Consider the following 144179-nt stretch of genomic DNA (forward strand, 5'->3'; position numbering starts at 1 on the left):
TTTTTCTGTTTACTTAATGTGTTTTGTTATTGAGCTATTGGTGTCCCACAAAACAAAGTGGGTGCTCTGTGGAAGAGGTGAGATTTTAAGGTGTATGTTTGGAAACGTTTTAAGCTCCTAATTAAAATTTGAAAAAAAAAAAAAAAAAAAAAAAAAAAAAAAGGAGCAGATGTTGCAGCGCCATCAGGGAGACAAAGAGTTACATTGTCCCACCCCAAACCCCTTGTGAAGGGCGGCCCAGGAGTTCTGATTGGGTTTGAGTCCCTGGGGGGTTCTCCCTTGGTGTGTTTCTAATGGTCCCTGACCCTGAACTCCACCCTCAAAGGTGTAAACCCTCGGTTCTGTCCCTCAAAAACCCCTGCTGTGCCTCTGTTCAGGGCTCTCTGTTCTGGACCTGACTTTGTTCCTATGCTGAATAAATGGTTTCATGAACCGGGAGCTCGTCTCGTTGGTGTTTCATGCTGGTCCCCAGAATCCTGCTGCTTCCCTGGACGAGATCCTGAGGTTGCAGGCTGCAACAATGGGATGTGGTTCTGCCCATCTACTGTGCTCTCATGGAACCCCACCTGGAGTTCTGTGCCCAGCTCTGGGGGCCCCACCACAGGAAGCACATGGCCTCTTGGAAATACGGCTTTCAGTAATTTTGCTCTAATATGAACCAAACACTCTTGGGTAAGAATGCAAAAATTCTCTTCACTCACTGAAATGCAAGACACATCTGCTTATCAGCCCTCAAGACACTATTAACACAACCTACTTAAAGACACCGCTCGCAAAATAGAGGCAACATTGTGAGGCTTTAAGGTTTGTAAGCAAAAATAATAGCTAACTATGGATATAAATTGAAATTCCACAGAGATCAGAGATGAAACACCTTACACAATGAAGGAAATATTTTTAACTTAAGAATGTTGTCTTGCAACCTTGGAAATTATGCAGCTAGAAATTATATATAAAAAGTTCTTGCTTTGAAGATAAACAATTTCCAGTTTCTCACAGTGATTTTTATTCAGGTTTTGTAACTAGCAGTGTCAAAGATGCTGCCTAAACATCAGTGTTTCCACTCCTTCTTGACCTGTAAGTATTCAACTGTGCTGTGCTTTGCTTTGAGTTGTCCAGTTCCTTTATCTGACACTGAACAAGAGGTGAAAAAGAAAAACAAAAAAAATACAAACAAACCAAACAAAATGAAAAAAAGAAACAAAGAGGAGAAAAAGGTTGACATAAGGACAAAAAAATAAATGGATGTCTGTCTGAAGAGCTCTAAAATCCCTCTTTTCTTTCAAATAATTTCCTATTGCAAAAAACAACTTCCAGTGAGTACACATCAGTTCCTATTATGCAAAATAATTCCTCCCTATGGAAAATGATGGACTACTAAGTGTCTAAGATCTGTATGCACAAATATGTTTGTATTCATAGCTGCAAAAACAGATGTAGAAATCTCACTTGCTTGAATCTTGACCAAACAACCTGTAAATTTAAATTTACAAGACACTGTCTTTTGAAATAATACTGATGTTAGTAGAGCCTGTAGCCTGAGAGGACCCCAATATTTTTATTATTTATCTTGAATGGATTGAGGAAAATATATCAGTCTTTCTCAGTTGAAATCTATTTAGCAAAAGTGCCTGCCTGATCCCATTCTAGTTGAGTAAACGGGGTAACTATTAGTATCCTATCTTTCTTATCTCCTCACGTCTTGCAGTAAGGAATTACAAAGTCTCTTAATGTATTTGATGAAAATATCTTTCCCTCATGCATTTTAAAAATTATTTTTTTTGTTTTCAGTTAAAATTACGGATTTATTTTTGAAAACAACACATTAAAGCAAGATCTTGTATCCACATACAATCTCCTTCCAATCCCTCCAACATTAATGTCTTTAGTACATAAACATTAAACAAACCCCCAAAAACCTAAAAAAAACAAGCCAACAAAAAAGGAAATAAATCAAACAAACCAAAAGCAAACACCCAAACTTTTGAAAGCTTCTTATGCATAAAGTTTTCTAGTTGTCCAGAAGTTTAAGAATTCCAGAATATATTAAGTCTGTTGCTGAATCACACACAATACTCTTAAGAACTGGTCTTTTAAATCACCTAGATTTGGAAATAATGTGTGGGATCTGCCTGCTTTTATTGCAGATATTTGAAAGTCAGAATTTTTCATCCTATCCTGCCCTTAAGTTAATGGATAAAAATCCCCTCTAGAGCATGGTTTGATCCTTCTGAAGGAGAGCAAGGATTCTAGTTAAATGGATCTTTGTTGGGCATGTCCATAACTTCTCATTTGATAATAGAGAGATCTTTTCATCTCACTTCAAATATCTAGGGTTTAAACACATGCATATGAAAGTAAGGAATTGTATCCAGTATTATTACAAAGTCAGTATTCACTATACATTCAGTGGATAGAGTACTGAAAGACTTGCAGCTTTTCATAAAATAAGGTAAAATTCAAAAGATATTCCAGAATGTATTTGTGGTACAGTGCTATTATATAACAAGATTCTTCTTTCTCAAGAAATGATGTGTCAAATACTTGTTTTGTTTCTCCAGTAGTAGCAAACTGATCATATTTCTAAGTGCTAAACACTTACTCATGTGTTGCATTTTACTCCATGTATTTACTGCTGTCATTTAAAACTGCCTATTCTGCCAGGCAGCAGTTCACAATGCAGTCTGACAAAAACGGTCTTTGCAACATTCAGTTGTAAAATGTTCTTTAACCTAATGCAGCCTTCACATCATGACTTCAAGGATCCTTAAAAGAGCAAATGCTGAGTAGTGATGGAAGAGCACATGACTTTGTAAATAGCAAATTGCATTAATTTTCTGCCAATGAACTACACAGACAATCCAGTTATGAAAGAATATTTGTCTAAATGTTTGTAAGATTTATTGCTAAGTCTATCCCTCAGCCCCTGGGATCTGCTGTCTTGGGAATCTGCTCAAAAGTTATGACAAATTAGTAACTGCATTTTCAAAAAGCTGTTCTCACACAGTAGGTTTGGTCATAAACAGTAAAAAGCATATCCCCATCTCAGGTACAACATCCCCCATCCATGTAACAATAACTGTTGCAGCGGCCTCAGGGAGACAAAGAGTTACATTGTCCCACCCCAAACCCCTTGTGAAGGGCGGCCCAGGAGTTCTGATTGGGTTTGAGTCCCTGGGGGGTTCTCGCTTGGTGTGTTTCTAATGGTCCCTGACCCTGAACTCCACCCTCAAAGGTGTAAACCCTCGGTTCTGTCCCTCAAAAACCCCTGCTGTGCCTCTGTTCGGGGCTCTCTGTTCTGGACCTGAGTTGTTCCCATGCTGAATAAATGGTTTCATGAACCGGGAGCCCGTCTCGTTGGTGTTTCATGCTGGTCCCCAGAACCCTGCTGCTTCCCTGGACGAGATCCTGAGGTTGCAGGCTGCAACAAATAACTTCCAACCTCATATTTTAAATTGTGTCACATGTATTATGTTTAATCTTTCGTAAGTAACAGATGAGCTTTCATTTAAAGTAAATGGGGGGGAGGGGGAGGGGAGGGGTGTGTGTGTGTGTCTGTGTGTAAATATCTATAAAAATACATAAATACATAAATACCTACATGTGCGTACCTTTCCATACCTATGTGTTTGTAATACGGTGGGAATGAGATGAACAATAGGGAACATATTATCAGATATTACACTGACATCCTCAGCAGGAAAGAGTCCCTAAGGCATCTCTCCTTTGCTGAGGGACGTCTTCAAGAACATATTCTAACACTGCTCTGCAACTTCCAAGTTTCACTAATATTTCCAACCATGACTAATAAATGGATGTTCATTTCCCTCTGTTGTGCTATCACTCTGCAATATTTGTCAACGGCTCTAATATTTATTTTAATATTTTTTATCATATTCAGTTTTTTTCCTAAATGATTATTTATTTTCTTCTTCTCTGACTTATCCTTCTCCCAGTCTTAGAAATTCATGTTGTTTGGTTGACAGTCTAAATGAATCTTCAGTGAAAACAACAGCTGATTTCACATATGTGTGTGAGTGAATCAAATGACTGTTTGATTTAAGGTTGGTGTTGCAATTTTGAGACCTTTCAAGGAACCAAAAGGACTACTTAAACAGTCAGCCTGCCTGCAATAATCACAAATCCTATAGCTTTTGGCATCAAAACTCTATTTTTTGAACACTGATGGAATGAACATTCTCCACTGTTACTATATAGTTCATCATAGAATGTGAATGTAATTCTGTGTTAATTTCCAGAGGAATACAATCTCCCAGGAAAAAGCACTACAGCTGATCTAGGGATATGAGGGTAGCTCAATGAGAAACTGAATCAAAGAAATTTAGTTTTCTGTTAGGGACACATATGGTGACTGAATTATGAGTCAATGACTCAATGTCTGTTATTTTCCTATTATTATACACCATTATCTTTTATACCTGACTGTGAATGCTGCCAGACTCCAACATGCATAGGTAAGAAAAACATGTCATACTTCTATTTTTTCCAGAGTTATTAAAATCAGCCAGGGCTGAATAAATTGCAAGCGTCACTGTTGATCCCATTTAACAGTACTGACAAATATTTCAAAAATTTTAATGAACTGTATAAAGCCCTAATAATCAAAATTTGGAGGAAATTTCATGAGATATGACAGGCTATATCCTGCAGCCCTTATACTATACAAGCAGTCCCACTGGATTGCTTGCAGACCTGGCCAGTGTGAATAAGGACTGTGTGAGAAAGCATGAAAAGAAATTCTGCATCTCTGAGTCACATTCATATTCCAAGGATCAGATCAATATTAACACTTCTTTCTGAGTTGTGGTTTACACCCCTGACATTCTCAACTCATTCTTTTCACAAAGGGTTATAGAATAAAAGGATGAAAGGAAAAAGTTTGGCTTGGAGGAGCCAGACAACCCAGGGGCAGAGACCTTTTAGATACACTCTGTGCACTCTGCAACCAAGTAATGAAGGTAGAATCAAACACTGAGTACTGACAGCATTGCATTTTCCTTTATGCACATATCAATAAGAAATAATGTCTTTATCTTCAGTATGCTCCCTCCAGATTTACACTGGACTCTCTGGAAAGAGAAAAGTACCAAAATTTACTTGTGGAAAGGGCAAATTTTTCTGGTATAAGACTTTATTATTAAATTGCCTCTTGATAGGTTCATTCTATATTAGAATCTGATTTCAGCACAACTTGTATTATTCACTAATCTATAAAAAATTCATCATTTTAACCATTTTTTCACAGAAAATATTTTTTCTTGTGTTTAGATGAAATTTCCCATATTTGTGTCCATTGTTTCATAACCTTTTCTTGATGAGTGAGAAGATTCCATCTCTTTTTTTTTCTTTTAATTCTTCCATCAGGGGTTTATACACATTGCTAAAATCATTCTGACTTCGCTATCCTCCAGGCTTAACAGTCAAGACCTCATTGCCTCTCCCACCACAAAAAATCCCCCAGTTCTTTGATAATCTTTGTTGCCTTTCACTGGAATTACTCCTCTTTATCTTTTTTATAATGAGGAGCCCAAAACTGGGCACAACCCTCCAGATGTGGTATCACCAGTACTGAGTAGAGATGAACGATCATGTCCCCCAACCTGTTGGAACTCCTCCTGATGTATTCCCAAAATGCTGTTGATGACTTTCTTTGCTGCAAGGGTGCTTTGACCTGTGGTCAGCTTGCAGGTCACCAAACCATAGAATGTCTTGGAAAAGCTATTTCCAATGTGGTCTGGCCCTGGTCTATACTGAGACATAGGGTTATTCGTTTCCAGGTGAAGATCTTGGTATCTTGGTTTCCTCTGAGCAGTCATCAGTCCTCAGAGATTGGGTTCCTTTCCCCCCACAAAAATGGATGAAGGAGATCTGGTCCCTAATGCCTTTGATCACCCTCTCTGGAGCCATGTAGTCATGCTCCATGCTATCCAGGTTTCCCCTGACAGTTCTGTCAGCGCCCACACAAAAAAGCATCGGGTCTGGGTGACAGAGAAACCTTGGCAGTACCTCCACAAATCTGTCTGAAAGATAGATATGGAAAGCAGTAATCTTTCCTAGATGACAGATCAGGTCAGCAGATGGGTACCTCTGCTGTTCTCCCCAGGGAGTCTCCCACTGCTGTCATTCACCATTTTCTCTTGGTTCTGTTGTATGGCTCAGGGCCAGATAGCATGAGCGCTTCATTGGTCAACACTCCCTGCTACTCATCAGCTCAGAGAGCAGTCAATCTACTGTGTAACTGCAAATTTTAGGCTCTAGCAGGAGCCTTCCACCTGGTGTCTGAAGCTACCAGATTTCAGTCTTTGCCATCAAAGGAATTTCTTCTTTCCAACCTGACAGGCATAGACCCTTCTGCAACAGTGAGCAGTTTGGCTTCTTGAAACAGCAGGGTCTCAGAGAAGAACTGGGTGATTTCTTTCTAATCTTCCCTGAGAGACACAGACTGTTGATCTCTACCTGGAGCTCCTTCACTAGGCAGCACAACTTTTTAACAGCTGCAGACTTCTTGGAGGCAAATGAATCTTCCCTAGCCTCAGAGAGACTCAACAGCGCTTCCTTCAGCTTCAGCCTTGCAGGGCTGCATCCTCCTTCTGAAGCTTCAACTGAGTCAAGGCCTTGAACATCTCAGGAAATGTTGCTCCACTGGTTGCTGGGGGTCGTGTCTTATGTCATCACCACAGCTGAGGATGTGTATGGGGCTATATTTGGTCTGGCTGAGACAAGTCCATTTCCCCACAGCAGCCCCCACTGAAGTGCTCTTCACTGGTAGCTGGAAAGGTGTTGGTAGCACACAGTCTTTTGGCTCCTGACGAGCAGGGCTGGCACAGCATCAGCACTGCAACCAGCAGGCTTCCACCCTCACTAGCAGGCTGGGGGTGGGCAAAGCCTTGGGAGGGGGCACAGGGCAGCTGACCCAAACTGAATAAAGGATATTCCATACAATATTACATCTGCTTAGATATAAAAGCTAAGAGCAAGGAGGAAGAAGGGAAGAATTCATTTTTTATAATGTTTTGCTTCTCAAGCAACCTCTGTGTGTGCCAAAGCTGTCCTTCCCAGGAAGTGGCTGGACATCACCTGTTGATGGGAAGTCGGGAATAAAATATTTATTGTTGCAGATTTTTCTTCATCCTTTCCTTTCACGTACACAACCTTCACTTTTGCTTTAGTAAACTGCCTATATCTCAAACCATAATGATTTCTTGCTTGCTTGTTTCGTTTTGGTGTTTTCTGTCTTATTTCCTTCCTCTGTACTACCATGGAGGGATGCAATAACTGCAATATAGTAGCTTGACATGCACCTGGCATCTATTCAAGGTCAACCCACACAGGTGTTCTTAGAAGGGATGTTGAGGTGTTGTCCTCATCTTTGTAGCTGTCCACATTAACTGCTGCTCAAAGAGTTTCATCTGTTGACTGCCTCAGCACGTTCACATTTGCAGAAGTGACACCATACCTTGGAGTGATTTATGATGATAGTCTGTTCCATGATCCTCCCCATTATGCCCAAAAAATCGCTGCTGTATCTTTACGGCCCAGAACCGTGTGTGTGCAAGGCCAGGGAGTGGGAGAACTTTGGACTCTTTTGTGGGCATTTTTCAAAGGTTCCCTGCCCAGGCATTCAGTGGCACTGTGCAGTTTGTCTTTGCTTGGCTCAGCTTAGTTTTGCCAGCCCAGCCAGAAAAGCTTTTGCCTTCTCTGGCTTGAAGGAGCTGCAGTAGCAATCTCTGAGCTGCCTTGAGGTGAACTGAACAGCTGCTGATCCAGGACTGGAGAAGCAGGACCAGCAGGAGCAGCCTCACCCTGCTCCAGCCCCAAGCCTTGAGGAGCCCAACCAGGGAAGGAAAGCACAGAAGAGGCCCCAGCCCAGCTCCTTCATCTGCCATGGAGAAGAGGTTGACAGCAGAGACACCAGTTTTTGCCTCCTGCTGGAACTCCTTGGTGGAAGCTCCACTTCCCTCAGTGTGAAAGCTGGCACCATCTAGCACCAAGTGTCGGGAAGGGGTATTTCTTCAACATTTGTCCCATTTTTGGGTCTTTGTCCCTGTGTGTGTGTGTCTGCCTGTGTGTGTCTAATGCCTGGAGCACCTCCTCCCCCTCCTTCTTCACTGACCTTGGTGTCTGCAGAGTTGTCACTGATTGATTCAGCTTTGTACAGCAGTGGGCCTATCCTAGAGCCAGCTGGAACTCTGTCCAGTGTTGGGGCATTCCTTGGCCTCTTTACATAGAAAACATCCCTGCAGTCTCCACTGCCTCCCATCAAAATTTTGCCACAAAGATCCAATACATACCCCTATGAAATTTTTTAAAGGATAGAAATATTTGTAGGGTACAATATGTGCAATGACTGAAACAACAGGTTACAAAGATGTACAACATGAGCACATGAATCCTGTGTCAAATACATGGAGCAATAGTAAGCATTGAAAAAAAAAATCCTCTGTATACTTTTCCATTTTAAAAAAAATATTTCCATTGTCTGAAGATGTGCCACTCATGCAAGGAGGAAATGGAAACACTCTCTTTTCCATGATTATGCATTTTCCAGAGCTCATCCTAGCAAAATCTTCCTTTTCTTCAAGAAGCTACAATTATTTTATAGTCTGTAACTAATGTTTCTGAGCTACATTTAAGGATAGACAGGCAGCAGACAAAGATTGTGGTGGGTTTTTTCTGTCAATCTATTCGCATACTGTGAATCACATAGATTTATCTGTAAACAGTGTAATTTAATGTAAAGAAAAGAGAAGAAAACACTGGGATTGTACATTCTGTGAATGTGATGTAACTTAAAATTAGATCAAAGAATTATGTTTACAAAGGCAGTAGGTGTACTAAAACCAACCCTGATGTTCTCCCATCTGCTGTTTTAAAGCAGGCTTTCATCCTCCCCAAAGCTGATTATTAACGGAAGTACAAATACTCCAAATAATAATGAAGAAATGAAAGATGTCTGTGTGACTAATTCACTGATTTTTAACATCTTCCTTATGGACATCTAATATCCAATACAAAGTTAATATGTTGCTCCAGATGATATTTTTTTGAGATCTTTGCCTCCATATACTCCCAAAAGCATCTGACTGGAAAGGCTGAAGAAGCACTGTTTTTAATGCTGTGGGAAGTACGGAAGTGCAGTTAAATGCATGAGAAGCCTTTCACCAGATGTGACCTTACAAAAGAAAAAAAAAAAAAAAAAAAAGATAAAATCTCTGCTATATTCTACACAGAGCTCTGTAAGAAGATTTTGTGAGTTTGTTGTTACAGAATTTAGTTACTATATTAGAATTTGGTTTTAAATTTGCCTAAATTTGCCTCTTGTCACAGAGCTCTGTTCCAAGATGCTAACATTAAAATGATAGTTTGAGGCACACAGAGATTGACCTGAAATCCTGGTGCAAACAAAACACAGTAGACAGAATATGTGTGTATCTGCCAGAGAATGCTGTTCCTCTGAAGAAAAAGTTCATCAATGAAACATGGGCAATGTAATGTAGGCAAGTGTATTACTAGATGTGAAACTGGCTCTGAGAACTGCAGCTATGGGAAGTTCATGACATTGGATGAACTTAGTATTCATCAAATTAATTTAACAAGGATACTGTGATAACTTTTTCTTATGCAATTCAATAAAATATTTTTAATTCCAAAATATATCTGAATATGCTGAAAAATTCCAGGAGTTTTTGGAAGTAGACACCACAACTTAAAATCACCCTGTCAGGCAAATCCAGCACACTGCAGCTTTAAAAATAAATACCAGAAGTAATAAGGGTGAGAAGAAGATATTAGGGAAAATTTTCTACACCCAAAGGCTTGCCAAGTATTGGAACAAGGTGCCCAGGGATGTGGTTGAGATTTGTAAAAGATGTGTAGATGTGGAACTTTGGGACAAGTGGAAGTGTTAGGTTTGCAGCTGAACTTGATATTGAACGTCTTTTCCAAATGAAATTATTCTATTTTTCTATGAGCAGTGTGATTTTCTCTTCAAAAAGCAGGGTATGAAACATGTTACACTTGCCCAGTTGCGCCATCAACTCTCAGTCACTACTGAATGTGCTCAGCCTGTTAGGCATCCTGTGATGCTGTCAGCAAACTGGCTCAGCATAAGCCAGGAGAGCTGGCAAATCCTGGTTGTTTCGATGTGGGACATGTATGTGCGGATAAGACATTTGTGGACACCAGCTGGTGCAGCCACATGGCCCTTCCCTTTTCTACATGGATTTTTCAGCTCAGTGAAGATTAGCTCAAGGATCTCTGTGCTCCACAGGCACGTCAGTGTCAATGACTTTTTTCCTCACTGTATTTCACTAGAGAAAAAAACCCACATCTGCTCTGTGCCTTATGCAAGTTCAAATGCTTACTATTGCTCCATGTATTTGACACAGGATTCACGTGCTCACGTTGTACATCTTTGTAACCTGTTGTTTCAGTCATTGCACATATTGTACCCTACAAATATTTCTATCCTTTAAAAAATTTCATAGGGGTATGTATTGGATCTTTGTGGCAAAATTTTGATGGGAGGCAGTGGAGACTGCAGGGATGTTTTCTATGTAAAGAGGCCAAGGAATGCCCCAACACTGGACAGAGTTCCAGCTGGCTCTAGGATAGGCCCACTGCTGTACAAAGCTGAATCAATCAGTGACAACTCTGCAGACACCAAGGTCAGTGAAGAAGGAGGGGGAGGAGGTGCTCCAGGCATTAGGGTAGATTGCCTTACAGACCATGGAGGGAAGACCTCAGTGAGACAGGCTGTCCCCTTGCAGCCCATGGAGGGGGAAAACAAAGAAGATATCCTATAGCTTATGGAGACCCCCTGAAAGAAGCTGCATGCCATGGAGAGCACTGAAGCGGGATCCTGACGGCATCTGTGGACCTGTGGGAAGCAGATCCCATGCTGGAGTAGGTTTCCTGGTAGAGCCTGGGGGAACCCACACCAGAGCAGTCTGTTCCTGAAGGACTGCATCCCATGGAAGGAAACCATGCTGGAGCAGTCCATGAAAAAATGCAGCCTGTGGGAGGGGGAGCAGAGGACAAGTGTAAGTAGCAATGAATTGCAAGGAGGAAGTGTTATGAACTGACTGCAACTCCTATTCCTCATCTCCCCAGATTGCCTGGACAAGGAAGAAAACAGAGGAGTCATGAATGGAAAATTAAAGCTATGCTTGGGAGGAAACAAGGCAGATTTAGTTTTAGTTCTGTTTTTGTTTGTATCCTATTCTAATTTTTTAGTTGGCAATAAATTTATCTTCCCCAAGACAAGGTTGTTTTGCCTCTAAAAGTAACTGGTGTGCAATCTCCCTGTCCTTGAGTCACCAATTTTTTCTTATACTTTCCCTTGTCATGCTGAGGAGATGGAATGAGAGTGGCATATGGGTGCTTGTCAGCCAGACAGCATCAGTCTACCACACAATAACATGAGTGTGCCTCACAAAATGGCTAATTTAAAATTAAATACTCATAATACTGAAAGATCATTAATTAAGCTATAGTCTTCAACATCGTTATTAGAGAACTCTGCATAGTGGATGAATTTGTTGTAAAAATTGCCTCTAATTCACATAAGTAAGTCTATAAATCTTCCAACAAAATAAATTGTGTGTAGCAAGTTGCAACGTGTGTAACATTACTTAAATATTTTGCTAATTCTTAAAAAATCAAGGTTGGGAGAAAAATACCCAAAGCAAATTATGTAGTTTTCAGCTTACATTACTATTAACAAGTTAACAAATTTTTGTACAGCTGAGTAATTAAAGTTCCCATTGCATGGATTTGTTTAAACTTACTACTTTTGTTTATATTAAAGTTGTATTAGGCCCTAGTACATATAATTGCACTCATAAACCAGAATTGCCACAGATGATATAAGATTTGTTGTTTCTGCTGTGGAACAACCAGGCTGAGGCTGATATAAGCAATCACCGCAGACTGATTAGTGTGTGGTGTTCCAGCCCCACTATGGCTTGCTGTGAGATAATATTTTATTATAAGGATGAATTATATTCACAAAGTGCAGGGATAATATGCTGAGGACCATGTCTACTGATACTCATTTAGCAACATGCCTTTGCTGATGCTTATATCCTTGTCAGTTTATCCATTACAGGAAGGAATATAAAAGCAGGTCATTATCAAAATCTTGGAGGCTTTTCCAAGACTGTCAGAAAACACTGTTCATAAACAATAAATACGAGTTGAAGAAAATGCCTCATTTGCAGAACAACCACAGTGTTTCATTCAGCGTGGCACAGTGCAGCACTCTACTCACAATTTAGCAACGCTTTTGTGCTGAGTTCCAATCGGCTGCAGCAGCTCACAGCTTTCATTACAGCTGTGCTCTAGCTTAAGCATCAGTACCAGGCACTCAGGGAATAAGCACCAGCTTGCCACATTTTCTGTATTAGAGAGAAGGGATGGGGCACTTTGAACACCAGCAAGTTTTGCCCACCTAAGTATTGTGGAGAAAAGATCCTGCTTCTGCAGGAATGTTGTACCTTGATTTTCCCTGAGAACTTCAGGTCCTTAAAGGGAATTTCTCCACTCTGTTCAGTGAAAGTGTGTAGATCACCTTGGGTTTTTATCCCCATGAATAAACACTGATTTCACAATGCCATGTATTTATTCCAGCTAGATTGGCTTTGGGGGAAATGTATGACAAGAAAAAATTTTTACTGATAGCTTTGGGCTCTTTCCAGAACAATTACTTCAGTAAAGAAATTAATAATAGATACAAACTTTTGTGATTTTGTTAAACAGACTGTTGATCAAAAGAAATATTTGTAGTTGGGAGCTTATTTCTTGGATAAAAAAAAAATTTAAGGTACGTACTATAAGCTTGATCTCACCTGGTAAACTTTGTAACTCATTTCAGAAACCAGAAGTCTAACAATGTAGAACAAAGTCTTCTCGACATACATCTGAAAAATAGAACTGAATTTCTTCAAAGGATTTTCAATTTAAAAGCATCAACTTTGTAAGAGACCCTTTCCCCGGATCAGATCACTTGTTTCATTGTAAAGGCAGCCTAGTGAAATTTCTGCAGATACTCTTTGGGTTTAAATACCATTGGAAAGGCAAGCTGATGTATTTGATGGCACCTCTAATTCATTTACATGATAACATTTTTATAAGCATTTACTTCTGTTTACATAAAGTTACACAATTATTCAGCATTGTAACAGAGCCAGTGGATTTTGGTGAGATGACTCAATGACTCCTGAGATTTTTGACAGAACTCCCAAGTTAACTTGCCAAGATTTACTTTCCCACTAAGCCAACAGACAATATACAGTGATAACCTAACTGCGCTGGCAAGCTAGAAGGAAACACATTTCAACTGAGATAGAAAAGGAGATGAAAAACATTGAAAGAGAACAGAAAAAAATTACAAAAAAAAGACTGAGGGTTCAACAGACTTATTGTTGACTTTGTTTGTACTGGATCAATGCCAATATAAAACTCAGACTTACAGAAACAAAAACAAGAAGTGGCTTCAGCCAGAAGTATCAGCAATTGATTGTGTCAGTCTGCTTTCTGCAGTACAGTTCTGAATATTTTTTTCTCCTCCTTTTGTCACTGACCTTCAGCTCTCTCACATGACCTTTTTTGTAATTTTCACTTGAGCCACTTTACAGATGTAGTCATGCTTATCTCCTTACTTTTCCTTAACTCCTTTATCAAAAACACCCCATCACTCAATAATTCCCTATCCAGAAGAATTTATGTTGGCTTTTTGATTTTCTTATAGGCAATAGAAACTACGCAATCACATCCACACACATTCAGTGGGGATCAAGAAGGAAAATTAGGGTGCTACCACAACTCTAACTGCCAATATACTTGCTCTGTTGCATAATATATATTTTTTGCTGACATACTCTTTATTCTTTCTATTTAATTTGGCTTTACAATATCATCTATTTCTACATGCCTTACATCCAAAAATGGAAGGAGGAGGTGAAGAATAACAGTATATAAATCATGACTATAGGTTGAATTGAAATATAAAGATAGTGATGATGATGAAAAAGACAAAGCAAATATTCTAAGATGGCTAAAGATAAGTGTAAATGGATGTGACAAAAGTCGTATTCTTGTTTAATGCCAAGACTCCAAAAGGATTGACTTCAGGCAGAAAAGCAAAATTGGTGTTGTAGTCAATATTAAACAGGAAAGAATTAAAAAAAAAAAAAAATGAATCAATTTGTTCAATGAAATGTGTGTTTAAAATGTAAATATGGCTGATGTAAAAAAGAAACTGGAAGAATACTCAAAAGTAAGAGTATTCTTTCCTCCTATATAAGAATGCTATGCTCAGTAATGCTGGAAAAGAGTAACAAAAGCCATTGGATAAAGCAGGGGTTTAAGAAAATATGGGTCAAGAAAAATGTGTGCATAATAATGTTGATTTTTTTAATGGTCCATAGGATTTTCATGACAGAAATGTCACAAAAGAAATGCTTAACTCAAAAACTGACTCGGTCTTAACAACCAAAGTAATTTTGAACATTGACATTGATGCTTATGTCTAAAATGCTAAGATGGCATCAACATAATAAAATCATTTGTGACTCACTAGTATGATTCTGCCTAGTAACCATTTCTTCTTTTGACCTTAATCCAGAACTCAGATAAAGGAAATAAATAAATAAATAAATAAATAAATACAAACTCAACTGCAACCAGCAGATAAGAGTATTTAAATTCTGATTGGTGGCTTCTTTGATGGATTCATAGAAAGAGAGGACAGATCTCCTTAACAGTCAGTGCTCTAAGTGGAATGGGACATGTCACCACATTTCACTTACCTATGCTCTCTAAAATTATCATAACAAAACTTCTTAAGTCAAAAGCCTGGAATGCTTTCAAGAATTCAGAAAGGCTCACTATCTTGAACAAACAAAATATTTTAGCTGATAGTAATGACTATCACAGAAATCTTTGAAACTGGGAGGGACCTCTGGGCATTGTTTATTCCAAGCCACCCACTCAAAGCAAATTTGGCTACAATAGGTTGATTAAAGCTGTGTCCAGCCAGACTTTGAATGTCACCAAGGACAGGAACTTTGCAACATCTCTGAGTAAGCTGTTCCAGTATCTAATCACGAACACGGTAAAAACATGTTTTCTAATGTTCAAGTAGAATTTCCTATGTTTCAACTTGCACCTCTTCCTTCTTGATCTGTCACTGAACACTACAGAGAAGATGTAAGGTAGCAGCATGGCTTATGAGCTTCTGAATTCTATAGAACCACACAGGGGTTCTATGGCATTTACTGAGTTCTAAACTCCTTGGGAGACAACGCTACTTGGTAGTCAGTTTTCCTATCAAGAAATTGGGTTTTCTGGCTCACAGTTACTGCTGTTTTCTTACACACAGAAGCTCCTTTGCAGGGATACTAAGCTGGCATCTTGCTTCTGCAATACGGAAACCATCAGCCTATGCAGAATTCAGAACTCTAACCTCCAATTTCATAAATGCACAAAATTTTTCTTTCTCTTCTTATAGCATCAAAATAAGGCTACTCTGAGTACCCATTTGGTAAAAACAAAGGTAATTTGTTTGTTAGCTTGAATTAGCTTGACTAGAGCAAGTTTAGAAATCAGTGCAGTCAAACGAAGATTCAGTGGAATGTGTGTCAGCATAGTCTTCACAGCTAATAAGAACCTACAATCCAAACTACAGCTTGACCACCCACTCAGAGACTGGTGTTGCCCCACATTCACACTGCTGCTATTCTAAACTTCCTGAGGAGTAACACTTGCCATTTGACAAAGCCAGGGAAGCATGTCTTTGCAAAGTGGTTTGCTACTTCACTGAGGTGGGCTTTAAACAAGGATGCTGGGAAAACTGAAAATACTTGAAGGGAAGTGGAGGCCTGAGAGGAAATTAAGAAACACACAGAAATCTGTATAGATGGAGGACATTTCACTGCTATGGAAGCTGTGTGACTTGAGACTCATTGGAAGTATCTGCACACTGCATGGGAAGCAGGCTGGAGAAATTAGAGACTGCCTATGAGCAGTTCCAGAGCTGTGGTCTCATTAGGATCACAGATATATAGCAGGGTATGACTCATGAATGGAGTGGTACAACAGATGGATACAGGCCCTTTAGCATGGATGGGACAGGAAGACAAGCAGTAGGGGCTGAATTTAGTGCAATGGAGCAGTAAACATGCATAGAACTTTACCTTGGAGCAAAGAGCAAGCTGGTCAAGGACAGACCAACATGGGTGATGTTCAAGTGAACATCTGTTACAGACAACCTGATCCACAAACCCTCTAAAGACTCACAAAGCCTTCTTCTAAAAACTAAAAATCAGTTGAATAGCAGAACTACAGATCTGGACTTCAAACAAATCAGGTCTTACCTTCTTCTGGAGTCTGATTGGTGGGGGTGCATGAAAAAAATGCCCCTATGTAGCCTAGGAAAGCTAGCTCATCTTCAAGGACAGCAGTCCTTTCCAAAGTGCAGATAGTCTAATAATCACGGGAGATGGCCAGCATAGATGAACAGGGAACACATTACTGAGCTTAAATGCAAAAATCAAATACACAGAAGGTAGATGTGGGAAGCAGTGACCTGAGAGAACTACAGAGAATATTGCACAAGCATACAGGCTTGAAATGAAAGCCAGAAGTTGAAACTGGAGTTAGAAATAGAAAATAATGCAAAAAGCAAGTGAGATTTCTGTAGGTACACATTCAGCAAAAGGAAGACAGACAAAAATGTAATTTCACTTTTCAACAGGCAAGGGATCTAGTGGTGAATGATGCAGAAAAGACTTAAAGCCACTTCTGTCTCAGTTTTACTGACAAGGCTCTGAGGCTCACCAAGTCCCTAAACCTGGCAGCAGTCTGTAGGAATTAAATCAGTACCCCCAGCAGAGAGAAATTGACTTAAAAATGACACACCAAATTTTCACACACCAAAGTCAGTGTGAAGACATCAAAGCATCTAAATATACTGAGGGAGCTAAGTAGGATCACTGCAGGACTATTCTTTATATTCAAAGGACCATGATTACTGAGAAATGTTCCTGATGATTAAAAAAAGAGCAAAAATAAAAAGACATACGCATCCTAAAAAATAAGGCAAGAGAATATAGTCAAAATTAAATCAACTACAGAAGGATCACTTCATTTAATCATATGATACATATAATGTATCATATTAAATGAGCTTGAGGACAGTATTCAGGATATCTAAAATTTACTAATCTCAGTAAATTGAAGAGTCTGGAAAACTAATGCCAAGATCTGAATATAAGACATGGAGTCACATCCATTCTGTCATACAAAACCCAGCTCCTCCCCTTGCCTCAGATCCGAGTTTTCCCAACTGGGAGCCAGATGCTTTTTTCAGCATCAGACCACAGAAAAAATCAACACATGAACAGTAAAGAGGTTTGAACTTAAGTTTGGATTAAAATCCAAGATGACATCACATACAGAGATAATCATAACTTTAGACATTTCCTTGCCCTTCACTGAAAGAGTCTCCATCTCTTCTGATATATGCCATTACTGGGATATGTGCCACAGATGTGTTTAACTTTCATTGGTTGAATCTCACAGAGACAGAGTTAATGCTTGCCTAGATAAATTCCACATCAAATTTCCTTCCTTTGACAGTTCTTTGTACTCCATGAAGAGTCATAATGAAATGTTAATCCTCTGCATAGTCTCAGTGTTGACAGTTTTTGAGCTGTAGCATGAAAATCATACGACAGACATGGATTTCACCATGTACAAGACATTCCTCCTTTACATAGCTTTCAGTCTACTTGGTAGCTTATTCCCTTCATGCCTAGGAAGTTTTGCATTTCTCCTCGGCTACCTGAGCCCCTGGGCTGATTTTAGCCCAGTAGGTTGGCTTACTTATATGGGTTAATTTTTTTTTTTATTTTTTTTTTTTTTTTTTTTAAATAGGTGCAAGATGCAAATCCCAAAGTTTTTCTTCTACCAGTAACACAAAAAGTAACACACAATAACTAAGTCTGTTATTTCCTAAAAGCTACAAAAGTGTTACTTATGTATGTAAGTAAAACCTCAAATATTTTCTAAAACTTCATTAATAAAGAAATACTAGATTGATTTAGCCATCCAAATCTTATTTTACAATTATTTTTATGAATCTGTTCTTGTAATTATGTTGCTTAAGGTTACCATCTGCTCTGCTTCCTTGACTGAAACAAGGTTTATCTTGGCTTCCCAGGGGAAAAATAATTTGCTGCGTTTTATGCAGGTTCCTTAAGCATCAGTATAATTTGATTCCTTGTGTTCAATGTAAAGATTTCCTGAGAAAATGTTTAGACTTTTCTTCAGTTCTGAGCACAGTACTACAGATCCCTCAGATTCCCTTTGAGATCTAAACATATTTATACAGTTTGTTCAAGTTTGTTCATACTTAATTTCTGAAATACAATGGAGACAGGTCTTTTAAAAGTCATGAATAGTATGTCAAAATCCTTAGAAGTTCATGTCTGTATCCTGAAAGGAATAATAGAATGCCTTGTCCCAATTTCAGAACAAAAACCAGCACCATTGGAACCACTCACTTTCTTTTCTTCATCAATTATGTTACAAGTTATGAAAATGAGGGCATGCAGGTAATTTGGTGGTGTAATACAGAAAACAAGAGAATGAAATTTCAATGACTTCTTTGTGCAGTGATGGCTTTGTCAAGAAATAATGGATCCAGGAACCTATTTCAGTTAGATAATTCCTTATGCCAGTCTACTGCAGAAACACTAAACCAGCTTTCTTGCATTATTTGTGGTATAAAGGGCTGTATTTTTTCTTCAGCAGTTCAATCAGGCTTCAGGCCTGCCAACTCAAAGCTGCATTTCATAGTCAAGCTCAGATTAGTTTGTATGAGGAGAAAACATTAAAAAAAATTACAAATAAATTAGTGTGACAGCTTTAAAATATTGTTCTCTTTTATTTTCTTCCCTCAAGAAAGAGAAAACTATTCTCTCCAAGACTTAGGAAACAAAAATATATTGTCTGGGTAATACAATCATAGCTTATAAGAGTTTTTCAATTAAGGAACAACTCTTTACAAATATTCATTGTCAAAAAATTAGTCCATGACATTGCCTTTGCACAGAAAACTTCTACATGCTTTAGTCAGGAGAGTTGCCCTCCTCAAAGAGTGAGACCCTGACCCCAGGAGCACTGTATGTGACCACTACTGCTACTTTCTGCCCTTATCTCCATCATCACTTGTAGCCTTTATGTAAAGATATAAGGATTAAACTTTATTTTCTCATGTCCCAGATCAGGCATTTGAAGAAAAATTAAAAAACCCGTCACATATTGAGATGCACTGTTAATTCAACATGTAATCCTTGCCCATCCTCTTGCAGCAATCCTGTGGAGACAGAGCAGCACAGCACAAAAATCACTGCAAGACCAGTGAGTTGAAGCAACTGTTTCTTTTTAAACCTCATTCCTGTCATATATTTTGGATAGAAGGGACAAAGGATTTCTGTTAAACAGAGCTGTTTCTTTGAGTTGCCATGTGGTCTATCATGGCAATCAGTTTCTGTGCCAAACTACATGCTGCATCTTCACCACTCTGTCAAGGTTTGAGGACAGAGATTCAGCAAGTACTAGCTCTCTGGCTGTTTTCTGGAAGACATGCTGCCCCCAGGGAATTTCCGTTTAACCTGTTGCAAGTCTTCACTCCAGGCTCTACCAAGGAGCATGGTGTGGAACATAAGGGTATGGAAATGAGAAATTAACCTATAACATATAATCACAATTTTAATAGATGGGTTTACCTCAGACATACAATGTCAAGCATTTTGATTGTAAGAAGCTTGCTTCTAGTCAATTCAGAAACCTTGAACTGTGTGAACTCCTTAATCACAAGGAGGTTTTTTTGTTCAGTTTGGTGTTTGCTTGTTTGTTTTTTGTTTTGGTTTAGTTTATTTCAGTTTTTTTAAATTTTATTCTACCTGCCTAATGGAAACAGTTTTTTAGCTAGACCTGAAATCTATTCAGATGGGAAACATTATGCATTCTGACAAGGAGTTCTGCAATTAGCCTTACTTCACACTTGCAGTTGAGCACTGAAAATAAACAGGAGCTTCTGCCTCTCAGTTATCTTTTTATGTTAAAGAACTGGAAGGTGAGCAAGGAGGAAATATTAATTTTCTTTCTTTAATTAATATATTTTGTCACCTGAAATTATTGTATATTATTTCACACTTATTAGCTAAATAAATTTGTACACTGCCATCATTATTCAGGCTCATATGACTCTCCTCAGTACACCTTTTATGGAGGCTCTTGTTGAGATTTTTTTGTGGTCAGTTTTGGTAACTCCACTATTTATGGCAAAGACACACAGGAAGTAATAAGGTAAACCTACAGAGTAAAAAGCCAAAATAATCAGAAAATATTTACTATTAAATCACAGTTATGAACAGAAGATATGAAGATATGAAAATTCCATAAACTAAATGTAATTTGAACTGTAACAAAAACCCAAATTAAAAATTAAAATGTAAAACCTCAGTGTAGCATGTGAGTAACAGAAACTTACCATTTCAGTGTGAGAGTTTACAAGATACACATGTATCTTCTATGCATGTCAGAGCCAGTCTAACCAAAACAACTCAGGATCTATGTCCAGAAAGTAAAAGAGTGTTACGTAGCTCCTCCAATGGATCTGATGCAGGGGATCCAGCCATATACACCCTTTGTAAACACTGGAGATAATGACATTTGAATGACTTACATGAAAATGAAGTGTTCATCCATGAACCAGCTCCAGATCCAACATTTCAACATTATCTCACCACATACATTTACTGTAAGATACCAACCAATTTAACTATGGAGTATTTCTACTTCCATTGGAGTTGTTCAGAAAGGAATACAGTGATCAAGGGTTCAGGAGAAAATTATAAAAGCACGTATCTGAATTACATGGTCAAGTTTGTGCTGGTTTTTTTGTAGAGGTGAATTGAAACACAGTATTTTAAAAGAAAACTAGGATTTAACACAACTTTTCAAAAGTAGAAATTAAATTTAAAAATATTAGATAACTTGTCCTGAATAGAAATTATAGCTATATGGCATACTGTTTGATATGCAACAATAGTGATATGCAGGGATGTAGTGTATACCAACTACAGCAAAATTTATTGTTTAAATTCTTATTACAACAGCATAAAAAGCAAAATAATATATTTACTGTCTCTGAGGGACATCTGAATCTTAGTTATCAAATTTCTTAAAATACCTGGCCACATCTGAAACTTAGTCTTGATGTCTTGGATGAGAAAACACCTTCAAATAAAATCTATTGGATTGTAAGCAGGTATGTTAAGCATTATTGCCATAAGTTAATATAATATAAGAAAAAAAACACAATTCATATAATTGTATGAAGCTTAGAAACTGGAATATACTGAATAGATTATATGAAGATTTTTGACATTTTTCACTGCATTTACCTCATGCAACTGGGCTGACCTAATTTCTGACAAACTTGTATTTGAAATGTAATTGCTCTACAAGGCAAATCATCAGGCAGTTACCTTTGAATCATAATTCAGATACAACAACAAAACCTCTGTACTTCTAATTTGCCCAAGAGAAAGAGTACAGAGTGTCAAGCACTCAGAAAAGTACTTTAAATGTAGTGAAAAATAAAAGCAAACATAGGATAATAGGAAAAAAATTAAAAGCTTGATTGAAAAACTGGTTTAATACTTTTTAACTTTAAACCATTCATATAGCAGTCTAGCTACCTTAGATTTTATCACCAGCTAATTTGATCACGTTTGAGTGATTTTCAGTAAAGAAATGGTTTAGCAGCAGCAAAAGCTATATGGGTCAAAGTCATTGCCCCTTCTTTGTGACAAGAATTAACATGAATAAAAATACCACTGTTAAATTCTGCGCTACCTCATGTTAATCACTACATTTCCAGTGGCTTTATGCTTTTTACATAGAGCCTGTATCCTGGAGAGTGAAACATTTTGTAAGAATTCATCTGCTTTCAAGAAGAAATCATAAAAGTACCTAAGACAGGTACTGTGCTTTTCATCCAGCCTTCCTAGAGATGCTGCCTTCTAAACCAGCCTGTTTTACCATTCAATGTACCTTTTCCTGATCGCCTCTGACATCATGCCTTGATGCCCTTGAGGATCTAAAACATCATCATTATTTGAAGGTATTATTTTCCTCCTTCCTTCTCAAGTCAGAGTGTCTGGAGTAATGTCAAGACTGTAAAGAAGTCCAGAATTATAGGGATTTAATAGCATAAAACTTGTGGCACTTATTTTACATTCTAGGACTTGGTTTAAGTGTCCACGAGTGTGCAGATTAGAAAAGGGCTTTTAATGGGTGCTGACCTTTTACAGCAGGGATAGAGGACAGAGAGTGCCAAAGAAGGGCAGTTTAGGTTTTCTGTCTACCAAGAAACACAGGCCTGTAGAAGACAATTAGCCTTTCATTGTGATCTCTTTCTGTTTTACAGGAATCTACTTTATGCAGTCTTTTACATATGACATGACTCAGAGATAGGCAAACGTATTTTTCAGGTGGATACATATGCATTCACAAGAACAACACAATTTAAATATTTATGTTTTGTCACAAATACTGCTAAGATTTGTCTACATTTAAGCCATTTTTCCTACTATATCCTTTAGGAGCAGCTGCAATTATCAAATGTACCAACTTGTATACAAATAGCTGGGTGGGCCTTTAAAATATTTGCAATATAGAATAAGCATGTTTTCATGGACTAATACTTCATTCCTTTTACTGGAAATCCTCACTGTGATTCCACTGTATTATCCAGGCACAGGACTGGTGAAAAAGAATCAAGCTGTATACTTGTGACCTAGAAACACAACACTGCAAAACACTTTTCTTTAAAAGCATTCTCCAGTTTTTCATCCACTGAAATATAACAAAATGAAGAGTTATTTGGGCAAGCAAACTTTTTTCCTCCATGAAACATTTTTTTGTTTCATTTTACTTGTAGAATATGAATATACTTAATGATTCTTTGTCCATACCAACCCCTGGAAGAAAAAGAATGATTTCTGCCTGTTTGGGAAGCAAATTTATATTGAACTAAAATATTCCAAATTTTCAGCACAAAATCATAAAGTGATGAAAGAAATTTCATAGTTATAATACCAACTTTTATGAGTCAGAATTACAACATGAAACACATTGAATCCAATTCAGGAAAAATACATTTAAGTAATTTACATATTTACACTGTCCTCTTGACTTGGATAGAGTTATGATCAAAATGCCATATTTTTTCTCTATCATCACCTTCTTTCATGGCATATCATAAGGTTATTGAATTCTTTAGCCACATCAGAGTCTAAAATTTAAGCAGTGAGATATTAATCAACACACTTTGTGTCTCATGAGTTCCATTCCCAGTGTCCAACTACACATTCTTATTGATGGAACTGATTATTTTGACTTCACCATTCTATTCTATTCTATTTTCAAGTTTAATATTTGTCTTCTGTCTTGTGTTTTATGTGTACCTTTTTTCCTATTCTTTAGTTTGTCTTTATACAAATCATTGCCTTACCTCTACTTCTTCTACTAGAGCAGATCAATTTTTTCCTGGCACCCCAGCAAAGAAGATGAACCACTTCTATTTTCATTTTACACATGGAAAAATAAAAGAACCTGCATGAAAGCAAGCCAGTAGCACTCTATGGATTGCCTCCTAGCAGTGTGATATAGCCTCAGTCCCTCAGTGATACTAATCTTATTTGAATGGTCACCGCCAAGCAACAGTCCTGAGAGCAGGAAAATATGACCTGTCGACTGCGACCACCGGACAAGCCTGAAAGGTATCAGAGCACAAGTAAAAGACCATTCATATTGTTGCAAATGGAGACAACCATGAAAGGAATGCTTGTTGTACACTGTAAATCACATAGCCTTACAGGCTGGGACACACAAAATTTGAAATATATGTGGACTTAGTATTTCCCGACAGCTTTCATTAAACTCATGAGTGCATCTGACCCAGATTTTTCAAAATGCGCTTCATGATTTGTCATGGATTTATAATTTTAGTTTTACAGTTTTAGTTTTAGTCTTACTGCAATGAAAATAACCCAGTCAGAAATCTATAATGCAGCCAGTTCTAAAGACATTCTTTAATACTCATATATTAAATGGTCTGAAAGACTGGGCATTTGATTGATACCTTAGAATTTGAATTGAAATTTATTTTAATTTTCTAAGGTGGAGATGTTTTACTACTTATGATAGCACTGAAAAATGGAAAGGCACAGAAACTTGAGAAATAACAGTTTTTAGTTTTTTGCACATTGTTTCATCTTCATGCTTCATTTTCAAAGCCTGTGGATGTTGAGATGGAGTCAAAGTGTAAATTTTCTTGTTTGTATGTTTAATGTAATTTAATAGTTCAACAGTTACTGCCAAGCAATATACAAAGTGTACTCCAGCAACAAAATATTCAGTCATGAAGAATTACAATCTTGGGCTTTTGGGGTAATTTTTTTCTTTTTCCTTCTATTTGGTTGGTTGTAGATTTTTCTGAGAGGAGCTGGACAAGTAACATAGTTAAGTTACTGGTAAGTATGGTTCTTAGCAAATATTTTCTCTGTAAGCAACTCAAGGACTGAAAATGTGCTGCAGTGGAATCAATGAGTATTTTCAATTGGTTTCAAATGTGCCTTGATTTTATCCCAGGAATTTAAAATCTGTTTAAAACACATTGAGATGAAATCTATTTAACTCTATCAAACACTCATACAACTTCCTGTATAGTTGATGGGAGCATAGGGATTACAGATTTTTCTGTTTTTCCTGATTCATTTTAAGAATGACCTTAGGCTGATTAGGTTCTTAGACATTTCAGCTAAGGGACCAAAGATAGCTTTTCCATGAAAGTGACTCAATTTACCCTTAGGAACAGAAAAGATAAAGGAGACTTGTGGATTGTCAAAGGGAGGAAAACATTTCAGTTGCTTGTTTGAAGCTTGTCTTAGAATCCTTGGAGTATTTTTGCTACTTCAAAAAAACATCAACTTTAAAAAATAAAACTTTAAGAAGTCCATATTTTGTAGTTAATATTTTGTTCACATGCCAGCTGATGTCTGGGCATGTGAATATGGAACCATAGAGGACTGTTGGCATGCTAGCTGATAAAAGTATGCTTTAAAGAAAAAAGACGATGTTAACTGTGATGTGATACTTGTGTAAACAGACCGAGTGTCCACTTGGAGAGACATTCTGGACTGAAAACAGGTTTGCTGGGGTATGTTTGCTGAATACATAACATTTGTTTCTTTGTGTAGCAGTAGGCAATTCATTTCACTTCACATAAGTCTCGAAGTGTGTGACTGTTTCTACAGTCTTGCTTTGCAAGAAAAAAAAAAAAATTCTTATTTTCAGTCTTTTGTCCAAATCTGTATGTTAATGTGTATGAGCAAGGGTGTTTCTTTGTTTTCCATAAATAAAATTCTGAAATTTCAGTTCAGTAGACAAGACTCTCAGGAAACCTGCATACCACAAGCCATGATGGTATGCCACAGGTTATGTCTACAGATTAAATTAAACAGATCATGATGAAATACTTTATGTTTTCTTGCAGTGGTATAGGAAGATCTTTAACTCCAAAGGCAAATAGTGTCATAGCAATTTTCTTTAAATTGTGCTGATTTCACTATGAAACCTCCGCTGACATCAAAGTTAAGATGTTGCAGTGATTTAAATCCTGCAACGTTTATAGTTCCTTATCTTTGGAGGAAAAGTGAAAGAGGAAGAAGGAGTTAATCCAAGAGAATATTTTTCCCTATCCTTCTCTGAGAAAACTTTATCTACAGATAGATTGTTGACTTATTTCTATGTTCTTTTACTTTACATGACAGAGAGAAAGCACAGACTTGCATGGCTAAGTGGGAATAATTTAAATCTAAATTTCTAAAAAATTAGATAAATTTATTTTAATTTTTGAAAGAGAAATAAGTGTATCAAAATAGAAATTCATATGTCTTTGGACATATATTTTATGATAAATTGTATTGTCTTTTAAGAATTCACTTTTCATTGAGTAAAGATGAACCAACACCCAAGATCCTACAAACCAAAGACAAATTTCAAATTATTATGGTGGGAAAAATTAATCTTCCCCAATAACTTCTCTACTGACTGGCACTGATATTCTGCCCATAACAATTAACTGATAAAGTCTTCAGCTGTCTACTTGTACCATTTGCCTATGGACCTGTTATCTTTAAAGTTATCATTTTGCTAGAATTGAAGAGGATGAGAAAATCAGAGGAATTTGCAATCTGCACACAGAATGAATTGCCAAGCCAGTTACAAGCAGTGGCCACAGGATTACTGGATAATCACTCCACAAGAAAATCTGCTGATGTGTATTATTAATAGATTATGTATATAGAAATGTAATATATAACTTCACTTTTTGAAAATATAAAGTTAGATAAATTATACTTCTTATTAAAAGATACAAATAATACCCCCAAACAAACAAGAAATAAAAACCCAATCCTCAAACAAGTTATGAACTTATTTGAAGAAGGGAAAAATTCCTATGAAAAATCTTGCTGTCTGTAGAAACTATAGAATATGATTGTTTAAGAATACTATATGGAACAGGTTTATTACAAGTTGATCTACAAAAATAGCTTCTTCTTTCCTTAGATCTTGAGAATACATCAGTCCCTGGGGAATGTTTTGGTTTTCATTTTTGCCAACAATGTTTAAAGTAAAGAAAAAATGTAAACAAGAAATGGTGTTTTCATCCCACTCATGTTTAAGTTTCGAAAAAGATTTCCATTCTTCATGAAATGAAATGGTATCTGACAAAAACTGGATTCTGGTACTAGACAGCATTGACTTGCAAAATATTGTAGATCATGTCTTCCAAAAAAACCCGAACTTCAGTAGTCAGAGAAGACACTTTGATGTAGGTATTCCGGGCAGTAGTCCTAAATACAGGTCTGATAGTTCTACTGTAATTTATAAGCAACACAGTTTTGGCCAGAAATTGCATCACTCTTAGAACTGAAAAATCATAGAATAATTTTGGTTAGAAAAAAATTTGGAGGTACTTAGCCCTCTCTCTGCTCAAAATACACCTAATTAAATCAAGATACTCTCGTCTGTGCTAGTTGAATCATGAATACCTTTAAGGATACACATCCTACAATTTCTCTGAGTAATCTGCTTCAATATTTAAGCCTCTTTGTGGTGTTTTTTTAAAAATATATAATCAGTAGTTACAACTACCACTTCAGTATTATACAAGGAGTCCCAAAAGTCAGCTCCATCCCAGATTATGTTTAATCACTGTAAAATCACATCATATAAGTGTGAAGGATCTATTTTTTTTGCTTTTGAGCTTTTTTTGCTCATCTTATTTTGTTTATTTGTTTGTGTCGTGGTTTTGAACTAGTAATTAACAAACAAGGGGGAAAAAAGAATTATTTTTTTTTTTTTTTTGCTGTGAGATATGGATTAAAATAAGAGCAAACCAGGCATAAAACTTAAAAGGAATAAAGAGAAGTTTATTGACAAACTACAAGAACAAGAACACCAGAATAAACTTTTAGAAAAACCTTTTCATTTCTTACTGTTTACTATTCTTTTGTTCACATGACAACAGAGACAAAAACTTTATAATCTTGATGGTTTAAACAGTTCTAATTTTTTCTATAGTCTTTTTCTCAGTTTCTGTAGAGAAACAGAAGTTTCTTTCTGTTAATTTATGGAGTTTTTCACAAGAAAACTATTTTGTTATAGTTTCTCATTCCTCTGATATCAGCTGCTCAGAGCTGTTATTATCAGAGCCTACCCCTCTTATTCCACATCACTCTGAAATGTTATAGGTCATTAGTTTGGGGATAGCATTTTAAGGATAAGTTATTCAAAGGCAAAAAGTATTCTTTATCTGTTTTTGTGAGCTTCACTAGAAAACAGTTTTCTCATTGCCTCTCAAGGCTTCAAATCTCTCAGCACTTCACTATACCATAATTACTTTACTTTTTCTCAGATTTACACTTTGAACACCTTATTCCTCCCCATACTCTATCATGAATTAAAGGAGTTATTTTCAGGACTTCATTGTCCATCCCCATAGTTTTAACAGAAAGATATTTCAGCTTAATTAAAGCATCTTCTTAATTCTCTACCTTTCTTGAAGTTTCTTTTCTTTCTTGCCACTAGTAGTTTATAAAGTCTCTTTTCATGTTGATCACTCTCCTTTTCTCTCTCTGGATAAAAAGATTAATCCGCAAGTCTCATCTGGATAAGAAAGAGTTAAAATCTTGCCCAAGCTTTTGTAGATGGTTCGGTGATCTCTGCTGAACAGGAGCTGGAGCCGTTTACGATGAAAAGTTCTTCATAGCTGCTTTTGAAGAGCGTGGTCTCCGTCTCTGCTTGCAGCAGGCTTAGAGCTCTTCTCTTTCTTTACTCGGCAGTTTTTTAATGAATGTAGTTACAGCAAAACCTGCAGCTGACCCAGAGATCGGGCCGGGCCCGGCCCAGCCCGACCTGGCTCGGGGCAAGCCTCATCTCCCAGCCGGGAGACGAGAGACGCGGTGGGCCCGGCCCGGCCCCCGCCCGGCCGCATGGCTTGGGCAGGGAACCGGAGGCCAGCCGGAGCTCCGCCACCTTTCACAGTCAAGAAACAAAGAACAACCACAGACTTCTGGGTGTACACTTTAAGGTGGGGTTCACAAGTTGATTCTACTTTTCAATGGCTAAAACTGCTGTCAATTCTCAGCAATGACCGATAATTGGTCAGGAGAAAAGACTCCCAAGAGCCCCCAGCAACTTTAACTTCCTTAAAGGTAAACTAACTCCATGACAGTTTGTTAAAGCAAAAGAATTTAACATTACTGATATAGTGTTTCATTCTTGAAAGTCAATATTTCCTAGGGGAAAAATATTTGATTCAAAAGATTATAATCAAATCTAATCAGCATTCAGCGCATCCGCTTTTGATTAGCCCTGGAATAAGAAATTATCTGAATGGCCATCAAACTGATGATTTGATGTTTTAAGAACTCCTAAAGTCTTTATATAGATGATTTCTTTCCTATTGAATTTTAAAACCAAAATAGCTCCACAGGGATAATGGAAGAGCATAGATTTCAATTGAAAAACTACTGTTCTTTGGATTTTTTTTTCCCTAAGAAATAGGACGAGTCTCCTGTACATTGATAGCGCTCAAGAATGAAGACAAAGACCTGTAAGGGATGATCACAGAGATAGACATTTAAATAATAAATAAACAAATTATTATGGATTGCCAGAATTTACTGTAAAAGCAAGCCTTTTCTTGTTGGGGGTGAATGTACTCATGAGCTGATAAAATACTGATTCCTTTCTTGGTGTCTCATAGCCCAGGAAAGGTTCAGGAAAGGTTCAGTAGCATAGGTAAAAAGAAACAAGTATAAATTCTAATGTATCAATTTCTAATGCCACTTTATGATATTATCTGTATTGTTCATGACAAAAATTTATTTAGATTCTCTAATATACAGACTACTTTAGGACTATATTTATAAGAAGTTAAAGTAAACCAAGATGGAAAAAAAAGAGAAAAAATATTTAAAATATTTTAAAAGTATTTACCAATATAAACAAGATGCATTTGTTTACAAATCTGAGTACTTCAGTGTCACTAGAGGACACAATATGATTCACACTACTACCATCAGTGTTAGAACAAAAACTTGTGACTTTATTTTTTAACTCCAGTATTTATAGATTTTTGACAATGACCAGGGATTGGATAATTAAGTTACCACTTTCCCTATCACACTGGTCATGCGAAATGTCCATCAAAAGACATTTCTTAGAAGGAATGCATAAACATCTATGTTTACAGTTACTGTCATGGGAAAGCAGCTACAATTATGAAAACAAAATCAGAAGGTTTAATTTTCAGGGTGACACTTCAGGATGGAAGTAAACAGTCAATTTATTCCTTTTTACTTAAAAAGAGAAAAACATGCCTAAAATGCTTTATAATTTTTTCCTGAGTCTTGCATTTCAGACATGTTTAGACCAAGAAAGAAGTGGTACTGTGAAGAAATTTGAAGAAAATTTTAATTCAGACGTGCTACTTCTAAAAACCAATTTGCTTTATTGTTTGAAGATACTGTTCCATCCTTGTTTCAGTATTTCAGTATTAATTCTGAACACTCAGATATATGTCAGTGCAAAAGTAATGCACATTTCATCCAAAATCAATTGTTAGGAGGTAGAAAGAGCTAGCTGCTCCTTAAGAGCACCAGGAGCTAAGGATGCCCAAGAGAGCTGGCAGAACAGGTCCTTGTGCCATGAATGGAGCGATGAACTTCAATCCTAATAGAGAAACAACAATATATTTTATTGATATCAAATAGTGAGCTTTCAAAATTCAATGGTAAATGGTAAACTGGTGGTTGAACAGGACTCCATGACAAGATAGACTGAATTGATATCTACATAGAGGACAGGGTTGGATAAAGCAGGAGAAGCCTCCTGTTGAGTCCATGTTGAGTCATGACATCCAGAAAGGACTTCCTTGTGTTCTGAACTCCGTCTCAGAGAGAAGTTTAGGTGTAACTGGATCCGGTCCTAGTCCTACATTTAGTCAACAGTTTATTTCTAAATGATTATATGCACACAATCAATCCTTATATCACTCAGCTAATATTTCAAAGTTTAGCACACTATTAATCATTACTAAAGATCTGTTGAAGCAAGGAACATCTCAGCCTCGAGGAGTAACCTTCAAAGATGTCCCCACTCAAGGGGAGATCCTGGCATGCAGCCCACTGCTGGGCAGGAGAGCTCAAGGGCTCTGGGCTGTCCACTATTTATGGAGTAGGATGATTGATTTATAGTCTTATTTGCATACTAGCAAGACATCTGGGTCACCATTCCTGATGGCTGTTGCCATCTGTCCCCCAAAATCTGGAATCAACGTGATAGATCCAACATAATCCCTGCTGTTGGTTCTGGTTTAAGCAGGCAGGGGGATGTGGGGGCAAGACAGTGCAGTGTCAGCCAGCTCCTACCCAGCAGTGCACAGTGAGGCCTCAGCTCAGCACAGGTCCCTCACGGTGGCAACAGAGCTCTGACTATGGGGCTCCATGGACAGCCAAGGGAATGCCTGTTTCTGAGCAGAGGTTCAACGCTCTTCTGGCATAGCCCTGGCCTGATAAGCCCACTGAGGACCTGAACTGTAGCCTTTGGACACACAGGTGTGGCTGGAAGTCTCAGATAAGGCTGATCAGGCCTGCTAAATCTTATTAATGCCCTAACATCAGCTTTAAAATGCAAATGCATCATGATAACAAGGTTGCAATTTGTTTGAAACTACTTCATTCTGATAGCCTTTGAAGGCAGAAGACCCGTGGACTAGCTGAGAAAGTCAAAAGAATCATTACCCTTCACCAGCCAAGCATAAAACTGATATGAATCCTCTTATTACATAGCAAAAAATGCCAAAATACATCTGATCATTTCCATGCTTAATAAAGTTGATAAAACCTATAGAAAGTGATTTGAGGTTGATAAACAATTGCAACTGTACTCTATAATCTCCATAGAAGAAAGTGTGTAGGAAATTCTAAATAAAATATAAGGTAAATATATAATAAATGTATAATTTAATCTTTCTTCTCTCTGCCTGGTTGTATGACTAATCTCCAAGATCCTAGATAAGCACAATTTATTTTTTATGGAAAAAAGATAATGTGCTCTTGAAAGATTTGTTAAAATTCAGAGGATTGAGATATATGATCAGTTTTAACTGATCAAGGAAGTCTTAAAAAGCATTAACTGTGAGTTAAAAGTGCAGGGTTTGTTTTTTTTTAGCCAGGTGTGCACTTTTCCTCTACCTATAATTTTCATAATTGTGCCTATTATCTAATTTTTTTGTCCTTAAGCCTTCAGAAGTTTTCTGAAAAAAATATATTTTTTTCAGTAGAAAACATAGATAAGGGCAATCTAATATGTTTGACAATATTTAAACAAAATAAAGTCAGATGAATCCTTGTGGGGAAAGAGTATGTTTGCAGACTTGTACTGTGAACTGCTTCAATAAGAATTTTTTTTTTTTTTTTTTTTTTTTTTAATATATAAAGAGTGCATAACAAAATGTCTTTTGACCTATTGTTTTGGGGGGAAGTTTTGTTAGACTGGGGAGATTATGAGTGAGGGGAGAGAAAAGGTATCTTTGTGTTCTGGGCTACATTTACTGACAGTATCACTTGTATAACAGAGATGAGGAAGTAACTGACTTTAGAAAAAGTTAATTTATTGGTACTGACGTGGACTGTTAAAGCTGTTCAAAGCAGTTGAGCATGAAGTCAAAACTGGAACATGTTCAAAAGCAGAAAGGAAAGAATTAGAAGAAATGTGAAGTATTTCCATTTGGGAAAATAGAGTGATATCTGACAAGGTGTAAGTTAATAGGGACAACTTGTCAAACTGAGCAAACAGGATGTGGATGCTGTTTGATTCCAAAGTAGACAGCATTAATAAGATACATAATCTTGTGAGTCAAGTGCACAGGGGAACACAGTAGCAGATCTCAGCTGTTATCCTCTAGGTTTCTCTCTCTCCTGGTACTATTATATGCAACAGCTTTTTTAACTTTTTTGTGTTACAGGATCAAATATTTATATTTTTAAAATATTTAGGAAAGGTGTATAATTCAAAAACTAGAATTAATCATCAGTAATAATGGGAACTAGTAGACGACAACTGTCATGGAAAAATTAGAATTCTGAAAACCTTTAAAATTTTCAGCAGGAACTTCTGATGAAAAGAGCACAGTCTGGACCTAAAGAAAGGTCTTTAAGATATGGAGAAATTAAAATCGAGATTTGTTTCAACCAAAGCCTAACTTTGTCAATTATCATTATCCAAACGGTGATTTCTGTCCTCATGCTTTAGTTACCTGTAGAAGAGATACATGTGCCTTATCATTGACTAAGCAGATACCAAGGATGGGGTACATAACATTAAATAAATAAATCTGATACTCAGCATTTTTCCCTAATTACAAAGGAATCAGTGGAGTGACTGAAAACAGGCAGTTACCTTTCTTATGTGTTTTGGCACAGAATATGTCATGGATCATGCTTTTTATTTGCAATAATACCTCTGCATTGAAATGTTGACTTCTTCAGAGAATGAGAACATTCTTGAACTGTCACAAACATGAAATTATGTATATGAAATGACATTACTTTCTGACAATTCAGTCTGTCTGCCTGTAAATCAATGAAACAGTTTTCATAGACTTCAGATTAACAAACTACTGGATAATCCTATATGTTTTAAATAACTATAGATAATCCAGCATTGAAAGATAACGAAAGTTTTAGACTCAAATGAAATCTTACAAGCTCCATAAATTGTGTTTTGTTGTTACTATTATTATTATTCATTTGGGTTCCCTCTACACTTTTTAATCTGTCCAAGAGAACTAGTGTTAAAATAAGATAAGAAAAGCTATTTTCACTGCTTCTTAAACCAGCTGGCACCAGAAGAAACGTCTAGCCTCTCAAGTTTTCGAGACTCAAGTTTTGTGGACCTCAGGGATTTAGACAGCTCAGATAGCTCAGCTTAGTCACAGAATCGCAGAATACTGTGAGCTGGAAGGGATCTACAAGAATAATTGAGTCCAAATCTTAAGTGAATGGCCCATGAAGGGATCAAAACCACAACCTTGGCATTATGAACACTATGCATATGAATTTAAATCAAAGCCTTTAAACTTTCAAAATTTTGCCTACTACAAACTCCTACTGATATGTGTAATTCCATTTTCTATGTACCAACAAGCAAGTGTTGTTATTCTTTTGCCATAAAGTTTTGTTAAAAATTTAAAAATATTACAAGATTTTCTAAAAAAACCCTCAATATATATACCATCTAGCTCGGATAACTTTAGTAATAAAGAGAAAACTTTAGATAAAGAGCCTTTCATGTCCAGCTTATAGACAGAGCAAAAAAATTGCTTTTATAAAAAAAGTAAGCAAAAACTAAGTAGGGAAATATGATAAAAGAGCACAGAGTGATCTTTCTCAAAATAAATGTAGTTTACAAACAAAACCTCAGTACAGCTGTTATCATCTTGTATTTTTTTTTATTAGAGTACACAGAAAACACAGTACATAAACCTTGGGCTGATTTTTTAAAAAGCAGTTTAGAAATTGGATGGAAGGGTGTACGATTTAATGTCAAGAAATTCATTATCATACCATTCTCTAAAACTTTAATTTTACTAAAAAATGGGTCATTCCAGCAGTTCTTTTTGAAGGCAGTTATGCAATGACTAAACTTGTCATTGCATAAACTTGTCTAAAAAGAGTCAGAAAGCCAGCAATTACAATCTGACTAAATTCTCAGTCCAACTATCTTCTTGTAGATAATGAGACACAATGGTCTGCGATGCCAAGATTAAACTTTCTGGTCATATCTGACAGCTACCTGTAGAAAGAAAGCAATTAAAGACACTTGTAGTTGGGTAAATTAAGCTAGTTCTTAAAAGAAAATAGAAATTATTCTTGAAAATGAGAATAGAAGTTGATTTCCCTTTTATAGACTCTTTTGACATCAGAAAATCTTGAGATGCAAAGCTGTTGATCATCTTTTCCCTTGGAATACAAATATGAGCTCATGGCATAAGAGTCGTTCAGAAGGTGAGTGATATATAAAAATGTTGGCCTTATGGTTTTCTAAATCCTAGATTCATATATTTTGATACACAAGTGGTATTACATATAAGTTGTATTTTAGTAACTCACAACTTCATTCTCACTTCTATTCCTCTTTGAAATACTCAGCAATAAACATTCATTCAAAAAATACTTAAATTGATAATTGAGTGCAGTTGTATTTGGTTGCTTTTTTTATTCATCCATGTTAGTTAAAGAAATGCTAAAGAAACCTTTGATTTCTCATAATAAGTGACAAGCCTGAAATCCTTCAGAGGTAGTGTCTCTCACCCATAAATCTGTAATAAACACAAGCACCTCTTAGTCCACAAATAAGATCATAGTTCTTGAGAGCTGCTTCTGTTCAACAAATTTATTTTAGGCTCAGTTTAAAAACTACAACAGAATGTTAGTTCTTTTTATATTTGCAGAGCTTGTAGTATTTAAATTGCTCTTAAGGTTTCTGATAGTGTATGAAACTTGTGTAGTTGTTTTCATAGCAGTTTTCATCATGAGTTGTATGAAGGTACCATAAACCTCAAATCAGATAGTTAGGAAGGTAATCAACCTTTAAGAATATATTCCACAACACAGTGTGTATAAATTATTCTTGAGTCTTATAGAGAAATATTGTGTAGGCTTAGTGAGTCTAAAAGCTTATGGATTGATTCACATCATTAACTTTAAATGTTTTATTGAGATAATTAGGTGGCTCTTGGCTTCTTTGATAGTGAAAATGGATAGGTACTCTGGGAGATGATGAAGCACAGATAAAATCTAAACCTCTTTACAAATGAATTTATCTATCTCCATTGCTATCTTATAACAGGATACTCTTCTTTCTAATGACACAGGTATTTGTGGAGTCCTCTTATAAACTGGATGTTTAGGTGCCAATATGGAATACAAAGATATTTATTGCTTAGCAAAGTAAACAGCAATTTGGATGTTTTTTGAATGACTGAGAAATTAATTCTCAGAACATTAGATAAAGCCAGAAGATAAAGAACACTTTTCCAAGGTTAATTACAAACAAAAAAAATGACTATTCAATGACCAAGAAAATTTAACACTAATTTTCATTTTAAAAGACAACTATGAATTATCTGGAATGGCAAAGTTTTCTAGATCTACATGATAAAATATGTCATTACGAAGATTTCTTAAAGCCAAAAATTTACTTTGGAAATGTACTAAGGTGTAACACAGTGTGATTACTCAGACTAAAAGTCAAAGTCTATATGTCTGAGTTCTCATTTATGATTTTTTTACTCTGTTTTTTCATTCTTTTATAAGAATTTGGCTGCTCTCCTGACACAAAGCACATAAAACTCACAGTCTCTGGGTGACTGTGGGGTCTAGACACAGAAACCCAGCCTGGTATCTCTCACATGTACAGTCACAACAATCTGTGCCTTTGCCTGTGACACAATTCCTCTGCTCTTTTCTAGATCTCCAGCATGTGCACTCACAGTCATAGGCATTGCTGACATATGAAGCAAACACTCTACCAGCTCTACATCCATCTGCCTAAGTATTAAAAGGCATATTTGCTGTGACTTTTATGTCTGCTTGATCAACGCAGCACATGGCCTGACTGTAACTAGCACCAGGATGTGTCCAAGATGTTGGAAAAGTTCACAACAACTCTGGAAGTGAGCACAGTGCACTTTTTCTTTTCACCATAGATCTTCAAGGTAACTTCATTGGAGGCAGTAGGGGCAGATACGATCAAATAGTAAGATTGTATAGAAAGGCCTGTAGTTATGAAGGGCAAGCATGACCAAGCTGATTTTTGGGTTTCCTAAATGAACTATTGCTTTGTAGTTAAGTGTAGATGTCTCAGTGATCTGACTAATAGCTAAGCTGAATGTAATGCTTGCATGTGTATAAATGGAGGAATAAGGAATCCAGTCCTGTTGTCCAGACACAGCTTAGTAGTGTAACTTGAGATGCAATAGGATGCCTTGCTGTATTTCAACTGATACTATAGAAGGGCACACATCTTTCTATCTGTCAGCCTTGTGAAGGTGATATGTTGAACAATTAAGGGCATTTCAAATGACATGAGATACCTATGTGTGGATGACTGACCCAAATTTAAAATATCTGTTCTGGGGCAAGAAACTAACATGGAAGAAATTACCATCTTCATAGATATGCTTTTGGCCAGTCTGTAATGACTTCACCAAAAATTGATGAAAATCATCATGCAAGGCCTTTGAGGTATCTAAGCTATGGTATCAAAATAAAGCCTATCCAACTGCTATTGTGCCCCCGTTCAGTCACTTGATTTGTTCTTGAAATCAATGGGTAATTTTGGAAGGGACCACTGGGGATCATCTGGTCCAGCCTCCCTCCTCAAGCAGGGTCATTCTAGAGTACATGGCATGAGATTATGTCCAGATGGTTTTTGACCATCTCCAGTGAGGGAGACACCACCACCTCACTGGACAATCTGTTCCATAGTTCTTTCACCAACACAGAAAAGAAAATCTTTCTCATATTCAGGTGGGACTTGCTGTGCATCAATTTCAGTCTGTTGCTTCTTGTTTTATTGTCTGGCATGGCCAAGAAGAGCCTGGCTCCCTCCTCTTGACACCCATTAGATACCTACAGACATTGATGAGGTGCCCTATCAGTTGTCTCTTCTTGAGGCTGAGCAGACAAAACTCCCCCAGCCTTTCCTTATAAGAGAGATGTTCTAGTCCCCTAATCATATTTGTGGACTTCTGCTGGACCTACTCCAGGATCTTCATGTCCCCCCTTGACTGAGGAGCCCAGAATTGGACACAAGACTCTGAGGCCTTACCAGGACTGAAAGGCAGGATCGCCTCTCTAGACTTACTGGCAGTGCTCTTCCTATTACACCACAGGACACCAGGCCTTCTTGGACACCAGGGCACACTGCTGGATCATGGATAGTTTGTTGTTAACCAGGATCCCAGGTCTTCCTGCACAGCTTCTTTCCAGAAGATCAGCCCCCAGCCTGCACCGGTGCATGGGGTTAGTGCAGGACTCTGCAGGACTCTGCATTTGATTTGCTGAACTTCAGACAGTTCTTCTCTGCCCATCCCTACAACCTGTCAAAGTCCTTCTGAAGGGCTGCACAGCACTCTGGGATAATTGGCCGCTCTTCCCAGATTTGTGTCATCAGCAAAATTGCTAAGGAGGCATCTGTACCTTCATGCAAGTCACTGATGGATAAGTTAAACAAATCTGGGCCCAGTATTGAATGCTGGGGGACATCTCTACTGACAGGCATCCAACTAAACCCTGTGCCACTGATTACAACTCTCTGGGATCTGCTGTTCAGCCAGTTCTCAATCCACTCACTGTCCTTCCTGTGTTTGCCTGCAAAAATATTGTGAGAGACAGTGACAAAAGCTTTTCTGAGGTGGAGGTAGACAATACCCACTTCTCTCCTCATCTGTCCAGGTAGTTTTTTCATTGTAGAAAGTAATCAGGTTGATCAAACATGATTTACCTTTAGTGAATCCATGCTGGGTAAGAAAATAATATGCCAAATACTATTATATAGTATATTACAGTATATTATATAGTATACAGTATATACTATACTTCTATAAAAAGATGCCCATCATGTGTGGAATCTGCCATCAGACAGTCCTTTTAGATTTCCTTGCAAATTTGATTGTCTCATTTCTTGCCCTTCTACTACATGTGGATTCTCAATACATCTGAAATATGTGGCACATTTCTCTCCGGACTGGCTGTTCCAGCCTGCACAACTTGCATGGCATATTAGCTCTTCGTTGCCTCTCCATGCTGCCTGTTATTTGTGGTATCAATTCTGTTATGTCAGAACACAGAAACAAGTGGTGCACTTCAAAATATAGGCCAACGCACTCCATAAAGTTTTCTTCTGTCAAGGGAATTAGAAAAAATATGTTTGGCTGAACTGTTTCAGTGGATGCACCAACATGGTTCCATTTATTCCACTGATTTCCTGCCAAAGGACTGCACCCTGATAAATGAGAAGGGAACAATGATAGAGCCCTTGCTAAAAAGGCAGAGAGATGGGACATGTGAATGGTTAGAAGATTATTATATTGAGGGTAACACAAAAAAAAGTAAGAACAAATTCTCTAAAAAAATCTGCAAATAACTTTCTGTGGGACACCAGCTCACACAACACTGAAATGATATTGAGACACCATTATTGAATTTGACCTTTCATTTTTCATCTCTCTGGACTATGAATTTTTAGTAATATTGGGAATAAAATTTTTGATGCTTGACACTTAATACATCTGATTCTTTTCCACAGCAACTATAGTTCAAAGAACCTAAAAAATATTCCCTTTTCTCAAATGAAGTTTGTGAGGATAAATTTATTAATATATATGAAAAGCTCAGAATGTACAGAGTTGGGAGCCATAAAAATGGTTCAGGAAAAGCTGTTTGTTTTATTCTCTGTTTTGATAGTGTAGTTGAAAAGTCTATGGCTCTAATTCTAAGCTTGCTCACATGCTCATAAATCAGCCTACTTTCACAGCCCTGTAGTTACTGGTGTAAATGGAGATTGGAATTAGGTGTTACCAGCTAAATAATCAGCTACCATAAACTGTTGGGGATCAATTCCACACTTCAGATATAACTGAAACACTACAGTTCATAACAAACAAAAAATGTGTCCTTAATAATCTTTTCTTTTAAATCACAGGTATAAAAACTCTGATTGATATGCTCCCTTTTCCCATACTTAACCTTGATTTTATGGTATCATGCACAGTTTATGTCATGACCAGTTGTGCCACCATACACTTTTTATTTCCATATTAAAATCATGGTTACACAGGTAAAGAGTAGATATACGATAACCTGAGATGCATCACTACAGTGACAAGTCTTGATTCAAAGTTATTTTAAGTCAGTGGGGATATTGCATTGATTTCAGATTAATTTTGCACCATAGCATAACATGACAAATCTAAGAGTTCAGTCTGATTGCACACACTTTGACTAGCCAATAAAGTGTAGAGTAATATTTAGAAATATTTACTATGTATGTGCTGGCAGTAAGGACTGACAGCAGCTTTGACAGAACCTTGGAATTAGTATCAATTTAGTATGAAACAAAGATTATTGCTGTCTGTAATCTCACCAGAGAATAATACCTCTCTATTCATAAATTGATAATTACTTAATGGAAAACTCAACATTTAGATGTGAAAAATATACTCAACTGACTTAAGATAAATATCTTATAATTTGAAATTGAATTTCCTTATTTTACAACAACATGGGCAGTCACTTGTAAAACACATACTTTCCAGTGACTGTGGTCTTCATAGATATTGTAATCTGTGACATTATTTTTTACCTGGTTAGACCATGTCTGTAAAGCGCACTTTGCTGGTACTTTAGAAAACAAAAAAAAAATAATAAATAAATCAGTGAACTATCAACAATTTGTCAATGAGAAATAATTATAGAATCAGAATGGTAGAAGTATTTCTGCCCAATTACAATAGTAGGTATCTCATGGTCCTGTTTTTATCTGTGGGAAATCTATAAATATTTTTAGCTTGTGTTTTGTTCCTTTAGTTCTTTGACAATATACCATGAGCAAGATATTTCAGTATGCTATGAAGTGCAAATAATAATAATGTTAAATTCATTAAGGTGGAATGTCCTAAGTGTGAGAAACTTTGAGCATTCAGAATACTAAGGAAGCTAAAATTCAACTGTCCTTCCAGCAAAATTATTCTTAACACTTCTTAGCATTTCAATGCATGAAAAAATGTACCTCCCTTTTCTCTACCCCATGCCTTTATTTCTTTCTGCACTACATGCCAGTAGAAATTGAAGTAATATATTTGAGTTCCTTCACACAAAGGAGGACATTGGATTCACACCTCTGAAAACTGAAAATGAAAAAGAGTGTGTAGTAATCACCAGACAACTTTACTAAAATAAAGGTCAAATTTTATATATATTTTGAAAAAGTAGAATTTTTCAAATCTCTGAAAGCAATGATGAAACTAATAATGGTTCAAGTTTGTATGTGTTCCAATTTAAATGTTTTCTCTAAGCCCTCTGGCATATCCAATATGAGATTTCTGGTCCCTACCTGTATCTAGCCTTTTTGTATGAACCAGTGTCTTATGAGTTCTTTCATGTTGTAGTTTCAATATGCTGATTCATTCTGTATCTTGCTGTGTTACTTAATTCCTTCTGTTTTTACAGATCCTAGACACCCAAGATATTTGGATTTCACACTGCATGTCAATTATAACAATCTTGTCACATTTTGTTGTTCAAAGCATTTGCCATGTGGCCAATTTTTAAAAATATTTAACCTTCAAATAATTTTCATTCCTTCAGTACAGAAATACCAATGTTAATAAATAATTTGCTTTATTTTTTTAATTTTGCTAGTCCTAGACCTTCTGCATTTCTGAGCATCAACAATTTAAGCCACAAGAGACATTATAAAAAAAAGTTCCAGTCTCCATAGATGAAACTTGATATTTGCTGGGTATTGCCATTTTAGTTATTCTGTAACTTCTGTAACTTCAAACCCAGAAATACAGTCAGTTCCAATGACTGGAGGGAGGATATAGATGTCTATGTTGTGTGTAGACAACTAGGTATGTATATGTATGAAGCTGAACCTGAATCCCACATCAATCACAATGTATAAATGATTTACTCATGCAGTTCTCTTTCTCAAAGACAGTATTTTTCAGAATTGTTCTAAAACAAGATGGTCAATAAAACCAGAGAATGAAAGCAAGCTAACTGCAAAAATGAAACTAAAGAAATGCTGAAATTAATACCTAACGGGGATAGATTAGTCTTCATTCTTTCCATACTTCTTTGGAATTAGCAATATTGGAAGATGATATGTCCAGTAACAGAAAATTCATAGCAAAATAGGCTATTTTTGTAGGAATAGCCCATCATTCCTAAAAGAGATTATGTCTAAGGCAGCATACATAGTCACCATAAATTCAACAGTTAACAGAAACAGGCAGATTAAAAAAAAAATGTTGGTCTCTGGTCTCTGTTGAAAGAATTGTCTTTCACAGTGATATTTGCAGTCAGTAATAAGCTAAAATAAACAGGTAAAAATATGAAAAAAGATAAAATATATGACAATATCATTAGGCAGATTACCTGATGCAATTAAAAAGTAAAGAAAGATTAAAAAAAAAAACACTTTAGGAAGTGAGAAAGTACAAAAAGTAAGGGCTGAATATAATAAGTACCTGAAAGAGGGAATATTTTTGTCACGAAGGTTTGCATATAAGCTGTCAGTTTTTACAAAGATTGTTCAATTATACTTTTGAAAGATAAATCACAAAAAACAAATGTGTTCAGCTATATTAACAGAAATATGCAAAGTCAACACTCTGGTACTTCATAATCTTTACTTGACTCATCTGTCCACAGAAAAACAAGAAGATGAAAACCACACTACAAAATCTTCCCAGCTGGTAGAGAAGATGGCTCATTTAGAAAATGTCTCATCTCAGAAATTTTAGACTTTATTACTAAATCTAGAACTGAGAGGAGCATGTTGTTCAAACAATAAAAGCAGTGATTGTTTAATGATGTTTTGAATTCATAAAGGGCAAAAAAAAGTCTTTTCAAGTGGATTTGAGGAACAGGATAGAATGAATGCATTTGAGAAAGACAGACACTTGTAAGAAATGCATGGCTGTTCCATGTCTATTTCTCACTGTTGGTTCCATTCACAAAGGAGTGAGCCTTCAGGCATTCAAATGCTTTGCAGTAATTATTCCCCAATGTTTGGTATTTATGAAAAATGCAATTTACTCTAAGGGATGCTTCACTAGCTTCACTACAGAAGCAAGTCACAACAGTACATTCAAACATTGCTATAATTATCAGCTGATCACTGATTCTTGTTTGTCACAGGCTAGTCTTTTCTTAAAAAAACTTGCTCAAGGCTGAAATTTAGCATCAGGACCAAACTGGGAAATTTTCCCCATACTGAAGAAAGCTGATCTTATTTGAAAATTTAAGAATTAGCTCAGAGCTGCCTCTTTGAAGATGAACACTAGATCCAGCCCACACTATCTTTTAATCTTGCCACTTCAATATACCAACTCTGAGATAATGCCCAATAGTTAAGAGGCAAAGTATTTGTGTAGCTGCTTCAGAAAACACCACAGAAAGTGGGTTTTGTCATTAATAATACAAGCCTAGACAGCAGGCAGCCCTCTCATGGAAAGCCTAAAGCCTCCTCAAGAACTGCATAAGATGCTGCTGCTGCAAAGGGAGGGAAGGAGACAGACCCATGTGCAAGCAAGAAATGTATTAGGTTTGGTAAGGGTCTGCATGCCCTTCAGTGGGTATTATTCCTTGATTTGCATGGAGCAGCTCCTTGGAGATAACTTGATATCACACAGATCTAAAGGGAGTCAGCAGTGTAACACTGTAGTTATATCACAGAATTACAAATATTTTCTCTGACGGTTTTTACTTACAGAAACAAATTTTTATCTGAAGATTCACATACGAAATTTGCTAAGCTATTCCTGCTCCTAAACTGTAAAGTCTTCTTTTACTCAACAGAGAATAAAGTTGACAAAATTTGCTTCTTGCATGATCTAATTAACTTTGAGCACAGGTGACTGAAGATTTCTTTCTTTTTTTTGTAAGAAGAAAGGGGAAATAAAATATTGTTTTGAGAGGAGGGGTGGCTATTAAGCATAGCAATTACTTCATAGTAGTTCAGTTTAACAGGTGGAAGAAGTTTAGTCCCACATGCTAGAATCTAAAACCTTATAAGTAAAGGCAAAAAGTTCTATAATAGGAATATTTTGTTAATTCTAATGAAGTTAATTCACAGAGGTCTCCTTGCAAACTCCTTGTGTTTGTCTTGTGTGGTTTACATCTTTAAATTCAATGTCCTAGAATTTTAAAGATCAAATATAACTGGTAGGCCTTAGATAAAAGTATCATCTTTTGAAGATGATTCTGTCAGATCATCTAGATTGCAACTGAGAAGCCTGAGAAGGAATCTTACCACTGAAGTGCATGGAACCATCCATGCTCTCCTTCTTGGTGGTGCCAGGCAGTAGGACAAGAGGCTACCCCTCCCTCAGTAAGTCTCCTGACTGGGACTTTGCCTAGAAGAACTTGAGAGAAGATCAAGGTGACACTGTTGTCCAATTATCTCAGATCTAGGAAGAGGTAAAGGAGGCTGAGAAGAAAACCAAACCCAGCAGCTGTCCTGAAAATCAGCTCTAGCAGGGTTAAAGGTGGGGGAGGTCATAGCCCACAGGCTCATCTGCTGAGGCCAGGTGTCGTTCTAATTGGGAACGGCGGAAAGAACGACACGGACTCTCAAGGGAGTCAGAACAGGAGAGAATCTCTAGTTTATTGTTACAGCCATGTTATATAGACTAGTTCGTGAAGAGTACAGAAAGGAAATTCTTATTGGTTAGTAAAGTGCTACATTACCATCATTGGTCAGTGGGCTTTACCACCCCCTGACCTTCTCCTGCAAGGAAAACACGGGAATCAGAAAACAGCACCTGCAGGCTGTTTTGTGTCTTTGAGGATTGTTTTGAATCCTCCCATGAATTTCCCAGGCTAGCTTCTCAGGCAGGCTGGCAGGCCATGGGCCTACAGCTTGCTCCAAAGCTAGCCTCCATAATTCACCCTTTCGTTTTAGGAAAAAAATAAAAAATGTACAGTGTTTGTAACATCCTGCTGGGCCCTTGCAGGAGGGAGAACAAACACGGCACAAGTGTTTTTTTTTTTACTAGATATTGGATTGGATATTAACTTGGAATTTTGGTTTATGATTTTGATGTTTAAAGATTGTTTTCCTTGCAAGGATTTGACGGTTGAGTCAAATATCCTTAACTCAGTGAACTAATACAAAACATTGTTAGTCTGTTCAAACTGACAGTCTAACTTGTCAATATAGTAGTTTAAAAGAACACTAAAGTGGTCAGGACTTTGGTGCGGTTCACCCCCTGCAAGGCGGGGGAGAACGCGTGCTGGTCGGGGCACTGCTTGAGCTCCGGCACCGTCTCGCGGGGCGGCTCGGGTTAACCTGGCAGCCCAAGGCTGGCAGAACTCGGCTCGGCGCCTGTAGCACGGTCCGCGCGCGCGGGCTGCACTGACGGGCGCGGGGGGGAGCGAAGTTCGCTCCCCGTCCTCCCCGCCGCTTCCCCGCTGGAGCGCGGGTGAGCGTGGGGCAGCGCGGGTGTTGTGCAGGTCCCGCGGCTCCGCGCCGACCCTCGCGGCTCGCTCCGCATGGGGTGCACACGCGCGGGGGGAGCAGGGGTGTCCGCGCGGGCTCCGCGGTTTCGCGCTGCTTCCCACGGCACAGAAGAAAGGAGCTCAGAGGGCGTGCGCGCGCGAGCGAAAGGGGCTCCCCCCCCCCCCCCCCGCTGCTTTTCGGCCTGCACTTTGGATGGGTGTGTGGGGGGGGGAATGCTCGCTACGGCTCCGGCCCCGGCTCCAGATCCGGGCTTCGGCTCGGCTTTGAGGGGGTTTTTGCAGCCGACCGGAGCTAGGGGGCCCGGCTGGCCGCCCGGCCCGCGGCCGGTGGCGGCGGGCGGTGTCCTGAGTTAGCTTTTTCTTCCTTCTTTTCCACCTTTTCTCTCGTTTTTTTCTCGCCGCTGCTGCTGCCACTGTGGGGACTCGGGGCACCGGCGGAGGCTCCACGGCGGCCGCAGGCGGAGGGGGCTCTCGCGGCGCTGGCGATGTCGGCGCCTGCGGGTGCGGTGAAGGCAGAGCCGGGCGATTTTCGCTGTTCTGTTGTTTTTCTGCTGGTAAAACTTGCACGCCGAGCTCTGGAGATGGCGGGCGCTCAAGTTTTTCTGGAGAGGGAGATCTCTGCTCCACGGATTGCTCCTGCCCGCTGCTAAAGTTCTCTAAGGGTCCGGGCAGAGCTGAAGGACCGCTACACAGCTCGGCTTCACTGTTTTTAGGCTGGCACTGTTCCAGTGCCTTAAAAATCACTCCCCAAGTTGCTGCTAAGCTGCACGCACTGGTATCTCCCGCAGCCAGCTTAGTCCACAGGTGGTCTCCCACTGACGACCAAATTTCAAGGTTAAACACATCATTCACAGTCATAGCAAACTCCTGCGCTTTCACTCAGTGGAACAAAGCGTGTATATCTTCTTTAGGAATACAGAGTCCCATGCTCAGCAAGGCGTCTTGCCATGCAAGGCTGACAAGTTGCTTATCAGCTAAATCACAGTTCTCCATTATGAAAAAATTTTTTATCTTGGCGGCTCCGCGAATGCAATTATGCAAACGCTATCAGCTTGGACCCGGGATTTCAAGCTCTGCTTCACCAAGATAGACCGTTCCAAGCCCGCTCTCCGGCAGGCTCCACTATCCCGTTGGTTAGAAACCAGCTTCCTCTTGGAAAGCCCGGGAGAATTCCACTTTCCCCTCTAGGGGGAAGGGCCGGTGTTTTTCCCACTCGCTGCTTACCCTCGGGGGATTAGCAGATGTCTTCACGTCAGTTGCTTTCTGACCTCGGGGGTCGGCTGCACATCACGTCGGGTTATCAGACCTCGGAGGGTCGGTCCGTCATCACGTCGGGGTCACCAGATGTCGTTCTAATTGGGAACGGCGGAAAGAACGACACGGACTCTCAAGGGAGTCAGAACAGGAGAGAATCTCTAGTTTATTGTTACAGCCATGTTATATAGACTAGTTCGTGAAGAGTACAGAAAGGAAATTTTTATTGGTTAGTAAAGTGCTACATTACCATCATTGGTCAGTGGGGTTCACCACCCCCTGACCTTCTCCTGCAAGGAAAACACGGGAATCAGAAAACAGCACCTGCAGGCTGTTTTGTGTCTTTGAGGATTGTTTTGAATCCTCCCATGAATTTCCCAGGCTAGCTTCTCAGGCAGGGCTGGCAGGCCATGGGCCTACAGCCTGCTCCAAAGCTAGCCTCCATAGCCAGGTTTGCACACACTCCCCCCACAACAAAAAGGGGAGGAGGAGAGTTTTGGGGCTGTGGTGTAACCCTTGGTCAGAGAGAGTGATCATCCACTCTCCCTCACATAAACTGGCTCAACTGCAAACTGCATCCCCCACACTCAGGAAGGTGACATCCATGGGACATTCACGTGAGGGCAGCTGAGGGGGTGTCATCATCCATCAAAGACCCCCAAAGTGCACCCCAGGCTCAGTCCTGAGGCCTTGTACCAGAGCACTGCATGTGATGCAAAGTGATCCAGAGTCTGCTGCAAGAGACTGTGTCCAACTGCCCAGGGGAGGCACCTGAGCATTCCCAGCTGGCCCAAACATATAATAATCCATTGAACTCTATGTTACTTTATGTTTTGCAGGACCATCATCACCAAGAAGGCCAGAGGAAGAGGGATCAATGGGATGCTATTGGGATCCACAGAGTGGTGATATTTTCTATTTAATCTTTCTTGCTGTCATTCTCTTTCTCTCCCACCCTTCCATGTTCTATTTCTTTGTATCTCTCTACCACACATTTACTGCTACAGAAAATCCATACTATTGACATACTATATGGCCTTGTTTGCACCTTAATTTGGGCAGACCCATCTTTCTTATAATTTTCATGACCAGATCATAACATCTCAGCAAACACATTTGAACAGAGGCAATAACAGTGCAAAAAATGAACGTTCAAAAGGTGTTCAGCTCCAAATCAGTTTAAATTTTTGAACAAGCTGCATAGGGAATAAAACTGGCTAACAGTATGGCACATAATTTTATAGACAGGGTCTTTGAGTTTTCAATACATTTTTAAAGAATTATTGTATACTCCACTAATAGATATATATCTAGTCCTAACACTTAAGCAGCTAAAAAGCTCTTTTTTCCTTGAATTGAAACTCTTACAGAAATGTGATTTTTTTAGAGACTTCACAGTCTGCATCAACTTTGCTTTTAACCTGCTTTCTAGAGTGGGACTCCTTCCTTCTGACTGCTGTTAGAGATGCAAAAGATTGTTCTGCAGTGTCAATAAGGTGAGTTAAGAACAGATTGTGGACTTATTTTTTTGGCTGTAAAGCTGGTTGTTTGCTTTCTTTAGAATTCATTCAAACTCCCTGGGGGCTATTTTCTAGGCAGCCATTCACAGAATTATAAACAGCCCGTATACATTAGTTTTAATGGTCATGGTCTACTTTTACACACAGCCTTTCAACCTCTTGTTTGCAATCACCTATTGGAAGCTCAAAAATTAAACAGTTGTATGAGTTTTTTCCTGCTAAACCAACAAAAAAATTCCCAAGCACATACAATTTATACAACTATACTGGCACAACTTTTATTGTTTCCATAGTGTAACACAAGTAAAATCTGCCCAAGTATAGCCCTATTTTTTTTTTTTTTTTCTAATTTGTTGTTAGTTGACTAAAGATTCCTCTGTCACTGTACTGGAACTGGAAAAGATGGAGTGAATTTTCTTCATAGCAGTAGCATGTTGTGTCTTTAATTTGTGACTAAACCAGTGTTGATAACACACCAGCATTTTGGCCATGTCTAGCAGTTCAACACAATACTGAGATTTTCTTTTTCCCACTCTGACCCTGCACTAAGTAGGTTGGGGTGCAGACGAGGCTGGGAGGAGACACAGGCAGGACAGGTGACCCCAGCTGTCCAAAGGGATGTTATATCCCACAGCATGTAACTCTCAGCAATATAAATAGGTGAAAGGAAGAGCAATGGGAGATATTCAGAGTGACACTATTTGTCTTCCCAAGCAGTTATCCTCTGTGCTGAGGCCCTGCTTTACAGGATATGACTGAAAAATGGCCATGGGTGGGAAGCACTGAATGAGTTCCTAATTTTACTTTGTTGGTGCATGCAGTTTTGCTTCACATTTTCAACTGTCTTTATCCTGATCTTTTTTCATTTTTGTTCTTCTGATTCTTCTACTCTTCTTTTTGCACTTCATTCTTGTTCTTCTTACCCATACTGCTTGAGAGGAGTCACAGAGTGACGGGGTTAGTTGCTGGCTGTAGTCACAGTTACTTTGTACAATCTGAATAATTTTTATTGCCACAGAAGATGGGTTTTGAGGCACACTGTTTCAGTGATATAACTCTGAAAACAAGTACAGTGATCAGAACACAGAGTTCTTTTATTGTATCAAGCCCTTATCTAAACAATTTCTGAGCTCTGACCTGGCATTTGTTTAAAAAATGTAGCATTGTATTACAGCAGCTCATTAAGCTTTATAAAACAGAAGACATATAACCAAAAAACAAATTAAGTCACATAACCAATGTTGCTTATCGTGTAAATTAGTAGTTAACTACTATTTAGCACTGTCTTCTTTAAAAATTCATTTAAGATTACCCAAAAAGCATTCTATTGCTGTGGTATTAATAAGTGAAAGCCAGTTGAACACATGTTTTGTAGGTGTCTGAAAGCTTCCAAATGCTTCACTCAAATTGTGTGTTTAAATGAGCATTGCCCTCAGATTGTCTCCATCTAAAATATTAAGCATGATACTTAACAACAAAAGTAGATTTTTATGTGGACAAGAAGTGATTTTCTATTCTTAAAAGGATTTGCTATTACTCATCTGGAAGTTTGAAGGTATCAAAACAGCACATTTCAACAGTTCCATTACATATTAGGTTATATTTTGTCTTTCAAAACAGATGAAGTTGGTATTTTCACTTCCACCCTTTTGTTCATTGCCTTTGTTAATTTTTATTCTCAACAAAACCAAAATATTTCAAAAATGTATGAAGTGTTCTATGCAGCATTCCTCTTGGCCCATCTTCAGGGATGAATACTTAGCAACTCTCAAGATGAATACATATGTGTGCTTACTTACAAACCTACCATATGGTCCCTTTAGCTGAGGCTCATTCATCCAAAGCTGTCTTTTGGATGTAGGTACTAACCTTTTATCCACTCGATTAACTAAGAGATTATGTATTTCCCTCTGCATCTATAATTATCTGAACAGCAGTATGATCTAGAATTTTAGACCAGTGTCACAAGAGCCTAAGAAACTCACAAAATGAGTGGTTTTGCTTTAATGTTATGAAACTAATTATAGGCAGGATCATTGTCCTGAAGCCACTGTTGTATTTTATATCAGTGCCATACAAAAATGTTCAGCTTATTCCCAAATTGATGAAGCAAATAGATGTCTCACAGGGTCAAATAGTATCAGTTTTTTCTACATCTTCTCTGAACTCTGAACATGCAAAACATGTCCCTCCTATGTCAATTTATAAATGAAAAATCAGCTTTTTTTGTTCTTTCTACAGGAGATTTTCGATAAGGCATTTTAAAATAATAAAGCACAGGACCCATGGTAGATGCAAAAGATGATGCTGGCTAACTCTAGACATCTTGTTATATGTCCATATTTGAGAGACACTTGAGGTTTCTTTTATTCAGTGTATGGAATTAGGCAAACCAAAGAGCAATTCTCAGCAGGATTTTGAAGAAATAGATCACAACCCAAAAGCTGTTGTTTTTCTCAGTTGACCACACAGGGAATTGGGTCGAGTAGCTCAGATGCATACATTATTAATATCTACAGCTGGTCAGAGGTAACTTTTATAACTTCAAATTCACTAATTTTTGTATCATCTGAGAAGCAGCTATCAGTGCTGTAGCTAAATCATGCCAGAGACGCAAAAATTTCCCAGATGATCTAAGCCAGCCAGTACCAACAAGTACTGCACAGATTGCTGCCCAAGTATAGAGCCACATGAGTGCAATGGCATCTATCCTTGGCTCAGAAGATTTTAACTGCTTCCATGCTGTGCTGAGCCCCTGCCAGTGACCAAAAGCTGTTCCAGCTGTCTTCACGCCATGCTCTCTGTCATATCTGGAGGGCTTATTGGTTTAGATGCTGGCCACAGCTTCAGACCCAAAGTGGCTCCATGCATTTGGACAGCATAACATCTTTCATAAAGCAAAAGGGACTGATCATGATACTGAGCCTGACCAAGTTAGCTCAGTGTGGAAACCATAGCACTAATTCTGTTTTCAAAACTCTGTGAGGCTCCAATTAACATTGGTAACAGAGAGCTGACTGTATTGTGATGGCACGAGTGGAAGGAATAAGCTCATGCTGAACTCAGTGCTGTCAGGACAGCATTGCATCTGGCACCTGTGCTGGTTCAGGTGTCTCTTCGCTCCACTGCAGGCTATGCTGTAAACACACTCAGTGGGTATATAGATGCTAGTAACTCACAAAGTAGTGTGGCAAAAAGCTTTCCAAAATCCAGGTGAAAAGCACATGAAATATAATATTTAATCCTCCCTTGAATTTCTTGTGCCACGAGTTATATTTCTTGTTTGCAGATTGCATAAAATTATTTTTATAGGTTAGTTAATCAAAACATTATATATGTTTCTATGTATCATCAAGTTTTTACCAGCCTATATGCCTCATATAATTTAAATGGATGCATCCCTTTCATATATCTTTCTGCTTTTTTCTCACTTTACAGGGGAAATGATTGGAATGGTTAAAAAAATGTGGATTTTTTTATTCATCCATCTTTAATTTTATTTTAGTTTCTCTTAGTAAAAAAAAAAAAAAAAAAGATTTTTTTTTATTTATGACAAAAAAATACCAAGTGCTCCAAGGAGTGGTGAAGTGTTAATTAATATTAATAATTAATTATAGTAACTTATAATAATTTGTTAAGTTATCCATTCAATAAACTGAGATTAAATACTATTCAAAATTCAGAAATAAAACACAAAAATTTCTGTGGATGGGTTGAGATTTTTCTGATTTTTCTTTTTTAAATTGAATTTTCCTTTCTTGTTAATTTGTTTGTAAACTGAAGTATACCTGACAGATTACATGAAAATATAAGTAAGATTCTGATTTATTCTTTAAGATCCTACCAAAGATATTACCTTTAAAATACTATCAAAGTAGAAAAAAAAATAAATAAAACCAACAGATCCTTCTAAAGAAGAAAAACAAATAAAGGAATTATTTTCAGGTTGCTTAAATATGGCATAAAATATAAATATAAAAACTAGAGTATTTTAGAAACAATGGTACATTATGACTGAATTCTATGCATTAAAACCAGAAATTCTAGTGAAATTATAATTAATGGTTTTATTTTTCCATTTCTTTAGTAGTACACAGTTACATCTTATTAATGCTACGCACAGGTCAGGCTAAGCACAGATTAAAACATCACATCTCAGGGGTCTCCATCCCGAGCTGATAGACGCAGTTTTCCAGTTCACCCATTCAGGACACTGCCTTTAACAGCACCCATAACAGCACACATAAAACAGGACTCTCATAAGATATAGGTACAGATGGCAAACCCTGCTCCTCCTCCCTCACTACTCACTACTTTTGAAGCTCACTACTGCAATCATGCATGCTCTCACTGTCCACATTCACAATCGCACCCATACCCTTAGGTCTCTTGAACACTCACCCAATAGCCCTGTCTGAATGCCGGCCCATTTCCCCTCCAAATGAGTCTCATTCACTGGCTTGTCCAGCTTGATGTTTGCTATCAAAAGGGTGCATGAAATCACCCACCTGCTTCACAGTCTCACTCACTCCCACAGATCCCTTAAATATTAGCATGGTTTTCTCAGCCTGGCTAATATCCATGAGCAGACCTTGGGTCCATACCCACCACTGATGTCACATATGGAGATTTCTCCTAATTACCAGATAGTCTGACTTGGTTTGCTACTGAATTTAGCACAAACAAACATGCACACAGGATTAAATTACCCAGACAAACAATAAATACAGCTCTATCACCTTCTCAGGTCTGTAGATCTATGTGTTTAATTTACCACTTTCTTTGTCCTTTTTATATTTTCTATAGTAAATAGTCCTTAGCCAGGTAACTAAATGAATCAGATTGGGCCATATTCCACATGATATTAGCGAGCTAATGTTTCCAAAATGCTCCATCTGCAATGCTAACTGTCCTCTATACATGGCCACAGCTTAGAAGCAATGCCATTTCCTTAATCATACTCTGATTTAGAATGTTCCCTAAGTTTGGAGTGTAATTACAGTATTCAACAGAGATACACTAAAATTTATAGTCATTCTTTAAGCCCTAAACAGACATTCTCCTTCTGAGGAAGTAAATCCTTAGGACACTTCCCTCTATTTAGTAACAGATGTGTAAGACTATACCTCAGAAGTAAACACAAAGGCATGATTCAAGAGTCCACACATCAGTCAAAGAATCTTTGACTGCAAAAATAGACTGAGCAAACAACAGGTTGCAGCCTCAACTTCACATGACAGACTTTTCAAGGTCGTCAAACATATTTTTCCGTAATCCCACTGAGTAAAACCTGCTCTGAATGATAGTCTGTAGCACGTATTTATATACATTTGTAGATAAGTCCTCTGCTGATGGTATTGCACTGTCACCTGCAGCCTGAGTACCATGCATGAGTTCCAAAATTCTTTCTCCAAAAAATCTTGGTACTGAGAATTAGAAAATCAATCCATTTCTTTGCACTTCTTCCCACCTTTTGTTTGAAATGAAAATATAACTTCATTCATGCAGATTCTATTTTTACAAATAGTTTTTTGAAATTAGTGCCTCAGCCTCAGCTAGGACTGCTTTACATGCTGCAAGTAATAGCACTTAGAGCATTTATTAGCTCTGAGTGCTCTCTTTTCTCAGAAAACTCTCACTGAGAAATTCTGACATATTGTAATACAATGATATTTTGGTTTAGAAAGCTTGTGATGAAACCAACATCATTCTGCAGAACACAGTATGCTAGTTAGTCAGCCCAACATACTGGAGTTGGACACTGTGTGTGTGTTTATGTGCATCTTGTATCCACAGGTCACTTCCTGATACATATTTTAAGCTCAAAGTTTTTAAGCTCAAACCTCTCTTGGGTCTACCTAATGAAAAAATCCTCTTTTGTGATGGGACTTTATTCCATTTTACACCTTGTTATCTATGATAGGCAGGATGATCTGGAAAAGGCACCCCTGACATACATATCTAATATCGAACTAAAGAATATTGTCAAACCTGTTGTAATCCTCAAATACTGTTTCTGAACTGAAGTCCATGCAGAGATATATGAAAGTATCAACATGTTATCTCAGATGCTGGAATCAGTCCACCTATGGTGTTGGGAAGAACCCTGATAAAGTTAAGTTAACCTCTATGTTGCTGAATATGTGTTACTGCTGCTGCACTATTTGAGATAAATTGGAAAAAATAATAAGCCACTTAAAAAAAAAAAAAAAATCACTCCATACTCAAAGCCAAACCTGTTTCAAGAGATTTATATAACGGAAAATTATTTACTAGTTGATTTTCAAACATATTTTTCCCTCTTTTCATATATCTCTGCAGATGTGGGGTCTGCTAAGACAAGGAACAGAAATTTTGAAATATCAAAACAAAATCTATTCACACAAGATTTCCAGCAGAGAGTGACAGTTAACAAACGAACCTCAATATAGAAACTTTTAAAGTTTTTTCCATCCTTATTGATGGTGCTATAGTGACTCTGTTGTTTCTGGTGTTGTGTCTCCTCTTTCTAAATTCCATTTCCTTTTACTTTTTTTCCTTTGGGACATTTAATGGAAGCTACTGCTTGCTCTTCTGACTCATCCTCAGTCTTCTAGTTCTGAGAACTGAAAAGTGTCATTATATTCAGATTCAGAAACTGAAAAAAGTATTCTGTCAAAGACTGTAATTATATAGTTTGTCAGTGCCCTTTTTCAGACTCATCTTCAGCATTAGAATTAAACACAGTTCTGCCTGTTGTATATTAGCTGAAATTTTACTGCTTAACTTTCTTTCTACTTTTACAATTCTTTGTAATTTAATAGCTGAATAGAAATGCTAATAGAGATATGACTACACAGGTCAACATTCATAATATTCATAACACCTCTGCATCTATTTTTTAACTGCAGTAAAATAGTCTATGGAAAATTTAACACATTGCATAAAATTCAAATGAGAATTGTCTCACTTCATGTAAAGATTTAAAAAATGCCTACTCCTTTATCTTCCTAGACTGAGAAAACAAGATCAATTTAGAGTAGTTTATGAGGAGTCAGCCCCAAAGTAGTATATCCTATATCACAAGTAGAGAATACTTCTTTATTCTGTAGGTGACCTGAGCAAAATGTGCTTTGCTTAAGTAAGATAACTTATCCTAAGGTCTTCTTCTCCCACTTAACCCTAAGCCAAAGCCTAGGTGGAGCAGTAAAAGGCACCATGGGCTGATTCTGGTGCCAAGAAGAAATTTATGGAGGAAGCAGCCATGTTATGAGAGATTTTTGTTCCCCTTGGCATGCCTTTAGTAGCTGCAGTGTAGTTGGAGTTCTGGAATTTGTAGTTTTCTGAACCCTAACCATAGGCGTAACTCTAACCTACATGGAAAAGTGAAAAGAACCTTGGGCTGAGTCTGGTGCCAAGCAAAAAGTTATAGAGGGAGCTATTTTGTGGCAGTTTTCTATTCAGTTTGGCAGATCACTTGTAGCTGCACAGTCCCTGAAGCTCTGGGCTTTGTGGTTCTCTGAACCCTAACCCTAGGTGTAACCCTAACCCTAGATGGTTCAGTAAAAGGCACCTTGCAAAAACGTCACTACAGCTGTCACAGAGAGTTATTTTTGCACTTTCTCTTTCTATAAATATTAAATTAGTTACACAAAGTGAAGTTATTCCGGCAGGGATGATAAATTCACACATAGAGTAGCATACATTTGAAAGCTTTTGTATATGCCATGAAAGAAAGATTCTGAGTCCATTTTTTATTTAATTGAAGTAGAAACTGTAACACTTTACCTACTGAATTGTTAAGGGAAGATCTATATTTTGTCTGGCAGCTAAGATGGCTGCACTGCTGATGGTTTCCTTGAAGTTTGCATATTACTACTTAGAAGTCATAACCTAACTTTCGGTATTTTATCAGAAAGTCCCAATGTTTAATGCTTAGTTATTATTACCTGCCCATTCTTTGCCCCTGATGTAGTCTCACCTGGCTGCCTGGAATATAATTTAGCAGGCCATGTGACTATGCAGGATCTGTCCAAGTAGTGTAAAAGAATATGATGAAAATGTTTATTTTGTCTGGTTTAGATTTACAGAACATGGTATAAATGTAGGGATTGGTGAAAAAAATCCTAGGACACAACCATCTGACACTTAAAGTCATCTTGAAGAATATTCAGTCATCTTTACAATCTGACTGCTTCTCTTAACAGCCAGGACACTCTTGGAAAATAGACTTGCACGATATTTTCTCTTCTTTGTGTGGTATATTTAAAACCTTCATGCAAAAGAAGAGCCACACACTTCTAACCTGAATAATTTTCTTCTTGTAGAGCAGAAGGAAGTAGAGGAGATTCTGCAAAGTCTTGTGGCTTTTCCTTTCATTCTGCAGATGAAGAATGAAGATGAACAAAACCAACTTTAATGGATGGTATCAGAAAAAAAAATTATTGTAACTATAAAAAGTTGCATAAGCTACTTCTCTCTAAGTGAATATAGGCCAAACCTTTCTAAAACTTCTGCTTTTAATGTGTAATATTTGCTTATCGGGTTTACCTCTATGGCATGAAATCCCCTTTTTTAAAGCATAAACATAATTGCAGTGAACTTTGCTGAATTAATATGCCATGTGTTTGTGTATAACCAAGATGAAGGTTCTAAGCTAGTCAGCATCATATGCTTAGAATTTTTAATAGCTTGCAGTGATCATGATAGATTTCTTAATACTTTAATACATATAAGGAGATTAATGGAGTATTTTGATTTAGTAGATGAACATCTATCAGACAGATAGATGTGAAAGGTACATCAATCTACAGATAGATGAAAGGAAAAATGTGATTCTTTCCCTGGTATCATTTTGGAATTTTTTTCATTAAGACTAATTGTGTGCATTTCCTGTAGTGTTTGGGGTGGCTTTAATTTTTTTCTTTATTCCAGGTACACATGTCCACTGTGGCACCTTGAAATGTACAACAGATATTTGAACCAGACATCTCTCCTGAAATACACTTGAACCTAACCAGACCATTTATCTATTAGACATGGAACAAAGGATGACAGCTCCAGGTTTTGGGGCTTTCTGGGGTTGTTTTCTTTCTTCAACCTTTTGTGCTATGCAAATTAAAAAAAAAAAAAAAAAAAAAAAATTCTGACTGCCATAGTAGACCACAATTCATAACTATAAAGCTGAAAACCAGGACTCTGTTCTTCTCACAACCTGCTTTCATGTGTCTAAATACTGAAAATTTTAAGCTCAAGTCACTTATAGCACTGAGTAAGAAAGACAAAATATCTAGTGCTGCTAGATGTTGAGCTTCAACTTTTTGTGCCTTCTGTCATTAAAACTATTTGATTTATTTTTACTTGTGTCCAGTTGCATTAGTATTGAAATATGTCTTCACTAAAAAGTAAATATGTCTATTACATTGACTTCTCTACACCATGTAAAGTAGTTGCATGGAAGTTTTTGAGGAATGGAAGGATAATGAAAAGTCATAAACTGTTCCTTGAGATGTAGAGCTTTTTCCCAAATTAGGGAGTCTAGTGTTCCACTGGTACCTTTCTAATGCAGACATACATTCAGATCACTTATAGAAAGCAGGTACATTAAGGTAGCTATAAAATATTTGTTACTGTAATGAAGATTAAAATCAGAACTTTTGCTACAGCTACATTTAGCACAAAAAAACATGGCTATGTCATATATAGTCACGCATCTACACTGGGACATTTATATTCCACATTTGAGGATAAATATCATTCAGAAATATAATAATCTTGAGAAAAAGATATTTGAACTTGATATAAGTAAAGAAAAACAGCCAAACCAACAAAAGCAAAATCTGGAATGCATTGTCTCTAATTTTCTAAGTTTATATACAATTTTATGAATGAAGATTTTTTTCTTCTGGTAACAACAGTATGTGCAACATATGCCTACATTCAGCAACAGTTGCTATCAATATTATTTATTAAAATTACCCAATTTGGATTTTAGTCCACACACACTGGACTGAAAATTTACCCCATTTACATCCATCTAAACTTTTACAACTCTGAAAAGTCTTTCTAACTGTTACTAATGGGTCTTAAATAATATTTAAATCCTTTCCTTCGCAACAAAAGCATAGGCTGTCTCCAAGGCAGCAAAAACCAAAGAGATTGGAAAACTGAATAGGTCAAAATTCATTGTAGCTATCACTCTCAACTTTCTCTGTCCAGTTATATTTTCTAAGCTTTGAAAGGAGGGTAATCTAAAATATGGAGGCAAAGTATTGAAATCTGCCATTCAAGAGGGAAAAAAAAAATAAAAAAAACACAAGGAAAAAAAAAAACATTTCCTGTCAAGGTTTTCTGTTTCATGACTGAAGGTTTTAGGGTGACATTTTCCAGAAATGACATTTCTTCTATTTAAAGGAGAATTTCTATGGTACTGAAATAGACAAAACAATAAATGGCCTTTGTGAAACTGAGACATTTAATCAACTGCAAAGGTTGTTCTCCTGCACCACATGCATTATTACTATCAAGACACACATCATCAGCAGCATCTTCCAGAAGATGCAATTTTGGTTTTGGGAAGGTTTGGTAGGAATGTGGTGTGTTTCTGTCACTCTCATCCTGATACTTTGAAACAACAGTGACATCAGTAATATGTGTAAACCTGGATAAATGGGAAACCACAAGGTCCATAAACCAGTAAGAGTAAATTTCTGATATTAGAGAGGAATCATCATCCTCTAGAAGTGTTATTCCCAGTGAAACAGACACTGGAATAGAAAAGGTAAAATACATATTGGTTATTCAATGTTCCTTTTATCAGTAGCAAAATAAGCCACAAGTACTTCTTTCTAAAAACAAGTGCTCTTTCTAAATACCTTGCAGTAGGAGTTCCCAATCATTATGTTTGCAACATATTTGTTCTTGACATTGCTAAACTAGACATGATGGAAATTGAAGAAAACCCCAAGTCCCTACACTATACACTATCTTCAATTCTGAGAATTCTGTCTCTTTTATTCAAGTCCTTCCTTAAACTAGCCAAATTTTCAGGGCATCTAGCCTTTGGTAATTAACAGCAAAGAAGTCCTAAGACAAAGAATCTACAGTGGGAGCAATTTCCTTACTATAAGATTGAGCTAAAACGTCTCTCTGCAGCACTATTCTTTTGAACTGAAAATTGTCTTATGACTCATTATGCTAAAGGCAAATACCAAACATTTCAGAAATGTCTCAATCTCTCTTTTAAGTGGTAAGTGTAAGTCACAAGCCCATTTGAGACAGTCACAAGCTGATGCATGAACAGGTTATAGCAGAAGTAAAGAGAGGAGAACTGTCAGACTGATAGAACCAGGAATAGAAATGACAATTGAGTAATTGTTTATGACCAAGATCTGCAGGTCAAGACCACTCCTGACCTTCATTGGAGATGTAGCCCTGAGAGTTACCTGAAGGTAAAAAGGTAGACCAGTAAGGGTGACAGAGTTGTGAATGTTTGCTACAGACTGCCTGATCAGGAGGAGGAAATGGCTAAGACATTCTATATACAGCTCAAAGCAGCCTCCAAGCTACAAGCACTCTTGTGGGGGAATTTAACTACCCTGACATGTACTAGAGAAGCAACATAGAAAAGCACAAAGAATTCAGGAGGTTTCTGGAAAGCATTGATGATAATTTCATGCTAGAGGAAAGAGGATCCCACAAGGAATGGTGCACTGCCTGTTGTAATAATGAAATAGGAAGGCCTTGCTGGAAACAAGGTGAAGGCTGGGGGCAGCTGTAGCAGCCTTGGCTGTAGAGCCCATGAGACTGAGGAGTTCAGTACCTGGTGAGAAGGAAGCAGGCAACAAGTCAGGTTGCAACCATGTATGTGGTTTGATCTGGCCTGGATGCCTGGTTATGCTCAAAAGCCACTCTCTCACTTCACAACTGGACAGGAGGAGAAAATATAATGAAAATCTCATGAGTTAAGGGAAGGGAGAGATTATTCATTACTGTCACAGTAATGACTTGGGTCAACAGGCATGACTTGGGGAAATTAATTTAATTTATTACTATTTAAATCAGAGCAGGATAATGAGAAATAAATAAAAAAAAAATAATCTTAAAAACACCTTCTGCACACTCCTCCCTCCTTCCTGGGCTCTACCTGCTTTCCTGCCAGGGGTGCAGGGAGACAGGGCATGGGGTCTATGGTCAGTTCATCAAAGAAGATGATGTTTCTGCCACTGTTTTCTCCTCAAGGAGAAAAGTTCTTCCCCTGCCCTAGTGTGGGGTTCCCTCCCATGGGAAAAAGTCCTGCATGAACTTCTCCAACATGAGCCCTTCCCAAAGGCCACAGTCCTTCATTAACTTCTCCAGTGAAAGTGCCTCCCATGAGGTGTCCTTCAGGAACCGCATGCACCACTGCAGGTTCAGTACTGCTGGCAAGTCAAGGGAAGGGATCCTGCACCTCTGCTTAGCCCTAGAGAGGCCACATACAGAGCCCAGTGTTCTGGGCTCCACAGTACAAGAGAGATGTGGAGCTCCAGGTCCAGCAGAGAGAAACAGATGACTAAGGGACAAGCATTTCTTTCATGAGGGCCTATTCAGTCTTGAGAAGAGACAGCTGAGAGGAGATCTCACCAATGTACGTAGGTAGGTGTAGTGGTTTAGAATAATTTTTTTCAAGCACAAAAAAAGTTATCAACAGCTTTTCTCAGAAAAATAATTTCTATAAATAATTTCTTCTTTCTTACTAAATATTAATTAATGCAAAACTATCACAGTAGGGTTGGTGGGTGCCTGGAGGATGCAGCCAGGCTGGGCTCAGTGGTGCAGAGCAATAGGGCAACAGGCAATGGGCACATACTGAAGCATCATAAATTCCACCTGAACATGAGGAAGAACTTTACCAGTAGTGCGGTGACTGACCACTGGAACAGATTGTCCAGAGAGGTAGTGGAGTCTCCCTCGCTGGAGAATTCAAGAATTGCCTGGACACAATCCTGTGCCATGTGCTCTAGGATGACCCTGCCTGATTAGGGGGATTGGACCAAATGACCCCCTGATGTCTCTTCCAATCTGACCCATTCTGTGATTCTCTGAATGTTGTATCCATGACAATGCCCTCAGGTGGAATCTAGTAAACTTTGTTCATTACAGTATGAGAGCAATACATTTGCTTAATTGGAGTTTTGGATATTTTATTTTTTTCAGTATTTTTAAAGCAAGCATTTCATTATTGCAAGATGTGTTTGTGCTTTTTATGTTTATATTTTAGTTCAAAATATAACATTTTACTATTCATAATGAGTGCTTCTACTTCAGAGGACATTTCTTTTAAATGGGAGATTTTTTTTCTTTTTTTCTTTTTTTTTTAATCATTGTAGTCATCAATACATGGATAAGGCAGTACCTTTCATAATTATTCAAGTTGGCCAACACATATATTTTCAGTTATTTTTAATTATTTCTAATCTTTCTTCTTTGTACTGAGTTTTTCCATGCCATGAATTTGCCTTAGGCTGGAATATTATTTTGAAATATTTATATCAAGAGGAATCAGAGAAAGAGGGGAAAACAATCAAAAATCTCTTCTAACTGTTTCATGGAGAACGTATCAGCCCAGAAACTAATGTAAAGAAGTCCAGTGGAGGAAACAATCAGTTCTGAAGGAGTAGTTGGGACAGCATCATTATTACTGGGTCAATATTTCTGGGAGACTTCAGACTTTCTGATTTTTTGAAATATGCTTTTGCATGTATGTAATGTCTTTAGGGTTTGTTTGCTTGCTTGCTTGCTTTGTTTGTCCTTTTTGTTTGATTGTTTCCTTTTTAATGAGTTTTTCTGAAAATGTATTAGGACTAGTAATTACAGGAGTATAAAATTGCTTGAGAGACTAGATTGGTTATTTTAAGTAATTAAAATATTTTGCTGTGTCAGCAGGACACATGAGTGAGGAAAAAAAAAAAATTGTATATCTAAATCAATAAACATCCTTAACCCAGAACAGCCAAGCATGGGGTGTCAATGACTGTCAATGACAGTGACTTGAAGTTGGTTTATATGGCAGACTGATGGGACTAAAGACATTATATGTGACTCGTGTTGACGCTATCACAGTAAGTGTTAGCATGCTGGAATTCATTGCTCATTAAAATATCTCTGAAGCAGCCCTGACAATATTTAAATTCAGTAAAGGTGAAAGCAGTATGTGAATTATAATTTACCAAGATACTGTTCCAGGATAATTTTCCATGGATCTTGTACATACGCTATATTTCAGATGCAATGAAATGTATTTAGATTAATTACTAGAGCAGAGCAAGCTTAAAGAACACAGAAAAATTCTTATCTGATAAAATAAAGTGGTTAATGTGATTTCATTAAAAACATAATACCAAGCTCACTATCAGAGTTGGATAGTAGAGACTGGTTTTTAGCAAATGGAGATATAGTCTCCACAGCTTAACTTTAAGATACAGAGAGTTTTTCACTGCTTGTACAATGCCTTAATACAGAAAACTGACTACATTATAGCATTTAAGTTTCTTATATGAGAAACGGGAACAAACACAAAAAACCAAATCTCATTCTCATTCTTATCAGATTTAGTACAAAAGTTGCAATTTTTCATATTTTTATTACAGTTAATTTGTACAGCTGAAAGCATTCTCTTTTCATTTGGTATCAGAACCACATGTGCCTTGAAATTAATGAACCAGAGTAAAACTCAGACTATACAAGGTTAATTTAAGCTTGTCCTACTCCATGTTTTCTTGTAGTTTTACATTATGCAAATTGCAGGTGATGATGTGAAGCTGACAGAAAGCCCTAAAGTCATGAACTTGGGTCACAGCTATGAAACAGAAATTAGAATAGCTGACAATCAGAGGAAATGACCCTATCTCGTCTTTATCAGCAACTGAAGAATCTTTTGTTCCTTCTAATGCAGACTTTTGGAGAACTGCTTTTATCTCCTCAATGAGATTATTTGACACATAAGCTCCATAAGACCTAAAAAGGAAAAGAAAATCAGGGTTAAGATTTGCCCAGAAAGATGGGGGAAAATAGAAAAAAAAAAAGAAAGAAAGAGAAAAGAGTAAACTTTATGGTGCTTTAAACTCTCAATTGGATTCCAACTGACTGAAGTGAGGTGCTTTAATATACTTTATTCTCTGTACAGATGATTCATTACATAATCACATGCCATTTGGAAAAAGATATTTTAACAGTAATTATTCTGTCATTCTACATTACCACTAACTTCACACACAAAAGACCCATAGGGAGAAAAAAACTGCACCACAGGGCTCAAAGCTTAACAGTTCAGGGAGAAGATCTTTCATTTTACTAGAAACATTCCTACTTTTACCAGGAAAGAACAGACCAGTACACTTCTCTCAAATTTCACCACTCACTGAAGATATAGTTACCTCATCATGTGCAGGTTGGTTAGCTGCCAGTAGTATTTTTAATGTGATTTTGAAAGGCTGTTGTATTTTAACCATTCTATGTAATGCACTGGCACTATGTATATATGTAAAATGCATAGGTGTAGTTATAAATCAGTGTAGTTGGTGACATGTTAAATAAACTATTATTATAAATTAATGTTATATACCATTTAATTATTCTAATATTAAAGTAATATTAGAAATTATGCCTGAATTTTTTGTCATACCTGGAAATAAGATTTCTAAGCAGTCTGAAAAAACATGGAGAAAAGCTGACATCCTTTAAGCTAATAAGCATTCAGACCACGATGATACATTTTTGGCTACATCTATCATAATTAAATATTACATTTAAATACTATCAATTTGTGTAAAAAGTGCTATATGTATAAGATGTATTGATGAACCTTTTCCACACTTTGTGACGCCATCTCTCCCTCCACTTTTTCTTTAATCTCTTTTTTCTCCTTTGGCTCCCTACAACCTCTAAGCAATATCCTTATCTTTTAGCTGATGCTTTGAATGCTTCCTATAACCAGCCACTGCTTGCCAGACAGTGTGAGTAGCAGAACTTCCATAGCGGCCAGAAAATAGCAGGTATCTCAAGCCCTACTCGCACACCATTAGCAATCATGATCTCTGCCTAAGATTCACCATCTCTGTCGTATGATCAACTCTAGAAAATTCCTGCCACTGTAGGCCTAAAATCTTTAAGACCTTTCCTTCTGTTTTACAGACAGATAATCCCTTTCCTTCATCAGCATGGAACCAATGGTTACCCCTAACAGGCTACTTCTCATCTCCAGGCCGGCTCAGGGGATGAGAGATGGTTTCAGTCTTCACGGTATGATGCTGCTGCTGGATGTAGAGATTAGTAGGTCTGGTGAAGCGCTGTGCTTCTGTGTGGGAAAGACTAATCTTCTTTAAGTCTGCCTTCTGAAAAGCATATTTAAACAAGTTTTAATGTTAGCGTTCAGGAACACACATAATCACAAATGATTATATGAAGGTGCTTTATTGAAGAGCTCTGGGTGTCAGGGGTACACATACCCAAATCTGACCGGATTTGGTTTTGAGTTGAACATATTTTATACTCTATCGTTATGCAACTTACATATTAATTATTAAACTTACATTGTTCTATTGTATGCATTGTTTTTACCCAAGCATGGATTTCTCGTGATGCTCCCAGCCCCCTAACATTGTTCCTCATGTTCTTTAAACAATAATTATATCTAATCACATCTAACAATTGTATCATTTATCATATACTGACTACACAGGTGCAGTTTGACCTGATCTTTAGCAAGCACAAGGCCTAACATTTCTCAGGGCCTACTTTCCCCAGGGCTTTCCAAACCTAACTTTCTTTCTAAGTCCCTGAATTTTCTAAGATTTTAAGAATTTTCACTATCATTATGAGCAAGGCTCATGCACTTGAACCATGCAAAGACAGGAATGAGTTAGGTAAAAATGTAGTGTGCAAGCTATATATTCTACATTGGTTATAACTCTTATTCATATATCCTAGCTAACTATTACTATTGACTTACTATTGGGGCTGCCTATTTCAAATTCAGAGCCTCTAACTCCATCACCTGTTTCCACAGGTGTTTGGGGGGTTTTGGTACTGTATTATTCAGTTCACTGCATGCCAGAGCTCTCTGACATCTCTCAGTGGGTCTCTGTAGCAGGAAAGACCAACTTTCTGTTTCACACAGATAATGCAATTTCCCAATACAAGCCAGGGTGAACTCACCAGACTCGTTCTAAAAGCAAAATCCCTTTCTTCCTCTCTGGCTTCTCTGCTCATACTAGAAAGTGTCATCATCAAAATACAGCAAGGGACTGGAATCCTATTATTTGCTATTAATTATTGAAGCATAGGCTAGAAGAAATATTGTCTCACTATCTCTCCTTCTCCCACTGGAGTTTCCTGTCTGAGCTGTGTTACATGCTGTAGGCTTGACACAGTTTCTCTGGCTGCTCTGCCACAGCAGAGAGAGGAGAGAGACCCAGAAATCTGCAGAGATGGGGAAGCAGATCTGCCACCCAGCCTACTTGTGCAGTCACTGTGGATTTGCCATGCAGGAGGTCACCTGGAAGAACCAGTCAGTGTATATTTCATAGCCACATGACAGAAGTCTGTGTTGTAGTCAGTCCTTAGCCACACTTTGGAGCTAATTTTATTTTCTATTCTATGAACCCACAAAATGTTTTGGTTTTTTTTCCAGCTGGGGTTGGAGAAGCATTTGGAAATGGTCTCCCAAATGCCTGGCAGCTCTGCAGATTCTGTCTGTGAGCAAATGCATTTTAGTCTGATCTTTCTATTTTAAAAACTGATTTGTTTTGTTGCTGTTAGTCCCAGAAGGATTGTACAGACATCCTTTTCCACAGGTCATCTTATTTCTTAATGAAAACACAGGGTTTCTCTCCCTAAAGATTTTCTATAGTCGAGGCATGGCTTTTATTCAGTGTACTAGTTTGTATTTTGACATTGGGCTTGATATTCCCTGTGCACACAAAATATTTCCTTACACAGCCCTCTGTACAAACATTTAAGTGTTTTTGTTATTGCTCTGGATTTCATGCATAGAAATATTTTTCATTGGAAAAGACATCACACCAAGACCTAATTGATACTCTCATGCCAAGAAATGTTTTATTTCCTGTGAGCAATTACGGAAGCAATAAAATTTAAGACAAAGAGCCATGAAAGTTTGGAAGAATTTACATGGCAGCAAGGTTTTTTGAAACAGAAAAATAAAGTGCTAAGTATTCCACTAGTATATGGTGATAGGGCTTAATTAAAGTCAAATGGGAAAAAAAGTCTTTATGTAAGGTAATGAATTTGGAGTCTATGGAGCTGCAAAGAATAGATTCAGACATGAAATAAGAGTGATTGTATCACTAGCAGCATCACCTCATAGAAAAGACAAGCCTTTAATTCAACATGGAAGTCTACCTAATTATAAGGAAACTCTTATATGATAAAGAACTCATTTGCCATGTACAAGTGCTGACAAAAAAAAAATGCAGAGTGGCCTAGACCTGTGCATGAAAGTCCTGCAGTAACCCTCCTGTTGCAGAATTCAGTTGCTAAATGAATACTTGCCTAATTTTTTGCCTTAGATATGGCTTGCATCTTTTAAGGAGAAGCAAAGGCAACTTTTACAGAAAATTTTTATAGGTTTAAATGAAAAACTAATAAATCTTATTAAGCTTTTTGTTTAATCTGATCTTGGATCTGTTTTTGCAACTGTTCCACACTTTACACACTAATTCTTGTTACTAACATACCTCACTTCTCATGGGTATAGATGATACGCATCCAAGGACATATTTTAGTATTTTCACTTTCCTAAAATCCCCTGGAAATGCTGCATCTTCATATACTCATTTGGATTTAAGAAATAGTCTCTGTCTACTCCCTCTTTGTAGGCCCCAGAGACTTCCATCACTTTTATTCACTGAACGTAGCTACAGGCTGACTCAAACCTGGGTTTGCTCACCTGTCCTCACGGTATACTAATGAATATCTGGATGTACTTTGAGAAACACTGCTGTAGTATGCAGACTTCTACAGCAGAAAATATGATGTCCAACTGATAAGAAACTTATTTGTGTTCTTACTTTGTCTTCTTAACAGCATTCATTTATTCCCTGAATTCTCTCTCTAACTGAGACCAGCCTGGAGAAAATGAAATAAAATTGGAACTTATAATCACAGTATATTTTAGTGTGCTTGTTTGGTTTGGTTTTTCATTTCACCAGCACAGAATCACATTTCACTGAAATGTAGTTAACGGCATTATGATTTTTTATGGTAATGAAAATAAAAATCATCTCCTTTGTAATACCCACCTCCAAATTTATCACAATAAATAACCACCACAGTCTGTTAACCTTTTTTCCTCACTTTTTTACAGTACACTGATCAGTAATGGACTGTATTCAATCAGCTTTATGAGGTTGCACTCTTCTCCACCTGCAGATTTTACTAATAATAAAAAAATATTATTTCATATTGCTTATTTCATCTGAATTATTATGACAAGATCACATCTAGGAAAAATAAATACACGCACGCAAACAAAGGAAAGAAAAAGGAGGAGAAAGACAGAAAGAGAGAAAGAAAAAAGAGAGAGAAAGAGAAGAAAGAGAAGAAAGAGAAGAAAGAGAGAAAGAGAGAAAGAAAGAAAGAGAGAAAGAGAGAAAGAGAGAGAGAAAGAGAGAGAGAAAGAAAGAAAGAGAGAGAAAGAAAGAGAGAAAGAAAGAGAGAAAGAAAGAGAGAGAGAAAGAGAGAAAGAGAGAAAGAGAGAAAGAGAGAAAGAGAGAAAGAGAGAAAGAGAGAGAGAGAGAGAAAGAGAGAGAGAAAGAAAGAAAGAAAGAAAGAAAGAAAGAAAGAAAGAAAGAAAGAAAGAAAGAAAGAAAGAAAGAAAGAAAGAAAGAAAGAAAGAAAGAAAGAAAGAAAGAAAGAAAGAAAGAAAGAAAGAAAGAAAGAAAGAAAGAAAGAAAGAAAGAAAGAAAGAAAGAAAGAAAGAAAGAAAGAAAGAAAGAAAGAAAGAAAGAAAGAAAGAAAGAAAGAAAGAAAGAAAGAAAGAAAGAAAGAGAAAGAAAGAAAAGAAAGAAAAGAAAGAAAGATGATTTAGCTTCATAATTAAATAGTTGACTGAAAACTACAATTATATAAGAAGAAAAATATTATTTATGTCTTCACCAGTAAGTATTAGGAATAAAATCTCAATATTTTCCTCAATTTATAGGTGTGCTGGCACTGGCCATAACAGTTTTTGGACAATATCGCTTGATATCTCTTATCTGCAAAACTGGCTGTGAGTAAGCTGATCATTAGCTGTCTTCTGCATTGTGTCTGCACACCCATATGAAAGAGAAAGGGGAAAAATATCAAAGAAAACATTGTGCAATTTCCAACCCTTATTTAAGAACATGTCAGGTTCAAACACCAAGAGGCCTACTGTCTCTGGAGAACGAAGGCAGAATAACCAGCTTTCCTATGAACTCTCCCTTCTGCACATTGATTATCCATGAGACTCAGATTTCTAAATTTAATTCCATTTTTAAACATAGTATTTCTGAGCTAATAAAAATTTTCTCCCTACTAATGCAGGAGAAAATTATTATACTGGAGGTGTAATATGCAGTACTTCACTAAAAATAGATATGCGTAGCTGCAAATTAATACATATTTTTTCCTTCTTTTTCTTGCTTTCATCAACTAAAGCAGAATTGGCTTTAAACCGATAAACCCTCACATGCAATAGATTCAGTGTAAGTGATGGATATAAGCATCTACAAAAGAGAACAAATTCACATTGCAGGATAAAAACAGCAGTTAACTTCTCTCTGTGCTGCTAAAATCTGGCAAACAGGCTGCAAAAAATCCTCAGAACTCATAAACTGATTGACTTTTGTCCCACAAAGTCACTTTGCATTGCAAGTTCGATTGTCTTCACTACGGCTTGCATAAAAACAAATTTGGAAACAGTGCACTAGAAACTGGTGGGAAATTAAAACTTGGTGTCACCATGGGAGCCTAAAGAACTGCTGAAATGAACAGAAATGTTGTTTTAGAGCTCCCCATCTCTTCTTGAACCTATTTGTACAGGGTGTGAGGGTCTTGTGAGGTGTATCTTGAAGGACTGCTGGAAGGCCACATGAGGGAGTGAGATGTATGAGGAGCTGGGATGAAGAATGAATTGAAAACAGAACTGAACACTATATACAGTGGTCTGATAAAACTTTTTTGAAAGTTGGATAGCAAAAATACTATATTTCTACACTGTCCCCTGAAAATATGAACAATCTTTTCTCCTTTTAACATTCTTTCATTTGAGCAGTACTACAAAGAGTCACAAAAAGAAATAATCAAGAAAAATCCTGTGTTCTTATTGATTGGAAGGTTCTGATTAAATAGAAGGAAGAGAAACAGAAGAAACCTTCTCTCTTTTCCAGAGATCTTGGTCAGATTGAGCATACAGACATTCAGACAAGCACAATGAGGTAAGCATTGGAATAAAAAAAATCCTTCAACTCCTGAAAGAAAATAATCTTTCTAAATCCAAGGAAAAAATAAAACACCTTGTCAGAACAGGTTGGAAAGGGAAAAATTGCATTCTACTGGAGGAGGTTCTTCTTTTTGCCTTCTATTGCCTGGCAGTAGTATGACAGAAGAGGCATATCTCATAGACCACAAACTTTGTGGAGTTCTGTGTGCTTATGTAAAAATTGGCAAAGAAGAGTGTCCTGGAGGGCATCAGGCACAGCATGTCCAGCCATGCAAGGGCGGGGATTGTCCCGCTCTGCTCTGCTCTGCTCTGGGGTGGCGTCACCTCCAGTGCTGGGGGCAGTTTTGGGTGCCACAATGTAAGAAAGGCATTAAACTGTTAGAGAGCATCCAAAAGAAGACAATGACAATGGTGAAGGGCCTTGAGGGGAAGCCGTATAAGGAAGGGCTGAGGTCTGTTCAGCCTGGAGGAGACCTCATTGCAGTCTGCAACTTCCTTGTGAAGGAAAGAGGAGGGGCAGGCACTGAACTCTTCCCTGTGGTGATCAGTGGTGGAATCCTAGAGAATGGCCTGCAGCTGTCTCAGGTAGGTTAAGGCTGAATAATAGAAAAGAGTTCTTCACCCAGAGGGGATGTTGGGGGTTAGGTGTGTGGGTTTTTTTTTTTAGTTCTGGCTTGCCTGTGGAATTTTTACCCATTAGTTTCGGGGACAACCTAACTGTGGGTGCTTGGTGGGTGCTTGACAAAAGACAAAGAGTTGCCGGGCCCAGGGCGGGGAAGGGGGGCAGGAAAGGAGGGTGGGGACAGTTTGGCGGGCTTTCTTCAGCTTTGGAGAAAGACATTTTGGGCGCGGAGCTGTTGCTGTGGAGAGAAGGGAATTTCACCATCACCCAGACGGAGCTGCTGCTGCTTCTCCTTCTTCCCTCTTTGTTGGTGGCCTCTCACCCCCTGTCCTGCCGGGACGTGTGGCAGTGCCAGGCACCGCCGCGGAGCTGCTGATCCACCTCATCCACCAGCCCAGGATCTCAGCTCATCCCTGCTGTTCCAGCTGACTGTTCCTCAGAGCCCTGCAGGAGCACCGGGACTGACTGCCCGAGGGGTTTGTGAAACAAAGCCTCTCCCCCATCGCGTCTCAGCCGAGAAAGCTGTCACGGGGTCTCTGGTTCTGTTTTCTTGTTAATGCTGTAGTTATTGTTTGTTTGTTTACCTGGTTATACTAGTAAAGAACTGTTATTCCTATCCCCAGATCTCTGCCTGAGAGCCCCTTGATTTCAGAATTATAATAATTCAGAGGGAGGGAGTCTACAGTTTTTCATTCCAAGGGAGGCTCCTGCCCTCCCTAGAAGACACCTGTCTTCAAAAACCGAGACAAGGGAGTTGAGCAGTGGACCAGGGAAATGATCACTGCACCAAGCCTGACAAAGCTGAGGAAATATTAGGACAATGCTCTCAGGCATAAGGTGTGACTCTTGGGGAAGGTGCTGCGCAGGGCCAGGAGCTGAACTCAGTGATCCTTGTGGGCTCCTTCTAGTCCAGCTTATTGTGTGACTCTGTGATAGGTGCAAAGCAGTCAGGTTAAAATTTAAGATCTTACTATCAGAATTTATAGGACTTTCTAACTTTAATGGAATGGCTTGATTTTCTTGGTTGGAGTTACCATTGTTTGAATTTTTTGTTTTGCCACTGCGCTAAGTTTAAAGTCTGGCAAGAAGCAGAAGTTCATGTAATCTGACTAAAGGACTCAATTTCCATCTGTGTAGAAGAAAGCTGTCATTAATAGACAGCTTTCATTGTTTATTCTTTTCCATGGTATTGATTTCTATTCTCCTCTCTACTGTGAATTCAGTTCAGTGACTGAGTCGTAACTACAGCATATGTAATGAAAAAGAACAAGTCATAAACCACACTAGGCTGGGCAAAAAAAGCCACCAATCTCCTAAATGCCCTATCCCAATTCTTTTTCAGTCCTCATTGGTTATTTTGGTACATGAAGCTAACCTTCGTAAAAGGACCATAAAAACCATTTCAAATTAGTCTCTGCTGTAATTTCTGTTCTTATCAGGGATAGTTCTTTGCAAAGAAAAAGAGTTACATAAAACTTAAGGAAAAAACAACACTATATAGACTCAAGTTTTGTTCATGTGCTTTTGAGAGTGGTCAGCCCAAAACAAGTTCAGACACCTGGAAAGCTATAAAACCTCCAAAGATATTTTAGATTTTCAATCCTACAATAAAAAACAAAAAACAAAAAACAAACAAACAAAAAAAAAAAAAACCAAAAAAAAAACCAACCAAAGGAAATATATATATATGTATATATAAACAACCAAAAGAATTCAAGCCTTTTTTTCTGCATTTTTTTCTTTTTTTTCTCAAAGTATATTGTTTCTGAATAAAGTCAAACTTTTCTATTTAAAAAAAAATAACTTAAAATTGAGACTACTCCCAAATAAGTACAGTTTATTTGTACTTTTTTGTTACAGACAATACTCTTAAAAAAACCTTCAGAGATTCATGGCCAAATATGCTTCTATCTTAATTGTGACAAATTAAAAAAAAACCCTATGCCTCACTAAAATTATCTATCCTTCATCAAACTTACAAGCAATTTTAATTGAAAAATACTGCATTTGGCAGCTGAATCATGTCTGAGGACAACTGATTTTACCTAGGACTGTTAGCACCTATTACTATTGTATTATGTAAAAAGTTTTGACATGAGATGGTGACAATAACCTCTCTTTTGAGAAATAAAACTTGCAGACTATTGTTGGTCCACGTTCAGTTTAATAGCCAGTACAGTGTTCTTGTACTCCAAAATGAAGGAAATGGCAGTCATCATTGCTTACAGATATTCAAGTGAGATGTTTACTTTTATGTTTCTTATAGAAGATTGATAGTTTTCACAGTTTTAACACAGATGTTTATGTGTTGCCACTACATTATTAATTGTAAGATAATCTTTTTTGAGCTTTCAGCATAGAGACAATGTAAAAAGCATTAAATCTATAAATTTATTTGAAGTTAACATACTGCATGACAATTAGAAGGAATTTTTAAAAAGCGTAAAATAAAATGTCATTCATTTAAGTAGGAAAAAATTAGAAAATGAGATTCTATTTTAGAAGGTTAGCAGGTAATTAAGTGCCATTGTGGCTACATCCAGTGCACTTTTTGGAATATGTCTACCAGTTTGAGTAAGACTTTGTAAACAAAAAATTGATTTTCAAATTCCATCTGAACTCATCTGTTTGTTGCCACATGCACTTCATGTTTTTCTCTTCGTGACCAAATGCATTTCATCATGAAGAAAAGCATAACAAATTTACATGACCCACTGATAGAAAACGGAAAGTTCCAGCTCATCTAGGCTTGTTGTCCTGTCCAGACAAATATAAGAAAATAATATTTTAATTAAAAAATTTAACTGATTTAAGTTTATTCATTAAGTCTGTTCATTTGTTTCCAGGACAAAAATCAATATAAAAACAAGAAGATTAATAGTGTATTGCTACATTTATTTGTGTAATCTTATATAGAACTTTTGAATTGTGCCTTTCACAGAATCACAGGATGGTCAGGGTTGGAAGGGGCCACTGGAGATCATCTACTCCAACGTCACTCTGAAAGGAGGGACGTCCTAGAGCAGATTGCACAGGATTTACTCCAAGTGGGTTTTAAATATCTCCAGAGCAGAAGATTTCACAACCTTTATGGGCAGTCTGTTCCAATGCTCTGTTACTCTCATGGTCTTCATCTTGTTCAAGTCAAACTTCCTGTGTTTTAATTTGTGCCTGTTGCTCCTTGTCCCGTCACTGGGGATTGTCTGACCCCATCCTCCATATAATGCAACCATAGACACTGACAATATCCTCTCATGTTCATCTCTTCTCAAGGCTGAACAGACACAACTCTCAGCATTTCCTAAGAAGAGACATGCTCCGATGCAGTGCCAGAGGAAGTTTGCTGGCTAGCCCTCACCCGGACTGTGCCAAGTGTGGCCACCCTCAGACTATAAATAGCCCAAGTGGTGGCACAGCCGGGCTGCTTGGCTCTGCAGCGGCAAGGCTGCTCTATATGGCACAGGCTATCAAGGATCAGATTGAAGACCAGGGAAGAGTCATCTGTATGGCTTACAAGCCAGTTTTATTTCTCTGAGGACCCAGGGACAAAAGACAGAGACAGAGGAGTACAGCAATTTATATCCAGGGGAGGATCAAGAGGAGAGTACAAATCATGAACCAATAGGGAAGGCTTAGGGGAGGAGTACAAGGCGGGGTTGCTTAAGGTATAAACCAATGGGGAAGACATGAGGAGGAGAATGGATCACAGGGGACAATGGGGTGTGGAGGTTTAGGGGAATTCCAAAGGGGGCGGTCCAGACAGGGGGTTGGCACAAGGGAGGATTGACAACTTAATGGGAGGGGGAACAGGGAACATTCAGGGACAAGGGGCAGGTATCAGGGAAGATGGACAGCTAGGGAGGAGGGTACAATTTGGGCTAATCCAACAAAACAGGAGGTGAACAGAACAAAGCATTGTAAAGGAAAATTTTAGCGTCTGAAAAGAAAACACTCCACAACAATGCTTCACTCCCCTAATTATTTTTATAGCCCTCCCTGGGCCCCCTCCAGTAGTTCCTTGTCTTTGCTGTGCTGGGGCGCTCAGAATTGGACACAGCACTCCTGATACGGCCTCTCCAGAGCTAAGCATAGGAGAAGAATCGCCTCTTGACCTGCAGGCAGTACTCTTCCCAATGCAGCCTGGCATACCATTGGCCTTCTCTACCATAAGGGTACACTGCTGGACTACGGCTGACTTTCTGTACTACCATCATCCCCAGGTCCTTCTGTGCGGAGCTGATTTCCTATACTGGTGAATGGGGTTATTCCTCCCCACGTGCAGGATTACACAGTTGCCTCTGTCCAATTCATTAGGGTCTCCAGCCTGTCCAGGTCTCCCTGAATAATAGCACAGGCTCCTGGTATGTCAGCCACTCCACCAAGTTCTGAATCAACTGCAAACTTGCCGAGGGTGCATTCTGTCCCTCCACCCAGGTCTTTGACAGGTTGAATGGGACTGGACCTGACATTGACCCCTGCAGTAACATCATTAGCCACAGGCCTCCAACATAGATACTGTTTGTTTCAGTTGCTAAAACGTGGTGGCATTTAAAGAATCCACAGGAGGTCATTAAAGTCCCAAAACACTGAAACAGAAGAGCAAGTAGGCTGAAGCAGTATTGTCTGAACGATGAGGCTTCATAAAGGAGAACATAAACAAAGAAATATTACATAAATAAGTAGATGAATAAATAGATACAAATAAATGGGACTGGAAAGACTAAGTGCCTTCTTGTGCATAGATTTTTATAGGTAGTCTTTGGAGATGTGCAGGATATTGTCAGATAACATAAAGAGGTATATTGTATGAAAAGTACCAACTATGAACAATTGTGTGTATGAGAAAGAGCAGTAAAGTTCCTCATTCCTGCATTGCAACTTTAGTAATGATCACTAGCGGCTATGGTAAAACACAGTTATAACTGTTGTCAAATCTCCTGTATAAATTAATTGCTTCTAGTGGTTTCTTTAAAATATATTTTTTCAATGATCTGTTTAGGGTTGGGTATTTTTTAATCTTAGTAATAAAATGCTAAAAGTAATTTAAAAATAATAATTTTAAAAGTAACAATTCCCAAAAATTTCAATGCCAATTTTTTGTTGTTTTGTTGTTATTGTTATTTTTCCCTACAATTTCAGTGGAGAATAATTAACTCTTCAATATCAACAAAACTAGGTGAATTGCTTTCTCATGTGTGTGCTACATACCCGCTGATGGTATAAAATGGCAGTTCATGTTCTGTATTTGTTGCTTTTAAATGTATTTATGTATTCTAAATCTTATTTTTATTGCTCTTTTTGCTAGCTTTACACATTAATAAAGATGCCATTTGACCTGCAAAGCTTCTCCAATTTTCATCTTGATTACAGCAATTTGGGGATTTTATTGAAGTAATTTAGAAAAGTTGAGGCTATTATAACACAACTTAATATTTGCTTTAGACAGTTTGCCTTTATTGCTTTAAGAAACCAGTAATCTTTTTATTCCCTAAGGGAGACACAGGAAGATAGATAAAATATCAAATATAATTAAGGAAAATGCTTTTGCCTCATGCAGTGCACAAAATACAGGTTTTCCTATTAAAAACCTACCACAAACTTAAAAACAGTTTGAGCAGAAAACTAAAATACCCAGGGATATTCCTCTCTGCCTTCCTTTCTGCCTCTGTTTTTCCTTCCATGTCTTGGAAAACTTATGCAGAGCTGACAAGTATATCAAAATGTGATGTTGTTTTTAAATTCAGTCTGCCTAATTACTTTGCCTGAAGCTTTACAGGGCTTGAAAGGTCACAGACCTTTTGCTAAGTCTATCCCCAGTAATGAGTTTCACCTTTTCACCTGGGAAATAAATGTAAGAATTAAAACCTGAAGTTAGTAAATACAATTTGATAGATTTCAATGCATCCCTGAGACTCACAATACAAGCAGCATAGATGGCACTGAGATTCTTTATACCACCAGTCAGCTCCAGGCATGGAGTATTAATACATCTGGAACATTTATTTTGGCAATTTAATTTGGTATTTGTGTTTAAAGAGACCCTTTAATCATTTGCAAATGTTTAAGCAGTGTCATGTAGAACCTCCAGATGGTAGTAGCAGTTGTGTGTCTGATAAAAAATCATGACTGTCTTAAGATATGAAAAATCTGTAGCTGCAGCACTTCTAGTTCCAGTTTCCTTTGAAAACTCGTTCTGGAGCTAGAAACTTATATTTTCTTCTGAAAAAAACATGCTCGTAGTCTTTAAAAATCACTATGCCTTTGACAATTTCTTTTGAAGTCAATATAGGAAAGGAAAAAAAGTTATTACTCATGATCTTTCACAAAGTATGATTTTTTTGGTTTGGTTTCTTTTTTTCCTACCTGCTCCTTTCTAAACCTAAAAGATCTTACATCAGCCAGTCTGCTGAACCAGAGCTCCACAAGAAAAGAAAAAAAAAACAAAACTTGAGTATCTTGATGTCTTGACTGAAACCATATGCCCTATTCTGTGCAAAACAAGGTTATCCCTGTCAACTAATGAGATCCTATTCCTGTATTTCATTTCTGTCACAGACTAAGGGGATGTGCATAAAATGCTAAGTTCAAGTACAGGAGTTCAGGGTAACTTTTTTTCTGAGGTGTTGCTTTTAACTGGAGACTTTTCTCCATACTTGACAGCAGCCCAATTCTCTTTCCATTAAAGTTAATCAAAGACTTCCTTTTCAATGAATGAGCTATGGAGCAAAATGTCTGCTGGTCAAATTACATCTTCAATGAAGAGTTGTCTTCTGTTACATTTTTTTTTTTTTGTTAATTCACCTCAAGTTTTCATAACCTGATTAATGTCAGTCACCCTGCAGAACAGCACAACTACAGCCTGCAAGCAACAATCTGTTGCTACAGTAATGCACACCTATAGTCTGCAGCTCTAGTCTACAATTACTGGTGACAGGAGCAATACAAGTAATTATCACATACCCATCATTACCAAAAGGATAAAGATCTGATAAATTTTAACCACAATTCAACTGCACAAAATTTTGATATAACCTGTACTTGCATGGCAACTTGCCCAAGACTTCCAATGCAGAAACCTTACAAAGTATTGAAGTGTTTTATATATTTGATATGTTGTACATGGGCAGTGTGGGAGGCAGCAGCATTTCTTCTTGACCTTTATGATTATAGTAGTCAAGGAAGGTAAAAAATGTTCATTTCCCTGTCTGGCCTCATCTAGAGAAGACCCTGGAATCTCCAGCATGAATGAGGAAGGACCTAAATAGACTACAGTTCATCTCTGTTGTGGTAGCATCTTTACAAAGTGTCTCTAGATATAACTCAGTAGTGGCAACTTAGTCTGGGTTGATACATGTAGTTCACCGCCCCTGAAGCTTACCATGAATTTATGGTAATGTGCATTAGGGCAGGGATGGTGTCTAGGAGTCTGAACTGGGGACTGTATAATCATATATATAATATAATGCATATATTACTATATATATATATATATAGTAATATATATATATATATAATAATGTATATATAATAATGTATATTATAGTAAAGGGCATACTTTCAGAAATGCTACAAATCTGTGTGAAGATCAAAATAATTTCTCCTAGTGTCCTGGTTTCATTTCAGAAACCTTTAAGCCAATGTTCTGTGGAAATATTTGCAATTCTCACAATTTGTATGAGAATTTTTTAGTACAAGCCTAAATTCAAAAGTGTAAGATGCAAAGGAATTGGAAATCGTTTTGACAAACAAGAGACTGTGTACACTGAAGAAGGACAGAATCCTCAAGACTTTCTCAAAACAAATGTAGAGTTTTTATTATTTTTTTATAAATAATATTTTAAAAGTTATTTATCTAGAGTTTTCTTATTATAGGCTATGAGTTCAGAACTTTCGAACAGATGTTGCATTCTGCATGTTGTTCTAAAAGGAGTAAGCAGGATGAATATTCTTTCCAGATTTTTCTTACAGTTTCGGGGCTTAGAGGTCTTTTTTTTTAGAGAAGTGACATATATTATATTTTCTTTAGAATAACAGATCTCTGATAAAGATCATACTTAGCAGCTTACTGTGGGTTCTAATTCTTGGTTTCAAGTTAATGAAACATCGATAAGTGCTTCAGTGAATGTGTTCTTTCTGTTGCCATCAAGCAAGGAATTTAACAGTCCCATTTCCTGGAAATATTTTCACTCTCTATCATTTCACACTGCCTTGGAGGTAAAAAGAAAAAGAATATTATGTTATCAGGTAAAACTGAAAGATGAAAAAGTGTTAACAGTTATGTAAATAGAACAAACCACTATGCTGATCTTGGTTTATTTGCTGTAGCCCTCAGGAAGCCTGTACCAACAATGAAATCTTACTCCTTAACACTATTTTGCAAAGGAAACTATGCATTCAGATTATGTCTAGCTACCCACAGTGCTTAATAGCTTCTGGATTAGCAAAGGAAACAATTTAACAATCCAGTTTGAAAAAAGGACAGAATAATAAAATTAAGTTTATCACGTATGCTTGGAGGGCTGGGCAGAAACTGCATGGTGATACTAATGCTGTATCAGAGATTTGTTCATTTTGTGCAACATGTGAATTAATGAGAAAACATCCTCTTCAGAAAGTAAGCCTTTGAAATTGTATTTTACAGCACTGGCCACATTTTTCTTCTGAACTATACTTGAAGTAGAGAAGTCATTTTGATAATTCTAGTTATACAGTATCAGGATATGGCAGGATATCAGGGATTATTTCAAAATTACTATTCACTGGCTCATTCTATTTCATGTATTGACAGCACAGCAGAATAGGATAAGCCATAGTTTCCTAGACTAGACAACTCTGAATATTTTCAATGAGGATACAAACCTAGGCACTATAAATATATTTCATATTTGGTGCTTAAAATCTCCTACTGTCAATTTCATTCCTCTTCCTCGCACTGAACATCACCTGACATCATAAATAGTTATTTCTAGAGTGAAGCATATGTGAATCTTACCCTTTTACAGTGTCACTCTCTTAGAAGCATGAGTAATTTGCAGCAGCAGTTAACAGTTTAGAGATGCAGCTCAGAGAATAAGCAAGATCCATTGAAGCTCCATGCAGGTTTATGCATCTCAGGAGAATTACTTGTGCCCTAGGAAACAGTGGTGAAGATTTTATATGGCCAAAAATAAAAACCAAACCAAAACAGTGGAAATCTGTCAGTGCAACCAGATTCTTAACCCCTTCCAAAAAAGAGAATGTTCCTAAGTATATCTATATCTAATAGATTTATTTTGTTAATAAAACACCTGTTAAAAAAAAACTATGGCAATACAGTCAGAAGGTTAGAAGTAACATTAGAGAAATTTAAAGAGCAAATAAACGTTATACTTAATGGTTGTACCAAGCAGTACAGCTCTTTCTGTCTCTATCAGCAACCTGTTGAGTTCTACAATTCTGGAACCAGTAGTCCAACTTTAATATTAAAAAATATTTTTGAGCAGAACATCCTAAGCTGACCTATTGATATCTGTATCACTAACTGTTCTGTTTTTACCAAGAAATTCTTCCTAATTATCAAGTTAGTTATAATTTATAACATGAGAAGTTGAACATCTCCTAAGCATAAGAATTATTTTGAAAATATCTCTTTTCATTTTAAGTAAAAATTTTAAGATTTCTCTGTGCATTTGTTTGCAGACATCTATAAATGGAAACTAAATATATCTCAGAGTGTCATTCAACAGAAAGAAAATAGAATATATCCCTGGTAATCTATGTTATATTACAATTTTTAAACCAATGGGTGATTTTTGTTTATTTATTTATAAGAAGAAGGAATGTGAAGTGTTTGAAACTTATTTTGACATATGAAGCATCAGAAAATAGGTTTATTTTCAAGACCACTGAATTTTCTTTGACTCCTTTCAATACTGCTGGGACTCTTAAACTTCCTGAGCAATTGAGGCAATTTTTGTAAATCCCATAAATTTGCCAAATATCTTCACAAACTTAAATTGAATTTTTAAAAAACACATTAACATTCTAATCTGCTATTTTTCAGCTAGTTCTAACACTGGTTTTCTGACTAGATCAGCACTGAGATTGTGATGATCTACATAATATAACAAGCCAAAGCAATTTTTTCATCAATTATTTAATTTAATTTTAATTTAATTTTTTAATAATCAAACTCATTTTTTAAAAAATATTTTGTTTCTGGTTTTAATAGGAATAATAACCTAATATTTTAATTCAGTATTTAATAAATTCTTATATTAATTAAATATATTTTTAAATGGATAATTTATATTAAAAACCCCAGCAAAACAAACAAACAAACAAATCAAGGAAAAAATCTTTGGACCTGGATTGTACTCAAGCTGAAGTAATGTTATTTAACAAAGGCTACATGGTTCTTCTCTCTGAACTATGAAATTTCAAAATAAAGCCAGACTTGGTTTTGGATGAGAACTTGTATTTTTCTTCTCTGTAACATATAGAAAAACTGGGAGTTATCAAAACCTGTTTAAAATTACTTTTTAGTACTTTGTACCCCAAATGCTGGATTTACTGAAATGTGACTAGAAAAAACAGATTAAATCAGTTTATAATGAAAGTAATTTTGATACCTCCGATGCAATTTATTTTTATAACCACAGATATATAAAATATGTTAATGGACTAAAAACCATTCTGGCAGAAAAAGAAAGAGCATTATGACTTAGGCATAATAATAGTTTTAGCTTTAAAGATGTCCAGAAAAATTGAGAGAAGTGCTCAGAAAATCAACAGATTTCTTCTCATATGAGTGGAATAATAGAATATGATTCTAAATTAACATAATGGCGTTCCATCATGGTATAAATTTCATATTTTAATAAATTTTAATCATTCTATTATTATAAAGGTCTTGAGCTTGAAGAAATCTATGTAGGAATAATGCAGTGTAAAGTAAGTTAAGCAATAAAATTATTCGTATGCTTAAAGGAAAAAAGAAAAAACCCACAAAAAACAACACCCCACACACCCCACAAATCCATCTCACAATAACAAATGTTTCAAATGTAATATGACATATATGCAATTTTAAATTACTTCAGCCTCAGCCAGTAATTTACGTAGCATAGATAGCAGATCAGATAGAAATTCAACAACTTAAAATGAATAAGGCCAAAGAAAGAGAAAGGTAGAAGGAAATTGTATCTTCCAGATAATTTTGCAGTCTGGAATTACCAGAATAGAAGAGCTGCCAACGAAACAAAATGACTGTAATATGTCATTGGAAAAAGAAGAGAAAAGAAGAACATAAAATGTTCAAATTGGTCTTTAAAATTGATTTGTCTCTTTCTTCCCACTGATCTTTTGGCTCTGAAAGCCAGTGTGTGTGCACTTGGCATCCAAGAAATTAACTCCAGGTGGTTTAATGAAGGGAACATCCATAATGATTTGAACCAAATTTTCCTTATCAACAGGGAGACCTTTAAGCAGCCTTTCAGTACCTAAAGGGACAAACAAGGGAACTGGAAAATAACTTTTTATAAGGATATGTAGTGATAAGATGAGGGGGAATGGCTTTAACCTGAAATAAGTTCAATTTAGATTAGATTTTGGGAGAAAATTCTTTCTTGTGTATATGATGAGGCACTTGAAAGTTGAAAAGTTATGGGTGCCCCATCCCTGGAATTGTTCAGTGCCAGGCTGGTGGGGCTTTCAGCAATCTGATCTAGTGGAAAGTGTTCTTGCATATGGCAGTGGGATTGGAATTAGAATTGTTTTGATGACTTCAAAATGCAAGCCAAGTTTGTAATTAAGAACTATGTTAATGTTCTGCAAAAAATGCAACAGGTGCACAAGATATAAGGATCTAATTGTCTAATTTATCTATTTACCAAGAAGGAAACTTCCTTCTCCAAATTACATATCTTCAACTTTAGAAAGGCGAAGGACTCAATAAAATAAACAATATCTACTTAAGTGAGTTCTACTAAGAATGTACACAAAGGTCAAGTTGAGGGAGAAAAATAAAAATAATATATCCTGAAGAACAATTTGTATTTCACCTCAGAAAAAAGATATATTTCTATGTTTGCTTAAAAAGCAGCAGCAGAAAAAACCTTTTTGAACAGAAAGAATAACCTGTGTTTATTCTCAGCATCATTCTAGTGTGTCACTTCATAGAATGACACACAGAATAGAGTGGATCCAAAATGTTGTTTTGTGTTCTGTGGTGATGAAGGAATTGACAACTAAGGCCAACTGCCTGTGGCTGTCAGAGGAGACTGTGCTCATTCAATGAGTTTCATATGAACATCTGAGTTCAGTATTTGGGCTTAAAGGAAGAGATGTTGCCACAGCTGCACTACTAGAGTATTTGTTTAATTTTAGATTAATAAATATGAAAGACAAAAAAAGGAAAAGAGTATATCAAATTGAGAATAAAGGATTAAAAAGCAAGGTTAGGTACCAATTAACTCTTATTTCTACTGTGAGGCAAAAATTATTTAAAAATTGTAGTTAAAACATGCAGGGTAGTTGTGGGTTTTTTCCTTTGCCAGATGTAAGGAGCTATTTCTGACTTTGAGTAGCTGCTGCATGCAATATGTCATAGTTTCCTTTACTCTGAGTAGAGTAGGATCCAAAATCATTGAGAAAGAAAAAGACCTCAATAAGCCTCTTTGCTTTCATGTTTCTGTTTCTCCTTCTGTTTTCCTTAAATTGCAAAAGAGGTATTACATCCTGACTGCTCCAATTTTTCTCAGATGTTTGGATTAAAAAGGAGCCAAAAAACCAAAATAAACAATTTTCACAATGAAAGTGCAGCCAAATACACAGTTCCTGGTATTTCTCAAAACTAAAGATGATTTTTGGAATTATTTTCATTATCCATTATTTTTGCATATATGAAGTATCCATAAATTTATTCTAAAGACTTTTGGAGCTCAAGAGATAAGGGCATAAGGCTCAGACTTGTGTCTCAATCTTTCTGACATTTCCTTTTAAACCTGTAAACCCTTTCTGCAAAATGGACACAGGTTACAGCTGGAATTTTAATTTGGTGAAATACTAGAATCTGGCCATATCCCATCCAGAATGTATTTTACTCTCTAAAACAAAATCACAGCATAAACAGTGTTGCAAGGTCAGGTTTGCTTATGGAGCTTGTCCCTTCTGCTCTGTTTAGTGTTGCACATGCATGATCAAACACACATCCTGCTCATTCATGAGGATGTCTTTAGCCGAGCTCAGAAAGATAACAAATACACCACATCTGCATCATCACTAGATGAAACTTTCCATGACACATTTGACTGTGTCATTTATTCTTTCCTGCTCTTTGGCAATGATGAGAGGCCCGCTAAATACACTCTTCTTTGTGAAGACTGTTCCCTCAACTACTTGAGAAATTCTCTAGCTATCACAGCTATTCCAAGAATAAAGTGTGCAATTTCATAGGGCTTGATGGCTTTTCAAAAAGCACTGCCTACATATTAAAGTAAGGCTCCTAGAGCTTTTGAAGCTATAAGGATTTTATTCTTCCCTTGGCATTATATGGAAGCTGCTCCATGCTATTTGGTTGATGCTGTGTTTCTCAAGGATACCACCAGACATAAATCTAACTTTTTTAAAAGACAGACTAGTCAGAGTTTTCTGAAAAACAATAGCTATGAGTGCTACTTTGTTTTTTGTGTCAGAAGCAAGTTTGTCTGGGGTTTTGTTTGCTTTTTGTGGTTTAGGTTTGTGGGTTTTTTAAGGAACCTTCTGAGAAATATTCACATTTTGTGTTGGTTAGTAACAAAAAACATAAATATTTCTTAATCCTGGAATTTTTAAAAAGTTTGTATATGGCCTGCCATCTAAAAATTCCTTTAGCAAACAGACTTCTCTACCGAAGGGAGCCTGGCCACCATGACATAAATAGACTCATTATTCACTCCTAATTCATTGCAGTAAACACCAGAGAAACAATTTCTAAGTATCTCATTTGTGGTTATTTATAGCTCTGTGCAGCTTTTTCTTTCCTATTTATTTTTGTCCAAAGCAATCTTCTTTACCCTGTTCCAAATCTTTTTGAACTCACAGGCATTTCTCTTTTGTTGGCACTGCAACTTTATCGCAATACCCTTTAAAAATGCATGTAAAATTATTCACTTTTCCAAGGCTATTGAATCATTAAACTTATATTGCTAGCCATCATCCTGTTTGCTTGTGAGATAAAACATAAATTTTTTTTTTTATTCAAAAATTGGAAAATATTCATTATATGATTGAATAGAGTTGCTAATTATCACCAGTATATTTACTTACTAAATCCTTCAGGAAATGCAAACATTTTTAAATGAAATTATGAAAGTCCAAATAATTTTTAATGGACAAGTGATAGATGAACTATTCTTACTGAATAAAAAGGAAGGCATATTTTATTTGAGTGTTTCAATTATATGAATATTGTTGTCAGTTCTTAGACACTTGAATTAAATCAAATTGCAAGTCATGTCTATAGGGATGTAGGGAGAGAGCCATAGAGAAAAAAAAGAACGAGACAGAAAACAATACCAAACAGCAGCAAAGATAAGCACAGATTTAAGGCAGTTTGTATTGCTGGTAACATTCAGCAGTTCTATAAAGTAGAACTTAATTTATGAAATAAAAAAATGAAGATAACATCATTAACAATCACTAGTGAGCAGTTTATTTAGAGTGATTATCAAGCATTGCATAAGGACTATGTGGCCAAGGGCAATAAAGAGTCCAGTTCATCAAAACAGCAATGACATGCGGTAAGAAAAAGACCACATTATTTTCCTGCTATTTTCTGTCTAGTTCACTACACATACATAAATTCTGTGTTTCTCCCTGTGCAACACATAAATGAGATCCAAAGAACAAAGATCCTGCAGAGCTGCTTAAAACAGAACACTGATTCATAATCAAAGGACATTTCTCATTTGAATATTTTTAGATGTCCTGTAAGGGTATGTCTCACCAGTGACTGAGTACTGGACTGGGAATATCCACATGGCTAGCACCGACAGCAGTAGCACTGGCTCAGTCACAGCAAGCTAAAATACTCTGAAGAAGAGGACCTATGGGAGACCAAGTTGAAAGTAAATCATCAAATAATATTCAAAATAGGTATTTTGAATAATATTGTTAGCAGTAGGAAGTGTCAAAAGCAGGTTGTCTAAGGGGGCTGCAGTATCTTCACCCCCAAAGAAATTCAGATTTTGACCAAACAGGGCCTTCAGTTGCCTGCATTGTACTGACTCCCTTGATCATAGGGTTATATTAGATGATCTCCAGAGCTCTCTTCTGATATTTATCACTCTAAGATTTTCTAACTTAAAGTATTTTTAATTGCATGTAGGTGGCATCATGGGGTGTTTAGAGTTAGTCGAGAGTGTTCTATAGATTAAGCTTTTTTCTTTCTCCTGGTATCATAAGAAGGCTTATGGCAGCAGATACTGCACTGAAGAAGAATAAGGGTCATCTCTTTCAGCATTAAAGATAAACTTCAACATGCACAACTACACAAGATCACTAGTCCTCATGAAGAATGTTCTAAGTAATACCCTTTGGCTAAAATAGATGTAAAGAAAGGAAAAGACCAGTTCTGAGTACAAGATATGGCATTTTATGCCCAGAAACTTCTCATAGTATTCATTATTCTCAGAGTTATCTCTTAACTATGGGTAATTTAAGCATATAGATAATTTATCTCCAGAAGGACAATATATTAAATTGATTTTCTTTTTTCCATCAAGAGATAATCATCCAAATTTCTGCCCTGCCTAAAAAAAATTAATCATCAAACATCAGTATTTACAGAACCATGGTTATAAGTATATTTAGTTTGGGAAGGATAATTCTTTTTCATCTTGTCCTCTTTTATGATTAAAAATAAAGAATTAATATCAATTATTATCGCTCAGATTTTTTATTGACTGTGAATACAAGAAAATATTTACATTTTCAACTGAACTTTTAAGAGGATTTTACTTAGAAAAAAGACACATTTGAATTAGAAAATCATGAGAAAATGGAGCACTCACAGTACAAAAAACTGGTTGGAGAAGGAACAAAACTTTCTGTCAGATACTGATTTTTGTTATACCTTTGACTGAAGATTTTCAGCCAGCCCTGCTGATAACTCACTGCTGATTACTACTGTCCTTGTAGTTTTTCAAAGAAAATAAATTAAGAAGAAAGAGGATATCCGTGCTTATGGAAAAAATATCACATATGTACTACAGATGCTGCTTGTAATGTTGCTTTGTCTCTTACTATGGGACATGAGAAGTAATGAGGGTTGTATGTGTATGATTGTGTGTTGCTACAACATATGATTAAGTTTCCAGAGATTATGATTAATCATATTTGCTAAAATTCTAAATCACGACCTGCAATTAGTTCACTAAATATTTCAGCAAATGCATTAAGCAAAAGGCTTTATAAATTAAGAAACATGATATCATTTGATCTGTTTATATTGCAGTAAGACTCCAGAAAAGGCATAATGACTTACTCTCACCCAGGGATAGAAAGATATAGCCAGAAAGGACAAGGACAAAAATACTTAAACTGCAGGCTGATAGGGTGATCATCTAGGTAACTGTGCTCAAATTGCATGTGCATTTTGTTAAAAAAAAACCCTGCTCTGGCAAAAAACTGTCATTTGTGTGCTGCACCAAAACCCCTCCTTAGGACCTTGAGTTCACTACCTGGCCTTCCCTCCAAAAGTAAAACAAGAGTAACCTTGAGGTATGATGTTCCATGCTCATTGTTTGTGACTGCATGTCAAAAAGAAGAAGAAAATGCTTTGTTTACTAAGGCAGGGGCAGAGAACAATGACAGTCACATGGAAATAATATCCCTGTTCTCCCAGAAGGATGTTAACAGTTATTATATTCCACCACAAGTATGTGCCATCTCTAACCCAGCAATTCATTTACTCTTCTCTCAAAAATGAATGTACTGTAGCAGGAAATTTATAACGAGAATTTGAGGGGAAGTAAATCAATCTTATCTTCAGTCAGCAAGCAATAATACACACTAACAGGGGCAGACAGGACTTGTCCAACACTGCAGCTCACTATAGAGGAAGGTATTGATTTGTGTTTGCCTTTTTCTATTAACAGTAAAGTGTCTACAGCACTTTCACACATCATAGGATAAGGCTTAAGGGTGTCAAAAAGCAATATACAAAGCTCAAAATGTTTTTAGCTTTGATTTGTGGAAGCTATGATCATTTTGAATGCTTATTTAGAGGTTTTTTTCTGCATCACCATCTTCCTTCAAACTAAGAGAACTTTTCTTCTGTCATTGACCTTCTAATAATCTGTTCTCAACAGATCAGTTTTCGCTGTATAACTATTCCCATTCATTCTTGCTGCTTTGTGATGCCAGAATATACTGAAGATATTACACATACCTTTTACTTTATACAACCGATTTTATGTTTGATGTCCTTGGTCTTTCAGGTATTGTCTTCCATTTTCCAAACAAAATATAAAACTACCAGTAAGTTTGATTACAAAAGGAGCAACACATTTTAGCATAAGTTTTAGGATATCATAAAGTAGCAGGATTATTTAATGTGCCATATTTGTCAATTATACAATCCATGATTGGTCATGGACATCTATTGTCTTGCTAAATAAAAAATGCTTGCATTATTCCTAATAAAATCTTACATGCCATCATGAAGATATTTTTTTATGTATACCTCAAGTTTTATATTCAGATGAAAACTATTCAGTAGGTATTGCATGCTGAATTACATGCTCTAGTCATGGAGTCATGCTTAATGGAAAATCATTAAACAGATTTTCAAAATTTACCAATATACTTTACATTGTGCAAGATGAAAGATGTCTCCAAAGAAATGTCGCAGCTTAAAGACTAATAGGCAAAGATGACGTTTTGACTAATAAGTAAATAGAAAAATGCATCTTTTAGTAAGCAATTTTTGAACAAAAAGAAGGAAAATTTTTGTGAATTAATGGATGAGCTATGGGATAGTCATGTCTGTGTTGATATATTAACATCTCAAAATTTTGAGAACTATATATTCTGGTAGAACTGGTATTCAAATATCTCTAATAGTAGGGAGAAATGGAAGAAAAAAATACAGATGGTACTGGGTCATATCCTCAGCCACAGGATCGACTAGAAGGAGCTGTGTGTATATCTGAAAAATATTTAAATGAAAAATATTTAAATTTACATTTTATTATTTCTCTTAATCAATGCAAAATACCTCCATTTTATTTTCTTCATTTCCCTTGCACCTGACAGACATTGATGGATATTTTAGATATTAGATTGTTCTGTCTAGTTTTCTGGTGGCCAGGTTGCCTCATTTTCCTACAAATTCAGAAGGCTGACAAGCATGTCAAGGTATTTAAGGGAAAACTACTTGTGCAGCAAATGAATGCTGGATGTCATACTGTAAGACACAGAAAATAACACTGGAAAATTTTGTTTCAAAACTGAATCTTATCCTAGGTGATTAATTTAATGTGAGATTTTTTTCTCCTTTAAGCCTGGCACAAAATTCAAATGCCCCATGGCCTCCTAGTGTTATTTTAGTAATATGAAGTGTTCTGGAGCAGCCACTCCGGAGAGTTAATGTGTCTCTTGTCTTGTGTCACAATTGGTAGACTGTGCAGATGCCTGTCTTATAATATCACCCTGGCTTGTTTCATCTGAATCTAGTCACCTACATTAAGATAACTGAATCCTAACCTTGGTCTTCTGCACTGGCAGGTAAATCAGACATATCCTTCCAGGTGTGCTGAATCATAATAGACTCCTACCTCTGGTCAAGTGATTTAAACTCCTGTATATCTTCTGCTCATTCTTTCTTTTTACTATCAGGAAACTGCAGCACTGTTCTCATGGGTTTCACAACCTAACGCCATACCTAACTACATCTCTGATGTAAAAAATGAAAGTCAAGGCTCAGTCTGTTTGTAAATGGAAACTAGTACATGGGGAGTGAGGGTGGGTTTTGAACACCCATACGAACAGAAACAAAGCAGAAAATTGAAATTTTTGGTCATGTATCCCATTAGCACATGGTTGACTCCAGCAAATGTTTATTCTCATGTCCTTAAGGGAATGTTTTTATTGACATCTGTAGAAAGCAAAGTGAGTTGCATACAGAGTATTTCAGGAATATTTTTCAGACTCACATTGAAATCACACTCCAAATATTCAGATCAAGACTTCAGTTACATATGAATGAAATTTGAAATTTTCAGGTAATGAGACTAGCGTCATTCAATTCAATTGATCTGATCGTTGCACCTGAATCTTGAAAACCCTGCCAATGAATAAATGGTGTAGATCTTACTGGTATAAAGCACAGGAGTCAGAACTTTAGACTCCTGTTTCGACTGGCTCACATTTTCTCCTAAGTGGGAAAGAAACTGAAAATGTATTATCCTTCATTATAATTATAGGCTCTGACCCTTAGAACACCTAGGCAAATGTAGGTATAGTCCTTTATGTTGTCTCACAGAAGACATAAAAATTAGGCTAAAAAGAAGTCTTTTCTTGTTTATATAATTTCCAGCTATATATTCATTCTATACAAAGTTTATTAACTTTGTGTGAGCTGTGAGGCATCTAGTGAATTCCACTATATTCTCCAGGCTCAGAAGCTGTGTGCGCTTCAGATCTGGAATCCTTGTCTTTGATTTGTCTGCATTTCTGAAAAGGTGACTGGCAAGAGGCATTTTGATCTTGAATTTTGATAAAATGAGCTGGTCTTGTGTTTGACTGATACTTCACTTAAAAGCACTAGGGTAAGTCACAGTTTTTTTCATCCTGAGCTGGTATTGCTACAGCTGCTGTTGCTGGAACTTCTTTAGTGTTCCATTAATTCTATAAAAGACAGGCTTGCTCTAGAGTAACACCTACACACACACACAAAACCAGATCAAAACAAAAAAAGACCCCCCTGGGTGACTGTGATGATGTAATTGAACTTTAACAGTGGAAATCCATTTTATATGATTAATGATCATTTAAAAGTTATGTGTCTGATGCCATTTTAGTATGTCTGCTCAGAACAATACATCTTATAAGGTTGTGATGTTAGCACTTTTTAAAGCAGGGAACTATTATTCTCCCCATTTTACAGATTTGTAGGCTGCAGCACAGATTGGTGCAGTGACTTGCCTTGTGGGGGGTCAGTTCTCTCAATATTGCTGCGGTAATCCATTTTGAAGCATTGGTGAATTTCTGTGTTGGACTTGCCCGCGGCCATTAGATGTGAAAATGGTCCACTAATAGAGTTTTTATCAGCTTGAGACAGCCAAAGTGCTCCCTCTGCCAGTGTTCTGGAAGCAATTTAATAGGTAACTCTTCATGACTGTGACAGGCAAAGGTAAATCCCATGTGGGAGTTCTGTTTTCCTTACTTTCTGCAGCAGTACAAATATGAGTAATCAAAGGAAGGTTAGGAAAACGGAATGATGGTTCAGAAAGTGTCTTGCAGTAGCCCTCATGATTTGATATGTCGCTAACAGGCCATATACCCATTAAATTTCCATTGTAAAATTCTAAACATGTGGGAGAATATCTGTCAAAACTGAATACCACGGGCTTTCATGGCTTCTTGATACTTTCTCTGAATGCAAACTTGGTATTTTAATGCTGTCCATACATTATAGTGCCAGAATTGAATCCTGAGCACTGCATCCCCTAGAACAATTATACCTACTCATAGAAGTCAGCAAAATCATACTATGACTAACATGTACCATGATCTCTTGTGCTCTAAGTTTAGGAATACTTAGAGTGACTGTAGTGCTTTTGTAGCAATATTAAACTAATAATGTTTACCAACATGAGCAAAGGTAAAACCTGGAATCCAAATACCTGCAAAGAAATGCAAACATTTGTCATCCAATCCAAAACTAAAGGCCTAAATCACATGGTACAACATCAGTTGAGATCTGGCACCTTTTAAACCTGAATAAAAATTGTGAGGCTAACTGTCCTCCTGGACTTTTGGCCAGATATGGGGAAAGAGTTTCTGAAGACAATTTTAATACAAGCAGTAATCCATTTTGGCATTTCAGTTAAGCAGAATTCAATTCCTCATTCCTTTTCAGCCCTTGGACTATATAATTGGTCCCCAAAACGTTGTGTTAGACTAATCTGTCTAAATAGGAATTCCTTCAGGATGCTTGAACTGCTGTAAAATATTTAATTCATTAAGCATAAACCATGCCGTCTTAAATAATACACCAGATAATTCTAGACTACCACTGAGAAAATATATTATTTCTGATATACAGTGATCTGCATTTGTCTCCTGAACTTAGAATATCAACTTGTTTGCAGCTTCCCCCAATTCTGTACTTTGTCATTAGGAAATATAATAGAGAGTGCTAATGTCACTAATCAGAACATCTGATTTCACCTAAAATGTTAATAAAGATGTCAGTTGTCTGGTTATAATTTTTAATTAAGTTGGCCTTGATGAAGAAATTTGTCTTAGTTGCAGTAGTTTAAGGCAGGGAAAAATTTTCCCAATTCTATTCTCCTTTATACTCATTTAAGCACAGAATAACTTTGGAATAAAGCTTGCCAGAGTAAGCCATACATTCCTCACCTCCAGACCTTATTATTTCAACTCTATGTCTGGGAATGAATCCAAGCAGGTGTTGAAAAAGAAGTTTTGAAATTCATCAACCCATCTTTTTAGTGACACATAGGTCTCTGAATACATCACCCCACATTATAGTTTATCTTAATATTCAGAGTCTTCCATAGCAAAGGACCAAGCTTTTCTTTTCAGAAATCATGACCTCCCTTGACAACTGTTATAATTGAAAGAAACCATAAAATTTTCTGTCAAGAAGAAAAGTCTTACAAGCATAGGAGATAGAACTTTTGCAAGAGCTGCACAGAGATTGAGGAGCTCTCTTTTACATGTGATATGAGCTTGTGAAATGAGCTCAGATTTAACAGCTTTCAGATTTAAATGCAAAATCCATTTTTTCATTTATCTTTCTCTAAATAGTTTTTTCACAGTGTTTTTTTTCTTACCTAGCTTAGTTTTCTTGGCATCAAAGTGAGAAGTTAGAGAACAAACAAGTACCCAGACAGATTCTCAGAACAGTCGGATCTTTTTCTCATCTCATCCACAGCCTTGGGGATTTTCTCAGCATAAGAACACAGAAAGTTTGTGACATTTTCCCCCTTCTCTCCTGTCTTTAGTACAAAATTACATAGAGGTGTTCAAGGTGACTTTTCAGATTATGTATCTCTGTGCTAGTCACAGATCCATAAATCACATGGGTTCTAGTAGGCTCAGGATGGCTGGACACAAATCTACCCTGGTCTGGAGTCAGCATGACTGTTCACATGGAATGGCTGCTGAAGATTGTAGAGCAAGATCTATTAGTTTTGGTGCAGAACTACATAACTAACATTTCTGGATCTAACCTGGTTATTTTATCTGCTGCTCTGTTGAGCCAAGTAGGTTGAGTTTGATAATTCATATATCTCTATCCCAAGTTCAGTGTTGGAGACTAGTTATGGCTTGTCATGTGTGAATTCTTTTTTATCTTGCTGAACAGTCAGTATATTTAACCACTGAAGAAAGATAAAAAAGGGATACCACATTTCTTCACAATAATTTCATTCCAACTCTACATTCCTTTCAGTCTTACTGCACTGTTCACTTGCATTTGTATTGTTTCCCATATAGCTCAATTCCAGCTCCATACCTCTAACTTATGAAAAAATAAAATTAAATAATACAGATAAGGCCTTTTCTGCTTTTGTCAAAAAATTATTATTTAGGGTGTTTTACATTCCATTTTTCAACTCCAGGATATTCATATCTTGACCATAAGCTCTTCAAAACATGGATCATCAAATAGTCTGTGTTCATACAATGCTTATCTCAGAGTAGTTCTTTCCTTGTTTAGGCTTTGGGTAATGCAACAACAAATCCGATCAGTAGTAATAATAATAAAAATAATAAATACAGATCATCACAGCTCACTTTCAACATACATCAACACAGGATGAAATTTAATGGTCCCAAGTATATCACCAGCTTGACAACATGATCCTATTAATCCTAAGAGTACAGGTTAAGGCAAATATTTTTTCTTAACTTCTATGAATTTTTGAAGATAATTATCTGTTTCTCCCAAATTTAGTTTCTTGAAATATCTTCAAGACAACAGATAGAGAGATTAGATACAAATACAGTAAAAAAAATTGACAACTGTGTGTAAAGAACATGGGCTTAAGAACACGCTATAAAATATTGATAAAATTCTGAAGGAAAAGAAAACAAAACAAGCCTGAAAATTATGAAGACAAATATACAATGCCTATTTGCATTTTGAGATGGTGTGTGTAAGAAGATGTGTATAGCGCTCACTATGTTGTTGAATCCTTAACTAAGCAATTATTTCAGGGGTTAAATATAAAAGAGGCCTATATAGCTCCTACTTACTGAAATGGACAGAAACTCAAGTTAGTTGATAGCTTTATTCCAGTAATAACCAAAAAATAGTAGAAGTGGATGCATACCAGTCAATGCATGCAGAAGAAGATGAAATTAAGGTTTACTTTGCTGCTGCCTAAATAGCAGTTGCCTACCTATCTTGTCCACTTTGTTCACAGTAAATGATGATGTTAATGGAATAATCCCAGTGGAATCAAACAAATGGAGAAGAGCAAACATAATATGTTTATTTAACAGAATAGGAGATTGATCAGTGTAATCACACAATTTGTAATCTGCTGTCAGTGGTTTGAAACTATTCAGCAAATATGTTAAAAGTTAACTAAAGACACATATAGGATTAACAAATATGTGTGAAATTTAGAATGTGATAGACTAGTTTGATAACAGTTTTCAGAAGGAGGACTATTGATTTTCTAGGCAACAGGAATGTAAATCAGCTTAAACTACCTGTACTTAACAAATTATTTTATGTGGTTCTATGTGAAAATCTGTTATTCAAGCTGGGCACAGGGGTATACATTAACTGACTTTTAAAGTGAGGAAATGAACAATGCTGAAAGGGAAAACATAATTGTATAAGGAAGCTACCAGTGTAATTTTTCAGGGACAGTTTTTAAGATTAGTTTTATTTTGTAATATTATTCATTTTTTGATGTGAAAAATAGATTTGTAGCGAGAAATTTCATATTGATTCAAAGACATAAGGTTTCTGTGCATCTGGAGGAGGAATAACTGCAAGGAAACAAGAATTTCTTTATTGTAAAATCCATTCCCTTAGATTAATTGAGAAAAAAATGTTCAGTCACAAAATCTTACATTTCTTTTTCTTTATATAGGTCACATGAGTTGAACAAAGTTCCAGGACAGAGCCAGTGTAGAAAGCTATTACTTTTGGAGGGGCATATGTACCAAGGAATGGAAGATATGAGCTCCAGCTTGCTGGAGAGCTGGGTTCTCAGGAATTTCAGCTGGAAGTCAGATGAGGTGGAGTATTTCAAATAAGAACTAATAACTACACGTGGAATAATCAAGTCTCATATTATATTTCTTACTACTACAAATCCATAGCTCACCTAATTATCTGATAGACCCTTCCATTTAAACAAAATTGAGTTTTTGTGTCTGGAATATGAAAATGATTCATTTTTTTTGTCTTTGCTTCAGCTGCCACATACAGGCATCTGAAGTGATCAGAGAAGCCTGTCTCAAGATGTCTGATCACAGTTTAGGTCATATCTGCCAGTCCCATGTGATGCCCAAGATAACCAATAGTATTTGACTCCATCTCTCCACTACGTGATGTTCATATCCCAACTAGCATTAAAGAGGGATCTTCATATACTTTAGATTTATAAAAAAGGTGAAAACAACAAAAAAGTTATGGTGATGGAATATATTGTGTATCCTATATACAAGCAGCATAAAAAAATAAACTCATATAATGTTTCTTGTTTTTCTTGGCATTTGAGACTATTTTCCCCTGCAGCAACGTGGCTTGTGAAAAAAAAACAAACAAAAAACCAAAAAAACACCTCTTGAATATTGTGCCTTTCAGATGAAACTCCAGTTCAACAGATATATATGATACCTATATAAAAAAATTTTATCTCCATACAAAAGCAACACCACTACCAAAATGTTCCTCCTCAGCCTTGTATAAAGAATTCATTTAGATGCTGCCCATGCTAGACATATATAGTGTGTATATGTTCAGTTTTGGGTATTTTATCTCATAATCACATTTCAAATTTTTTTTTTTTATTTTAATAAGATATCAATTCTTGAAATGTCATCTCAGTACGGGGCTTTTTACATAGTGATACATTTCTCTTTCTTTCTCCTTTAATTTTGACCAAAAAAATCTCCACCCTGCACTTCCATCAGAATGCTTATTATTCTTGCTGCTATTAATCTGTTGTTTTGAGGCCAGGGGACTTTGATTTCCTTCCTATTTTTCACTCTTTTAGTTTTACCTTCTGCATTATAAAGTATCACCATACTTTATTTCTTACATTCATTATCTCTCTGGAGTTAATACACAAAATCTATTTATCTGTAATAATATGAGATAAAAATTGATTATTTTCTATCATAAACAGTATTTACTGCAAGCAGAAAATTATAAATCAACTCTGAATAGTTTAAATTTGATCTGACAGAGAGTAAATAAAGCTATATTTTGTGTTCTGATTTGGCCAGGCTTAGTGTCAGGTTTATTTTTGTTTGTCTTTTAGAGAGCAAGAAAAGAAAATTAGAGAACTCATCTTATAAAAATATTCCTGGCTTGGCTGACACCACTGCATTTGATTAATATTGGCTTTGTCTACCTAAGGGATCTTCAACAATCATTTCCCAGATAGGTCAAGATTCAGGTTAATTGCTATTCTTGGATAATTCATAGCTTAGCTTGAATTAGTTGACAAAACGGATGCTACCTAAAAACTCTTCATCATCACATGAAGCCTCTTCATAAGACCAGTTTTTCACTTAGAATGTAGGGATCTTTTCCCATGTTGTTGCCTACCCATCCCCAGAGTGAAATCCACTGAAACACATGGGAGGAGGTATTCGTCAACAAGAATGTAAAGCTCCTTATTTATCTTAACTGATGAAAATTAGTATTAAAGAAACAGCTTGATTTTAAAATGACAAAAGGAGGTAGAAAGGAATGAAATGGAATAAAATAGGACTTTTATGGGCAGTAAATTTACAAATATTTTGTGGATTTGGAATTGGCCCCAAAGCTAGTGGGAGAGGAAAAAATACAAGAGCTGCTGCAAATCCTCTTTTCTTCAGATCTGAACCCATTGCTCATTTGGTGGAGGAAAATTATCTTTTCATTTATTTTTTTGCCTCTTAAAGAGTTCTCTGCAGAGCTACAGTGAGGCCTAGGAGTTTTGCCAGCTCTCTCTCCTAAATCCATTCTTATTTCAGGACACACCAATACAGCTTGGGAAGAGCAGAGTAACTGGGGGCGGCAGGGGCTGCCCCAGCCCCAGGCACCAGAGCTGCCCATGGGGACAGGCACAGGCCGGGGCTGGGCTGGGACATGGGCCCCAGGAGAGTCAGGCGTGCAGGGACTATGGCCAGGCTGCGCAGAGCTGTGGGGAGCTGGACAGGCCCTGCTACAGTGTCATTGTCTTCCAGGGAGCTGAAATGCAGCCCTGGGCCATGGGCAGGGTTGGGGGAGGCATGGGAATAAAAATCTGTATATTCAAGGAAGGGATCCTATCAAAAAAATAAATGCATGAGGCAGACTGAATGATCCTTTGTATGTGGTTCTTTCCTTCCATCAAAACCAGTAGGAAACTATTTAGATAGAGTTAGATTGATCAAGTTCCATTTTATCAATTTATAGGAGGCATGGGTGGACTAATTTCAAAGCCAAACCACAACTATTAATTTTAAATAATTATTTTGGATGGTTTAACTTCAAAGAAATGAGGTATTTCATATCCATGGTAGGATGAAACTTGGAATTTATTGCTGCCATCACTACTGTTATGAGAAATGCTGCTGCTAATGGTTTCTATTCCACTTTTTTAAAAATATAAAAAAGAGAAAAGTGCAAGTAAAAAATATTTGCATTGAAAACTGGAGCATCAGAGATCATTCTAGCTTTTCTGCTTTATGGAGCTTTAATCATATCGTATTCATCCTAAAATAAAATGTTAACATATCTTTAAAAGGGTACATTATCTTCACAAGGACTGTGTGCCTAGATGTAAAAATAATCCATGGCACCAGGGAGGTGCCAACAGGATATACGATTTTGGAAAAGGTTGGCAGCAAAAGTGTCCTCTTTTAATTGTTTTGACTTTTAAACTGTTTTAAGCTGTTTAGAAAACAATAATCTCAATCATTTCAATATCTATCTGAAGATATTCCAAGAAATTTGATAGAGTTAATTTGTTTAAAAAGTGACTAAAGCAAATATGGTATCTAAAAAGTACAAGTTTCCTGCCTCTTTCTATAAAAATAGTTAGTAAAAGCAGGGTTGCAGCTCAGTCTCCTCCAAGTCAGATTAGTGGTTTTTGCAATGAAAGCCTTCAGGCAAAATCCTGATGTCATGTTTAAAAACATCATAAAGCATTAGAAATTTGCTGACTACTTGACATGGTGAAAAGACCAGAAAGTTTCATTAATTTTTCAGATCCAGTTAATACTTTCTCCATTCCTATGACTGTATATAAATTCCAAGGCCAAGATGAAGTCTTCCAAAAAAAGTAGAAGATCACAAATGGAAGCATTTTGTCTCCTTTTAATCTGTAAGAAGTTTCCTTCTTTGCCTGTGTGCATATGAGTTGGTTAAAGTGTTCATGCAGATAAAGGCAAAATGAGAAAACAGAAGCAACCACGGCTCAAACATTTTCTTGTTTAATTTTCTAAATTTTTGCACAGTGGAAAGGCAGTGGTTTAAAAGAGCCTGACAAAAGCTACATGGGGGAAGACAAATTTCAGAATCAAATCATCACCCAGGTTGGAAAAGACATTTGAGATCATTAAATCCAACCTATGAACACCACACTGTCAACTAGACCATGGCACCAAGTGCCACATCCAGTCTTGACTTAAGCACCTCCAGGGACAGTAACTTTGCCACCTCGCTAGGCAGCCTATTCCAATGTCTGATCACTCTTTCTGCGGAGACATTCTTCCTAATGTCCTCAACTTGCCCTGGCTCAGCTTAAGACTGTGTCCTCTTGGCCTATTGCTGGTTGTCTGGGAAAAACATGGACCCTAACCTGGCTGCAGCCTCCTTTCAGGCAGGTGCAGAGGGTGGAAAAGTTTTTCCTGAGCCTCTGGAGGGGGCTGATACCTGATGTCCTCTAACAGTGAATGTAATGGAGGTCTCTGAGGCAACATCCTATGGACATTGGCAATTATGCCATGAATATACTCGTCTTTACCTTAAAGTGAAGCAGAAGCTGCTCACATGAGAACATTCTTTTGCTCAGCATTAGAATTGATGGACAGAATTGTTTTCTGTTAAGAAAATCTTATAAGAGCTACCAAAACCTATGTATCTGCAGACCTCTCCAATGGTGGTCTCTGCACAGAATGATCTGCATTGATAGGAGGTCCATCTGATGCTGCAGAACCTGGGGTTCCCTGACACCTGAAGAGGCATAAGATTATCTAAATTATCCTCTTTTTATTTCTCATCATAGCTCCAAAATGCACTGTTTTAAGCAATACCTTGCAAAGTCTGAGTGCCCTTCTCACCAGGATTATAATAAGCACTAATACCAATCTATTAAATTTCCTTTGGAGGTAATGGAAACTGGTGGTACTCACTGAGTCTTGAGCAGAATTAAGAGATTTTACTGTATGGCAATGGATTAATGATGCAGATGGCAGGAAGACCTTCTGTCTTAGTGACAAGAAGCAGAGACAAGCAGAGAATCATCAAAAACTGCACCAAAAGCAGCTGGATAGGAAAATTGATTTGAGCCAATGTGACCCTCTACAATTTCAAAGTTAAAATGAGCAGATTTATTATAGACTAGAGTGTAGCCACTGCATGATCCCACTGATCTTTCTGCAGAGCCCACAGAGAACAGGAGGGCACAATGAAGACCTTTTAGCATTGGCTTGACAGATTTTGCCTCCCACCATAAAAATACAAATTAGATGTCCTTAAGTGAGTTCAGTACTGACCTTCTCAATACTTCATTCAAATGAATTAAACTCCAAAGTGTTCAAATTATTTTGAATATTTTTCATAATATTCAAATAATTAAATTATTTTATTCTTTAGCCTCATTTTTATGAAAAAAGAAAAACTAAAATCTCAAATCTTATTTAATTTTCTATGAATTCTTGTGCATAAAAATTCTTCACCTTGTCACAGCCAGAATGCTCACAAACACAGCACAACTCACCATTTGAGTATTGAAATTTATGTCAGAAATTAACAAAAAGAAACATAGAATAACAGATAGTGTGAATTGCCAGTATAGTAAGTGGTAAGGTGTATTTTAGGTAAACATCATTTGACATTCCAAAATTCAAAGGAAAGTTTGAGAAACATAGGTACACTCTGTCTGACTGGGACAAAGTTAATTTATTTCATAGCAGCACGTATAGTGCTGTGTTTTGGATTTGTGCCTAAAGCCATTGGCAGCACATTGTTGAACAATGCTTGCCCAGCATCAAGGCTTTTTTTTCCCCACTCTGTCCCCTGAGAAAATAGTCTGAGGGTAAGCAAGAAGTTGAGATTCGACTTCCCAAGAAGTTGGGACCAGACTGGCTGACCCAAACTGGAAGAAGGGATATTCTATACCCTATAATGTCATGCTCAGAAATTAAGGGTAGATGAAAAAAGTGTGAGTAAACGGGGGAGAAATGTTGCTTGTCTCCCAAGGTAGCTGTTGCTCAGAGATTGGCTGAGGATTGGCCAGCTTGGGGCACAGAGTGTGTGATGGCAGCCTTAGCTGCTTGCCTGGGCAACCCAATACAGAGAGCTGAATTCTAGAATTTGGGAAATTGTATCTTCGGTTTAGTAAGATTGGTGGTAGTTTGATTTAACAGATTTTTGACAACTGGGAATGTGCCAATTGATGACCCCACAGGTTAATTTTGAAATAGTAATTTGACCATTGGCCTGTGTTTTCTGAGATACTCTTGGCTATTAATAGCCATCTCAATTACATGACATTATTTTCTTCTAAAGTCCATGAATGCTGCATGGTAATATACGTGTGAAAAACATAATTTGTGGGGCTTTGTTTTGTATTGGTTGCAGAATCACAGAATCACAGAATATTTTGAAATGGAAGGGACCCACAAGGATCATCAAGTCCGACTCAAACTGAACGGCCTTTACAGGGATCAGACCCGTGACCTTGGCATTATTAGCACCATGATTTAAACAATTGACACCTTGTTGTTTCATATATTCAAAAGAAAAAAAAAATGCTGTGGAAAATGGACAAATAATTCTAGTCTTGAGAAGACTGGCAAAGAGGAGGAGGAGCTCAGAACAACTGTAACTCATGAAAACAGTCAAAAGCATAATATGCAAAGAGGTTAAAGAAATGCAATCCTAGCAGATGTTCACTATTTAATAAAAGCAGAAGTTATATACAGCACAGCACAGTTTATTCAAATTAATCAAATCAAGAAAGTGATTCCTAAAGAAAATTACTAGTATCTGTAATCTCTTCAAAAATTCAAGAGTGTATATATTGTGCTAAGTAAGTTCTCAGAGCATGAAGCCTTCTGCCCATGTAATATCCTTGATGAGCTTTGATGGTTTCTGTTGCAAAGTAAATAATAAAAGAAGCTGAAACTGTTTAATATTCATTTCCAGACAATAAGTATTTGTATTTCCATCTTGTACAATGTTTCATCTAACTTGTTCCCTGTGTATATCTGAACTGCAGTACTCAGACATACGAGACAAGAAAAACATTATAAAGGAAAGGTAACAACTGAGTTATTTTAGGGATAGATGACTATCCGAAAAAGATAGAAAGGCAGAAGAATACCAAATGCATTAGGAATACATAGCTAAAGGAACCAAGGAAGGGTAAGAAAAATTCACCCACAGAAGGTCAGATTTTATGAAGGAGGAAGCAAATTTAAAAAGGAATAAAAGTTTTGGAGTTGACATTGGAAGGGAATATAGGCAAAGGACATACTGTGGGAATGTATCCCCTTATGAAAGGTCTTATGTTTATTCTAACTAATATATTTAGGCATAACTTGCAACTGATGCACCTAGAAGTCTATAAAATATTGCTTTCTATATTTCTGGGTTTTTAAAAGCATACTATATCATTTTCAAAAGTAGTTAGCAGTTCCTTCTGACGTGAATTACATGATACTACTGATTAGCACACAAAGCAGAGAGCAACAAATAAACCATATCATGAAAATGGTTTTGAGAATCCTTACTGTCACTGTGTTATTGACATGTTAGTGTTTACCACAGTGATGGAAGGAAATTTGAGGCTAGTTTGTTTTGTGTTGATGCAGTGATCATGTAATGAAATTTCCTACTGGTGATGACAGAGATTTTTCTTTGTGTGCCAGCATTGATTTGTGGTGTTTTTTTCCTCCTTAATGAAACAAGATAAAGTTTAATATTATTAAAAAAAAACCCACAGCAATAACACAAACACCTTCCAAAAGCAGGAACTAAAGAGTAGAAACTTGCATATTAATAGGTATGACAGATGGAGCAATTTCTTCTAGTTAATCAGCTCTAATAGGCATGGACATACTGAGAAATAAAAGACCACACAGTATGAGTACCTCATGGGCATGGTAGCAAGAAAGTTGACTACAGCTCAACAATTAAATAAAGGATGCAAATAGTAGGAAAGGTGCCAGCTAGGCTAGGGTGCAAAGTAACCTGCGTGTCTGACAAGAGGGATGCTGTATGTGAGAGAGAAAAAAGCGTGTTCTATAAAAAGATCTTGAAATCACTTTCTGTGATTTCTCCTATGATTTATTATTCCTGCCCACATATGCCTTTGAAGTCTAGGTTTAACTTTTTAATGAGTGGGGGGGTTAGAGGATTGCCTGAGTGTTTTGGCTGTGTAGGTATAGAGTACCTCACCTTAGAGCACCCATGGGAAAGGCAGGAGCACAATGAAGCAACCACATTCATGTGTATTTTTTCTCATATTTAGTAAACAATACGTCCTGATAAAGAGGGGGAAAGAAATTACTCTAAGTGGAGTAGAGAAACATTGGTAGTTGAATGCCTTAGGGTCTGAATAGGTTAGACATAGAGCCTCTAAATATGGGATTTACTTGCTTCAAATGTAGAGCCCTTATTGATATATGCTAAAAGAGTAGGATCCAGGCATATGCAACAGTATCAATATTAACATAATTAAATTCACCTTTCTTATAAACTTTTTTATCTGTACTGTAACAGGGGATTTTGACTCATAAACTTCCCTACCTTCCCCATATGACTCTTCTTAGGCTTCAGCTGCCCTTTTCTGTTCTCCCTGCCACAGAAAATATGCCTTTATTTATCCAGTGTGGAAGCAGGAATAGCTTGTGAATCTTTGCTTATTTACATCTAAGCTCAGAAAGAGACAGCCAGGATGGATATCCCTTGGTTCTATCTGGAGCTCCTGTTTAAAAATGTATGTTTATGCAGGTTACTAAATAAAATGTGTGAAAATTCATTAGAGCTAGTCCAAACAATGCAGATGATAGTTGTGCAACTAATTAGTGAATAGTTTGGAGTTTTCAATCCTTTCACCTCGAAGAAAATGTAGAGTTCACTTGTGTTCCCGGTTAGAAAAAGGATTGCATTAGCAGTATGCTATCAGTGCTCCAGGTATGGCTGAGACACTTGACCACAAGGAACAAGAAAATTCTGAATAAAAGAAAAAAGTTCAGATATTTATAACTCTATCTACATTTTAATAGATCTAACTGCTCTCAGTAAATAAAGACTACAAAAATTATAAAGAATAATAGTCAAAGCACTGAGCTTCAGGGCAATCTGAAACAGCTGCATGCTTTTAAAATAACAAATCTTGCTCAGTATGGCTTTACTAGCACAGGTGGTACTGTACATTATTCTTCCTAGAAAAGAGTTATGATATTTCATTACACCCATCGTTCAGAGTTACAGCATTCCTCTTTCCAAAGGAGGCAGCCGAGATGAGGTCTCTAACATGAACTGGGAGAGTGTTTGCTGGTACCTGGCAGATGATTAGCAGTAACTCTATGCAACATGCAACATTTGCAAAAGTGAGAATAATAAAATCGGTGAGTCAAACAAATGAGCCATATGTTGAGTTATCTATCACCCAGGAGGTGTACTAGAAAAATAGTGCTGATCATCTCACTGGGCATTTTCTGAATATACTTATTATCAGTTTAAGGCTAGGACCTTTACATGTGATGATCACTGATGGTTAGTTTACACAATCGTTTTGAAATTTTTGTTATTATTATTTCTTGTTTGCATGGAGGAACATGAGCATTTTTCACCGATTTATATGCACCATTTGCAAAGTATGGAAATTTTGACTTGAAGAAAACAAGCTTTTATTTTAATGTTCAAGAGTTAATTTTGTATGAAGAGAAATACTGTCTTATCATAGTTACAAACAGATACCCTGAATTGGAAAACAATTAACAAAAATATGTAAATTAAATGGGTGAAATTACTTCCTATTTGATTTTTCATTGCTGACCCTTGAAACAAGCGGAAGCTAAAGAAAATTCTTTAACAATTTTTGAATGTTTCATGTTATTTATAGCAAAATTGCAATATAAATAATATGTATTATATATATATAATGCATATATATTATGTATTTATATATATATATATATATTTCTGGTTTCATCAAATCTGAACAGTTTGAATTTGCTGTAACTGTTCTGCTTAGATAAAGTGACAGTTTTTCTTTTTCTTTTTTCCTGTGTCCATCTGTGATATTATTTTGTCTGGAAAAAAAAGAGATTTGTTTCCCCTCTTTTATTACCGTACAAATTCTTTTATGAATGAGAAAACTTCAAATAAACTCAAATATTTTTCCTTCACACAGTCAACAACTTCCCTGCTCATAATGATTTCACATAACAATCTATCATTAATTGGTTCACATTAGCTGAATATATATTATTCCTTCTGACATATCAAAGGTATTTGTCAGAATTTATGACTTTGAAGCTGGAAACACTAAAAATTGAAAACCCTTAAATTTCAAGCATCTTAGTTTCAATAGGTTCTTCTGGATTCATAGATTTCAGCAGAAGATAGATTTGCTTTCACATTATAAAATGCAAAATTAAACTGCTTATATCTTGATTGCCTTTTACTTGCCTGTTGATTTTTTTTACTTAGACAAAAATTACATATAAAGCTTATAAACATCTTTGTAAATACTGCTCTAAACCCCTTTCCATTGTGCTTAGCAGCCAAGAGCTCAAGATCCAGCCTAGATCTGGCCCAGCAGCATAGCCTGGTATTTGACTACTGAAAAAGTTCTTAGAGACGTGAGAAAAGAGGACAGAAAAATAAAAGATAAAATTACAGCCAGACACAGTTCTATTGAGACAAGATAATTAGTGGCTCAAACATCCAAGGAAGAAAGCACTAATGTGAAAAAAAATATAAAATACTAAAAAAATAACTTGCACAGCTTGTTGAGTAGTTAGGAACACCGGGCTTCAAACTGAGATTATCAGTGTCACCAGTGATGACAGAACAGGTCATACCTGGTGACTCAGAGCTGCCTCACAGAGAACCTTTTCAAGGAGTGATTAAAGTCTGCTTTGAGCCTTCTGACTGATGACTATGAGGCCAACAGAAACTCTTGTTGTGCCTTAAGAGTACTGGTGAGGAAACTAATGCTTAGCCTAATAGCTCATTAAATCATCAGATCTTAGGTATGTTCTGTGCATTCTGAACTGGTAAATAATTGCTTCTTACTTTTCAAGTTGAGAATATATCTCATGTAGAGAGAGTTTCTTTGCACTGTACAAATGATGGCTCAATAAACTGATCCAAAAGAGAGGTAGCAGGATTCAACGAAAAATAATTCCTCACTGTTTTTCTCATTGAGAACTGCATAAGGAAATCAGCAAATCAAAATAAGTCTAAATATGGGTAGTAGCCAAAGTATCAGAAGTTTGATCTTCTGTGGAAGAATTTTGTACTTTCTTAAACCTGCTTTCTACTTACAGTTTTGAGCCTTTGTTTCTGAGTAACTTTACAGAGGGAAGATAAAAAATATGGGAGGTTGATGTATGGTAAGCAAAAGACAATTTAAAACTCTTGCATGTTTTCTCCCCATCTATAACATTCCCTGGGGTTTCTAAAAGCTACTGTTTTAGCAGAAATGCTGGCAGCTAAAAGCTAGATGAATATTAGCTTTCTTACTGCAACTAGCTGAATAGTAAAGAGAACAGAAATGGAACTGCTTCTTGAGATTCTAGACCAAATTTCACCTCAGCCACATGCTTTACCTTTTCATGTTTATTTTCCATGAATGTTTGAGTAGCTGAGATTAGCTTTATCAAACAGGCAGAAAAGCAAAATTTTGTGGGAAAGATTATCAATGAATTTTGATAGGATTGCAATATTTGTAATTCATGTCCAGTTCATTGGTTACTGTGCTGTAAACACACGAAGTGACCCATGAAGTGAGATTTTGTGCTGTACTCTGAGAGTGTAATACAATACTCCTCTGTGTAAGGAGGAGACAGATATAACCCCAATTTAAGCTGAGTAGGCTACACAGCCAAAAAAGCAAACAGTAATGCAGGAGCAAAAAGCACCAGCCCCCAAAGTCAACATTTCTTCCTCTCTACACACTTACATTGGTTAAAATTTGTGTGGAATGTAGGGGTATGTTCTGGAGATTTGCAGCTACCTCTCCACTCACAATGGTTACCTTTTGTCTATTATTTAATTTAGAAGTCATAGAAATTATAAAAGCTGCAAGAGCTATAGGCAGAGTTATTTGCAGACCATCAAACATCTAAGAAGGGAAGAGTGTACATGGAGCACTTGTAGTTGTTGCCTATGTTTACAGACCATTTCTTGTCACACAAATACAAGGCTCACTTCTGGATCATGGAATATCCAGAAAGGAAGGGCAGTGTCTTCTTCTTACTTAATATTTTTGTGCCCATTCATATATGCGATAATTATGGAAGTAATTCCATTAATTTTGTTTGGCAATAAAATTCAAGGTAATAACCACAATATGATTTTTGCAATCCAATATCACAATCTTTCAGATTTAATATGTAAGCATAGTATTACCTAAAATGTAGTTTCTGGCACCTAAATTGATCTTCAGAAGTTTGTGCTATGCCTCAAATTTCCACACTGTTCACAGAGAAAATTTTTCCCATGGAGTTACTCCCATCTATCAGAGATTATGGACACTGCACCCCAATACCCCAAAGACACAGCCTGTGCTTCTTCGAAAGCACGTGCTGACATTAATCTCTCACTGGACAAGTCAAGTGGCACAGCATGACAGAGAAGCACTGAAAGACAGTTTGTTTTTTGGTTGTTTTGTTTGGGGTTTGGTTGTTTGTGTACTGGTGACCAACACAGAGTTAATACTTGCAAGAGGCATTATGGGGATTCACCATGGAGGCAAAATTCAGTAATGTGATAGACTGCTAATCCATTGAGCACCAACAATTTTTCTCTTTTTTCTAGGTTCTAAATAAAGTTTTAAATTATTCTTTTAAATTTTCTCTCTTCAAACATATTTGTAGCATTTTCTCAGAAGATGCAGTTTAGGATTGGGCAGAACAAGAATTTACCTTGGATCTCATTTCCCAAGTGCATTATTCTCAGTAGCCAGCCATTCTGATACAGCTGACAGCAGCATCAAAGCCTCTATTTTAATTTTTAGCTTAAAAAAGTAGTGATAACAACAAAGTTTGATGGCCTGAGGCTCTTACATATGGATATTATCTATCCAAAACCCCCTGCCAAGGCTTTAGACTTTTATTCCCTGTCCTCACACAGAAAAAAGTGCATAATGGATCTTACTTTTGTCATTGTGCTTGGCTGAACTTAGATAAGTTTTTTGTGTGTACGTACTGTATATCTGTCCTTTAATTTCATCTCACAGGTTTCTCTGCTTTAGGTCTAATAGCTCCTTCCCAGCTGATATACAGTGCATAGAGAATATTTTTGAGAAGACAAAAATTAATAAATTAGTACATTCTTCTTCTTAGAATAGCCTCTTGGCTGTTAGTTCCCTCACTGACATGTGGAAACCATGAAAATGTCTGTCACTGTTAAACTTGTGATCTAAGAAAGAAAAAGAATAAACATACTTTTAGATAGTTGAGTTATTTTTGCAAGCAACAGGGTTTGTTTTTTTTTTTTTTTCTTTCCTTATCTTGGCCATTGTCACCCTCATATATTAGTAACCTAAGAAAACAATGTTCATTGAATGCTAGTCCCTGCCACATTAGTCAAGCAATACTCCCTTCATTTCAAATTTCTGCTGGGGCTAAAAAGGGCATCTTTCAGCTTTCCAAGTAATTTAAAACCATTCTGTGTTCATCTACATCAGCTCAATAGAGGAAATCAACTTGTCAAAGAATAATGCCAGGTGATATTTTTTGTCACAAAATCCCTGGAACAAAAAACATTTTCTAAGCCTTACTACAGAAATAGCAAGATGTATTGGGCAGTGTCATCTTATGACAAGCTCTCTTCTGGTTTCAGTCTTTTAGTCCACGCACTTTAGACCTTCAGTAAGCTGCAGCCAACATAGATTATTCAAGAGCAAATCATGCCAAACTAGTTTAATTCTTCCCAGGATAATGTAACAGGCCTTACAGACAAAAACGAAGCATTATATTGGAGTTTTGTATTTGGTTGCAGTTAATGTTGTTTTATAATTTTTTTAGTGTCAACATCATATGCATGTAAAAAGAAAATTGTTTAAATGCATTTATGATAAGTGGATTGCAAAATTAATTGGAAATATGCAGTCAGAGAATATTAATGGTTCACTGTCAAAGCTGAAGAATCCATCAAATTAAATTCTTACAGTGCTGTCCCAGGACATCTGTTTTTTGGTATTTTACTTAATGACCTTAAGTTATGAATATGACCATCAGTTTTTCATGGTTATATAAAAGTAGGATAAACTATATTAGAGGACAGAAATAGCATCCAGAGGGATTTTTAGACATTGAAAGAATGACGAAGAGGGTAAAATTTTACATTATTATATAGGTTTCATGAAATACACTAAGTTTAAGCAGAAATAACTGCTATCAACAGCAAAAAACCTGCTAGCTAGAAGTTCTGCAGAAGTAGAGGTTAGGATACATAAATCATAAATAGTCTTGAGTCTTCATTGTCACTGGTAAAAAATTGTGGTAAGATAATAAAACTCTAGTTTTTAGCGTGTCTGGGAAGGTTTGGACGTACTGTTTTGGAAGCGTTTAGAAACTGACCAACAAAGATATAGGTATTATTTCTTTGAAGCAGAAAGATGAGATAAGCACCTATTTTAGGTCTTTTCCAGCTTATATCTCCATGAAAGCTAATTTTAATGCACTTTGGTTTGTCTGTGTAAGAGGGAGACAGAGACCCTGCTGCTGTGAATCTCTGTTCTGCTCTGTCTCTGTGACGTGGTTGACTTCATGGGTACAACTAAATTTCATCATTTCAGGATCTTGTCCCAAAAATGGAAGAACTGTTGATTGAAAAAAATATATCTATTTCTAAAAGTGAATCCAATTTCATACAGAGGCAAATGCCACAGAGCCAAAGGAAAGAAAACAAACCCAAAGCATAAATTAAACTGGCATTTTATGAAAAACCACATAAATAGCCTATCTTGTTCTTAATAATAATAATAATATAAAACTAACTTAATATGATTTGAATATGTATAAATGTTGAAACATATTTCATTTAAGGAGAATACATTTGTGAATTTATTACCTCATTTTAACTTTATAGATTTTTTATTAATACATTGCTTTGCCAAATAAGTTATAAACTATGATACTTAATCTTTGAGTAGCTGAAGATCTGATTCTTTTGCTTAGAACAAATTCCAAAGCTTTTAAAGTACAACTTTCCTCACCTTTCCAATTGCTTGTTTTAATTTCAGATAATTTAAAAATATTTTCCATAAAAGTAAAAAAAGCAAGTATTTTTAGTGAGGATAATTTTTTAGTCCCATTAAGTCATACTTTCCTCTAAGAAGTCATAGACCAAATCACTTATCCTAATACCATTGCATTTAACACAATTTCCCAGCCTACTGATCCAGTTCTAGAAATATGATGAACACAGAGCTTTCAATTCACAAATAGCAAAACAAAAAAGTGTCAAGTGAAGTGAGAGATATTTTATAAACAGAAACACTATTCTGTAAATTAATACTGTATTCAGTTATTGGAGGATTTGCATGTTTGTGTATCTGCTCCAATCATTTACTGTAATATTTTACAACATAAAGCATAGGCTTTATGTTTTTTATTTTCAACATTTTATCAGCTTTTAAATTGAATTTCTCAAAATAAAGAAAATCTGCTTAAACATGCATAAAAAAATAGAACTTGCTACAAGATTGATGTACTGCAATTTAGGCATCTACATGTAACTGTGCTATGAATTAGCCCAACAATGTCCCCTTGTAATACCAAAACTAACCCAGTTGCTTGGTTAGCTAAATGTTTTCCTTACCATTATGAGATCAAGGAAGATATTGGGGCTTTATTCAGTTGTCTAAAATAGATATCCAATGCTGACTGGGATGAACCCAACATCCAGGGCTGGCAGTTATTACATAAAAATTAAGGGAAAATTCTTTTGTGAAATGAAACCTAGAGATCCAATGGATAACCACGTGTCTTACCCTCAGGCAAATGCACACTTCCACTCAAGTTAGTATCACCTGCGCACTGACAGAGGGGGCACTTGGTCTCCAGGATAGGATAAGAGGTAAAAGAGGTAATGGTCTAGTACTACCCCCCTGCAATGAGCATGAACATTTTCCACCAGATCAGACTGCTCAGAGGCTCGCCCAACCTCACCTTGAATATTTCCAGGAATGTAGCATCCATCACCTCTCTGGGCAACCTGTTCTAGTGTTTCACCAGCATCATTGTAAAAGTCTTCTTCCTTATTTCTAATCTAAAAGTACCCTCCTTCAGTGTAAAGTACCTCTTGTACTTTCATAACAGGACCTGCTAAGTTTTTCCCATCTTTCCTACAGGCCCTCTTCATGTCCTGAAAGGACACAACAGGGCTGAGTACCTCATTCTTCTCAGGCACTTTTACCAGCTTGCCAGTCCCACCTATGGGAGGGAAGCTTTGTTTGACCTTCACAGAGGTAACGATTATAACAACATAAAGCCTTATTTCCCTTACGTAATTTCATTGTAAACTCATGGTGCAGTCTTCAAAAACAAATGGCTGAAATGAGGTCTGTCAAGAGGAGGGAAAAAAATAATTTGGGAAAAGATGTTTGCAGGTAAATAAAAGTCTCTTTCTTTGGATACTGAGCATTCAGGATTCACTAAATGATTGCACTCTCTCTTGATTAAACAGGAGAGCAAAGTGGGAGTCTCTGGGTACATTGCAAGATGCACTTGTTCTGCTGGCTTCTCTTGGCAGCAGGAGGTTGATTTAAAAGCGCAAAAAATGCTGACCATGAATATTCATTTACTTTATAAATCATCTTGCTTAACTATACTTACGTCTGAGTTCATGTCTCAGAAGAATTTTAATAAATAAGTTATATTAAAAGAAGTTTGTGAAACTGTGAATTGTTTTTGACTGTTTTAGGAATGAGGTCCAGTTTTCCTAGACACAAATTTTGTGTTGAGCTCCTGCAGAATTCCCTTGCCAGACTATATTTCCCAGGTATTATAAGCTGGAAAAGAGACTGGCTCATTACTCGCTTCAGAAAGTACTCAGTTTATGTGGAAACTAATCACTTAACAGAGTTCACAGAACTGCTGAGATTTGTAAAATCATTTGTCAATTTTTTGTAAATACAGTCTACTTTTGATGCATTTGTCTTTGTATGATCATCCAAAAAGTAATCTTTCCCTCTCTAACAAACAGTTCACGCTTAAACCCAAGCTCAAGCCAAATCACACATAAAATATATTAAGCTATGAAGAACAATCCAATTACTGCAAAAGTGAGATGGGGAAGGCAGTGTTAATTACTGATAAATGCTGGTAATTAATTATATTGCATGGTTTCAGTAAGCTAACAGTAGCTGAAGGTGTTTATGCTCTGTGGAAGCTGAGCTGCTCTTTTATCAAAAAGGTTAAATCTTTCTGTACATGTGTGCTTTGTTCCTGTGATTTTTCAACTTCTTTGAGAATCAGTTACCTAAATTTTGTCAATCACATCACTACCATGTTAGTTGCAGAACCCTTCAGCTACTGTCTGTTTCTTTGAAGATCTCTTCTTATCTTTAATCAGTATTTATTTCACATGTACCTAAATTTTGAGCCTATAAATACATAAAATAATTTTATTTTTCTGGAAACTTTTCATCCATATCCATAACTGTCACCAACAGTGACATCAGACCTGACAGAATTCCAATGAGCTTATATTTTATCTTTTTATCGCTTAACATCTGTAATTGATGTGAGATTAAATTGCTCATAATATTCAGATGAAAAAAAATTTTGTACTACTTTTGCACTAAATATAAACTGTATTCTCTCTTTAAGTTTTTTTCTTTTTTTCAGTGTGTAACTTAGAAAAGTATTTCAAGGTAAACTGTGGAATGAAGCAGAAGAAAGATAAATTTGAGTGATGCAAAAAGCAACATGTAGAGTAGAACTTTATTTATTATATTTTCTACTGCTGAAATTCTTCTAATGACTATTCAGCTGTCTGAATCACATTCTTCTGTGTTTGCTATCCCTTTTTTTTATATTTTTCACATCCTGAGGTCGTGACAATCTGCCACGTTCAGGCATTCTTAGATCAAACTTCTTATTAAGCTGTCAAAGTTTAGATGACAGAATGGCAGTGGAACTGAATTTTGCAAGTGACAACCATTTGTTTCAGACCAGGAACAGCAACAAGGTTATCCTTAGTTAACCCAGTCACATTAAAACAGCACCTGTGAACTTTTTCAAGACCATGTATGAAACAAAATGCAGGGATACAAGATGAACGTATCCCTTGGAGTGCAGATTCCTACTGTTTCAACAAATTAGAACCTTGTTTGATTGTTTAGTTTTCCATGAAAGGCTGTTCATAGCACGTCAGCTTCATGGATGTCATGATACTTTTTTGCTTGTTTTAGCAGGAGCAGGTGGATAACCACATGCAAGTGAATTAAAGGCTTTTTCATATCTTCTGCTCAGCATATTACTTGCATCCTATGCAATTTTGATAATGTTCCACAGAAGACACTGTTTATCACTGAGAAGATAAACATCAATTTTTCAAATTATTTAATCTATCTGATTCTCTTCTAATGCAATTTCTTTGAGAGGAGAAAATTTGATTTTTTTTTTCTGTAATCTCATGTACTGATTGCTAAATCCACACACACACACAAAAAAGTACAGATAGAGGCATAACCTATCCCACTCCTCTTCTACTCACCAAAAACATTCTGGAGTCCTTAAGATGAAAAACTTCTCTTCGAAAATATAGTTTAACTATCTATTAATCTATTATCACCATTTCAATAATCATGGGATATGTTTTCTGTCAAAGAATGGTAATCCCTATTACTATTATTATTATTAATTATTTATGCTGCTAAAACAGACTCAACTCTGAAACAGTTTCCTGTGAGCCATCTTGCACTGGCTCCCTTCCTAATTTGTGCCTTAAAGATCTCATTACAATTAACTGATTTTATGAAAAAAATTAAAAGCTTCTTCTGTGGTATATCTAATTTACTAGCTATAGATTGCATCTGTAGACAAAATTATCTCAAAAGCTAGTTATAAAGAACCAAGGTGATATTCAGTCTCACAAAATCAGTGATCGAATTGTTATAGCTGCAGGATTTGACCCTGCTCTGCCTGCCACACCAGACTCTCTTTTCAAATTCAAGTGAAGTTAACATTACTGCAAAATCTGTCTGTGCTAAACTATCTTTTAGTCTGATAGGAGTGGGTTCAAGACATACACAAAGCTTTGTTTCATGATAGCATCTATCAAGAAAAAAAAAAAGGAAAACAGCAGGAACAAAATCCTTGCATGAAAATCTGAGGGTTTATTCAAACTTGCCTTAGAAGTGAGTTCCCATATAAAATATGGTATCTGAATTTTGAAGTAAATTCACTTTCTTTTGTTTATTTTTCTTTCCTATGCACAATAACTTAAATGTGTAACATTGTTCCATAGTGTGAATAATTTCAGAACTGTTACTGAAGATGCCTCTTAAAGAAATACATGTCAACTGAGTGTGAGGGATTAATTTGATATGAAAATGTACATTACTGATCATTATTTCTTTATTTAATGTAAATAAGGAAGGGCATTTCAGTGATAAGGCCCTGAGTAACTGAGGATAAGAGGCTTACATTTCTTCTTTATTAAAATCAATTTTTTTTTTGTGATCTTCATCTTCTCAGAGAAATGTGTGAGGGCTGATTTTAAGAACCCTCCTCAGTCACTTATCTGAATTTTTTGTATGATTAAGTACCTTTAAGACCCCAAAGTGCAAGACTTTCAGGGTGCATAGATTTTGCAGTAAGGTGTTTAGATTCATACCTGGGAAGATTACAGCCGTATGAGCATAAAAGTCACTTGGATGGGTGCAGTTAGCTGGGTTACTAACTGGTATTTTCACATCATGCTGTGTGACTCCAATCATACATGTTTCCTTGGAGAGAGAGTTGACATTTTGATGAAATAGAATGTAGTAATACACCAAATATCTGTTTGCCACATGTGAAACAGTAACAGTAAAACTTGTGAATTCAAAAGGTTGTTGTAGCGATGAGCAGCATAAAGAGTTTTGAGCATAAGTTATATTTAATGTAAAAGAAACCATATAAATGTTTGAATATATGACTGTATAGGAAAGGAAGCCAGTAAAAGGTGAATACAACTGTTTTGTGTCATGAGTAGTCTCATTAACATGATTCTGTTAGTGCCTGAACTTTGTCCACAGGAGAGACTGACTCTCATCAAACATGTAAAATGTGATAGCATCCCTTTTGTGTGCTGAAGAAATTCACAATGTAAGCATAATGAAGATTTTATATCAGTAAATTATATTTATACCAGTCTGTAAGCATTATAATCAAAAAATTAATAATTTTCTAACAACTATACATTATAATAACTGTAGTATTTTAATAAATATAAATCTTAGAATTCTAGTAATTGGTAATATTTATAAACTAAATTACTGCTGCAGCTAGTTCTCATTAACTAAAAAAAAAAAAAAAAAAAAAAAAAAAAAGAGGTATTTGGGTAAATCATTAATCCAAATGATTTCCTAGTAGGAATATAACATGATTTTGGGAAGCTGTGGGGTGTCTTCCTCCTTAATCTTGGGGGTTTTTTGATATATTTTCATGTGTTTTCTAACAGCACCTCCTAAATTGGTCTTTGATTCCACCTTCTGTCATATCTACTCTGTGTGGTACATTTTCCATTTGTTGGGTACTTATTCTTTGTTTTGTTTTTTCATCTGTAAAACCACCTGTACAGGTTACACTCCAGAGATGGCCACTAATTGACTGCTGCTGTACCAGTTTTAGCCCTGGGCCTCTGGTTTCCTCCTGTGCTTCTGACCTCAAGCCCTCTGCCACCCTCTCATGCCCACACTCTCTTATGCTGCATTTGTATTAGAGGTTCATAGACAGCTCACACTGCACACAATGGCACAGTCAGTCCAGAAAAAAGCCACGTGGGAAGTCCCAGTTCTGAGGTTTGGTTGTGTTAAAACAGACACATGTCACTAAGTGTAACACAAAGACCACTCAACCTCACCAGACTGAATTTAGATCATGGTTCTCTAAAAGACATAATTCAGCTACAAACTATTGAAGTTTTAGGTATGGGCATCATCCCAATAAGTCATATTGCCATGTATACAAATATTTCAAGTCTAAATTCTCTGCTGACATGAGTGGCAAAGTTGTACTGAAGTCAGTGGCGTCTGTGCCACCATAACTGCCACCTGGACTAAAATAGCTCTTTGGTACTCAGAATGAGCACCAGGATGCTGCACTCATGAAGTCCCACTCCAGGGCCTGAAAGTGCTACTGCAGCCTGCACCCCAGAATGAAAGAATTTTCATAGTCTTCTCTATGTCTCCCACTGCCACTCTTCATATTGATGAATTTCAATAACAATGGCTTTAATTCTTGTAAAAGTCCTTTGGGATTCTTTTTCAGGCTATTCATGCTTTTACAGCTGTCTCTGCTGATTTCAAATGGAAAGAATTAATTTGAATGCTTATACTAATATGTTAATTTTCAATTTGATCCAATATCACTACACAGCATTATTTTTTGGGGCCACCTCTACATGTATGGGCTTATGTAAACTCCACATAACGCTTATTATTGTTTTTAATGTTGAATGTAGTATGCCATAGTACCTTTTATTTTTCATTTAAATTGAACTAATGAAAATAAGCCTAGATACCATTAGCTGATGAGTTTTTAAAGTAGATGGCATAAATTACACCTCAAATCAATTTAATAGCAATTTGTTACTCTACAGACAGAATTAGGGATGTTCACTCATTTTATGTCATAATATGCATTTCTGCTTGACCTATAGTGTGAAAATACTTTTTGAAAACAGCAAAGCAAAGAGATAGGCAGACACCTTTTATTAACACAGTTTTTTTTTCTCCTACAAGTCTGCATAAATTTTCATAATCAAAACAATTTGCTTTTTTTCACAGCAATTATCTTCTGTCATTTTGTGAATTACTTGAAAGAGGTTAATTCATATGCAACAGAGCTAACATTTTTTAATGCAGAAAAAGATTTTATAAAAGAATGCTGAGTTCAGTTCCTAGCACAGACACCTATTGAAACAAGCTCTATTTTTCAGAAGAAGAGAAAAAAAGACATCAGTGTGGCAGCATGATTATCTACTTTTTTCTCAGCAGAAAAAAATATGCTTACCTACATGCAGTTACTGAAATATTCACTCACCATTACACTAGTGTTTTCCAAAAGACTATTTTATTTTTTGTAGAATACCACAAAAAGATGATTTTACATGTGTGCCTATACTGGCTTTCATTTTCTGATCCTTAGTTATATTATAGAAATTTTTCAGCTAAAGTATGTGTTTCAATTAGTGTTAACTGTTCTTAGAGTGTTGAGTAAACTGCACAGCTGTGACATAAAAAAGCAGAGGATGTGTTTCTCCTTAATTACGAGTACTCTTGTGTTTTAAATTAGTTCTTGAAGGTTCTAAGGTTGATATAGAAACTGTATTTCTGATAAATATCAATTCCAGGATGTCCATAAAAAGAAAAATCTGAGAAATTTCAGATTGCAGTTTTACTTTACTCAGAGTTTAATAACCTCTAGAAGTTATTATATTTTTTGATACAGTTTTACCACTGCATTTACAAGTTAGTTTGAAATCAGAGGCCAAGTTGACTGGGAAAAAATAAGGAAGGATGTACATAATCTTCAAAAGAAATTCATAGAAGGATAATTGTGTTATTTATATCCATAGGCATTTATGGCAATTATAAGCATCTTCATGAAGGGTGAAAGCTCCAGTAAGGGTCAGTTCTCTCCTTTTCTTCTCCCCTTTAAGTTTAAATTACTTTTCTATTTGTATATCTAATTAGTTTTGGCTGATATGTATCTTATCAACATGTAATGTGTAACGCAAGTTCTTATACTTAGTTTCCTATCTCAAATTTTATTAGTCTCCTTGCTTTTGTAGTCTGTTCTAGTTAAGAGACTGGTCTAAACAACAGAGAAATATCCTTGAATAAATATCTTTTTCCTGGGTTGAGGCATTTGAATCTTTTCCATCTGCAGTTGCAGATATGCTTCTGTCACCAGCCTAAATGCCTGAGGATAACAGAGGAGAAAAGATTTCGTTAAAGAAAGCTTTGTATGCTAAAGTCAGTCCTCATGATACTTTTATCGCTTCAGTGCTGACTTGGAAGTCAGGAGATAAGGCCCACGTGGGTCAGAAATACATACCAATAGAAAGGTGAGTATGCAGAGGTGCTAAATACTTTCAGAACGCTTCAGAAGCATCTCTAATGAAGACACAGCATGGATTAAAATCACTCACAGGGCAAATCTTCTGAGTGTACCAGAACTCCACCAAGTATGAAATTGTCTACTTGCCCTGGCGCTGCAAAATATTCGCTTGCACAGCAAATAGACTTATCAAATCTGTGTCAAATGCTGCAATTCTGTCAAGTGTTGCACAGTTTTATTGAGACAAAAGCATTATTTTCTGTGTTTCTCTGTGTAAAAAACCCATAAGGACTTTGACGTTGGACCCATTGTTACTAATACTGGTATTATGGTATTTCTGGGAAAGTTTTGTGAAGGGCAAAAGAAAGAAATATCAAAATGTGTTCATTCAGATTACAGGGGATTAGGATGATTTGTGTTAGAAAGTGACAAGCAATACATAAATACCTTTTACAAGAATTTAATAACCCATATAAATGTGTAATGCTGAAACTGATGGCCCCATTTTTTAAGCTTATTTTGTGGTTTTAAGCCCAGCTGGATATGAAGCACCTCACAACTGCTCACTCAATCCCTCCTCAGCCACCCAAGTAGATTGAGGAGAATTGAAGGAGAATTTGTACATTGAGATAAGAAGTTTAATAATTGAAAATAAAATAAAATACAATAACAATGTAAAATACAATAACAATGTAAAATACAAAAATAATGGTAAAGGATAATAATAATAATAATAATAATAATAATAATAATAATAATAATAATAATAATAATAATAATAATAATAATAATAATAATAATAATAATAATAATAATAATAATAATAATAAAGTGAGGCACAGTCCAATTGCTCACCAAAACACAGCATTGGAACAGCCACTGAGAAGGAATTAACTCTATCCAAGCTGAAACCAGGACAGCTTAGTACATGACCATTCATATATACTTTTAGTATATCTAGCAAAGGATCATGCTGCTCCTTTCTCCAGTGCATTGACTAGGTAAATAAATAACTCAGAGGAAGCTATATTTCCTGTTCAATTGTAATAAATATGCATGTTATGAGACTATAAAAAAGAACTTATTTTTTTTAACCTTTCATCTTTTGATATTATTTTGATATTATAATTAGGAAGAATTGGCTTGACACAAGTAAGGTAGAAGTAAGGGAAAAAAAATCGTTACTGAAATCATTACAAAATGGCACCATCCCATTTACAATTTGTACATTTGTGCTTTCCTGTAGGTGGTGCAGGTTGGTCACTCAATTTGGTTCAAAATGACACAACTGATGTGTAAAGTGACGAATAAGTAGATATTTACAGTTACTACTAAAGACCATTTTAATACTCACAACTGAAAGATTGTAATCTTACCTAAATAGTAGCAAATATTGTCTTATGAAATATTCCTATTTGAAGCACCTTAAACAAACAAGGATTATGACAGTTTCCATAAGGAGTCTTAAATATCCTAAATTCTCCCAACTTCTAGAAATTTCAATTTGGTATGGACATGGGTTTAATGTTCCTGATCTTCCTGAAGCCAGGTAAAGTGTGATATACTTTCTGAGTGACGTTTGAAGATTAAAGTATTAGAAATCATTCATCCTGATATTAAGGAATCAGAGAATATTTTTTATTTTATCTACTTAGCTCATCATGATGATATAATTATGTGTATAAGAATCTAATTCAATAACCAAGAAGAGAAAAACATTTATTAATAACTCAATTTCTGATCCTTCTGAGTGGTCCTGTAGATGTAATGCTGAATTGCCATCTGCCGTTTAATAATATTGCTATTTACAGAAAAATGAATGTTGAATTTCCTTTTACATTCTTACTTTTGCTGATCTGTAGTAACTGAGGGCCTGCATTTTTTTGAAATTAATTTCATATTAATTAAATTATTTAAGTACAGGATCTTTCACGGTTGTTTTCAAAATAATTGTATAATTTAATTTCTATTTCAAATTACTAATTAGACTAAAAAGAAGATGAAAATTTTTCTCTAGCTCTCAAGAGCTAAATTTTCTCTGAGAGAAGAAAACCTATTAATCAGTTTTAAGATCAGGTCTTCTTTATCAAACTTGAAAAATAAATACCACAGATGTAACTCTTCAGTATTTTAATAACCAGAAAAAAAAATCCCCTGTCTCAGTAATTTAATAATATACAAATGGATTAGGCAAAGTATGTTGAAAACATCCTTTTTCAGCCACAGAGCCTAAGGGAATACACTGATTGGTATATGAGAAACATACAAGATCAGCCATAGCTGAGATGCCTTAAACTCAGCTTTAAGATCCTCTCTAGTTAACAGATACACGAATTTCAACAATATCCTGCAAAATTTACCAACACTTTATTCACAGCCTTTTTTCAAGAACAATACTCTGGTTTCTCTAGCTATTTATACCAATGTAAGTCTATTTAGAGGGTATTTTTAAGGGTTATGCATGGAAAAAAAAAAAGAACAGATGTGATAGATAAAACCGAATTTGATATAAGGAAGTCTACATTGTTTTCTGATGAATGCAGGTTATATTCCTAGATATGGTTAGATCACAGGCTCCAAGTATGCGCTTCTCTTCCTATTCAGAAATTAAATTTTAGAAGAAGTTTAATCTGACAAGTGGAATGTGAGTAGAAAATAGATGGTTTTCATGGAAAGAAATGTAATCTTAATGTATTTCTGAAAATTATTATTTAAATTAGTTTCTTGTGGTCTTGCCTTATCAGGAACACTGTAATTATGTTTTCATTACTAAAATATCTTTCCCCTTGTTATTTCCTTTCATGACTTTTTGTTGTTTTTTGACATCTACTAGCAGGACAAATTGCTGAATCTGTTCACTTCTTTCTTTGAGGAGAATTCTAGAAAATATTCTAGAAATATTCTAGAAAATTTGTCCTCAGGGTTGATTCTGTCTAAACATCCAAAATGTTTTGTGTTACCATGGCTTGAGAAGGATATGGGAAGTCCATCAGTTTTCATTTCAAGTCAAGAGCACTTATTTACAGCATTTGGCTCATAAAGGCAGCACATGTCCCAAACATATTTCTATTCTTGTAATTTCCAAGTTCATCCTCCTGCATCTTTTGTCTGTCCTCTCTTGTAAGTCTTGCCTAATTAATGAGGAAATTTGGGAAGCAGTGCAGCCTATAGACCACTACATTTTGACTTCCTCAGATGGAAGGACTTCCGGAAAGTATTTACATGTCTTCTTATATCTTGTGCCTTCCAGAAACACAGCAAAATAGTAGTACCCAGAGTACTGAAGGAACAGGATTTGAAAGTGACAAATAGCTGTGTTCCACCTGACTTTCAGAACTATTTGACTGGATCATGCTAAAGGGAGATATAAGCCTAAGCCTTTTACATCACAGAGACTTAGAAAAGTGTAAGTTTGGAAAAATGGCTTTGAGGCAGCAAGGTTGGATATGGCCAGTAAAAAGGGAAGCAAGTCCATTGAGAGAAGCTGAATGAAAGTGGATCAATTGGAATAACCCAAGTATACTCTGATGGCCTGTATGGAAATGTGGTTGGACTTACAGAGAAGAGGTTACTTATCTGCTAAAATGAGTGCCTTGTGTCTCATATACCATCATCAGAGAGGTTGGTTATTCCTGCATTACCCTTCTTGTGTTTAATTTTCCGCCATAGGTAAACTATGGCCTTTAAATCAAATCTTTTATATTTAACCTGTTTCCTATAGAGTTGGTTCAGCTTTTACAGAAGATATATTTATTCAATACATATTTTAAAAGATTTATTTTTATTTCTGCCTAAGTCTCACAGGATTTATTTGTTTCTACTGGAAATATGTATTCTCATGCATTCAGGAATATTTGCTTTTCTACTGTCTTACCCTGTTAGTGATTCAAAATCACTCTGTGTTCAGACAATCCTTTATATCCTTTGATGTCTTCAGACGATGATTTCTGGGCCAATACCAGAAACTATACTAACTGTTCCTGAATTGTATGTATAGCTGTATGGCCAGCTATTTTGCACCATTTTACTCCACTCTGTTCCTAATATTCCAGTTCTTCTTAAGGTCATCTAGATTACCACATAGAATTCTTAGGATGTCCTCCTAATTTATTTTATTACCTATTTCCATTAGAAAATATTTAAAGATCATTACTACAATTCTCCAGTAAAATTTAGTTCAGAATGCCTTTTATTTGTAATGTAAATCTATTGATTTCTCTTTCCTTTCACAGTTTTACATAAAGCAGATAAACATTCCCCTAAAAGATAAATGAATGCCTAGTTAATACAGGTAGTGGAGCCTGGTGGAAGAATTTATACACTTTAAGGCAGACAAGAAAATTTGGTTAGTAGATGCCTAACAATACTTTGAGGCTTTACCATATCCACCACATCTTCAGCTGTCACTCCAAGGAAGCATGGATCTCCCATAGGTTCGATGCTATTGCAACCACTTCCACACAAATATCTTGGATGCCTTATGGATTCCAGAAGAGAATGAGGCAGTTGAGCTCCACCCCTACACAAGTGCACCTGGAATGGATTATCTGAGCTTTAAAACAGCTGCTATCCTCTGTGATGTTCCACTGATCACATTTCCAATATACAAATCAATGAGATTTCCTTCATTTAATTAACCTAGAAAATCATCCAACTTGTTAGATAAAAATATCAAGCTGTACCAGAATAGTCAATTTTGCATGAGTCCATGCTGTATTTTAATTCATTTTACTTGAGAATACATGTGTTCAAATATGACTAATATTAAAACGACTGCTAAAGCTTACATGTTATTAAGGGCAGCTTGAGGAGACTTTAGCTGCTCAGAGTCTGTAAACCTGCAGTACAGCCTCTTATGTGCCTTCTGTAACCAGAATTCCTACTGCCAGAAAGTGTTTTCCAGATGGAAGATGTGATCTGGACTTAATTAGAGATCATAAAGTAGGATGGCCAAAGAGGCCTAAAGACCATCTGTCACAGCCTTGTCATTAGAAGCTTATAGGAAAGAGTGGCAGATCAAGGATTTATTTATTTATTTATTTATTTATTTATTTATGTCTATGGTTTTCATTTTTTAATTTGGATCAATCTCTGAAATAATGAAAAAGACAGTCTGTTTCCTTATTCAAAAGAATATCTGATTATTATGCTCTATCTCATTATGATTTTTTTACAGGTATGGTTGTGTGTGACCCATCTCTTATGTTTAGTCATTTGACATCAATTTAAACCTATATATTTAACTGCAAATCCTTTGAAGTCATCCAATACACTTACCAATACACCAAAAGGAGCAAAATTCTCTTTCTACATTCTGCTTTCCTACCATAAAATATCTTCTATTTCATTCTTATCTCTGTCTCAAATCATATTCTTCAGGATTAGAACACCCTGGTTGTGACATTGAAGGTAATAAGCATCTCCTTCTGCATTTTCTCATGAAGGACATTTCTTTCAAAGCTCTACATAAATTAATGAGGGCATTTGTTCCAGTACTTCATATGCTGTATGTCTAGATCACAGATAGCAATTAAGATTTCAATTTGTTCCATTAATTTAAGATAATTTCTCATGTGAGGTACCCCCACCCAGGGAGGCAAAGATTTAGTTTCTGATAAGCACTGTTAAAGTGAGAGGTGTGGGCAAGAGGGAATTCCATCCTTTGCCTCAGAGAATGTGCCCCGTGAGCCCAGGAAGAAACTCCACCACAGACCCTTTTGTGGAGTGTTAACCCAGAGAGTTCTGATTGGAGCTGTGTTCCTAGTGGTCCCTGAGCCTGAACTCCACCCTGGTTCTGTCCCTCAAAACCCATCTCCCTGCCCTTGTTCAGGGCTCTCTCTCTCTGCATCTGAGTTTGTTCCCATGCTGAATAAATGGTTTTATGAACAGAACCATCTCGTTGGTGTCCCATGCTGGTTCCTGGTAACTGTAGCCTGCCTGGACCTGATCCTGCGGCTGCAGAACATAACATTCTCATACGAAGGTTCTTAATAATCAATCTTAACATTATAACATAATAGAAACTTCTGCTGCATTTCACGACAGCAGTGAATTAAGTGCTTTCAGTCAAGGGTACTCTGCTGTGAAGCCGGTTAGAGAAGAGAAAACATTAAGGCAAACGTTGTCTTATCTTCAAAACATGCTGCAAAAATCTTGTTCCAAACCATTCTCATTTTCATTTAAGTCAATGGATGTTGCCACAGTATATAATTGTAAGACAGGAATTTTTACACCAACATGTACATAAGACTTTCTTGTTTGGTGTCCTGTCTGTGATATGCGTCACACCATGCATGCTACAGAAAAATGCAAATGATTCATAGCCTGAATAATTAAGTTACAGTTATTTAGATTCTGCAAATAAACTTAACCAGAAAAATATAGAAATCTGTCCAAATGTGAAAAACATTTAACCCTCTGAACATTATGTAGCATTTTACTGGAACATTTCCTTAAATTCTGACTGGTTTTCCATCCACTCATTCAAGTGAATGTTTGACAATGAAGCTGAGTAATGTGTGACAACATGTTGAAGAGTTGCAGAGACAGAAATTTCAGCATTTCCTAGCGTTGTTACAGAAGAAATTCTTGAATTTTACTCCTAACTAATTGGAAAGGGGGCAGGAGGGGAAAGCTCTATAAAACTTAATTTCTTTATTGCAAACAACTCTGTCCAAAAGTATGAGAGTTTATCTATTTACTTTCTAATATAACAGGGTAAGCTTTGTGATTATCTATATAAATGTTCAATTAGCCTTAATGATGTTTTATGGTGATTAGATTCACAGGCTGAAAATTATTATTGTTAGTGATACTCATGGGGAAAAATAACGGGAAAATCAATTCTAACTTTGTATGCACAGTGAAAGACTTTGCACTAGCTCATGCTACAGAGGAAAGATATTTCAGACTTATAATACATTATTCTATGAAAATAGAGTAATCATCTTAATGTTCAGAAGCAGTCAAACAAGCAAATTGAGTATTACAATTTATTAGGTAAGGAATGGAGAAGTAATCAGAAAGCAATGCTGTGGCGCTGTGGAATACACAATGTTCCTGGAACAGGAATATTTGGTTAAAATAAACCAAATCACCTTATTAAAAAAAAACCAAAAAAACAAAAAAACACAAAAAAACACAAACCAAAAAACAACAAACAAAGCAAAGTAAAAAATTGTAAAAAGTAGAGGAAAGGTAATATGATGACCAAAAAAGAAGAGCAATAGCTAGTGGTTAAAATAATGCCATTTTCATCATCCTAAGAAAAACTTAAATAATTTCTAAAACTATATAGATATTTCAAACCACAAATGTCCAAGAAAGTTGAAGCAGGTTTGCTGGGTTTTTTTGTTTGGTTGGTTGTTTTTTTGGTTTTTATCATTTGTTCTTTTTCAGTGTCTCAGGAAACAAAAACAGGAGCAGCAAATGAAATTATTAGATGTCAGTCTGAAAAACAGTGTTCCACATAAAACACAGTTAAATGATGGAACTCACTTCAATGAGACATTGTTCATGAAAAATTTTATATAAGATCAAGAGCAATTATGAAAAATCATGGAAGAGCTACAAAGAGTTAATAAACATAATTCGGCTATTCTTATCAGTCTCAGAAGAACCACTCAGTAGAGTCCAGAAAAGTACAACACAAGAACATTGCAGAACACTTAACAGGTGTTATTCTTTAATATTCTTCATTAAATGTTTTTTTAGTAATTCTATGAGGAGCAGCTGAGGACTTCAGACTCGTCTACTTTGGAGGAAGGGATGCTGAGGGGTGACACATTGCTCTTTACAGCTTCCTGAGGAGGGCTAGTGGAGTGGAGGTGCTGAGCTCTTCTAGCTGGGATCCAGTGACAGGATGCATGAATATGGTTCAAAGCAGATAAGGGGATGTTTAGACTGGACTTCTGGAAGCATTTCTTTACCAAGAGCATGGTCAAACACTGAAACGGGTTTCCTAGAGAGGCAGTCAATGCCCCAAGCCAGTCAAATGTTTAGGAGGAATCTAGACAATGCACTTAACATTCTCTAAAATTTGGTCAGCCCTGAAGTGGTCAGGCAGTTTAGATTATCATTGGAGGTTCCTATCAACTGAAACTATTGTGCTCTATTCTATTATATTCACCTTCTATCACACAGCTTCTAAATATAACCAGTTGTGGTCATACTTAAATGATGCAGTTATCCTACATGCACCTTCATAAAATTATTATAGGTTTAAAAAAGTATATTCATCTACTTAAATGCCATATAAGACATGTACTCATTTTAAGTTCTTTCAAGGTCTTGTTTTTCTCAGATTAATGTGCATATCTTTAGAGACTTGTACTGAAAGTCTAGGGACTTATTTATTGATTTATAGATTTATAGAAAGCAATAACAAAGTAACTTGCAAAAATTGTCTTCAAATGGGAATATATAGTGCACAATTAAAGCTTTTAAAAAGACTGTTTTCCCTCACCTCAGAGTTTGTTCTTTCTAGCCCCTCAAAATTGTCAGTATCTGCTAGTAGATGTTGTCCATACTTCTTTTTACATATTCACATCTGTTAAATGCTGTCTTATTTTGACTTAAAAGCAGATAAGCCAAGTAATGGCAACTGTACAAATCAAGTAAAAAGTCTCTATTCCCAAAGGAATGAAATAAAAAGACCCAGCCATGAGTAAAACAGGTGAATAACCATGTCTCCAGACAGGTGGATCATGGAGATTATGTTCAGAGTTGGAGGTTAGGGAGAAAGAACAGGAAATGTGGCTGATCACCAGCCAAAGCATTCACAAGCAGTGTCCAGGCATTGCAAGGAAACTCATGTGCCCATCTCCTGCCTTCTGCTACTGACTAATATTATTAATCCCTCAGAGATGAGTAGCTGCAGAGATAAAATCCCAGTCCCAAAACCAGTCTATGCAATTTAATTTCACGAGACAAACCTGAAGCTGAGCTCGCCTACTTGTGTCAGAATTTGTCCCTTCAGCCTTGATACTCACTGTGTGCTTCAGATAACATTTGCTTTCAGAACTAACTCACTCCATGAGACAGATGAGACTGAAGGTAAAACTGACTTGAAATTTTAGCCTCCAGGTACACTGTTTCAGGTCACTGAAAGACTTTTTTAATCACTCTAAAACTGTAAAGCCAAAAACAGAACATGAAATTTCTGGGATGAAAACAAATAAAAATGTCAGATTGGACACTATGACAAAAAAAATAGAAAAAACCTGGAAATATCAATAATCTGAAATAATTATTTATGGTACTTGCAGCAGTCTGTCTATGACTGATACAATTTAACTGACAAGGATTCTCCAAAAATAAAAGTTGTTTTTGCCTCTGACTTTTTAGACTCTCCTGTCCATAACATAATTGACATGCAATAGCATGTGTTTTTTTCAAGTGATTTCTTAAATGTATAAGCTTCAATTTTCACTGATTTCCTCCAAAGTTTTAGTTATTTCATGCTAAAGAGAAAGGATGTGGAGAACAGAAAGTACAAATATTACAGGATACAAGCTGATGCAATTTTTAGCCATTGTAATAAACGTGCTTCCAAACCACTTGGCAATGTAAAACTTGCAGTGAATTGTTTATCATAAATATCTGTGATGCTATTACAATAAACCCTCTTTTCAATGCCTTGTAGCATTTCCATGATAAATCAGCTAGGATAAGTGAATTAAGCAACACTAGAAGGAATTTCTATCAGAGCCAATGATTGAACTCATGAACTTACTGCTCTGTACTGAAGTTGTTAGGCTGTAAATTTAAATTATTCTCTATGTTACCTCTTTAGAAACTTTTCAAGTGAAATCTGAAAATAATTCTATTTTATAATTTTACCTCAATTTTACTCTTTTGTGTTCCAAATGTACGTCACTTTTGCAATCAGAAAAGGAATTAGCAGCCAAGTTATCTTGAATCCTGATAGCAACAAAGCTGTCCTGATTCAAGAAAATGTGCATGTATGATGTCCACAGGTATACATGGTTTTTTTCAATTCTTCGGCTTGCAAGATAAAGGCAAATTTAATGTTCTTGCATGTGTCACAACTACCTCCTCTGCGAGGAGATTAATGAGAATGATCAGGTACAGTTCATTAGGAACCAGTTTATTTAATAGAGACGTATTAGAGTAACTTGTAAATCAGGCAGAATGAAAGATCCCTCAACAAAACCATGGTGTGTCTAGTCTCCACTTGCCAAATTGTCTTCCCTTCCAAACTAGCTAACTTGTTATTCCTGTGTCATCCCTCAACCAGGCTCAGGCAATATCTGGGAGAATATTTCCTTCACAAACCTGCATCAAGGAACTCATGGAGAGTTTTGTTTGAGACAATGCTTGAACCCATTGGTGTTGTTTATTTCATTTGAACAGACATCATACAAGTGCTGGATGGCCAGATATATTGTCACCAGTTCCTCTGGTGGTATTCTCCCAGCACCACTTAATCATGGCTTTTGGGTATATCCTGACCAGATTAGCAGTCAGGAGAAAGCAAGACAGGGCCAGGGGTACAGAGCAGATCAGATTTGCCTGAAGAGTGGTGAGGAGATTGGTGAACACACTTGCAAGAGTTTGGAAAGTGTTGATGAAATAGAATTGAACTGTAGTGGGATGTGCTACAGAACTGGTTAATCACTGTTATTTTGTGGAAAAGTGTTTAGAAGGGAATTTTCTTGCCAACTTTGTGTCTGAACCAAATCTCCCAGCTTTCCCTCACCAGCCCTCCTCTCTTCTGCTTTTCTGTATCTCTGCAGCAGCAAAGAGACAGAGAGCTGCCACTGCCCATTGAACATATTGTGACCTTATTCTACTAGTAGTCCATAGACTACTACTAAGTAGTCCATACTACCTTTTTTTAATGACAGTGAAGAAAGGAGAAAGCCACATTTGGACCATGGCTTATGAAGAACCATGGATATGCAGCAACTCCTGCTGCACCAGAAGGAGGTTAGGGCAGCTCAAAAACTCTCAATGCCTTTTGAGTTGGGGAGAACTGAACCGTTCTGCCCATGGAGTAAGCTGCATCTCACAAAACTCAGGGAGGGCCAAGGGTAGTGATGTTCTGTCCTCAAGTTCTGCTGAACATTTTTGAAAAACATGTTTCAAGACTTTCCAAGTAGTAAATTTTAGAAACTCACTATTTCATCATTATTTTTAAACATTAATATGTGTTTTTACTCTTTAGCTCTTATGTGAGCTCTGGTTAAATCGGTGAAGTCTGCTATACAGAGGACATGATAAACAAATATGTGTGTTTTTCTTACTTCTACATGATAAATCCCAAAATTTTCTTCTGTTTTCATTTGGAGAAGGTATTTCCTGTTTGCTTTCTCGCTTGTTTCCTTGTTATATGTATACAAATGCTGTGTTCTCATTATCAATTACTTGGACTTCCATATTCTCCAAAAGAATTTTTTTTAATATCTTGAATGTTGAATCCAGATGTATTTGTAATTTAATGAAAAATATGAATTAGGTAATAGGAACAAATGGATTTTTGAGTTTATAAAGACCTGTGCAACACTAGTCTTCTCTATTACAATTAATATGCAATCACAATAAATTTTCTTAATGTATCAGCTGCAGTGGAAAATTTTTCTGTTGAAGAATACAGGGATTAAAGCTGATGTTCTGGTGTGTAAACAAGTGCTCTATCAGAAATTTCAAATTAAGAAAGACAGTGTCTTTAGACATCAAATCCAATCCTGAAAAATACAAACTGGAATCTATGGAAACACCTGGATATACACATATGCCTTTAGGGATCAACAGATTTCACCTCTTGGAATCATTTACAGCAAATCTTTAAGAGAGTAGAAGTGCCTTAAAATGGTGTAGAAATTACACTAACATTTGAAGAAAGGTAACCTTAGTCCCTTACTTTTGCATGCCAAGAAATATAATACAAAGTAAGCCTAAGTGACATGATAATGGAATACTGACTTCCTCAAATTAAGGCCACCTTTATGTCTATGTTTTGGGAATCTAAGAATTTTGTTACATATTACCAGTATCTACACATTGGCTCATGTACAACACATGATTAGATTAAATTGAAAAAAGAGAGTAACTACTACTAATATATAAAGCCATAACATAATGTTATGATTTTATTTTTAAATCACTAAGGAAAGTTACTGCTTAACAAAGTGCAACAGCCCATCATAATTGAACTTATATGATAAACCAGAAATTTAAATAATAAAACAAAAGTTTCCATACTTCCAGAGGCAATTAGCTGTAAAAGTCCATGTAATAAAATAAAGATTATGAAAATAACATAAAACCCCAAAATAAAGTCAAACATTACATGAAATTTTGAAATATTCTTAGATTAAAATACTGAAAATAACAGAAAATAAAATGTGCATTAAAAATAAAGTGTATTTCCAATATATGCATTTCAAGTGAAAACTTTATTTTGGAAAATCTGAGTAAGATAAAGCCTTCCTGACATCCCTATTCTGTTTTGGGAAAAGAAAACAGCTTAGCTCTTGAAGATAGCTGATTATTTTTTTCCAAAGAAAGGAGATATTCGCTTATGGAAAATCCCTCTATGCACAGAGCTCTGGAACACAATCTAGCTTTCCATTAATTCAAGACAAAACTACCAGACCCTGCTAAGGCATTGATTTAGCAAGCACAAGGGAGATTCCTCTTTCTCCTAGTGGAAATTTTTTTTTTTTTCATCTGTACCATTCTTGGATTGCTAAATTATTGCAGTAAACAGAATAATGACTACTTGGACCTTACAAAATTCCTAGAAATTCAGGCCATGCAGTTACAAATGTATGCTTTAAAATTTGTTTTTCATTCACTAATTTATTTAATTGTTTTGTGTTACTGAACTACAATATACACAGCAAGCTAATTTGGGAAAAACATAAATTAAGAAAACTTTCAATGCCTGTCTTTTTTATGTGATTTTTTTTGTTAAAAGTAACGATTAAAGTAATGAGGACAGTCTTGTAATTAAAAAAAAATCAGTTGTACTATATTTATCCATGTAAGTGCTAATTTTTATTTTCTTCTCCCTTTGCAGTTAATACAGATGTTAAAGGAAAATGGATTCCCATTAAAAAAAGATATCTGTGCAACAGAGAAAGAATAGTATTTCATATTGCAGTCTATCTTGTATTTTACTTTTCTTTACATTATTCACATTATAATTAAATTGCTTAAAATAATGACATTTCTGTTAGATATTGAAACACAGAGGTGATATAACCTGCATACAAAGAGATATGAAAACAATTAAATAAGATAATTTAGCAATAGTACTATATTCTTTAGAATTACTCTGACACAAGATAGTAGATTCAATTATTCTGACTACAATACAGACTAGAGTGAAAGTAAAAAGTGTAGATGAATAACAGTCTTCCATGTGTTTTTACGACCTTTCTGGGAATGAATGAATGTAATTTGGCAAGCAAAATTGCTTTGGCAATACAGAGAAAAATGAGGAGAAAATAAGACTTTATGTTCCGCTTTATAAACAGCAAATAACAAGTAGATGAATATTAAGTGATACTCTTATAAATACTAAAATTATTGCATGATGTTTTTGCTAACTCAGAGGAAGGGAATTGCCCAAAATGTAAGACATCTAGCTTTAAGCATTAGTGCTAAGCTTCCAAGGGCAAAACAAAATGACTGCAGACAGAAATTACCAAGACCGATTCAGATTCACTTCAATATCAAGATTCAGAGTTAGACGTAGATCACCCCAACTGTAAGTAAAAGTAGGTAGCACATATTTTTCAGATCAATTAAGTAGGTCAGTGAAGAGACAGTATAGTTTCTGAGTTGGAGAATTAAAAAATAAAAACACAGATCACAGACCAGGGAAATGGTGGTGAACAACTGAAATACTCATGTCAAGAAACACAGGTAAGACCTGATCTCCTTTGGATCACTTCACTAAGCAGAAACCCATGACACCCTTGATGATTTATAACTGTCTAATAGGCTGGTCAGAATTCTCACATGCCAAGTAATAGGAAGACAGGGTGAAAGGTCTAATGGCGAGCTCACTTTGGAAGCAACTTCACAAGCAAGGAACATGAGAGGACTATTACTTAAAGACCACAAAGTGTACATTTAGGTATCTGGCATGCTTTAGGAAGTCCCAAGTTGTGTTTCTGGGAATAGAAAATCTGTTCCAGAGCCCTCAATAACTGCTACCTCTTTATCAAGGACTGTGAATCTCATCAAAGTTAAAACTCCACACAGAGTGCCTCCAAGAGACCCAAAGACATTCCCAATAAATTATGGAATATGGAATATTCCAAATAGGTTATGGAAAGCATATATGGCATAACTTTTCCTATTGGTATGTTTTCTTACAAGAAAAGTGCCAACATCAACTTAATTTCATTAAAAAGTGCATTTTTTAAAATTAATATCGGGCACAAAATACACCCTTCAAATATCTTCATATCAGATAAGAGGCAGACGTTCATTTCCTTTTCAAAATTACATCAACATTAAGCTTAGAGTAATAGCACATTGCTTCCTAGGCATTAATCAAAGTAACTCTGGAGTATATGAAGCAATTAATGGCTGCTGAGCTCTTGTTAATGCCAAGGACTTCTCTCAGAATCTCTGTTTTTATTCAGTAGTGAGTGACTTAACATTAACTGACACTGCAGGAACCAGAAGTAATAATTAACACCTTGCATTTATATTTTGATCTGTAGTTTGCTGTGAAATCTTGAAAAGAAAAAAAAAGGACTGGCATAAAATAATACATAGAAACTTACATCATCTCTGATTAAAATGTGCAATTTGTAAGCTATATAATTTAATCTGAAAAAAGAGTTCATTACCTCTGGGGAGAAAGAGTTCTGGTTCAGTCCAAAGCTGTATAGTTTGCTTTCCAAAATATTTCCTATGGGGACCAAAGCTACAGAGTTATGTACTTACAGAAGTGTTTTATTATTTATAGGTACTCTAAAGATATACTGGCAATATATGTATCTTTATCAAATGAGTTTAAGAGCTTTGGCCACAAAATATGGCCATCTGAATTGAGAAATCCATCAAAATGCTACCAGAACTCCAAAATAAATGGAGTTGATGTTGTGATGACTGCACCTCAGATCAGTCATTTGAAATTAATGTATGTGATTAGGTTTTAAATGCTACACTTTTTAGTCTATGTATTTTCTAAGAAATTATTCAAAGTAATGCCCTAAACAAATGATCAAGTGTCTATATAAATTCTTTCTTTTATACATGACACCACTGTGTAGAAGGGTGGACAACAATTATACTAGAGGCTATGTGAGGACATTTTGTGGGAAATGACATCTGTAATGGATATTCCTCCTAGCTGTCTTCACACAGCCATTCTGAAAAAAAAAAACAGTATGTCAGAAATTATGTAAGCAGTAGAGAACATGGGCGAGCCAGGAAATAAGATCTTACAGCCTCATCAAACACAACCAAGCTAAAGTTTGGTAAAACTCAAATAAATCACTGCTGCTTGAAATATTCTCTATATTCTGTAACGTCTATCAGAGAGCACCCAGAATAGTTTCTCTAGCTGGCAGCAAGGATCAATCTATCAGGAGCTAATGCTGTTGTTTTTTCTAAAATGAGGGGCCTGGAAGGGTGTCACTATGCATATATACTCAAGAGCTCACAATGCTTCTTGTACAAAGTCATGCAATCCACTATCCTCTGAAGCCTTTTCCTTTCGTTTCCCAGGGACCAATCTACATCTTCTCCTCAGCCAGAGATTGAATGCAGCTTGGCAGACACATTTCAAAATCTTTGTACATATCAAGCAGAATTTAATTTTATTTTTTCTATCCTATAAACTATAAGAGACAAGAAGTAGAAGTAGAAATAGATAGAATTTTCTGTAATAGGACAAAGCCATATCATGTTCTTACATTTATTGAAGGAAATAATTCTCCAACAGCCTGACTATAAACTGCATGACTAGAATTTCATGACCTAATAGGACTGAAATGGGCACAGTGCCTTTTCCATATGCAAATATGCATAAACCATTACCATTTGCTTCTACAGAATGTAATAATGGAAATAGCTAGTGATGGAGAGCTTCCATAACCAGAAACAGTTATATTAACTTATTCCTGGAAGTTCCCACTTCAGGAGAGAACAGAAGAAAATGATTCGAGGAATAGGCTGAGCAGACCTGGGGCCAGAGTCTGGAAAGGTAGCACAGCTCTATGAGAAGAAACAGAGATACATACACAAGGTACCTAACAGCAAGACTATTAAAAGAATAAATGAAAATCACAGAATCACAGAATGTGTTGAGTTGGAAGTGATCCACAAGGATCATCAAGTTCAATTACTGGCCTTGTACAGGACACCCCAAAAATCGCAGCATTGTCCAACCACTTCCCTGGGCAGTCTGTTCCAGTGCCCAGCAACCCCCTGGGCAAAAAACCTTTTCCTGATATCCAACCTAAACCTCCCCTGACACAGCTTCAGGCCATTTCCTTGGGTCACCTGTCACCATATAGGACAGAGATCAGTGCCTGCCCCTCCTCTTCCCCTCACAAGAAGTTACAAGTTATTGTAACTGCAATAACATCTCCCCTAGGTCTCTCCTCCAGGTTGAACAGACCAAGGGACCTCAGCTGCTCCTCATACAGCTTCCCCTCAAGGCCCTTCACCATCCTCATGCCATCCTTTGGACATTCTATAACAGTTTAATGTCTTTCTTTCATTGTGGCACCCAAAACTGCCGCCAGCACTGGAGGTGAGGCTGCCCCAGCTCAGAGCAGAGTGGGACAGTCCCCACCCTTGCCCAGCTGGCCATGCTGTGCCTGATGTGCCCAAGGACAGGGTTGCCCCTCCTGGCTGCCAGGGCACTGCTGGCTCATGTTCAACTTGCCATGGATCAGGACTCCCAGGTCCCTTTCCATGGCACTGCTCTCCAGTCTCTCATTCCCCAGGCTGTATGTCTGTGTTGGTTGTGAACACTCGATGGATAATTCAATCTAGCTTGTCTCTTACACCAGCTCTTGCCCTACATACTTGATGCTACCAATTCACTTAGGTTGCATTGTCCAGTAAGGTATGGGGACTAACACAGAAGAGATCCCATTTCCTCAGTGCAGGTCAGGCACAGCAGGGAGAGAGGATGAGAGTTATTAGCCTGGAGGACTGCCCTGTGCTTGCTTAAGAACACAGTGCTCCTAGGGATTTTTAATGTCAAATCATTCTTTTATTATTTCTTTATTTATTTTAGTTTGTAGGCTTTGATATCTGAATTTGTATTTCTGATTCTTAATGCCTCTAGCATTAGTGCTTTACTGGATCATGACATAGATTTTACACAAATTAAATGGATTTATACTGCTTGAATTAATGAAAAAATTCAGGCTTTTTAAAGCTTTAGAAGCCAATTTTCATTCACTATAACTGATTAGTGAAATTTGATTTCTGTAAGCATTTTAGAAAATTTCCTGAAATTGGACTAGTGATGGGAAAAAAAAAAGGTGAAGAAGAGTTTCAGTTCAGTTTGGAAAATAATAAAATAATTTGTGTCCTCTTTGACAGCAGTAAAATTGTAAGCTCCATCTTTGAGTATCTAAAAGAATATTACATACTATATTACATATTTCCTATGTAGATGGAGTCTTAATTGGTGAATGTACTTCATCACACGAGAAGTTCCTGGCCATGTAAATTCTAGATAGTGAAAGATAGTCAAGGAAGTGAAAAAAAAAAAATAAAATTTGAATTTGAAGAAATGGCTGTAGGTGAAGAAAAGTGCTTCTTAGTAAGCTGTGGACTGAGTCCTTAATGAAGGCTCTCCTACCCATTTGAAAGTATCTTGTAGCACATAAATTTACTGTATTGCTGCATTTCTCTTCTTTAAATGTTGATAAAGGGCAGTTCAGAATCACAAAAATTTTTGTGTAGAAAGCGACACCTGGAGAGCATTTTGTCCTACCCTCTGTTGAAAGCAGACTTAGCTCAGGATCTTCAGGGCCCTGTGACTACAAACCATTGCTCCTAATATGGGTGCAGCTACTAAGTGAGGTGTGAGTTATATTTAAGAGCAAGGAAACCATTGCTTTGCAGATGCACCATTGCTAGTTTGTGTAGCCTACTGAGTTATTAAAGATCATGTGCTATTAGAAAGACCAAAAACTTCTACAGTGTTTGTTCTCTGCAGCTGTTTTCAGTCACAGCTGGATATAACTTGAATTTAAAGCTTTGATTTTCTGGAAAAAAAAAATATCTTAATGAGATGTATTTGAGCATAAATGTAGGCAAGTATGCAAATTGTATGCATCACCCCTGAGAGAAAATATTTGCATTTTTTCATGTGCTTACAAAGTGGGATTAATTTTTCACATATTTTTCTAAGCATATTTATAATAATTTTTTTCTTTCACTTTACAAGTAATATAAGAAAATAAAGTAATCTGAAAAAACATTGGAAGACGATGAAGAAAAGCAATAATTTTTATAGGTCAGAGTTTATGATGAGTACTTTACAAGAAAGCTATAGGGAAAGTATGAGAATTTAGCTGTGCTTGCAAAACACAAATGTTCACTATTCAATTGTCGAGCAGAAAGTTATTGTACATTGTATTATAGTAAAATGCAAACTGCTGTTCCTGAAGGGCAGAAAACCAACTGAATAATCTTCTTTTTAATGCAAGTCTTATCAAAAGAGTAGTATACTCCTTTAAAGTAAAAAACTTAAAGACTTATAAACATTAGAATAAGTCCTGTTATTTTCATCTCAGTAGGTTGACAAAGTCTTTTAAAACCAGTGTTAGTTAAAACAGACTAAATATATTAAGGACATAATCTTTTTTATGACCCAGCTCTCAGGTGAAATGATATGACATCAAAATCCTGAAACTTGGCATGGCTTCATCCTAAAATGTTTATCAGTTACATTGGTAAAAACGTTGCAATAAGACAAGTGAATGCATTGCATGGAAAAAATTTCTTGTGAATTCAGTTGGAAAATGGTCTTGATAATGCAGAAGTAGAAATTATATTTCTATTATAACAAAAATTAACATAAAGTTAAGAAACTGTTGTTTCAGTAGTATATGGAAATGAGTATACAGAAGGAATGTAGTAATTTAATTTTCAAAACAACTTTAACATTGTTTTCATCCATATGCAAAAAAACCTGGAGTGTATTCTTACAGATTTTTCAGTTCTGGCTTGTTAGTAATAGTGGAGTAATCCCTAAAAATAATCATAACATTTTTCTGTGAACTTTTCAGTCAAAAAAGTAAAATGTAGTTAGAGAAAATTTAATTTCAGAAAAGTGTCCATTTCAGTTCAGAAAATATCTTTCATCCTCTCTGGATAACTGTTAAAGCCATCCAGTTGATGAGGAGCTATAATCAAATGTGGAAGCACTTTGTATAAAGTTTCACAGATTTGGGCAGGGGAAGTTAAGAAAAAAGAAAAGAAGCAAATATTAAGAGTAATGCCTTTGAGTTTAGCTAGTCAAGAGAGTAACTGTCCAGGACTTCGACTCACTTTTGAACATTTCACCTTCTCTGTTATTCCCAAACTTTTCCTAGAAAATTGATCTAAGAATCCAGAATTAATAACTCTAACTCTTCATTGTGAGAGTGAAATTACTCAGCTGGTTTTGAATTTTTGTAGTAGATCACCATAAACCCTTATTAATTATTTGAGTACGTTGAATTTATCTTTTCCATAATAGAAGCAGCACCAAATATCAAAAAAATATTTCTGACCTGTAGAGTTTTTGAGCTTCTGAGAGCAAGAATCTCTCTTTAAGCAACTGGAATTTTAACCAACTAGTGGTAATTTAATATTTTCCTCCATTATCAGACTCTCAATATGTGATGAGAGGCATGCTTTCCCTATTCATCCATTTGCAAAAAGTATATCTAATCATACAGCTATAATGCATATTTCAACTGGTTTAAAGAATCTTGGGGGAAAAAAACCAAAAACCCCAAAAACAAACAAACAAAAAACCAAAAAGACCAAAACAAAACCTCTAAACACTGTGATCTTTTCTAAGATGATAATGCAACACAAATAAAAATGAGTCCACAGATGTGTTCCACAGACCTGACCAATATTACAGTATTAGAATTAATGTCACAGAACAGCTGTCAAACAAATGACAGTTTATGGCAGCCAGGAAGCTTTGAAAGCTGCTGATATGAGCAAGACTGAAGAAAAGGGCACACAGAACATATGGTGGGCTTTATGTTCAGTGTCCTTTAGTTTTACCCTGTCTGCCTAGCAAAATTCCTCTCTTAGAAGATCACTGTCCGAAACTGTGTGCTAACAAAACTGAACATTTCAGTTCAGGAGTTCCTTTTTCCAGAGGATGCATTCTTAGAGGAAAATACCCTATCAGACCCACCTCAGTGCACTGGCCACAGTGGAGGGGCCTGTAGTTCATGTGTATACAAAACTGGGATTATTGGGTCATGTTCAGGTTACCTTTCATATAGATTCATGCCCTGGAGATTCCCTTCAGCTTCCTTTACAGTCAGCAGTCTCAAATATAAAATATTCCTTAGACCATTTCTCTAGCATTTTAGTAGCAAACCTAACTTGAACATGCTGAAATATTACGACATTTAGGGTTGGTTTTCTGTTTGCTTTTTGTTTGATTTTGTTTACCTGTTTGTTTTGTTACTTATAAGCTGTAATTTCAGAAGCACATTGTCTTTATTTTGGTTTCCAGACCACTCTTATTTTTAGGGGTATGATTTCTGTAAAACAGTTGCTTAGTTTTCATAGCTTTTCACACTGAAAAGTATTTAACCATCCACTAATTCTTCCTATATACTCTCATACACTCTGTAAAGCACCTCTGTTGAAAATCCCTAGAAAGGCATAAAATGACTTTTCTGTTTCACTTCAGCTTTGTCTCGCCCTGCCTCCAACTCTCACCTTGTGGCTCATCTTCTTGTTTGACCTTGTCAAAGGCCAGACTATGAGTACTTCTGGGTACACTTTTTATTGCATGTCTGTTTTCTAGCTACCACAATGAGGCTTTTTATCTTGATTTGATCTTCTGTAGCAGTATAATGGTAAGGTGTGATGACAGAAGAATTCTGCAGCTGGTCTCCTGTTCAAAAGAAGCCAAAACAATGTCTTCAGGGCTCTATGGCACTTTGAAGAACGATGCCTATCATAACCAGAGATTACACCCTGCAGATATCCAGTCTGAATAGATCGAACCTAGCAATGCATTATATGCTTCGTTACTTGAAGCACAAGTTTAGAATTTAAAAAAAAATAAAAAATCCAAAATTATGGCTATGGTGGCCTTTGTTAGTTGTTCCTTCTCATCTGTAGAGTTAAAAGAGGTTGTAAAGAATAATCTTCAATTAACAACCATGCCAATATAAGACAGTCTATATATGTGAAGTAAAAGTAGCAATAAAGAACTATTTGAAATTTGGCTCAAAGTGTAGGCATTTTTTGCCTCAGTAAATCTATTCTCCATCCAAAATCTGTAGCCATCTTTCTTTCTGCATTTGTCCTCAGTAATTTTAACTCATTTAGGAGACATTATAGAAACTTTTCCTTCAAATTTATTGCAAATACCAAATAAGTTAACCACTGTAAAATCATAACACTACTGGGTAAGCTAAGCAGGAAGGTGTTTCAAGCTGTGTTTCTGTCCAAAGAAAAACACACAGAAAACTTTGTGTCCACTTGAGTTAGTTTTTCACCTTCATTTCAACAAAATCACAGAATTCTCTGTTCAAAATTACTTGAATAAGGTACTAAGAAGTAACTATTTTTCTCATATCAATATGTTCAGGTTGAGATTTGTAAGAAACAGGTAACTCAGCAATATCCTTTTAAGACTATGGAATATACTCGTTGTGACTCTAAAGGAGAGATCATCTGATCATGCTGGTGTCCCAGTTTAATAGCATACCTAGAAACACTAACTTAGGGAGGTTCAATACTGCTTCAGAGAAAGTAACAGATACCAATTAGTTTTACAGTAATTATATAGCCACTGTAGATAATTATAAAGGCAGAGGAAAATGTATATTTTCACAATTAATTGTGGGGGAGAGAATGAGGGAATGGAGGAGGCAATTCTGTTGTTAGTGTGGAAGGGATGGCTCTCCTCGGGGTCAATATCACATGCATGTCTGGTCACACTTGGCTGTATCATGAAGAGGATAGGGCTCTTCTGGTTTTTACTTTTAAGAAATATTTATTTTGTACTCATCTTAGCACACAATGAGGTTTTATAATTATTATTTTTGAATCTATAAGCAAAACATTTAAATGTTTTATTTAACATGTACTTGGTTTATCATTTATGTGGTCAAATTTTAATACATACACACAGTTGTATATAAAATCTATTAATATCATCTTGATTTCTTATGTTTATTTTTCATTAAAAATTAATGACATATTAATGCCTATATTAATGACAGTCATTTGCTGTCTTCTACAATGACAGTCCTTAATTTTTAATAAAAACATTTTCTACTAAAAAGTTGGAAATAATGAGTATTTTCTACTCATACTCACTTCAGAGATTTAGATATGCAAAACCTCATTTGGGTGCAAATTCCACTGCAACTGGTGTCCTAATTTCCAAAGAAAATCCATTTCAACTTTTTACTTTATTATGTCAAAATAGCATTAGACCCCAAACTGCATTATGAGCTGACATTAAAACTGAAACCAGATTATTTTTTTATACTGCAGATTATTATGCATCAAACACTTTCCAGTTAAGAAACTTACTTTTTCTTTCCTTCTTTGATTTTTTTTTTTTTCTCAGTGAAGCCTGTCTTTCAAACAACTGAAAGAGATTTTGTATCTTGATATGTACTTCGACTAATCTTGTTAGCTATTAGAAAAGCCAGGGCCTGCTGTGCTTTGAAATTTTCTGCACAATTCCAATTATACAACCCCCTGAATTCACCATATGTCCAGCATATCCTCTGGGCTCTTAAAAGTCAAAATATTACAGCTTTGTAATATTATCCGGTATTTCTACATGATCTATATGCAAGAACAATTTCCTTGTTATATTTGCACTACATATTGTCTTCCTTCCATAATTCATTAGAAAATTCCCTACATAGTCATGTAGAAGTAACTTTTTCTACCTGGAAGCATTTACTTTCAGTGCTCTGTGTATACAACAGGCTAAGAATTAGTCTTTCCAACTTGTGGTTCATTAAGAAAACCACATCTGTGTGCACATGTATAGGTGTGTGTCTGGACAATATATGCAATTTTTTAATATATTTTCTCACAGGTCATGGAATAGTTCTGAATCAAAAACTTCCCGTTCACAAGTAGTAAAAAGGAAGCAGATAATTTTTGATTATCACAAATTGGTAATAGTGTCAACACACGTATAGAATTATTTGTAGGAAGCATGCATTATCTATTTTTCTCTCACATATGCCATTGATTTTCCTTGTGCTAAAAAGCCAATACAAATAGTAATTTGCTTCTATGTGTTAATAAAACATAATTATTTAGTGAAAAACTTAAACTCACTCTCATCTTCAGACATATGGGCAAAAGTACCACTTTATATCTTGAATTATTCTGGCATAAGGTTCAGTCATATGTTTCTAACTCCCTTCCTAGTCAGCAAAGAGGAATAAACACCTTCAAAGAACTATTCACACTATCTCATAGTAGGTACATATGACCCGGTTATTGGATAAGGGAAAGGCTGTGGATGTTGTCTACCTGCATTTTAGTAAAGCCTTTGACACTCTTTCCCACAGCATTCTCCTGAAGTAACTGGCTGCCCGTGGCTTGGATGGGTGCAGTGTTCACAGATGGCTGGGCCCAAAGAGTGGTGACAAATGGAACTAAATTCAGGAGGCAGCCACTCACAAGCACAGCTCCCCAGGCCTCTGCACTGGGCCACTTCTGTTCAATACCTCTGTCGATGGTCTGGGTGAGAGGATTGAGCACCCTCAGTAGGTTCACTGAGAACACCAAGCTGGGCAGGAGTGTTGATCTGCTGGAAGGGAGGAAGGCTCTGCAGAGGGAGCTGGATGGGCTGCATCGACAAATTGAGGCCATTTGGACAAGATCCCAAGGTTCTGGGTCCTGCACTTGTCACAGCAAATCACCCAGTCAGTGCAACAGACTTAATGAAGAGTGTCTAGAAAAATATTAGTTCATTGGCTATTTGGATTGTTATTAGATATTGGATTGTTGAGTAAGTGGGAAAGATATTATTGGGGTGGAAAAGGAGGGAAGGTAGAGGTTTGTGATTTTGCTGTGGCAGAAAATGTCTTAAAGAACCAAGGGGGTTTTACTGCCCTGCTCCACAGGATATTGATGAAATAAAGTAATTTTCTACAGTCCTACACTTTGACAACAGTTCTCTGAGGTAGGTCACTAGAGACCTTGCAATTGGCAGAAGGAGTATTTCTCTCATTTTTTGAATCACAAGGGAGGTCATTATTTTAAATAATAGGAACATTTTTTTGTGGGGGGAGTGTTTTAAATATTTTGGAAATCTGCATTTCCTGAGGTATGGAGGGGGTGATGTGACACTTTATTGTGTTTTGGTTTTCAGGAGGGGAGTTCCCTTTTGTTGTATATTTTTGTGACCCTTAATGCTCAAACAGAATGGCACAACATGGTGTGCATTGTGGTATGCTAGTGACGTATTCTGGTGGTTATTAAATAGAAAGACAAGGACAAAATGCTGGTAACTTCACAGACATTTCATTATTAGTTCATAATCATAATTCATTCCCTGGAGTATCTCATCATGTTCATGAGGTCTTTAAAAAGACAAAAAATTAGAATAAAAATACCTGTAAAATTGACAGTATTTTTTTGTCAATTGTTCAAATATAGTTCTAGAAAAAATAATCACTGATACTTTCCAAGTGTTCATGATAATATTTTATGATTGCAGAAAATTTTTGCATATTGTACATAATAGTTGAATGTAGTATCTGTCATTTTTAAAAATGTAAAAATGAGACAATACATATTCACAAGAGATACCAACAAACAGAAGTATCAACTTTTAGAAATAATTAATACTGAAATAAAGACTTATCTTATTGCACAAAGGAAATAGGATCTGTCTTCCTCAGGTTACTACAATTTCTTACAGGAATTTCTGTCAGGATCAGATGTTTGATATTAGGACATCACATATGCCAAACTGAACAGTGTGCTCATTCCCAGAAAAGAAAAACCTCTTTGTTCCAGGGCAACAAACATGATTGAAGACGCTGGCTGCCTCTACACTCTTGAATGTACTGCTCCAAGAAACCATTCCTGGCTCTAGGCTTAATGAAGTAATTCCTCTGCTGATCACTATTCAGTGTAGGGTACCCTGTCATACACAGGCAGCCACCTCCCAGTTTTATAGCACTTGGTCTTAGGCTTTCTTTGGCATCTGAATCCTCAGAAGTTTTCCTATAATTTTCATTGCTGTGGTTTTTTGAGTTCTCAGTGGTTGAAAAAATGTGGTGACTGAGACAGAGCTCAGCTCAGCTGTTGTTTCTATTTTTAGAATGTGAAATGGCATTAGATATTTCTTTCCAGTGAACAAAAATCTGGAAAAAGCTGACCCAAACAGTCTCGCTCCTTTGAAAAGACTGCAAAAGCCATTATAAGACATATTTTAATTAACACAATGCAATTATACCATCCCTCATGCATATGTGTGTTACTATGTCTGCCTGCGTACAGAAGTTAAATGGGCCTCTTATTTTGCAATTATAGGTATATACAAAATTAAATAGAATAAATATCTCTCCAAGATTTCCTTTTTCTTGTGAATTTCCTTCTTCCTTTTGTCTTTGAATGTTTACCCCAGTGTTTTGGAACTTCTTTTGACCATACATATAGCTTGACTAATCTTAAAATATGTATAATGAACAGGGTTAAAATGTATTATTTGAGTGACAAAGTTTATTCTGTTCTCTATGGTCAGAATAAGTTCAAGTAGCATGACAAATGCTTGGGTTTTGTGGTAGGAAGAAATGTTCCATTTCCAGCCTATCACTTGAATTTTTCATCTACTCAGAGGTAGAGAATTTTGAAGACAGATGTCACCTGTGGATCTTTGTTTCCTATTTTTAAAGCATCGTAGGTTGTTCATAAAACCACAGTGCTGGTTGTCTGTTTACAAAAGAATTTTTGATAAAACAATTTTTGGTATAACTGGTATTTTCAATGGATTGTTCTGTTTTTCTCAAGCCCAAGGTTATTTTTCTCTAAACTTTCTATTGGGATGTCTCCAGCACTACTAGATGTGTTTGTCCCACTTAAACAGCAGCACATGTCTGACCCCTTGGGTCATAAATTCAGCCTCCATGATATTAAAACCTTGAAACTCTTTCCCCATCTCTATCCACAATATTTTCATTTATTAATAAGGTAGATGAAGATATTGTAAGCCTCATTTTTTACAAAATTACAGAATCACAGAATATGCTGAGTTGGAAGGGACCCACAAGGATCCTCAAAGTCCAGCTCCTGGCCCTGCACAGTACCATCCCCAAGAGTCACACCCTGTGCCTGAGAGCATTGTCCAAATGCTTCTTGAGCTCTGCCAGGCTGGTGCTGTGAGCCTTCCCTGGGGAGCCTGTTCCACACCCTCTGGGTGAAGAACCCTTCCTGATATCCAACCTAAACATCCCCTGACAGCGTCAGGCTGTTCCCTCAGGTCCTGTCACTGGTCACAAGAGCAAAGAGATCAGTGCCAGCCCCTTCTCTTCCCCTCATGAGGAAGTTGTAGACTGCAATGAGGTCTCCCCTCAGTCTCCTCTTTTGCTGGAGCTCTTTCGTTAGCAGCTTTTGGATGCCTATATGCATAACTTCAGCATCTACAGGAACTAGGTTGCTGAAAAGCAAACATAGCTTTTCAAAATTATTTTAAAAAGCCGTATTGCTTATTACCTGAAGACTTGAAATAATTTTGACCTTTAAGCACAACATGCCTTCACATCAATTGTTTTCCATGCTGGAGTATTGCACAAATTTGTAAGTCGGAATGTTGAAACATTAAGTTTTGGCAGTTATGATCAAAGAGAGTTTGGACTTACTGAAATGACTGCTTCCATTGTAAATTCCTCAGAATTCAGAACTCTTGATTTGAAAACTCACACTGTGTTTGTTTGCTTTGAAATTTTTGAGATCAAAATATCATTCAAACATATAGTTAGTTGCAAGAGAATTTTTATTTCCCATTTTCCCACAGGACATTTTTAGTGCAAAGAGCCTCAGCAAACCCTAGT

This window comes from Poecile atricapillus, chromosome 1, assembly GCF_030490865.1.
Source record: "Poecile atricapillus isolate bPoeAtr1 chromosome 1, bPoeAtr1.hap1, whole genome shotgun sequence".
NCBI classification, from domain to species: domain Eukaryota; kingdom Metazoa; phylum Chordata; class Aves; order Passeriformes; family Paridae; genus Poecile; species Poecile atricapillus.